The sequence below is a fragment of the Mesoplodon bidens genome (genome assembly GCF_964165515.1).
Source record: "Mesoplodon bidens genome assembly, chromosome: 13".
Classification (NCBI taxonomy): domain Eukaryota; kingdom Metazoa; phylum Chordata; class Mammalia; order Artiodactyla; family Ziphiidae; genus Mesoplodon; species Mesoplodon bidens.
The window spans coordinates 48,049,335-48,193,513 of record NC_138169.1 but is presented as its reverse complement, the minus strand read 5'-3'; the positions used below and the strand labels follow the sequence as shown (position 1 = coordinate 48,193,513).

At 39.3% G+C, this 144,179-nt stretch overlaps 1 protein-coding gene across 1 annotated transcript; it reads left to right on the top strand.

The window, feature by feature from the left end:
* Positions 1 to 44,967: 44,967 nt before the first annotated feature.
* On the top strand, positions 44,968 to 143,242 carry KLHL14 (kelch like family member 14; the record flags this gene model as incomplete). The annotated part of the gene is made up of 8 exons (XM_081252890.1): positions 44,968 to 45,911; positions 73,033 to 73,154; positions 121,688 to 121,777; positions 129,899 to 129,977; positions 137,203 to 137,393; positions 137,475 to 137,633; positions 140,649 to 140,806; positions 143,102 to 143,242. The coding sequence occupies exons 1-8, from the start codon at positions 44,983 to 44,985 to the stop codon at positions 143,240 to 143,242; spliced, it is 1,869 nt and encodes a 622-aa protein (XP_081109016.1). The 5' UTR covers positions 44,968 to 44,982.
* Positions 143,243 to 144,179: the final 937 nt, after the last annotated feature.

Here is a 144,179-nt window from a genome sequence, read left to right as displayed (position 1 = left end):
ATATATATATATATATATGGTTATATATTATATATAGTTATATATTATATAATTTTAAAATTTGTAGTATAGTTTTGAAAACTCAATTTGAGCCTATAGATAACTAAAACAGACCCTAATGACCCTAAATTTTGCCATCCAACAGTTTAGGAAAGTACATAGGATTTAATTTGACTGTATTATTAGTAGCCTTGTTAATTTCAAAAGATTATATTCTCTAAAATAATGAGTTTCTTTAGTGAATTAGAAGCACTGTGTTTAACATATCTTGAAATAAAGTGACTATTGCATAAAAGAAAAGAACCAAATACAATAACGATTCTCAATGAAAAGGTTACATATTCAACAGCAAATTTACTTTGTGGAGGTCACATAGATGGGCACTGATGAAAAAAATGAATACAACTGTTCAGCAGAAACAGTATATATTGGAAATCATCTGTTGTTAGGCACCCTGAAATTACTAATAAATGCCAAGTTGTATCCTGAAAAAAGGGAATGTGACATTCCCCTGCCACTCAGGTATGTAATCTCCGAGCGCAGAGTCCCCCACTCTGCCAATGGCCCTCTCAAGAGGAAAATATTGGGCAAGACAAGACAGATCTCTCAACACTCTGGTTCAACAGCTTTGACTCAGCCCTGAGGGCAGGGTAGAATAATTTGAGGGAGGGAAAAGAGAAAGAAATGTTGTCTAATTCAGACCCATACTAATATTTTAAAAACGTGGATGGACCTAGAGTCTGTCATACAGAGTGAAGTAAGTCAGAAAGAGAAAAACAAATACCGTATGCTAATACATATATATGGAATCTAAAAAGAAAAAAAAAGTTTCTGAAGAACCTAGGGGCAGGACAGGAATAAAGACGCAGACATAAAGAATGGACTTGAGGACACCGGGAGGGGGAAGGGTAAGCTGGGACGAAATGAGAGAGTGGCATGGACATATATACACTACCAAATGTAAAATAGATAGCTAGTGGGAAGCGGCCGCATAGCACAGGGAAATCAGCTCGGTGCTTTGTAACCACCTAGAGGGGTGGGATAGGGAGGGTAGGAGGGAAGCGCAAGAGGGAGGAGATACGGGGATATATATATATATGTATAGCTGATTCACCTTGTTATAAAGCAGAAACTAACAGACCATTGTAAAGCAATTATACTCCAATAAAGATGTTTCAAAAAACAAAAAACAAGTACACACTAAAAAAAAAAAAAAAAAAAAAACTAGGGAAACTTGGTAAGAAAGGAACACCTAATAGTTGGGGCCAACTTATTTTATAATAAGAAAATTTGAGGAAACAACTATAATTCTCTAGTGTTTTGTACTGGAAACTTAGGAGCCAAAATCTTTATCTTGAAAGCTCATATGTTAATATGCATTTTTAAATGTATATTTTATTTCTACATCAATTTTCCCTCACTCCACCCACTCTTATACATTTTTTCAAAAACACATTTTTATCAATACAGATATAAGAAGACTGTACAAATCATAATTGTGTAGCTCAGTGAATTTATATACAAGGAACACACCATCCAGATAGAGAAATAAATATCACCACACTCCAGAAACCCTCCATGGACCTTTTCTTGGTACCTGTCCCTAACTTCCCCTCCAAAGGTACCTCCATCCTGACCTAGAAGACATATATTAGTTTTGCCTGATTTTCAACTTTATGTACATGAAATGATATACGATACGTGTAGCCCCTGTGTCTGACTTCTTTCATTCAGGATTGTTTATGAGCTTTATTCATGTAATTGCATATAACAATGGTTTATTTTCACTGCTGTGAGGAATTCTACTGTGTGAATATACAAGAGTTTATTTATTTATTTTGTTTTTGCTACACTAGTGGGTTGTTACTAATTTTGAACTGCTATGAATCAGTATTAATAATGCTGCTATAAGCATTCATACATATATAGATACATATATACTATACCTGTATGTGTATATATAAGTATATGCATGTATACACACATCTTTTAGTGAATATAGGTATGCATTTCTGTTGGAATGGAATTAAGTCACATGGGTATGAACATATTCAGTTTTAGTAGATACTCACAATGGCTTTCCAAAGAGGTCATCCCAATTTACCTTCCCATTAGCAGTACATGAAAATTCCAGTAGCTCCACAGTTTAATCAACATTTCATTTCTCACTCTTTTTAATTTTTGCCTTTCTGGTATGTATGGTTATTTCACAGTAGTTTTAATTTTAATTTCCTTAGTGACTAATGATGTTGGACAATTTCTCATACATGTATTGTCAAGTGAGTACTGTCTACTATGAAGTATGGGTTTAATTCTTTTGCCCATTTTTTCCACTGGGTTGTCTCTTTTTTTCTTCTTGATTCATGAACAATGCTTATATATTCTCGATGGAAGTACTTTGTTGGTTATACATACTACAAATATCTTCTCCTCTTTGGCTTAACATTTTACTATGTTGGTGATATGTTTTGATAAATTGTAATCTCATTTATCAATATTTTCCTTTTTGCTTTCTGTTTTTTTGTGTCATGTTTAAGAAATCTTTACCAACCCCAAGGTCATAAATATCTTCTTACTTGTTACCCTCAAGAAACTTTAATATGTTTTCATATTTAAACTTATAATCCTCCTGAGATTGATTTTTGTTTAAGACAGAGTTTCTCAGTGTTGGCCCTACTGACGTTTTGAAGAAGATAATTCTTTGCTGTTTGGGACTATACTATGCATCGTAGGATGTTTAGCAGCATCCCTGACCTGTACCCACTAGATGCCAGTAACACTCCCCCACTCACTCGTGACAATAATGTCTCCAGACATTTCTGGATGTCCTTGGGTGTAGGGAGGCCAAAATCACTCCCACTGAGAATCACTGATTTATGGTATTAAATGGGGATCAAGATGATACCCAGTCAGCCTAGCACTATTATAGGAATAACATTCTTTCTCCACAGTCTCAGGGTCACCAAATGTCACAAACCAAGAGACCACATGTTGTCAAGAGAATGTAGAGTTTTTTCTGGATTCTATTCTGTGCTCTTGGTTTAAGGGTCAACCTTTATGTCAATTTCACACTGTCTCATTATGAAGCTACCATAATTAGGTCTTGATACGTAGCACCATATGTATTCCAATTTTGTTCTTTATGATTTATTTTCTCTTACTATTCCTACATCTTTGCACTTTCATATACATTTTAGAATCAGCTTGTTGATTTCCACCCCCTAAAAAAACCTACTGGAATTTTGACTTGATTACTTTAAATTTATAAGCCAATTTGGAGAAAACTGACAATTTAGTGATGTTGACTCTTGTAATTCTTAACTATAATATCTCTATTCACATGGTTAAATCTTTAATTTCTCTCCATGTTTTATGATTTTCAGTGCAGATTTCTTACATCTTTCCTTAGACTTAGGTAAAGGTATTTGACTCAACACTATTGTAAATAATATCTTTTCTTTAAAACTTTTTTTTAACAGTATTTTCTAGTATATAGGAATACAGCTGATTTTTTTATATTGAACTAATACTAATTACCTAGTTAAATTCATTTATTTATTCTAATACTTTATTTTTAAAATATTTTATATTTTCTGAATGCTTACACTGTCCTGTAAAAAATGACAATTTTATTTCTTTTCTTTAATATTTATACTATTTTTTCCCATTTACGTTGGCTAAAACTTTTAGTAGAAAGTTGAATAGATATGATAATAATGTGCAGTGTTGTCTTATTCTGATCTCAGCAGGGAAAGCATTTCATTTTTAATTATGATATTTAATGTAGATTTTATCAAAATAAGGAAATTTCATTTTACTCTTGGTTTGATATGAGTTTTTGTCATAAATGATGTTGAATTTTATCAGATCTTTTTATACATCCATTGCAATGATAATATAATTTTATTTTGTTATTGCTAAAATTGATTTTAAAACATTAAGCCAATCTTTTATGCCAGGAATATACTAATTTGTACTGATGTATTATCGTTTTAAGTGTCATAGAATTTAAATTGTCAATCATTTCTTTAGGATCTTTGCACCTCTGATGATGAAAAAGATGGGTCTGCAATTTTCCTGTCTTGTAAAGATTTTGTCAAGTTTTGGTATCAAGGTTACTCTGGCTTATGATAGAGATACTTTGAAGCTCTGGGTGTTATCTTCTTCCAGAGAAGATTTACTCTTGCTTCTGGCAGGTAAAGACTGCAGTTCAAAAAAAATAAAAGTTTATAGAGAGAAAAATATAAAGGAAATCCCAGGAGGATCCTTTGTTCTTGAAGAGACTTTTGAGAAATTCCTGTCTCACAAAGTCATACAGCTGTCTTAAACATCTGCTGGAATTATTGCTGTTGTAGTAAAAAGTAATTGAGAGGGTTTTTCTCCTATTTTTGTGTAAAAGTGATCCTATTTCTTCTGTAAATGTAAGAAAGAATTTACTGACAAAGTCGTCTTGTTTTGACATTTCTTTGTGAAAAGATTTTTTTTTTTTTTTTAGATTTAGTGGCTGTAGTAAATATAGGACCATTTAGCTTTTCTATTTCTTCTTACGTCAGGTTTATTAAATTGTATTTCTCAAAGGATTTGACCATTCTATCTGAATATTCAAATTCATTACTTTAAATTTTTCTTAACATATCTTATTATATTTTTAATGTCTGAAGGCAATGGGGTAATATCTGCAATGCTATTTTGATAGTTTGAGTTTATTCTCCATTTTTTTTCTTTTGATCAATCTTGCTAGGATTTTATCAATTTTATTAGTCTTTCAAATACCCAACATTTTGATTTCTCGATTTGTACATTTGTTTCCTGTCTGTCATCTTTATCTTCTCTGTGTTATTTACGTTTTATTTGTCGATCTTTTCATAACTTCTTGAAATAGGTGCTCAGTTCATTGCTTTGTAACCTTTCCTCTTTTCTATAGTATGAATTTAAGACTAAAATTTCCCTCTCATCACAGCTTTAGCTGCAATCCACAAGTTTTAACATATCATATTTGTATTATCAAGTTAAAAATGTTTTCTAATTTCCACTTTAAGTATTTCCTTGTGAATTATCAAAGGGAATTTTAAAATTTCTAAACAATTGGAAATTTTCTTATTTTAACACAACTTTATTGAGGTATACTTGATATACAAAAAATGGGCGTATTTAATGTAAATAATTTAGTGAGTTTCCATCTATGTACACACCCATGAAATCATCATCACAATCAAGGTTATAAATATAATCTGCTACCTCCAAAAGTTTCCTGCTGTCCTTTGCTTTTTTGTTTTTGTGGTAAGAACACTTAACATTAGATCTACACTCTTAACAAATTTTAAGTGTATGATACTTAAGTGTTAACTATAGAATATATTCTATATATTTTCAGACTTTTCAATTTAATTGAGTTTTTCTTTATGGCTCAACATATGTTCCATTTTGGTAAATGTTCTACATGAACTTAAAAAAAAGTATATTCTACAGTTGCTTTGAACTGTGTTCTATTTAAGTCAACTAGGTTAAAAGTGTTCATTGTGTTAGTCAAACTTTCTATATCTCCACTAATTTTTCTTCATGCTTGCTCTCTCAGTTATTAAAAGAAATGTGTTTGAATCTATCACTATGATTATAGAAGTGTCAATTTCTCCTTTTAATTTTGTTAAATTGGCTTTACCTAGTTTGAGACGTTGCTATCTGACACAAATTGGAACTCTTATTTCTTCCTGGTGAATTGATCCTCTCATTGTGAAGTCTCCCTAGTACATTTATCCTAAAGTCCACTTTGTCTGATATAAATATAGCCACTCTACCTTTTTTTTCCTTTTTGGTTAACTGGCACAGTATTATAATCACAGTTATTTTAAAGTCCATGTCCTGAATTCTCATTATCTGAATCACCTGTCAGTCTTTCTATTTTGCTTATTGTTTTCTCTTGGTTTTCTGCAACTTGGTGTTTTCTCCTGGTATTTTCCTTCTTGGCAATTTGTCGTCCTTGTTGTGGAATACCAGACATTGTGCATGATAGTTTGAAACTCTGAATGATGTCATCTCCTGAATAAATGATTTACATTTGCTTCTGGTAAGCAGTGAGACTAGGGGTGGTTTACACTAATCCAAGTTCGGATGGAGCTGAATTTCTATTTTAGTGAAAGCTAAATTTTTTTACCTCTACTGACAGAGTGTAGACTTAAGGGTTCTCAACTGAAAAACTAGCATGCTTCCTAGGTCCTGCTTTCTTGGTGGGCCCTGAATTTTAATTTTGTTTCCCCAGGACCACAAGACTGCTGAAAGTCTACTTGGCTTCCCATCCTCTTAGCTGAAGGTTTCTTCTTGGCTTTTCAACTTCTTAGTTGATGCTCATAATTTAGGAAATGTCACTTCTCTTCAGGACTTTGCTCAAGTTCTGGCTGCCCTCATAGCCCTGAACTCTAATTTTCATCTCCTCAGTGTTGTAAAACTGCCAGAAACTCTGCTCAGTTTCTCAGCTCTCAAGCCCACCCCACCTATGGATTGGCATATGCATTGAGAGGAAATGTATTAGCACAAAATATTGGGATAACCTTGAGGCACTTCCTTCTCCCTGAGTTAGTGGTCCTTCAAGTAATGACAGCCTTGGTAGCTAAGCCTAGCCCTAACAATAACTCTAACCCTCCAATCGGGGATTACTCCCTCCAATCAGAGATTTTTAAAGCTCCTTCCAACCTTTCTACTTGTACCTGGAGGAGCGCTATTTTATTACAAAGTAATCTGTTATAACCAGAGGCAGAAATACCACTCACACCCTTTTGAAATAACATTCCTTTAGAAAAATTCCAATCCCCTTTAGCTGTGCTAAGGTGAATGAAAAATACAAGATTGTTTTGTTTTTTTCAATAGTATTGCAGAATACTCCCAAGTCTGGCTTAGGTGATGAAAATTTTGGTTCAAGTGAGAAAAATTGAAAGGGAATTTCTTAAGGGAAACTTAAGCGTCAATGTTATAGCCATCACTTTCCATCTGGAGATTTTCCTTCTAGGGCATAGTGAGTATTAGAAAATATATAACTAGCACCTAATGCCTCTGATTTTACAGGTATCATTGCTGAGGTTTGAAACTGGTAATTCTGTGATAATCCACTTCAGGCAGACCTCATAAATTAGATAGGTAGGGAGTGGGAGCCATAGATGTGGCATTGTGAAGGTGGTACACAAGGATACTTTACACCAAACAAAAAATTTTGTGATTCCGAGGACACTTCTTCAACTTTCGTTTTTCCACACCTTGCCTCTGCCTGGAGTGCTCCTTTCAAACCAATAGGACTGCATTAACCTGTTTGTCCTACTGCAAGCTCCAGTCCAAAGGCAAATGCTAGAGCTTCTTGGCTTCTCCAAACACCTAATTCACATTTCCTGTACTGCTTTTATGGAACTTGCATCTGTTTTACTAACATTGTATTTGTTAATGAATGTTTTCTTCCACTCAGAATTAAATCTCATTGACGGCAGAGACTGAAATGTTTTCATCTTTGTTTCCCCTGAAGTACTTTGAGTTTATAAATAGTTGTTGGCAAAATAATTATGTTGAAAAGCCTAACTATAATGAACAGCCATATGGCATTCAATGTAAACCAAAGAACAAGAATAATTCTCTCTACTTGCAGTTGTGTATAATTCAATAAACCAAAATGTAAAAGATAAATAATAAAAATAAAGTACAACTGTGGGGTGTGTGCATATGTGTGTGTGTGTATGTGTGTTGGTGGAAACATTATCTTTTTCAGCTAAGGATGGACAGCCAATTGTTGATCATTAATCCCAACAAATTCATGCTTCATTTGTAATTAGCTATGTGTATTTGCATAAAAACAATTCAAGTAAAATCAACAAACATCATGTTTGAGTTCCTACAACATAAGACACTGTGTTGTATATTCTGAGAACCACAAAAAAATATACTATATTAATCCTGCCCTCAAGAGGGAATATTCTGAGGAGTTAAGACAGTAACACATTAAACATTAAAATATTGATAAAAGAATTTTTAAAACCACAGTTGAAGAGATGTCACCAAATAATACATGATTAATTGCCTAATGAATTGTAGAGGCAATCACTGCTTTAGGAATTGGGGGCAGGGTGAGCCCTTTCTGGGGGGCTGGGGGGAGACGGTAGACAGGGCCATCATTTGTGGAAGAACATTTGTGTTCTGCATGGAAAGCCCAGGTGGATTGGGGGCGGGGCAGCTGAAATCCAACCCAGCTCTGCTCACCAAGCCCTCTGCCCTCCTGCAGCCTGCTTCGGAGCAGAGAGGAGAGGCCTTTTTATAGCAATTCACACAGAGATATAGTAAGTGCCAGGAGGCTCTAATTGAGTGGAATTTTACAAAAGGTGTAAGCTTTGAACACGTCTTGCAGTATGAGTGTACTTTGCTGTAATTCCAGCAGATGAAAAGTACCAAGGATATGTTTGGGGACCACTTTTGGAGGGGGTAGTATTTTGAGCTAAGGAAACATATGGGGAAGATGTATGTACTCCAGGCTAAAAAGTATAGGATTTATTTTCTAGCTACTCAGAGCCAACAAATATTTCTGAAAGGTTATAAGTGGTTGCTGTTTTAGTAACATTTATCTAATGCAGTATTAAGTAAACTGGAGAAGTGAGAGAAGAGTCAGGGTATCTTTTGGGGGCATCATGGTAATTGTCCAAGCATGATGTGATGAGGGTCTGGTCTAGGGTAGTGGCAACAGTAAGAGAAAGAAAAATCTAAAAGAAATGTGAGAAAAAAATGCAAGATAAATGGGAGGCTAAGATAAACAGGAGGAGAAAGAATCTTATTTTATAATAAAAGTATATTAGTTATTAAATGCAATATTACTTCTTTAATTTAATATACCTTTTCCGATCTTGAATCTTGATTGTTTTTCTTAAAGGAATTTCACTAGCCCTCAAAAAACTCTTCAAAAATCATATTAAAATTGTATTTACATCTTGAGACTAAAGTAATGAGGTCCCACAGTGTCTTAAGATCGCTAAAAGTATAGCTTTGGAGCTAGACTTCCTAAGTTGTATTGAAGATCAGCACTTACTCCTTATATGAACTTGGAAAAGTTACTTGATTTCTCAGTATCTCAAATGTATCATCTCTAAAATGGGGGCAATAACAGTATCACCTCTAGTATCGCCTCATAGTATTGTTGTGAGGAATGGAACAGCACCTGGAGCATAGTGTTACTTCTCATTGAGGTTACTCTTATTCTTTCTTGTGTTCCTTAGGCCATATCAGCCTGGGGCTAATAAAATGGTCATAAAAGCTACAAAACAGTATTTCTCCAACTCCACACCACCTGCTTTTCAGGAATTTTACCCTCTCTGCTCAAACTACCAAATAGTTCTGGAAATTGCCAGGTAATATCTCATTGGGTTATCAGGATGTCCAGTCCTCCCCCTTTCTCAAAGGCTTATAATTTTATAATGGCATCACCTCCAGCTTCACTGCTACCCATCAGAAGCTCTGCCATCACTGATGCCAATACATGTGACAGTGTTTCCAGTATCCAATTTTGAGAGCTCTAAAAGGACACTGAGACACTGCTGTGATCACAGCCACCACTGTCAGCCCCACTGTACTGCCCTCTCCAATGCTGCCATGTCTAGGACAGTACAACTTCTCCTCCTTCACCATATGGCAGTCAACACCATGGCCACTGATGTCAATGCTACTTATACCCTGTGTTTTTATCATCCCTTAGAAGTGGAGAAATTGCACGTTTTATTTTCCCTTGGTCTTCTTTTTCCATGTCCCTCAACCCTAAGGACTCAGGTTTATGTCCTGGTGGCCAGCCTACTGAACCCTTCACATGACAGCACAATTGCCATATTAGGATTTTCTCCTCTGACTTGAAATTTACCTATTGCCCTTGAGCCTCCTCAGGAGGAGTTCTTCCCTAAGAGTTAGTTTATCCTAGAGGTAATCAGCCCAGCTTTTGGCAGCTCTATCTTCAGAGACATGTCAAAATCTTGGTAAATGCTATATGGGCTCAAGTTGGGATTCCTGGTCCAGTTGTTTAAAAAAAAAAAAGTCATGCCACATAGAAAGGCCACTCGTCTAAAAACGAGTCGAATTCATAAAAACAGCTATTAATGTGAGGAGATATGTTTTCCTATAACAGAAAGCTAGGAAATAAGCAGGAAAAAAATGGGGAGGCTTTAGAGAAATAAAAGTAGTCAGTGTGATGTAATTTCAATCCCCCGACAATGACTGATAGATCACAGGCATGGATTCAGATGGATGCTTGTCTCTGAGTTCATTGCAAAAATGTTCCCTCACATAGCTTGTGAAGCAATCAACAGGACCAGGGGCTATTCTGGACTTAGTCCAAGGAAATGAAAATAGGTGAAATGAATACTGCAACATGGAAGCTAATAAACCCCTAGGGGAAAGTTATCATAATATCACCAGATTGGAACATACTTCTGAGAATATTTGTGAATGGTAATAGAAATATAAAAATATTGGAAATGTGGAATGAGTTTAAAAAAAAGTTGATTGGAATCAACGGTTGTGTACTATAATGGAAAGGTATACAGTGCTGAGAATGAACATATGACATTTGCTATCCTGAAATTCAATTCTAACAACAGAAGTTAATGTAGTCTCATAAAAATGTAGTAATGGAAATCAAAAACAACTTCATTATTTAAAAATACTATCAGCTTTGATATGGGATTAGAGTCTGGAGATTAAAAAGAAAGAGAGAAGTCACAAGCAAAATTCAAAAATGTATTTTAAAATGTAGTTTCAAAGGAAGATGTATAGGATTGCAGAAAGAGCAGGGATTTTGGATATGACTGTCCTGAATTCACGATGCTAAGCAAGTCACTTCTCTCATTTCCTACCTAAAGTATGTACAATAATATCTACTTTTTTGTGTGTGTGTGGTACGTGGGCCTCTCACTGTTGTGGCCTCTCCCATTGAGGAGCACAGGCTCCGGACGCGCAGGCTCAGCGGCCATGGCTCACGGGCCTAGCCGCTCCACGGCATATGGGATCTTCCTGGACTGGGGCACAAACCCGTGTGCCCTGCATCGGCAGGCGGACTCTCAACCACTGTGCCACCAGGGAAGCCCCAATAATATCTACTTTAATGGAACTATTGTTCACAGAAAGTCAGATCAGTCGTGTGAAAGCACTTGCATGGCACACAGCATTGGGTAGCTGCTCAATAAACATCACCTCCACTCCCTTGATCCCCCTTTGTTTCCATGACCAACAGTGTATCAGACATTAGTTGTCCCTTCTCGCTTTCTTCTTACTTCTACCAAGATAATAGTATCTCCATTGCCAGGTCAACTCTTAAAGTCTGATGGGCCAGTGGGAAAGATGGAGGAGTAGAAGTGGACTTGAGAAATCTTGAAAGAATAAAACATATACACGAATTGCATTATAGGAAGTGCTTTTCACCAGCTGGTAGACACTAATCCAGCTTAGGGTGGCTCTATAATACAAAATAAGATCATCAGTGGATTGGCCTTTTTTTTTTTCCCAGTGTATAATGGAGAAAATGCAGGCATTAGATGGGTAAGACCAAATGATTTCTAATTCTCTTTCAAGCCATTTCTTCTGATTCCAGCCAGACTGATGTGTTCTTACTAATCTGGCATCCAAGGAGTAGGGCTAGTAAACCACGGCTGCCTCCCCAGATCTGTGTCCTTAAAATGTAGGCAGCATCCCCATGGGTGCTAACAAAATTGTATATTTTTAATATGAAGGCTCTGTCCAAGCTTACAAAGGGACATACAAAATGAAATCAAGAGAACTCTATCTGCTATTTTTACCATGCTCAGCTTATGAGGTATAACCCAAATGTAACTTTATTTTAATCTCCCCTCCCTCTTTAAAATATACGTAATGGGGGAAAGTTTCCCCCGCCATTAAATTCCCTCTTCAAATCATCCCTTTACTTTTGTGTTTACTGTTTAGAAATAGATGCTTTTAAATTCACCTTAGGTTCAAAACAGTCTCAAATCAATAGTAAGATGCTCATAGCTGGTAATTAGCAAAATTCTGAACTTGATTTAGAGTTAAATTCTCTCCCGTCCACCAGCTGGGCCAGTTTCAGGAGAGCTGCCTGCCACCTAGAGGGCAGCACACTCTTCTTCTTTGTCCAGAATCGTTCTTCTACTCCTCCTGCCCTGCTCATTGGCTATGGTTTCTAACCCCTCCTGGGTTGCCACATAGGGTGTTAGAAAGCAGAAAGGTGGCAGGGAAGTTTCTTTCATGAATTGGTATTGCTATAATCTGACTTTATGTTACTTTATGCTACCTGTGTCTAGAAGATGTCTAAGCTCACTCCTTCTCTCATGGAGGTTATAGTAGCTAAATTTGGCAAGTCCCCTACCGGTCCCCTCCAACTCTATCTCTAGTTTATGCTTCACCTGAACTGCCCTCCCCTAATGCCCCACCTGGGCCCCAGTTCTCAGATCATCCATTCTATAGAGATTTTTCTCTGCTGGAGTCCCATTGCCTCTTCTAAGCCAGTTTCTTTTCCAAGACATAAAATGGCTTCAGTACATTCGTACATCAGGTCATTCGTACATCAAATCTCTCTCTGGTCCCCGGGGTTTGCCTCTTTGAACTTCTGGCAAGAGAGAGAAGTTACTTTCTGGATGCAACAGAGACAGTTGCTCAATCATCTTTCTAACACATCTTGTCTACTCCCTGATTTCCTGGGCTGAAATCAGACTCTGTCCACTCTGGGCTCAAAATCAGAGGAAGGATAACAAGCTCACCAAGTGATCCTTGACATTCTTCCTTACTCTGTGTGAGGACAGGTATGTCTCCCGCTGCCTTCCCTTAGGGGAAGAGGAGGCTGTCAATGCAGTGTTCCCTGAGAAACAGTCCTCAAAGTGCTCTCTCCTAACACTGTTACATTCTCCATGTGGGTCAGTGTCCCCCTAGTGTCAAGCTCTAAATCTGTGAAACCAGCTCTTAACCTCCTGCTTTAAAGCACACACATTTTGATCCAGCACCTCACTTTGCTGTGCCACATCTATTGTCTTGTGAAAACTTGCTCAAAAATTTTAACATCCTGTTACATATACGCACACCAAAATTTTTTAAAAACACTGGATATAGGAAAATCCACCATATTAGTATTAGGGTAATATTGCACCAAAGTATGGGAAGTTATTCAACTCCACCTGAAGTATCGAGGTTTCCACTGAGGAAATGGAATTTCCTCAATTCCATTGAGGTATTCGTTCATTCATTTATTCCATATCAATTGAACATATATCATATGCAGGCACTGTGCTAGGCTCTGAAACCACAGCAGTGACCAAAAAAGTTGTGGTTCCTGATAGTGGACTGTACAGTCTATAAGGAAGGTGTCTGTCATTTGCCCTCCTTATTTTTCAAATAAAGACTTTATTAAGCTCTTGTACTCTTGTTTCAACCTTGAAAACACACCATTTTCTTGTGTCGGCCTGTACGAGGCAATTAAGTCAACGTATATATGAGACAACCAGTTCTTGCCAAAAAGTAAACTGGAGTATATGATATGAGCTTGTTACCTAAAGTCCTTGCCAAGGTTTTGTGTTATTGAAACCTGAAAGTTCACTTAATCAGAAGTACTTCTTGGTAGAGCACCATGGGTCAGTAGGTGAAGCAATGGCATGGAAAGGACTCTGGGAACATGAATTTTAATTTTGTTCTGCCACTGACTGTGACCTTGATCAAGTCCCCAGACTTGTATCTCAGTTTCCCTGCTGTAAGAGCAGGAGGAGACTGATAATAAAGTTGGCTGAGTGTTGTGCTCTGCTTGCTTTACATCTAGAGAAGGCAAGTTAGCACTGAGTATCAGTTTTATGTGTATTAAAACAGAGCTACAAAAAAAATGTCAAAAGATGATTCTAGATTCATATAGTGAATGAGAAGCCAACCAAAAGTTGGAACTGAGGGTCTGTAACTCCCTGATCTCTTAGCTTGGTGATACTCTTGGCAATGTTAAAAATGAGTTCAGGTTTTAGTGCTTCAGTTTTCATTTCCTTTTCACTGTCTTCCACAGAAAGTTTCCATCCTCAGTCCTTCCCATCCTTTAGTGAAAGAAATATATAAGCTGCCTCTTGAAGTCATAATTTTTTACCATGTGGTCTAAGGATGACATGAGCTAAGGGAAATAGAACATGTACTGCAGCCCTGCTGTGAGCCAGACACTCCTGAGCACTGAGTATATAAAATAATATAATCCATCAGTGGTCATGGTACTTGAGGGCTTACTATGTGCCAAGTGTTTTACACGGATTTTTTTTAATTATGAAAGCAACTTCCATAGTGTAACAAACAGCCATTTTACAGATATCGAAACTATGACTCAGAGTTGCTCAACATCTTCTCATGCAGTAAGTGGAGGAGCGGAAGTTTCACCCAAAGCTTCTAACTCCAGAGTCCATATTCTTAACCACCAACTCACTCTGCCTTCCAAAGATGAATAAGATTTGATAGAAGCTCTTGTGAAGAGGCTCACGGATGAGTGGAGGAGACAGATTCATAAATAACTGCTACGAAAGTACAGAGAAATGTGCAATTAAATTTGTTCAGAGCTGAAGCAAATGGGTGTGTGAGAAAGTGTTGCAAGGGAGACAGTATCTGAACTTGAAGGAAGCAAATGAGGGATTAGAAGTAGGCATTCCAGAGATGATGGCATGGGGCTAAGATACTGTAAGATGTGTGGAGGAAGGAACTCTACGCAGTAGAGTGTGGCTTGAGCATAGTACACCTGGCTCCTTCCTTCCTAAGTGTCCATCCACTCTTAGACCTTGCAATGCCTGCACCAATCCTGAAAGGAGACATAAGGCTTCTCACTACTCTGCCCTTCAGCCCAAAGCCCGTGGGGTGGGGAAAATCTACAAGTGTAAAGATATTGCCAACCCCACATCAAGCACTGAGAAAATGCCCATGGAACCAGTTTACTACAGCTCCATTGTCCCCCAAGTAAAAGCATAAAATTCTGAGATAACCTTAGTTAATCAATAGATGAATGAATTTTGTTATTTTGTCTGATTGTGGAGCCAGTCACAGACTAATGGTAGCTTTTAGGACAATGCCTTTTGTCACCAGGATCCAAGTTAATCTCACACTCCATGTGACACTAACATATAAGCAATATAAATAAGTAAGGATTCAGAATTGGGTTTGAGTAATGCTATTGAAGATCTGGCCGTGGGAAGGAATAAGCAGCAAGAATGAGAATGCAAGCAAACATGATGGGAAAAGAGAAAGTCACATTCAAAAGTATTTCTCAAGAGCTTATGAAAATGCAGGCTCAGATCTAGGCTAGAAAGCAAGGCTCTTGCCCTTTATTTGATGTTATTTTAATATTTTAAAGAAAGTGTTATGGAAGCCCAGTATGAACAGGGAAGAAAATTGATTTTTTTCTTTTGTAATGGTATTCATCAGTTTCTGCCTCAGGAGTCTTCCACATATGGTTGTTTTTTCCATAACAACTCATGGGGAGTAGTTAAAATAATATTTAAATTAAAATATTTTCTAAACTATTCCACAGTGAAAATCCATTATTTTAAGTCCTAACCACACACATAAAAGAAAACCTTATTAACTTTATTTCCATATAGGAAATATACAGAATCCTTTAAGAACTCATTTTTGTGTGTTGTTGGGGTAGGTGACAATGTAAAATGTTTGCCCCATGATGAGTCATACTTAGAACAAGATAGAGAAGGATTTAGATTTGCTCTCCCTAGACTTACAGTCCAACTCCTGGACCTTCAATCAATGTTACTAGATGGGCAACTCTGAGTGTGAGCTTAGAAAGATTTTATATAGGGTTTTAAAATATATTATAAATATGTATTTTATATAGGATATTTCAATATATTTCCTCATAAGTATTATTGCTGCTTATCAGGCCTAACAAACAAAACAAACAAAGACTTCCTGAAAGGAGACTGAGTCATTGGGAAGAAAAAAATCAATGGGAATAGTCAAGCTATTAACTTTATAGAATATAATATTGCATTCTGAAAGGGAAAAGGATAAAATTCCTGAATAAAAAATCCAGGTCGGTATTAATGAGGATTGTGATAATAAAAATAATGTGAACAAATAATAATTTTGCCTCTATTATTTTTCAATGTTGAATATTTTGCACCCTGAAATAGGTGTCATTCTTATTTTACACTTAAAGAAACCATGGCTTTGCAAGGTTTAGTATAGGAATATATAAACTCAGAAATCCAGATTTGCCAACAGCTTTCCAACACTGTATTTTAATACTCTCGCAAAATACTTAATTCTCTGCCCTATCTTTCAACTAATCCAGAAACCGTCTTCTTGCAGACTCAGACAAGCCTGTCCCTTTAACCATCTCTAGTCTTAGTTCAGAGCCATGTGGAAGGGCTGAGAGCCACAGGATCATTCAACATCAAACTCATGCTTTCTGTTTATATCCTATGCCTATTATTCAGACCTTTTGAATGGCTCCTAATCTCTTGTTGTTGAGGGGTTTTGACCTGGACTCATGACCCCATGTTGCCAAAAACTTCTTTTTCACCCCCTGACCTTGTGTGTTCCGGAATCCTAACCTCAGTATCTGATCCCTAATGCCTGTCTCCCTGGTTTCTGGTCCTCTTACTTGCAAATCTCTCCCTCAGCTGACCTCTCTGGAATTAATCAACAATCCACCTGCCAGTACCTTTTGTGCCTACCCAAACTCCCAATCCTGGCCCCTCTGGCTTTATCTCTGGCCCATTGTCTCCCAAACACTATTAGAACATGCTTTGAAGAAATGGTCTGATATTCAAAGAAGCAAAATCAGTTTAAAGCTTTACAAAACATAAGCCTTGAAAATGAACGTATCTACAAAATCCCAATGCTGAAGATATTGACATGCTGATCATGTGTCAACAGACCATGGCACCAGTTATGAGTCAAAATAGGAAGGGGAACAGAGTATAGAAATCAAGGAGCCACTTGGATGGCATGTATTTTCAAATGCATAATTGTCTCTGATGGGCTTATTGCTCCTAAATTACAGTCTCCAGGAAAACAGAGACTTGAACTTCGTTCCGTTTTAGCTCCCACACAATGTGCAGTATAATGCCTGACACTAGTTAGCCCCCATACATATATATTGAATTAACTAATTGATTGGCTAACGCTTAATGAATTGACTGCAAACAGCCTTTTGATCTCTTGGTCCCCTAAGAGGATATTTGGCACTTTGATTAGCAATGCATGTCTATAACCATCTATATCAGTTTCCCTTCCCTGTGCTGTCAGGATTTTAGAAGCCAAGAAAGGACTGAAATCTGTCTTGTGGTCTGGCATTCATCTGCAGTTCCTGAAAAGAATAAAGTCAGGTGAAGAGAGTAACACAATAGTCCATGTTGTTCAGGCCTATTCTCACACACACACACACACACACAGTCTTTCAAGGTATATCTATATCTGGACAGATTAAAGTGAATGACAACTCAGGGCAGCATTAAAAGAGAACAAAACATTCAACTACTAACATACACTTGGAAGCAAATGGAAAATAACATTGGGACTTTGAAAATGATGGGGGTGTCCCTGAGGGTTTCAAAATGGACTGCCTTCCCTTCTGCTTGAACAAAAATACCACACAACTGAACAAAGAGCTTAGGGGCCATGTTCCATCCTGAGAGCTCCCCACGTGTTTGCATTGGTGAGGTAAGCAACTACAGAGGAGGGGACTTAAAAGAAGACTTTGTATTGCTTGTGGAGCCTTTCAAGCAGAGCAAGGGTGGAATTCCATCTGTTCAGTTCGGTTCAGTGAGCCGGTTCACTTTTAATGGTTCACTGGGTTGTGACACCTAGTAGAAATTACAACCAATGTTTGAAAAAAAACCTTTAGTGATCATTTATGAAACTGTGTAGTAGCATTTGTGAAAGTTTACTTTAAAGTTTTCAGCTCCTTGTATGTCTAATCTGTTTCCAGGGCATTTCTCTCCTGGTGGAAAAAAAAAATAGAGTTAGAAAATGGCCACCGAAAAAGAGGAATGTATTTGTTGAGCTCTGCTTTGCACACTGGCTTCATTTGTGCATGATTTCAGACAAACACAGGAAGTTACCAAGCTTTCACTCAAGGTTTGCATTCACCTAACCATGAACGTTTAACACGTAGAAAGAGCTATGAATGCCTAACAGTCTTTGCAGCAGCCTAGCAGATACTTTACCTTGAGGAACAGGTAGAATTCCACTCTGCTCGCTTGAGTGACTTGCTGAACAATACCAAGTTATTAAGTTTTTCAGCAGCGAGAAGGTGATGGGGGAGGGAGTTCCATCTGATATCTGCTCAGAGGCATCTTGCAAAAAGCCCATGTGCTTGCATGGACCTCTGTAGGAGTCCAAGTACTGATCAGCAATGATTATGGTCTCAGTCAGATCATAATTTTCACTCACCTAGAGGAGAAGAAATAAGGTGCAATGATACGACGAGGTAAAGTGATGGATGGTTATTTGCGGTATGTTTTGCAAACAGCACGTTGGGCGTGATGAAGAGGAAACCTTGTAAGTACAAGTTCAACAAATAACAAGATACTCCCACTATGCTTTGGGAAAGCCACCTCAAAACAGCCAGACCTATTTCTCACAGGGTAAAGGAAGCATGCAATATATTGGGAGGGAAAAAAGAGAAAGAGAGAGGAATGCTTAAGGAGGATTTCCACTGCATGCACTGGGGATCTGAAAGGAATGGAAGTAAATCACTAAAGCAGAAATCTAAGGTAGGAGAAAATGCAAAAGAAATTGACCACATCAGGCACCAGGTCCAGCTGATTATATCTTCATCATCGAATGCCACATCGAATGTTTTTGTTTTATCGTGCATCGTACATCGTTTCAGTTCACTCCAGCATTTTCATCTGACCATCGCTCAGGAAAGGAGGGGTATGTAAGGCAAAATGGACAAGACACCCCTGGGTCTCAACAGTAAAGAGCTTCTTGTAAATGGACAAGACACCCCTGGGTCTCAACAGTAAAGAACTTCTTGTAAATATTTTATCAGATAAAAGGATCCAGATTTTTTGTCAACCAAGGAACAAATACCATTCAAAAATAGAGAACTCTTTTAAGTGGTGCTTTTGCCATTTTTTACTTCCTATATGTCTCTGGGATTATTGCATTTATTTCGCAGCTCAATTTACCATATTACTCATCCTAAGACTGCCCCTGGGAACTGTACTGTTGTCTTTCTTCACCATCACTTCTGGTATCATCATCACTACATCAAAGCAGGTAGGGCAGAGAAATGTCACTGCAAAGAAACAATCTGTTGGGAACTTTGCTTTTCTAAGGTCTCCTCGCATTTCTGATGAAAGCCCGTGCTCTAGACTTTTTGGCGGTTGGCTGTTGGATGTTTTCGTCTTGGCTGTGTCCACGTGCATTTGTCTGGCTCTAACTCTCTTAACTGTCCTCATCTTCCATCAGTGACTGGATGGCTAACTTTAAACATTTAGGAACGTGGGTCAACAGCATGATCTCCAATAGTATTTAGAGCAATATTTCAGCTTATTTTCTCTTTACTAATCTTCCTTTCCAAATCTTCTCATTTCAAACAGTGAACTTTTCCAGCAAATTAGTTTTAATCAGGTGAAAACTGGGTGACTTAGGAAGCAGCTAATAGGTCAACTCTGTGCACTTTACATATCTACTCTTTTTTTAAAAAAGATAAATTTATTTATTTTTGGCTGCGTTGGGTCTTCATTGCTGCTTATGGGCTTTCTCTAGTTGCCGCAGATGGTGGCTATTCTTTGTTGCGGTGCACGGGCTTCTCATTGCAGTGGCTTCTCTTGTTGCAGAACACAGGCTCTAGGAGCATAGGCTTCAGTAGTTGTGGCACGTGGGCTCAGTAGCTGTGGCGCACGGGCTTAGCTGCTCCGCAGCACGTGGGATCTTCCCGGACCAGGGCTCGAACCCGTGTCGCCTGAATTGGCAGGCAGATTCTTAACCACTGCACCACCAGGGAAGTCCCTCTACTCTTTTTCTTTTAGAAGAAAAAAATGTTCTAAAATGCTTTGTGTGTTAATAACCCCAACAAAAGTCAGTACCAAAAACTCCCTATAATTAGGACAGAATTTTTATGAAAATCTATAACAAAAGGAAATGTTTCTCTCTAGAAATAAATATGGAAATAAAAAGAGAAAACTAACAAATATTAATTTTTGCAAAACAAAATGCTTCTGAGTCTCTGGAAAGTACATCAGCTATTTGTGTGTCTGTGGGTTAAATCTTTGTTTGAAAATGCTTCAGGAGCAAACCTGGGTGGCATTTAGAAATCGCAGCATGATTAAAGATTGCTGGCATGCTTTACAAAAAGGAAGAAGAAAAAGAGGAAGGTCAGGCCTCACTAACTTCTTGGAATTTTTGGAAGACACAACTGACCGTGAAGACGGGAGAAGAGAATGAACACTCTATTCTTTGCCTTTTTTTTAAAAAGAAAGCTTTTGATAGTGGTCTCTGTTAGATACTGTGAAACATCTTAAAACAGGTAAACTCATTAGGGGCGTGGGGAAGAGTTTAGAAAATGTCCGGTTGGTCCCTGAAAAATGGGTCCATTTGTCCGTTTAAAAGGTAACAAATCTCAAAACATGTATGAAAATCGATAAAATAAGGAAAGAAAATTGGCATGTATTGGACACCTACTGTGTTCCAGGCATGTCACACGCTTGCTCTCACCGAATCTTCACTCAACCCTGCGAGGGAGGTACAATTGTCCTCATTTACGACATGAGGAGGTTGATGCTATATGAGATTAAGTAGATCTCCTCAAGTCACCCAGCTGGTAAGTGAGTGGGAGGACAGGGATTCAAACCCAGGTCTAGCTGGCAGCACACCTGCCACCACCCTACATGGACTCCTGGGGAAACTAATGTTGGTGTTTCGGGCCCTCTCATCCTTCAGCTCCCTTCCCCATGGGAGGAACCTCTGCCAGCCTCTCCTTCCGGATCCCTACTGAACAGATCCTGGAGCTCTTCATTCACAGTAGGATACAAACGCTCTATTACCACATTGAAGGTATGTGCATTTTCCCCCGTGTTTTCAACCTGAAACTGAAGGGATTTTGTTCTAAGAGGAAATGCGGGCATCTGCAGGGAGTGACAAAAAGAGAGGCTTTCTGACTCCTTGTGACCTACTCCTGGCTCAGCATGAGGCTTCCCTTGCTCATGGATACCTTTAAATATGAGTGTGTGCAATGCTCCGTGCAGAGTTCAGTAACATCGTTTGGCTACCTAGCTGACATTCTGGTGCTTAATAAAAAGGGACAGAGCGTGGGGGAGTCAATTACAATAAGGGTACCGAGCTAGAGCCTCGCTGGGAAGGAAGAGGAAAAACAGAAGAATAAAGGGGCTAGAATTGAAGGGAAAGTGTAACAAGTGCGCTATAGTTATGATTATATTGGTTCTTATCATGAACATTGTCCCTACAACTATGGAATGCCTTTTTTTTTTTTGGCTGTACGCGGTCCTCTCGTTGTGGCCTCTCCCGCTGCGGAGCACAGGCTCCGGACGCACAGGCTCAGCGGCCATGGCTCACGGGCCCAGCCGCTCTGCAGCATGTGGGATCTTCCCGGACTGGGGCACGAACCTGTGTCCCCTGCATCGGCAGGCGGACTCTCAACCACTGCGCCACCAGGGAAGCCCTGGAATGCCTTTTAATGTTTTAAAGGTCCATACCCCTCAGCTAGTAAATTTTAGACACCATATTTACACACACACACACACACACACACACACACATATACACACATACACACACACATCTATAAAAAAAATCATAAGCTCACTCTTTATAAACTTTCGAAAAACTAAAGCAAAGTAAAATTATTTGAAGCAAAGTTTTTTTTTAAAAATAATCATCCACTGAGATCATTTTTTTTACGTCCTGGGGTATCACAAAATCAAAGTACCTTATGCTCCAGTGCTAGAAGTATCTTGGCCTTCAGAGAATAAATGCCCTGAGAATTCTACCAGAGGGACTTGCTTATAGGGAGAGTCACTTCTTGTGAATCTTCAGGAAGTCCATTAATGATCCCCACCATCATCCACGGGGATCCCCAATGACATTCAACACAGCAATGTTAACCTTTTTCTTTCGTGCTCAAATGTGACATTTGGCCATGATTGTGAGATCTTCCTCAGACAGTGTGAGTGAGAAATCAAAATGTTTACCAAGAGTCATTTTCTTATACTCCACATTAGTGATTCTCACACATTTTTCTTCAGGAAACTTGTACACTCTTTAAAAAATATTGAGTACTCCAAAGAGATTTTTAATTACATGATTTACACCTATTGATATCTAGAAATGAAAAAGCAGACACTTCAAAAATATATTTGTTAATTCATTTAAAACGATAAGCCTGTTACATGTTAGAATAAATCACAATTTAGGAAAAGTAACTGTATTATCCAAAACAAATGAAAATTAGTGAGAGTTGTAGCATTTTTGTATATGTTTGCAAATCATGTTAATGTCTGGCTTAATAGATGACAACCAGATTCTTATGCCTGCTTCTGTGTTCAGTTTGTTGTAATATGTTGCTCTGATAGGAACATATGAAAATCCAGATCCAGACAGACATGTAGTTAGAAAAGAGAGGGCATTTTTGTAGCCGTTTCAGCTAATTTTGATATTCTTTTTTCATATTACATCAAAACTCAGCAAGTGATATCTCCCTATAATCAGTTGCAGTGTATGAAGTCATACTAATTAACTTTTGTATTCTGGTACATTAAAATCCATTGGTCTGCCTCAAATTTTTCATGAATCCTTTACCCATGTATGATTCTGTATCATCAAACATTTGTATTGGGAAAATATTACCTCACTGAATTATACAAAGTTTCTAAATGTTGACATATATCATTATACAATATTTTAAAAAATATTATCCATTAATAGTACAACCAATTGCATTAGATAAGTGTTTAAATCAAGTTCATGGTGGTGAATACAGGTTTTGCAAGATTTTATTTTTCACTGGAAAGCTCAAATTTCATCCTTGGCAATAAATACTGTCAGTTGCTTTTCTCGAAATTCATTGTCTAGAGAATTTCTGCCATATATCCAAGTCTGAAAATACCTGTCAATCATTCTTTCAAGTCGAGTCACATTCCATGAAAAAAATGGCTAGTTTAGCTTGTAACTCAAACAGTTGCACAAGAACTTTTCCTTAGGGCAATCATTATACTTTGCTATACAGGAGAACTTCCCATTTTGTCACACATATTATTTAAACAATATGTATTAAAGGTGAAGATCCAATAAAATTAATATTTTTATTGTTTTATCAAATATGTTCTTCTGTGAAACTGACAATATTTTAAGACTGGAAGTACATAGCATTTAAGAATATAATAACTATTATTTCAGTTTGTTGTCACTGCCTTGATTCAAGACACCAGCAGTTTTACCCACATTTCTTTTCCACCATCAGTACAAATGTTAACACAGAAAAACATGAAGATAACATCTTTGTATTATTATAAAAATAGTTTTGACCTCATGAACTCTCTGAAAGTATTTCTGGCACCCCCAAGGGTCTATGGATCACATTTTAAGAACTGCTGCTGTATACAAATAATGTCTTGTGTTTATAACTACAAAAAACTTGAGGCCCTCAGAGCTGTTAGAAGCTCTGCATCCTTGCCTTTAAGCCTTCTCTGACTGGTTTACTTGTGGTATTATTTATAAGGTGTGCATAACTGTATAAGTTTGTCATGAAAGTTCCTCTAGGTGAGTGTATTTCAGCTGGTGCTTTGTCTGCTATTCTCACTCACCTGATTATTTTCAATAATTACTCAGTTCAACAATTACCTGTCCTTCTCTTAAGTCCTGCAGAGTTGGATTACTGAAAAGTTCCAGCGCAGATACTGTATTTTCTTCATCTTTAAAATCCCAGCACACTACACTTCGGAAGTGTTTAGGAAAGGCTAGGGTTCATTGAGCTGAAGGATATTGGGGCAGTTGTCTTCCAGGGTGATACCAGTTTACCCTTATTTTATTATTGTTCCTTTAGGGGAAGTAGAGAATGGTGATGTGGAAATTATCTAAGAACCTAAGGCAAGATCATATTTGGACACTGTCACTCACTTTCTTTGTCATCTTTATTTTTCTCTTTAAAAACTCAATGCCACAGTCATGTTGCTGAAAGACTTGTAGGCTATCTGGATGTGCCTGTTTAGTTACTTGTCTTTCAGCATACCAGAATTCAAGAACAGTTTTCTTTAGAATTACTAGGGAATTGTGTAATGAATGCTTTCTCTCCTATCAGTTAGTGGAGGACCTTGGTATTTCCTCAGATTTGGTGTGAGTCTTTAGTGCACCAACTGAAGAAAGTCATGTAGTCAAACTGGTTTGAATTTCCCAAATGTGTGCTTGGTGTGATCCTCTAACTATAATTGTTTTACTTTGTTTCTGGCAAAAATATCAACCAACGTTTATGCATTCTTTTATGTTTTACAAATTATTTCATGTACATTTGCATTTTCTTTCATAATAATGAGAGATAGTCTATATCAAGGACTTTCTATTTGTCAGTCTCTAGGCTGGAAAATCAACACACATAGTTCTGTTTGATATTAACAAAAACTCTATGAGGCAGGTATTAATATCACTCCCAACTTACAGATGAGGAAACTGAGGCTCAGTGCGATACATAAATTGGCCTTATAGCTAGTCAATTACAGAGGTGGATCTCAAGCCTAGTTTTCTAACTCCAAAGCTTGAATCTTTTCCACTAAAGCACACTCTTGGAAATTTAATTTTAAGTTATTCTTATTGAAAATGCTCCAAATTCTTTATCAGAAGTTTGCTTCAAAACACTGTGTTTGGGATTTGCTCTTTTTGGAAAGCTTACAAAAAGATTAAGAGTCTTAGGATTGATGCTATTTTTTAAAAGTCTCAGAGCTAAGAGAGACTATTATCAAACCCTGAAATATTTGGTTAGAATGACAATCCTGGAATATTAGTAAAAGTATTTGGCTAATGCCAATAAGTGCTAAGTTTAATAAACTTAGCACTTATCTAGGTGTTAGGTTGTTTTAAAGAGGTTCTTTGTTTTATTTTCTCCCATTTTCTAAAGATAATTTTTAATTTTAATATAAATTTTTTTTTAAATACTATTTAAGCCATATTCAGTAAACTAATGGAGCATAATATCCTAACTTAGATTATAGTTTAGAAATGGATTTAAGGATCACTTAAACAAATTCCTAAATATTATATTTATGTTCTTGAAAAATTATACTCTCCCATCTAATAGTAGTTAATAATAACACAGAAAGAAGATAGGCCTCATGAGTATGACCCATAGCTATCTTGAGTTTGTGTTTCTATTAAAATGAAGACAATAAGTCAGTCTCGAGTGCGTCTGTAAGTCAGTGAGTATTAACCTTTGTCAAATGTCTTAGTGTCTAATATATAATTAGAAGATGGGGGCGTTTTTCATTAAGTTTCCTCTCCATTCAAATGGGTTTGGCCTAATATTCCATAGATTTTTCCCCCTAATTCATTAGCAAATCACACTTAAATATTCATTTAGATGTTCATTCATTAAATAATATTATTTTACCAGCCAACATGTAGGCGTCCTTCTAAGATTTCACTTGTGAGGAAACATTAAGGAATATTAATTTTTAAGCATTCTTGGTGTGTGGATTTGAAGATATGACTAGACTTACTTACTCTGAAACACTCGTTCTCAAACTTGAATGAGCATCAGAATTACCTAGAAGGCTTGTAAAAACACCAATTGCTGAGCCCCACCTCCAGGGTTTCTGATTCAGTGGGTCTGGGATGGAGTCCAAGAATTTGCATTTCTAACAAGTTCTCAGGTGATGTTGGTGCTGCTGGCCCAGGGACCACACTTTGAGAATCCCTGTTCTAACATAACCAGGGTCACACTGGATGTTGGATGTGAAATTTAATAACAAATTATCCTGCAAGTGGATCTATAGCCATCCCATTAATCAATGTATCTATAAAGGTAAGCATGTTAAAAGTTGTAACTGCATTTATAGCAGAATGAGCGAGAAAAGGGAAACGGGAAAAACCCTCTAATAAATGATTTCAATAACTGAGCCAGCATAGGTGAAGGAAAGAGAATCTTATGTTGCCTGCTGTATTTGCACGTTATCTTAAAGAGTCTTGACAGTAAGTGTTGGAAATGCTATAACTACTCAAAGATAATGACTTGAAAGCATCAGATTTGGAAACAAAAAATAAAAAACATTAATGGGAGGAAAGAAATACAATCTCTTCTTCTCAAGGTAAAAGGGACACTTTAAGTAAGCTTCGAATGCCCTTAAGACACTGCATTTCATCCATATGTAATAGTCTTAGCCTTAAGTCTGATAAAGGTTAGCTTCATGGAGCATGGAGGGCACCACTAAGTAATCAATTGCTTTAACAGGCAATCTAGATTCTTGCACACATGTCTGTCCTTGGGGCTGCCACCCTCCTTAGAACCCCTGTGGCCACCTAGCCACTGCAAACCTATCACCTCTCTGTGGACAAGAGGCAGGAACACACATACCTTTCTGAAATTCGAAGCAGGACTAGGAGTACCCCTCTGACTCCAGAGCTCAAAAACATAACAGTCACTGTTCTGTTCAGACACAGTTTTCACCCTCACAGTCAAAAATAACACTTTGGGGGGAAAGTTGGGATCATCTGTAGTGGGAGGATTCTGCCTGAAGTTAACCCATAGTCTTAAATGGTGTCTGTACCAGTTAGTAATCTCGTTCATCTATGAATTACAGTGGCTCCCCTTTCCCAGTAAGGGATTAAACACTCAGGTTTTATTGTGTCATGTAAAAAAGTTCCAGTCATATGCAGTCGAGGACCAGTGTGGTGGTTTCATGAAACCATCAGGGACCCAGACCCTGACAAGCTCTCTGACCCACCAATCCAGTCTTGTTGTCAGGGTCCAGGATGTGCTGCTGAGGCTCCAGCTAATATAGGCACATTTTAGGTGACAGATTGGAGAAAAGGAAGAAAAAGGGCATGTTCCCATTTTTAAAGGAGACATTTTATAAGCACTACGCAAAAGCCCCTCCTGCGCCTAGCTGTGAGGAAGGCTGGGAAATGATAACTGGGCAACAAGGAGCTTAGGTGAAAATTAAGGCTTCATTATTAAATAGAAAGAAAAATATGGATATTGGGTTACCTAATAGTAATGTCTGCCATCAGGTCCAAGAAAATCAAAATTTTTACTTTCCACCACAGAAAGTGATAAAGGGGTAAAACACACCCACATTACAACTGTGGTGTCACACTTGGGGAACATGTTGTTGGAGTTCTTGTTGAAGTCTGGGATGCTGGTGCCCAGGAGATTCTAAGTTCACACTCTAATTCGGTTATTGTGATTCAAGAGGTACCAAGGACCATGCTTTGAGAAACCCAGCTTTACAGCTTCCTTACCATTTGTCAGCCATCTGTCCGCCACTGCCTGGAATGTTACTGATCACCCCTTGATAACAAATTCTGTTCTGTTCCCTTTTCACTCTTTTATTCTCTATAATTAGATCTTGCAAATGAGTTGGACACATGTCCCAAAATGTTTGCTCCATCGGTACAGCAAAGTTGGAAGAATAATAACAGACGGGTTTTAACAACGCAATAAGCCCCTCCTCAAAGGTAGGCGGTAAAAGTCTTCCCCAGGAGGAGTTTACCTGGGCTCCAAAGTGGAGTGGAAGGGCCATGCCTTTTGGTGACTCTGATGGCCGGAAGTAGCTGGATCAGGCACAGCAGTCAATCTAACAGTGAGTGATTAATAGCCAAGCAGAATCTCTAGAGCTTTATTCCCCGGTCCTTGCTCTGCTTCCTCTTTAACACTCAGGTAAATGTCAAAAATGGACCTACGGATTACAGCTGACAAGGGGTAAGTGCCTTCTTGTTGTCCTCCAAAGGTTAAGGTTTCCCAGACTCATTTGGAAGCCCCAATCTCCAATAACCATTAATCCACTCTACATTGGTAGGAGTGAGCATATTTATGACTGCAGTCACTAAAAGGTGAAATAAAGATTAGTTTTTAGTTAGGAACGCAAAGATTTGGAGATCAATACAAACTCACTGCTGAAATCAATCTAAAGTTCGGAATTTTTAAGTAAAGATTTACTGGGCTTCCTTGTACAGTTAATTTTCCCTTTGGAAAACTAAGCTCAGAAATGTAACATAGTAATCAAATTGAGTAAACACTAGTCAGTTGGTAAACTGACCTCAGTTATGTACATGTCAGGTAAGTGTGTAAAGCAATAAAAATGCCCATAATGTGGATTGCAAATTTGCCAATAAACCAGTAAAACCAAAATACACAGAGATTTACATGATCAAAATACTAGCAGCTACATTTGCCTATTTGAAAACATAAATAATCGATAGACATTAATAATGAAGTTATTCATGTGTTTCCCTATTACTGTGCATATTAAGTGTTTCAATTATTTCTACTTAGTTTGATAGATAAATGTATAGCCATGTTTTATGAAAGCCTTCAAAAGGGATATAGAATTGTTCTTGAAAACAAAAGCTGCTGTTTGGATGAAAGAGCAAGTGGACTGGAAAGACATAGCTTGTTACACTCTGCTGTTCATGTTTGATGCATGTATACAATTTATTATGCAATTTCTTGAGATTTGACAAAGTAATTGTCTGGCAAACCATAGCTTTAGTGATTTTTTTCTGTTTCATATGAAAACACTGTAGGTATTTTGGGGAAATGGTTTAATAGATCAGTGTCCATCAGTACTTTTGGGCTTGTTATATATCTGTAGGTTGTGGGGAGCCAGGGATATTTTAAGAGGAGTGTGATTCTATGTAGTAAATTCATTTTCTTCAGAAGAGTAAGTGCATGAAAGCTTACAGTAAGCTATAACTTCAGAAGTTATTTGTTACCCTTGGGCCCTCATGGTAGAGCTGTGTATCTTCTCAGTAGGGTATATGGAAGAGTGAACAGGAGAGCACCTCCAACGTGGAGGGGATTCTGGGAGACAGGCACAACCTCCTGTTCATTTTCGACTAGGCTATTGTGATAACAGGTTGATGTCACCTGCTGTGGTTAGAGGGTAGAATGATCAATTACCCTCCAGCTGATCCACAGCTCAGACTCATTTGCCACTATTTGCTGCCTGGATGCCAGAGATGGGCTCTGATAGTCCCTCACCTAAAGCATATGCCTTCACTCCCTGCTTAGGGGCAGAGCTGGACAAGAATTTGGATACTGGGGACTGATGTTGTCCCCTTTGAAATATTTATAGGGGAGAGCAAATTTTTTGCTTAGTGTTGGCACTTACCACCTGGTGCCCTACTCTTGGGAAGTATACAAAGCCACTGAGCAAACGAGTGTATGTATTCCTAAATAGTAAAATCCATGTAGGTCATAGGACACAGGTAAGCTATTAAGTTGGTCCTAAACCATATTTTAATAGATTATTCCCTCTGAGGATGGGTACAGTAATTCTTAAGTTTTACAAAGTGCACATGTAGAGTAATTAGATATACTAGATATGTATATCTATGCATTTAGATGTGTATGTATGTAAATATGAAATTCACATGTACACATGAATGCATATATGTGTGCACATATATATGTGCATGCATGCATACATACATACAAAATCACCATGTCTACCCTGGAATAGAGAACTTGACCACTTAAATTGTGATTCAGATGTTTTGATCAACAATACATTATTTTCCAAAATAATTTGGCAGTTTTTAAATCACGTTAATAAATTGCATTTTTATTAGGAGATTCATTTAGCACAATACACCCTCAGATTCTGCCATTGGAATAAAGATATTTGGGGTAGAGATTGCTAAATTGCTATCAGGCATCTGTATGATTTCAAGAAAAGCCAGGTTAGGAGGTAAGATACCAGAAGAGTTTCTAAATTTCCGCAGATTTCAGACCCATATCGATAAGTGACAATGTGCTTAAATAATCAAATAATCAAATTTTCATACAGTGCCAGTTCTTCCGTTGCACAAACCTCAAAGTATTTGTTCTAAGGAAAAAATATATGAGTGCAGAGGTCACCTTACACATAACAGTAAATATTTTGCTGATGAATGAATGAATGATGAATGCATAGTGGAATCCATCAGCACAACTGGAACAAACAAGTCCAAGTCAATTGCCTGAGTGGCTCCAGGTAGCAAGCTGAGCCCTTGGGAGCCACCAGCTTCTTCTAAAGCCAGTAGGGAAGGAGCCGTACAAACAGAAAGAAGCTGTGAGAGGCTTAACTCTTCGTTTCGTGGAGAAGATTCCTGAAATACAAAGGATCTAAAAGGAAATCTAAATTCAGTCCTGCATCTTTGTACATCAGAGAAATCCATCTACTCCCACCGCCTCTTCTAAGAGACTTGGCAGGATCCTCAAAGAAGCAAATGTGGGGTACATACAGGAGGAGATACACATTCTCTGGTGCATAAAATTACAAATATTAAAAAGCTAGCAATACCACAAACATAAATAATCCATGAAAATCACATAATGTTAACTAAATAACTGACAAATACACACCTTCCTAATACTCTTTTCCCTGAAATTTTGGCTTCATAGTCTTCAATTAGCATGATGGCAAAGTTTTTGTAACACTATTTTCTAGAGAAAAAAAATATATCAATTAGTCTTTCTAGTCTTTCTTTTAACATGATTGATCAAAATTTGGGTTTTTTATTGTCGTAGCTTAGAAAATTCTTTCAGCTTCCCAACTTGTATGTGTGGGTGATATGCATATTTGAGAGAAGCTCCGTAACTTCTTTCATATATGAGCTGTAAGATTTCAAATTTTCTTGTGCAGAGAACCATCTTAAATACCTCCACGTTCTTCAGGAACTGTTGCAATAGTACACACTCATATGATAATATAACTTCCATTCCTACATCTTCTTATCTCTATTTTTTGTGAGTCAGCACCGTGGGAAGTCAGAATATTTCTGTTGGTCCTTCTTTCACTGCGGGGGGCTAGCAACCACTTGGAAGTGCAGACAATCCCTGACTTATGTTGGTTCGACTTAACAATTTTTCGATGACTTACTATTTTTCTAACTTACAGTGATACAAAAGCAACATGCATTCAGTAGAAATCTTTTTTCTTTTTTTTTTTTTTTGCGGTACGTGGGCCTCTCACTGCTGTGGCCTCTCGTGCTGTGGAGCACAGGCTCCGGACGCACAGGCTCAGCGGCCACGGCCTAAGGGCCCAGCCGCTCTGCAGCACGTGGGATCCTCCCGGACCGGGGCATGAACCCGCGTCCCCTGCATTGGCAGGTGGACTCCCAACCATTGTGCCACCAGGGAAGCCCCAGTAGAAATCTTACTTCAAATTTTGAATTTTCATCTTTTCCCAGACTAGCGATATTTGGTAAGATACACCCTTGTGATGCTGGGCAGAGACAGTGAGCTGCAGCTCCCAGTCGGCCACGTGACCACGAGGGTGAACAACCAATACACATACACCATGCTCTACCCAAACACCCACTCTGTTTTTCACTTTCAGCACTGTAGTGAATACCTTACATGAGATATTCAACATTTTATTATAACGTAGGCTCTGTGTTAGATGATTTTGCCCAACTGTTAACTGGTGTAAGTGTCCTGAGCATGAGGCCAGGCTAAGCTGTGATATTTGGTAGGTTAAGTGTATTAAATGCATTTTCAACTTACGGTATTTTCAATTTATGATGGATTTATTGGGACATAGCCCCACTGTAAGTGGAGGAACATCTGTAATTGTGAACACATAAATACATCCTACTACCTCAATCTGCACTAAATTCCTGGACCACCTTCCCTTTCACCATCTCTCAAAAATGTTCAAGGTCCCTCCAATACCATCTGACATGAGGGAAAGTCAAAGTGGAAATAGCAATCAACTGATTGCAATTAAAATGTCTTGTTTTTGCAGATTTTACACATTGCCAAGGCCCCTCCCAGAGATTTGGAAGGGGCCTGTGTAAGTGAGGGCCTTTCCAACTGTAGCCTTCTCTGATCGCTGAAGTGGGGGGAATGCATCATAGCTAAATTGAGGGGCCAATCCCTCTAACTTACTTCAAGAAATTTACCCAGGTTCTGCATTATGAGCTGGGAGTGCATTTCCCATGCCTCAATCAGCATTTCAAGGAAATAGAGATTCAGAATTTGAGGTTTAGAGCTAAAAAGGAAGTTAGCAACTGTGCAAACCCCCTCCCCACTCCATAGATGATTAAACTAAAATCCACGGAAAGTTAACATGGGGATAGCTTTATTTCTCAGTTCTCTTGTGAATTAATTATTTGGGGTTCACCAAACTGATATTGAGTGTTTTCCATGTATGAGACATTCTCCCACCAAATTCTCACAATGAGTTTATGGGATAAATGAATCTCATTTATCTAGGAGAAAACTGAATCTCAGTGAAATTGTTTCTTGACCAACTTTACACAATTAGTAAACTGGGCCATTGGGATTTTAACCTAAGCAATCTCTTTCCAGAATTCACTTTCTTGACCACCATGCTATATCACCTGCAACTACCTATATATGTGTGATCTCCTCCTGCGAAGAATATAAATAAGAATACTTTTTGCATTGTTTTTTCAGTTCACAAATTACTTTCACGTATGTTAGCTTTCTTGATCATTACAATGCCCCTAAAAAATAAATATTATAGAAATTATTATCTTATTTTACAAATGAGAAAACCAAGGTTTAGAGATATTAAGGTATTTATATTACTAACAAATGGTGGAGGTGACCCTCAAATCCATTTCTTTCTATTCCAAGTCCCATGTTCTTTCCTACTATTCCTATGGGACATTTAACTATTAGGTGAACTGTAGCTACAACCACCCCTCACCACCCCTCTTATAGGAACTTCCAGTGGTCATCAGGATCAAAGGCCTAGAGAAGCAAGATCGGACTAGGCTGGGATGCTTTGTCTTATAGCCTCCTCTCAATAGAGCTGTGTTTGAAGTCTCCCACTCAGGCTACAGAATCCTGACATCTCTCCTATTGAAAAGATATTGGACTTCGAAAAGTCCAACTGAAAAGATATTGGACTTCTGTTGCAAAGTATTCCTTTGCTGCATGTTACCCTAAAAATGTTTGAAGTATAACCCTATTAATAGTAAATCTGAAAATTGTTACTAAAGGATGTATTAATAGTTTCTTCCTCCATTGGAGCCCTTGTTTACATCCTTTGGGAGTTCAGTGTAGTTTAGTATCATCTCTGGTCTCATCTACCCCAAAGCAGGGACACTGTTTTGCCTGTTCTTCCTTCTCCTCATGTTTTCCCCACATAAACCATTTTAGTTAAAATTAGTTTGGCTGTTAGTGGATTAGAGTTAGGGACAACAGTATGAACTCATGTTGAGCTTAATATAGATACAGATGGCTACATATAGAAACATGTATAGATGTGTACATACAGCTTGCTCTGTCAGCTGAGAATGTCTAAAAGAAACACCCCAGTATCAACTATCAATCTAATGTCCAGATCTTTGTTCCTAACACCAGTCTCCAAAAAGGCAAGCACGGTTCCTGGGAGAAATTGTTGATTCTAGGACTGGGGGATGAAATAAACAAGATGAGCATGCAGTATTTTGCCATGCCAGGAAGGAAGGAAGAAAAGAAGGAAGGGAGGGAGGAGTGGGGGAGGAAGGTAACGATGGGAGTATGTCAAGGAATATAGAAGCCAACAGAAAGACTTGCCAATGGCCAACGCTGAACAGTTCCAGCAGCAAAATAAATATAGTAGTATTGGATTATAACCCAAAGTACAAAATAAATATCCATGAGCCCATACTGATATAAATAAATGACTAAATAAAGAAAAATAAATAGGTACAGGAGAATGGACAAATCTCCCTTGCAGACAAATCTCAAATCTTTTGTGTAGATGCTCCACCCTCAAGGAGCTGGAGCTAAACTCTCCACTCCTTAAGTGTGGGCTGTGAATAAAACTTACATCCTCTTTACAGAAAGAGGAGTAAAAAATAAAGAGTACCTTTACTGCAAATGCCACCTCAGCCAGGTGATAAGGTTTAACATCAACTAGATATTCTGTGATTAAAATGGGGCTTTACCTCTGTGGTCCTCCTTCCCAAAACCCACAACCCCAGTATTATCATGAGAAGAACATCAGATAACTCCCAATTGAGAAACATTCTACAAATTATCTGATCAGTGTCCCTAAAAACTTTCAAGGTCATCAAAAACAAGGAAAGTGTGAGAAACTATATAGCCAAAAGGAGCCTAAGGAAATATGACACTTAATGTAATGTGTTTATCCTAGATGGGATCCTGGAACAGAAAAAGGACATTAGGTAAAAAATAAGGAAATTTGAGTAAACTATGGACTTCATTCACATAAAATGAGATAAAACTGGACAAAATATTCTTGCAGATGGGATTGAAGTCCCCACAGAGAATTTAAATCAGTCCTATTGGTGAGCTCAATAAGATGTAAAGACAAAATGAAAAGATTCTAATTCAGATTTATCAGGTTGTATTAGCAGTGGCTGCCTGTTACTATCAGATTTTGAGAAAATATATCCATTAGGTAGTCAGTTGTCTTTAAAAAATAAAATGAAATGAAATACCCAGCAAAATTCTTTAATTATTTGTCACCTAAGCCAGCCGACTCCCAAAATTTATCCAAACTGTCAGACAGTTCTTCAACAATAAAACTATTAATTCATAGAATTTGAACAATTTGAAATTTTACTGAAATACTATGAAATATTATATTATAAAACGTAATATAATTAAAAAGAGGATTGGGTATACTGAGAAGGCATAGAAGAGTAAAGAGGATATGGAGAAAGGGATAAGACAGAGCAACAGAGAAATATTATTCTAAAAATTGAAAAATTGGGAAAATTTACACTAATCAAAGAAGCTGAGAGCAGAAATAAACAGATATTTCAAGGTATAAACAGGGCATCTCTAAGGAAAACTGGACCTCAGTCAAGATAGTATGTCCTTGTAATGATACAATGATAATTAATGATTAGGCATATAAGTATTTGACTAAAATACTTAGGTCATTTTTCTCTATTAACTATAAAAAAAATCAACGGGCTGGTGAATATTGCAACACAGCAATACTTACCTTCTTTTTTAAGAATCAGTAAGAGAAAGAAAAAATATTGCCACAAATAAAAGAAAAATTTGAGGGTGGAGAAGGTGATTAGGATAATTTGCAAATCTGGATGATAACTCTCTTTGATAAAGGTGCATTGTCTTGCTTATAAGGAAAGAGTTCCACGCCTTTCTTTAATGAACATTCGGAATAGGGCATTTCTACAGTAAAACAAATACTTTCCCATAAATTCCAACTGTTTGAAAATTTTGACGCATATAAAAGCATTTATTATAAAAGGGTTTCATCTTCAAGGAATTCATGGAAAAGACTCTGACAAGTACAGGTTTCTGGTAACTGACTATACTGCTGAACTAAATGAATAAGCATTTTCAGAACTCTAATGGAAAACTGATGAATTCATAAAAGTGCTAACAAAAGATCAAGATGAAAAAAAATTAATTACATGGGACTGAGTGAACTGATGAGGATGATTATAATTTTGTGACTTTCTGTTTGAATTTAAAGAAAGCATTTATTTGTGAATGTATCTAATATAATTTCTGTTGATACACTCAAAATACTTTCAATTTTGGATTTGTTGTTTGCATTTGACTACTTCCACAAAGATGACTGGGTAGATACCTCTGGCCCCAAGCCTCTGGGCCATTTTCAGGGAGCGAAAAAGATTTTTCTTCTTCTATTATCTAAATCTTCATCTCATTCCACAAGTCACTAAGAATGTTTCTAATTGTTCTTGGGGACAATTCACTCTAGCCACTTCCCCTCCGCACAAACCTATACAGTAGTTAAATGAAGGAAATACTACCTCTCTCCAAATGCTCTCTCTCTCCATATATGGGGAAATTGAGACCTGAAGAAGAACAGTGATTTGTCCAGAGTCACAGGTAACATCAAAGACAGAAGCTATAATAAGGACCTACTGTATAGCACAGGAAACTCTACTCAATATTCTGTAATGATCTATATGGGAAAAGAATCTAAAAAAGAGTGGAAATATGTATATTCATGACTTATTCACTTTGCTGTACAGCAGAAAGTAACACAACATTGTAAATCAACTCTACTCCAATTAAAAAAAAAAAAAGACAGAAGGTGAAGTGCAACAACATCCTCTCTCATCTCAGTCATTGGCATGAAGAACTATCGCCAAAGAGCTGCTTTTCAGAATCAGGAATATATTCTGCCATCTATCATTAAACTATCAGTAATAATAAATATCCTTACTTTTTAAGAATCTCAGTTACTCAAGACATGTATGTGAAATGCCGAATGTCCCCAAAGATAAAAGAAAGATGACTTTTAAACCTATAGGTAAACAAGCTGTAACATAAAATATCTAAAATGAAAACTCAAAAACAGAGGTTCTAGGGGCTTCCCTGGTGGCTCAGTGGTTGAGAATCTGCCTGCTAATGCAGGGGACACAGGTTCGAGCCCTGGTCTGGGAAGATCCCACATGCCACGGAGCAACTAGGCCCGTGAGCCACAACTACTGAGCCTGCGCATCTGCAGCCTCTGCTCCACAAGAGAGGCCGCGATAGTGAGAGGCCCGCACACCGCGATGAAGAGTGGTCCCCTTTTCCACAACTAGAGAAAGCCCTCGCACAGAAACGAAGACCCAACACAGCAAAAATAATAAATAAACTAAAAAAAAAAAAATAGAGGTTATTTCGTTAAAGTGACCAGTTGCTTCTTGAACAGCATCATGAATCATTGCACCCTTGAGAAAAGTAGATGTCTTTACTCCTTCCTCCATCCAATATTTGTTGAGCACTAGACATAGTGTGCAGAAAAGAAAAAGGAAGCCGAAAAAGAAAAAAATCTTTAGCTTCATATGTTTATTTTTTATTTAACAAACATTCACATGACACTCACTATGTGTCTGGAACTGTTCTAAGCACTTTTACAAATATTTACAAAAATTTAAGCATCATAAAACCCTAGGAGGGCAGTGCTGCAACTATCTTGATCCTCAAGATAGGGAAACTGGGCAGAGAGAGATTATTTGCCCAAGGTCACACAGATGGAAAGTGGCAGAGCTAGGATTCAAATGCAGGTGATCTGCTTCCAGAGTCCAGGCTTAGAAATATGGTTCTGTGCTATGTACGCTTAGTAGTTTAATATTTCCATACAAGGAGGGGCTCTCTTCAAGGATTTAGAGCACTTTGCTGAGTGATGGTTGCCATAGGTGAGATTTGAGGGAAGCACTCACTGAGGTCCCATCAAACTCTTATCTATGTGCGGTGAACAGTAAATTGTTTACTTCACAATATTATAAAGACTTTTATTCATTTTTAGATAATAGGTCAATATAATCAAAGAATTGAATAATACCACTTTAGTCAAATGCCAAACACAGTCTCTGATTATAGCATACCTCCTTGTTCTTTCTGCAGTTACCCTGATAAATCTGAAAATTTACCTTTCATAGTCCATCAACATATTTATTGAATAACTACTATGGGCAAGATACAGAGTCAGTCTCCATGGGAAATTTTACCAGGCACTAGGCTCTTTCTACCCTAGGAACTTATAATCTAGCTGAGATCATAAAACATATTTTCCTAAATAAGCAACTAATAATACAAAGAAGTAAATAATAAATGTGAAAAGAATATTACAGATAATAAGTGCTATAAGAAAGTTAGGAACCTGCTCCTTTCTGCTCCAGTTCATTACACATACCCTTATTAGAGCAATTATCACAATGTAATTACTCACTTGCTGTGTGTAATTTACCTACCTGTCTCCTCCATTAGAATGTTAGCCCCTCGAGGGCAAGAATGCAGTTTTATTCATCATTGTATCTTCAGTGTTTACCACATTGTCTGGTATATAATAAATACTTGATATATGCTTGATGAATTAATGAATGTAGGTCACAGGAGGCAGGCATATCTTCTGTGGCCGGTGTAGCAGACTGTTTCATCTCTGGAGTCAGATTGTGGGGTCTGAATCTCAGCTCTACCTTTGAAATGCTGTGTGACCCTGAAAATTGTACTTGATTTCTCTGCCACTCATTTTGTTCATTGGTAAAATGACAGTAATAAAACCTTTCTTTATCAGCTAATTTTACTATGGAACATATCACCCCCAAAACAAATAGCTTGAAACGGCAGCCATTTATTTAGCTCAGTGTTCTGTGGGTCAGTAATTCGGGGTGTGTTAGTTCTTCCGCCTCGGCTAAGTTCAGTCACACAGCTGAGTTCAGTTATCAGGTCAGCTGGGCAATGGCTTGGTCCTTGTGGTATCTCATCTGCCACAGGCTAACCTGGGCTTTTGCACATGGCAGCTGGCAGGGTTCAGAGAGGGAGAGTTGAATTATACAAGGCCTCCTGAGGCTCAGACTTGGAGCCGGCACAAAGTCATTTCTGGCTGATTCTATTGGTCAAAGCAAGTCACAAGACCAGCTCACATTCAAAGGGTGGGGAAATAGACTCCACTCTTGATGCGAAGAGCAACCAAGCCACATTATAATGGGGTGTTTATATGGGGAAGGATGGAGACTGGGGCCATTCTTACAATCTACCAAATTCTCATAGGATTAGCAAGAGGATTAAGAAAATAAAACACCTAAATGATTTAGACTAGTGTCCACCACACAAGTAATAAGTTCAAAAAGTATTAGCTATTATTAGTCTGCTTGAAGTTGACAGAAGTTTCACCTTGGAAAGAAATCTGAGTTCAATCTTGAGAACTACGTGCGGTTTCTATACGTAGAGAACCAAGGCCTCTGATAAGAACACAACCTAAGCGTTGGCACTGTGGTGTGAAAGCAGGTTGTGTTCAGAAAACAGCTAACAACAGACTTCCCAGAAGCATTAGAACTAGATCCTGGGAACCCAGGATGCTGTCCAAGGAGTTGGATTTGACCCCGGGGCAATAGCAAAGCATTGGCTTTTGACTAAGTGCTAGTCAATAGCACTATTTCTTGACTTTTATTGTTATTTCAGATTTTTGGTCCTTCAGTAAGCTTCTTGATGCTAATGGTTTGTGCTATCTCAGGCCCATCTACCCAAGATTTAAAATAAAACACTAGAAACCTGCAAGTTTTGTCTGGGTTTTGCCACTCCCTGGCTTTGGGGAGCCAACAGGTCCTTCCGTCCTCCACTTCATTGTAAAATGGAACAATACCTCTCTTCGTCCACCCATTTTACAATGGTGGCAATCTGAAAGGTCAGGCCATGGGAAGTAGTATTTACTAACTGAAAGACACACGGGGAGGCCAGGCTTTGATATTGATATGATTGGAGGAGAACTCATAAATCTTAAGCAGAAAAGTCAAGAACCAGAGGAGTAAAGTTTCAATGTGGCTGTCCCTTCCCGTTAGGCAGCAAAACGCTTCTTGAACTGCTCTGAAGATAAAATTAAGCTCACCCAGTCTGGTGAGATGGTTCTGAGCAACCTGAACCACAGATTCACCTGGGTCCCTGTCACCCTGAAGGCTGACCAGCCTGCTCAGAGCTGGTGGCAGCTCTCGTTAGACTGCTCAGTGCCAGCAGTTTCAGCATCTTTCCACTGTACATAGTTTAAATGCAGATTCACTGATGAATAAATCTGATAATTCTGTCGAAGTATGAAGACTGTTTGAATTAGATGACTACATGATCATAATTAATTTTTTTTATAAGACAATCCTGGCTCCTCTCAGGCCATGTGAAATCCATCCCGCTGAGTGCTCTTGACTAGTCACGTCCCTCCTGCCATTTTAAAAACAATAGTGGCAGAGATGCAAGCTGCTGGTAGAGCTCAGCAGGACAGATCAAACACACAGATGCAATTTCTGTACGTTGAACAGTGAAGTAAGATAAAATTCAAATACGTACAAACGCTTAGTAGCTAGCATCCGATTGCTGCAAAATTGAATCTTTCATAACGGGATTTATTGTAAATAGTGTCATATCATTTGTGAGTTCTGTGATAATTTCAGTCAAAGCCAGGGCAAGATATTGGAGGTATGTAATTTATATGGTATAAACACTGGATTACACACAGATTAAGAACGGATATTTTTTATTATCAATATTCTTTTTTAATTGTTTACAAAATAGCCATAACTGTAATTTTTCTCTGAATGTTAAACATTCTCAAATAGTGTAACTTTAAATCGAGGAGAAAACAGCCTAACCTCTTCATTTTAACAGCTGTTTTAGAACTGCAACCCCCAACCGGTCCCCAGTCCCTTCCGTCCAGGTTGTTAAATAAGCATTACAATTAGAGGAAGTTAAAATTTTTGAAATGTGGCTTTTATATTGTTTGAAAACAGCAAAGGTCCTAGTAATCATAATTATATATCAATATCAATATATCCTATCAGTAAATATATATACATATATATATAAATTCAAAACTAAGATACTGCAAGGTTTACAAAACAACCTTAATTCCTAATTCCTTTAGGATAAAATGGAAAGATGGCAATAATTTAAGTGATCAGTACTCTTATTCACCTTTGGGTTTAGTTCCAAATACTCCATTGGAAGCTCATAAAAGATCAACAGCAAAAGCGTACCATAAAATTATACTTTGCGTGTCAGAGAGTTTGGTGACACTTCACACACTTGATAGCTTTACCTGCTAATGAAACAGAACCCCCAAAAGGTGTTATATTACAGTCACACAGTCCTCCTGTTCAAGACCTAAATAAGAGAAATTAAAAAAACAAAACAAACATAGGAGGGCCAGAAGATTTGGATGATCTGTTCTCTTTCCTTCCCCTGCTCTTATCAGAAAGTCCTTTTCTATTATTTTATAATGTATTAGGGCTTTTTATTATAAATATGAATATGAGAATGCAGCATCTCAGCAAGATCTGAATAAAGTAGTCTTAAACCCTCAGATAATCTAAGACCTTGATAGAGAAAGGCCTTTGTGAAGGATAAACGCTTCGGTATGATCCTTCCTCATCTATTCAAGAGTAAATATCCCATGTGCATGTTAATGGTGATCATTTTAAATGGGGAATTCCCGATTTCTGAACCAAAGAATTTTCAGGTTTCCCCCTCCCTTAAGCAGGTGTCTTTGCATCTCTCACCAATCAAAGGGGAAGGTAAAAAGGCAGGCTTTCAAGGAGCTGATGTGTATTTTAATAAGTTTACTAATCAGAGCACATATCAATTAGAATGAATCATGTTCATATATTTAATAGCAAACAAAACTCAATCTAACTCAAGTCCAGCTTTCTTCCATGTTCATTTTATTCAAGGGCATACCTTCTTTTTTCTGCTTTTTTTTTTTCCTTCTTTCTTGGATACCTCCAGCCCCCATTGACAACCAAAATGCAGGGCTATAAATGTAAGGGTGCAATACATCATGAGGTAAGTCTAGAGAACATGTCCTCTACCAAAATGCACATGAATCTCTGGTACAGCAAAAATTCCAGAGTCATGCTGGGGTTCGTTTTGCATGCTAAGCAGGGTCAAAAATGTGAGCTCTCTGTGGCCAACCTTATATATCAGATGAGCTCCAAAGTTTAAAGGTTATATTTGTGAAATTGCAGCTGGCTTTCCTAGCACTTGATTCTAGCTCCTGCAAATCAAAGACTCCTAATTGAAAGGCACATCTGACAATAAGCGTAATCTTCCAGTAAAAAAAAAAAAACTTGTGACTTCTGAATCCTTACTGTTGAAGAGCTGACAGAGAAGTTCAGAGATGGTTGTATAACCAGAGAAAATATGTTTTCCAACAAGATCATAAAGCTTGAATGGTGCAGGGAAACAAATGTAAAGCAAAGGGCTGTCCTCTATTCTGTCTACTTCCCCCACCCCCCCGTTGTACACTTAGCCACTCACCTCTTAGGCAAGGGCTCCTCACTTCCAAGTCAGATTCAAACCCCAAATACCAAGACACTATATAAAGTGGCATCTTGGCATACTTTGAGATCAGATGGTTTCTGCATTTCATAGTGTGAGGGGTGAGGGGGAGGTGAAAGGGAAAAGCAGCATACCAATGTAGTGAAATCTGGAAACAACAGCACACACACAGACACAAAAAGTTTGCATATTGCACAGAGCGCTTGAAGATCATAAATCTATGCATGAGAAAGACGTAGTGGAAATTTTGGGGGGGATTAGAGTTTATTTTTGTCATCTCTGTGAGACAGCTACTCATTCATCCAGATCACAGCTAAGAAAAAAGCTGGTCACAGAAATTAGCAGTTTCAGCTCAGCAGCGAAGTCGCCAGCCTGTGAAGGCAGAGAGAAATTGACTAATTAGCAATGCGCACTAAAACTTGACGGTTCTTTATAGAGAGAGAGAAGAGAGAGGGAGAGAGAGGGAGAGGGAGGGAGGGGGGGCTCGCTTTTTCCCCTTCTTTCTTCCAAAGATGTTTGAAATCGCAGTCATTTACGCTCGACAATTTTTACAATAGCCTTGAGCCATAATTTTGCGAGTCTCTCCAGCATCCATCCCCCTGTATGGTCTCTCTCTACTGGCCAAGCACGACCGTTTCTCTCCCCAACCGTGGATTTCCTATTACTCTCGTTACGACTCACTGAGCCCCAGGCCCAAGGATAATGATGTGTTGTTTCTTGGTAGCATAATTTGTCACACGTACATTTTTTCTTCTTCTTCTCTTGCAGAAAGCTCTGCTCTCTCTCTCTCTCTCTCTCTCCCCTCTCTCCCTCTCTCTCTCCCTCTCTCTTTCTCTCTTTTCTCCCTCTCCTACATTTTCTTGCTGTTGCTAATTCATGGTGATCAAATGATGTACGACAAAATAAATTGTAAAGAGTGACTGCCCGGAGTTGGGAACCAGAAGGTGTTTTCCCCCTCCCAAGGAGAGAGCAAACCTTTAAAAAGGAAGGACAATTGATTTTTGGGGGGGAGCTTAAGTGAGCCTTGACTTTGCAGCTGGTTGAAAGCAGGTAAGTTTCTGGCCTTGTGTCTGCCTTGTGTGTGTATTTTGTTCTGTCTTTTGGGTTGTTGGCCGGGTGGGGAGGGACGGGAAGGGAGTCTTTCAGAGGGGTGGGGGGGTGATTGTGTGGCAAACGTTCATAAAGAATAAAACTCCTATTGCAAGAAATAAGCAGATGAGGGGGGAAGGCAAAGGAGGAGAGCAAGAAGGAAGGGGAATAGGAAAAGATGGGGTGGGGGGGAAGATAACGAAGCGGGGAGAGCGAGAGGGAGGTATGACCGAGTCCACTTAAAGGGAGAGACTCTGGGAGATGTTTCAGGAGAGCCAGAGCTTTGGGGGCGGGGGGGGGATGCTGCCGGGGGAGGGAGCTCGCGGGAGATTAGGGTCCACCTGGAACGGGATGATAAAGTGAGTCGAGAGGAGCCCAGTCCTGTGGAAATAGGAAGCCGGCGATCCAGGACTGGCGCCAGGCAGGGCAGAGTGAGCCGCAGTGGAAGGGGCAGGTCCGGCGGGATCCCTCTGAGCCGGGCGGCGGCGGCGGCGGCGGCAGCGGCTCTCCCGGGCTGGCGGGCGCGCGGGCAGGGTGTGGGCAAAGGGTCCCTTTCTGCTCAGCCCTAGAAGGTGCAATTACACGTTAAGGACCTGGCGCATCGATCTCGCCCCCCACCCCATCCTGCCCTCCTCCACCTGGATGCGGGCGGCTCAGACTTTTTACACAAGTAGTTCCAGGGCCGGGGGAGTCGGGGTGCCCGACTGGGGGGTCTCGGGGGGGCTGTACAGAGGGGCTGTGAAGGAAGCTGCGGCTTAGGCGGCAACGCTGGATGCAGAGATCCCACGCCGTACTGCGCCCCCCACCCATCGGATAGCCCCCAGCCCCTCCCCCAACACCTGCCAGTTAACTTGAACTTCTCATAGTTACAGGAGTTAAAGCCACTGCGCCCAGTGCCTGGGAGGGAGAACCGTCCACACGAATCCCACCGGGCCTCCCGGCTCTTGCTCTAAATCCACCCCAGTAGCTCCACTTCCTTCCTCCTCATCTTCCTCGGTGCCGCTCCGCGGGGGAAGGGGAGATACACGCCCGAACTTCCGCGCTTTGAAATGCAGGGGGTGGGGGAAGGCGGGGGAGAGGGGGTCTGGGGCTGGGGGGATTCTCCTGCCAGGTTTAAAGGCGTCTCTGGAAAATTAGCAAAACTGAGCGGTGACTGGGAAGCCAACAGTTTGCGAAGCAGGGAAGCAGGCAGGGCCGGGGTGAGGGAAATGAGCTAGAATTGATAAGGACAGCGACCGCCTCTGCCGAGTCCACTGAGCTGGTCCTCACCGCGCTCCGCTGCACTTTCCCGGGAGAAGAAAGGGCTTTATCTGCTCCCTCAGACTATTAGTCTAGGAGTTTCTCGGGGCAGCACGGCTAATCGAAGGGGTCCCCAGCTTTTGGAGGGCTAAATATCGCCCTCCCGCACGCCTGTCGTGTCCCCGTTCCCACCCCCCAAAACTGGACCAACTGCGAAAAGCAAAGCTGCGGGCGCGAGTTGACCTGGAAGCTCCGCCGACGGTCGCCTCTGCGCTCTCGGGCCACCCCCCGGCTCCCCACTCCCCGGCCTCTCCCCGCCCCGGCCCGGCATGGACACGAGCCCACGGGGTGTCTCAGCCTCAGCTGCCACTTTGCCGTCGCTGCTGCCACCGCTGTCGCTGCCAAGAGCCGAGCCCGGGTGGTTTTAGGAAAGTGGGGGACGAAGTGTGTGGGCGGTGGCGGGAGGCGTAGTAGGGAGCAGAACGGGCGTCCGGACCCCAGACAGGGCCCTTCTGGTGGCGCTCACGGATCCAGCGCCTTCAGACCTCCTCCGAGGGTCGGGGTCCGGAGGCCAAGCTGAGCACTGATTGTGGTTCTTCGCCCTCCCCTCCCCTCCCCTCCACACCCGTCCCCACGCCGACCACACCCCACCCCCTCCACTACCCTTCTCCCCTTCCTCCCATCCCCCACCCCTGTCTGCCAGGTCGGAGGCGGGTTTAAAGCCCGGTGCGCCGAGTCAGCTCGCCATGTCCAGATCCGGGGACCGGACCTCCACCTTCGACCCCAGCCACAGCGACAACCTGCTGCACGGCCTCAATCTGCTGTGGAGGAAGCAGCTGTTTTGCGACGTGACCCTGACGGCCCAGGGCCAGCAGTTCCACTGCCACAAGGCCGTGCTGGCCTCCTGCTCGCAGTACTTCCGATCGCTTTTCTCCAGTCACCCCCCTCTCGGGGGAGGGGTCGGCGGCCAGGACGGTCTGGGGCCCCCCAAGGACCAGCAGCCGCCGCAGCAACAGCCGCCGCCGCCGCAGGAGGAGCCGGGGACTCCTTCCTCCTCCCCCGACGACAAGCTGCTGACCAGTCCTCGGGCCATCAACAACCTGGTGCTGCAGGGCTGTTCGTCCATCGGGCTGCGCCTGGTGCTCGAGTACCTCTACACGGCCAACGTGACCCTCTCCCTGGACACGGTGGAGGAGGTGCTGTCGGTCAGCAAGATCCTGCACATCCCCCAGGTCACCAAGCTCTGCGTGCAGTTCCTCAACGACCAGATCTCGGTGCAGAACTACAAGCAAGTGTGCAAGATCGCCGCACTGCACGGCCTGGAGGAGACCAAGAAGCTGGCCAACAAGTACCTGGTGGAGGATGTGCTGCTGCTCAACTTCGAGGAGATGCGCGCCCTGCTGGACTCGCTGCCGCCCCCCGTGGAGTCGGAGCTGGCGCTCTTCCAGATGTCCGTGCTGTGGCTGGAGCACGACCGCGAGACCCGCATGCAGTACGCGCCCGACCTCATGAAGCGCCTTCGCTTCGCGCTCATCCCGGCCCCCGAGCTGGTGGAGCGGGTCCAGTCAGTGGATTTCATGCGCACCGACCCTGTCTGCCAGAAGCTGCTGCTGGACGCCATGAACTACCACCTGATGCCCTTCAGGCAGCACTGCAGGCAGAGCCTGGCCAGCAGGTATGAGACAACAAAGGGGGGGCGGGTGGCGGTGGGGGAGGCGAGAGGCCGGAGGGAGGGGAGGGGGCAGGCAGGAGGGGGATAGGGGTGGGCTGGGCGGGAGGCTCAGGCAGACTGAAAACAAACGAAAACAAACAATTCAGACTGTGTGGGGAAAGTTGATTTCGGAGTCCCGGAAAGGTCAACAGGAAACTGGCCTCACAGCATCCCCAAGCGCTAGAAAGCCCACGTTCTCAATATCCCCAGAGCCGGAGATGTGGGACTTGCGGGCTGAAACTGACAGGCAGGTGGGGTCAAAGGCCAGGCAGTTAGAGGTACAGCTTTGGAGCCCTTTTTTATCCAGGCTTCCCTATACATCTCAAAATATGCTTGCTTAAGGAAAAGGGTTCTGTGATGAGAAGTCCCCATCCCAGTCCCCCTCTTTCCTGCCTTGGGCAAGCAGAAGTGCTAGGCGATGCTCGAGGAGGAAAGCTTTCATTCATTCTGACACTCAAGTTATTTTCTGTTTTTCAGCGACTGGGGTTTGCTTAGAGCTCTGAAAGGCTTTGTCTTTTAGGGTTGCTGTTAGAAATTCTGGCATCCCCATACCCAGGCAAACTTTTCTATCTTGTGAAAAAGCAAAACCTTTCCTTACAGCAAAGCAAGAGGATTCGGGGTGTCAGAGTGAATCCTGCCTAGTAGTTCCCATGTCAAAGGGAAGCACAGTTGAAGACTGAGAGGAGGGGAAGGTCATCTAGCTGCAGTTAGGTCTGTGCGCCTGCTCTGAAGTCACAAAGAAGTTGGAGAGTTGTTGTTGTTGTTGTTGCTATTTGGAATGTGTCCCCTGTGTGTATTGAACGTGGGATTTCCTGTCAAAGTGGAGAGAAGAATAATGCCTTTGAAAAATGCTGCTGAGATTAAAAAAAAAAAAAAGACTGTTGGAATTGAGAATCATGTTTTATTGGCTCCAATTTTAAACGCCTTTTTAAATGAGCCCTAGCAGAGGGTTGCTTTCTCTTTTTAGAAGAAAGAAGCAGTATCTTCTCAGTTTCTCATGATAAAACATCATGATTCCAGATGCCAGGCTCTCCCAGTCTAATCCACCTAAGTGCTATGTTAGAAAGTACATGGTTTAAGAATCCACCATGGCCTTTTCCCACTCAGAACGATGTCTTAAACATGGGGTCCACTTTCTGCAGCCTTATGGAATTAAATGTTTATTTTTTACATCATGATGTTCTTACCAGACCTAGGTAACTAAACTTTTAGGAAACTGGAAGATATTCTCTACAGTTGTTTAGGGAGCACTTGTATTCAGGTGAGGCCCACGGGAGGCATGGGAAATCTTGAACTTAGAAATCTTTTAAGTTGATTTTTCTACTATTTGCAAGAAATGAATTGCAGTGTCAGAACATGACAGTTAAGACAATAACACAAATGAGGATCCAAACTTATGTGCTTGAATAGTGAACACAGAAGTCCAAGCGACAAGAACATGGAATGTATTTTTATTTTGTAAGAGTTCCAGTTTGCCTAAAGATCAAGATGGTAAGCTTAATGTGACGGGCAAATGTTACCACACCAAGGAACATTGGTGATCAATATTCTGTTATTTTAACTTTTGTGACTTATAAATGACTTACAAATATACTTAACTTAGCATGTATCATACTATTAAGTTATAGTCCTGAACATACATTTATTCATATTTTTTAAATGTACAATCTAGTATAAATTCAGAAACCCAGAGGATAACAAAATTAAGATTTAACTTGTTCTAAGGGTAATTTGGGGAAATAAGCATTATAAATTTGATCCAATAAATAAGCTTGAAGTCCTCATTGCACTTTTACCTGATAAATATGTCCTAGGTTTCAGTGTTGGAAGAGTTGACTTTCAAAATGCAAAATCCATTTCCCACCTTAGTCTGGATTCAGCATGCCAGCTGGGGCCTGCTGGCTCTGTCCTGGTGGATGGCTGAGATACTAGGCTGCCTGGCTCCGTGACGACACCGTCCAGCTTCACTGGGCCATATCATTTGAAGGATATGTAGTGGCGTCTGACCACTGAATGCTTACAAGTGTCATGGATGCTGCAAGAATCTGATACTTCTGCAATAGGAAGAAAACTGTATTTTCCTTTAAAAGCGGAAGATACGGAAAATAGTTCATGTGAACCTATTGTTGATCTCAAAGTAATACAATTTAGACTTTGTTCCATTATTAGTAACTGAAGCATTTTAATTTTAGGGACTAATTACATTATTCTAATTTTAATTCACAGAAAGAATGCAAGAATAACTACCAAGATCTTAACTTAAATGTAGACAAAAATGCTGTAAGTTGCAACCAATAGTATGATATCAGCCCATTTGTTATAGCATCAGAGCAATATAAAAATGTTCTCTCAGCCTTACATGTAGGCTAACAGAGGGATAAGTGTGTTAAACGATTGTTTTTGAAATTGCATCACCTTTATTGAAGACAATTGAATGGAAGGGCATTGTATTTATTACTTTTTATCCACCTGTAGTCATTCAGAGAAGAAGTGGGAAAATTTAAATTGGCCAGTCTGTTGGAATAAGTTCAAAATACAAGCATATAGAATAACTTCAGAAGGAATTTACTTGTTTAAGAGTACATGTTATCTACAGAATGTAGGGCTATTAATATAACAATATTTTAAATATTTTTTAAATTATTGAGTAATTTTGAATTTTTATTAAGTCTAGAAAAATAAAGCAAACCAAGCATAGAGACTTTGTAAATATGGAAATTAATTTAATTTTTGTCCTAGTTATTTAGTTTTTCTGATTATGACATTTATACTCAGATTCATATTTTACTTTAGCAAACTAAGCATTAAGGGTATTAAAAAATAATAGACTTATTATCTTATATTAAAATATATACATAACTAATTTAAGACCACAGGACTTGGATGGACAAAAATTAAAATATTTTGAAGTCTTATTTCTTATTTTCAGATTGCTTTATTGCAAGAAATGGGACACTTAAGAAATAAGTTTGGAAAAAGTTTCTGGGAAAGTCATTATTAAAGGTTTCTAAAGCAAAAAAATTTAATAAAGTGACATGACATACAACATTTAATGCATTAAAAAGTAAATATCAAAAGACTTGTAGTATAAGTTTAGCTTAAGTAACCCAAAAAGTTTTTTTATTTGTATTTAAAAATTTTTTATGCATAATTTAGTAATTGTCCCAAATAAATCAAGTTGGACTGGCTTAATTAACTTCTCTTTTACATTTTCATTGCACCTCCCACAATGTAACAGTTAAATAAACGTTTAGTGAAAGTCGAAGGAACTAAAATTATAAAATAAGAAAGCCTCAGTGTTACATTTTACCAAAAGTTCTCCAGCCTATGTTGCTATTGCACATAACAAAAGTCCACTGAACCTCCTCCAGGAGAACACTTGTAATAGAAAAGCATTCATAAAAATAATTATATTTTTAAAATATTTAATCACCAGCTATTACAGTCCTGTATACAGGCCTGTATTGAAGTGTAATTTTGAAGAGATTATATTTTATAGATGATAAAAGGCTACCTTATAAAGATTTCACTTTCTGCAAAACAGTCTATTTAAAGATTTCATATAAATTAATGTAAAAATCTATTTAAACATCAGAAATACTAATTATCTATTTGCTAAAATGACTTGCAGTGAATAAAAAGCCATTAGAATTCCTTAAGGCACAGTGTTGATTCCTGATTTTGGTGCTTAGAAAATGTTTCTTTAAACGTAGGACAATATTTTCTATTGATTCCCTTCCTAAGACCTGAATAACAACCTTAACAAAGCAAACTAATCTTGTGTCCACGCATCCTCTAAATTGTGATTTCCCTTTATGTCAATTTGATACCCTCAGATAAGAACTTCTTAGGTAGTTAGATTTTGTATCAGAAGTCACTCAACCATTCAGAATACAATTTGTTTATTATCTAAAACAGGACCATTGATTACAAAATTATATCACAGAAATGGGAGCCAAATAGTTATATCCTACAATCAAAAAGCAATTAGAGTAGATATTAGTGCATTGCATTGGCTCAGAGGACTTACAGACAATAGTGGACATGTTCAAATTTTAACTCATCTTTGTTTTTTTTCCCCATACTTATGAACACATTGAGGCTCACTCATTACCTTAGCTAATTTCTAAGTATCTCAACTTTCTTATCTTAAAAATACAGTGAGGGCTTCCCTGGTGGCGCAGTGGTTGAGAGTCCGCCTGCCGATGCAGGGGACACGGGTTCGTGCCCCTATCCCGGAAGATCCCACGTGCCGCGCAGCGGCTGGGCCCGCGAGCCATGGCCGCGGAGCCTGTGTGTCCGGAGCCTGTGCTCCGCAACGGGAGAGGCCACGGCAGTGAGAGGCCCGCGTACAGAAAAAAAAAAAAAAAAAAAAAAAAAAAATACAGTGAAAAATGTTACTTTACTTACAACAGTTACTTCATACCAGGTGATATTCTAAGCCTTTTACAAATATTAAGTTATTTAATGCTCATAATAACCCTAAGGGGTGGGTACCATCATTTGTTTCATTTTATGCATGGAAAAACTGATGCACAGAGAAGTTAAGCATTTTGCCCATGGTTGCACAGCTGGTAAGTGGTAGAGCCCAAGTCTGAGCCCAAGCAGTTGTGGCTCTTGAGTCCGTGTTCTCATCCATGGTGTTCTGCTTCTTACTATGACCCTAGAGTTATATGTAGGTTTAAGACTTCCTTTTTGGAAAGACATTTGTGAGGGTTAAATTTTAATGTATCTGACTTTAAAAGAAGTTAAGGAGATGTATTATTCTGGACCAAAGGTCAGCTTTTTTGTTTCTGTAAAAGGTCAAATAGTAATTATACTTGGCTTCAGGGCACACTAACTCTGTTGCAGCTACTTCACTCTTCCTTGGTAGCACAAACACAGCCAGGGACAATATGTAAATGAATGAGCATGGCTACGTTACAATAAAACTTCATTTGTGAGCATTGAAATTTCATGTAATTTTCACATGTTATGAAATATTATTCTTCTTTTGATTCTTTTCCACCATTTGAAATCTAAAAACCATTTTGTGTTGGGGGGGGAGCTGTATAAAAACAGGAGGCAAGCTGGATTTGTTCTGTGAGTCATAGTTTGCCAAAACCCATCTTAGGCACTTGGGATACATCAGTGAACAAAATGGACACAAAATATTGCCCTTATTCTAGTGGAAAGAATCCCTCTGGTCTTCTTGCTTCTGTTTGGAAGGAATTCAAATCTAAATAATTCTACCATGCTAAGTTAAAATTTCAGCTTTCTGTAGTCAGACTTAAGAATTTGAATAGCAACCCCAGGAAGGTAAATGGTGATTAATTAAAACAGTGAATGCGTTGCTCATTTTTTTCCAACATACTAGATATAGAACCAACTAACATAGATTGGTCATTATTCAGAATAGGCTTTAATATCATTGATCTGGTATTTTAATGATTTCCAGGAGGAAAGTAGAGGAGCCAGGTACATTTAACACACTGCTTTCTGAGACTGACATGTACATATCGAATAAACGAATCTAGACATATGAATGACCATGTGAACAATTATTTTTCTAAATGCCAACCTGTATCTCCAGCTGCTGTGATCAAAGGGCATTCTTGGCAGGATTCCTGACTTCTAAGTGATTGAGTATGTCTATAGAACCTCCCTGCCCTCTCCAAAGTAGGTAACCTCTGGAGGAGCGTGCGTGCTGCTGTAGGTTTGGCTTATGTGTCTATCTCCCCAACTAGATCAAGTGCCTGGACTTGACCCCAAAGTGTGAGTTCAGTATGAATGGGTATTGGTCTTAAATATAATTGTGGTGGACACTTAGGATTTGTTTCAGTTTCATGTGAATTGACAAAGCCAATGAAAGATAAAAATGGAGGTAATTTTAAAGATGATTACATACACACACACATACACGCACACAACTGCTATTTGCCAGTAATAATGGTACCTATCACTAATTGAGCACCTACCATGAGTGAGCTTGACATATTACTTACATTCTTTCTAGTCCTTTCAGTCTTTTAAAATATTAGACAGTTGAGGCTCAGAGAAAATAAGTTGTCCAATTATCTGAATAATGTTGAGTTGGGAGTCAATTGTCATCATCTGAAGAATAGTCTCTTATTATGAGTGCATATTGTAAATATGGCCTCTATGAAAAGCAAACTCCCATATCTTTGTTTTACCACAGCACAGTAGTGATTAAAAGTTCCAACCCTCTAACGCATTTTCAAACCACCCAACCAATGAAGAAGAGTGAGAGGAAGACAGTAGAAAGCCCAGATTTTTTCCTACTGGTCTACCATACTCAATTATTAGTTCTGAGATTAAGGGGCTAAATAATGAGATTGCTGAGATTTATCACTATGATACTGACTTACTAAAAATAAGATGAGCCAATATATTTTAAATAAATCAATAAAAATAAAAACTTTTCAGCTTAACTTTGAAAAATATTTGTGAAAATAAAACAAACCAAAACAAAGCCTTGGAGCTTGTATTGGAACCAGGAGATTCCCCCCAGCCCCCTAGATTTCTGTGCACTGGAGTCCTAGAGAAGCTATCAGCTTTGTTTCTGTGAAGACAAGAGAAAGTGCTTCACATTGGTGATACTTACAGGTGATAAATACAACAGGTAGAAGCCAGAATTATAAAAATATTCATATGTTTTAATAACAGAAAATAAGATTACTCTAATTGAAATTTTATTCTGTTTATCTTTTGTTTCAAGAAAATCATTTTAACATTCGCTACACTGTAGTGTTTATGCCTTCTGTCATTCATTTGGAATTTCAGAAAATATATTCAGTGCTATGTCATTTCCATTAACATCCAAGACAATTCTTGATGCATGAATTACTAATGATGATTGCTCTTAAAAAAGAAAACCAAACAAATAAGCACTGTTATGATATGGGCAGGACAGTGAGTTAACCAGGGGAAGGACTCTCGGTTGTAACATATAGTGAATCCATCTATTTTACTGTAAATATCAAAAGGGCTTATTTACTCTCAAATATTAATGACAATCAGGTTAGAACTATTTGCAACATTAGAAGTAAAGCAGAAAGGCACTAGAGAAAGCTTATTGTAGTTGGGAAATGAAAATAGCAAATATTTGTGATAGAGAGAAAATAAATCAAAGGGAAGTAAAAAAAAAAAGAAGAAAAAGCAGCAGTAACAAAAAATGCAAGGAAATATGGGAAATCAAAGAAAGTATTAAGATATAAACCATCTGAAAAAGAAAAGAAAAGAGGGCTTCCCTGGTGGTGCAGTGGTTGAGAGTCCGCCTGCCGATGCAGGGGACACAGGTTCGTGCCCCGGTCCGGGAAGATTCCACATGCCGCGGAGCGGCTGGGCCCATGAGCCATGGCCGCTGGGCTTGCGTGTCCGGAGACTGCGCTCCGCGACGGGAGAGGCCACGGCAGTGTGGGGCCCGCGTGACGCAGGAAAAAGAGAGAGAAAAAAAGAACTAGTAGTAAAGGAGGATGGGCAAGAAAATTCTAGAGCTTGGAGAGTAGATGCTCAATATTTGTTGGACTAATAAGCACAAATTAAGAAGCATTTAAGTCACTACATAGTGAACATATAATTTGCAGAGTTACAGACAAAGTTCCACTAAAAGGGAAAAAAACCTCTTTTCCTCAAAAGAAAAAAATTTTCAACAAGAAAATAATGGTCAGTCATGGACCCTTCACTCCTATAATTTGATTCAGTTCAATAATTATATATTTGTAATCTGAGTTAAGATGTTTTATAAATAACTCTTTGTTCTTGTGCTAGATAATTCAGTAGCTTCAGAAGCATCAGGGTTTAAAGGGGCAGTCTGTTATGCCAACAGGAGGAGATGAAAATGTAACTGTGTTCTTTGTAACTCTTGATTCACAGTATAATTAGAGCTGGCAGCAGACCTGAGAAACAAGGGGACCTTCATGACCTTGGGCAGATTTTCTAAACCCATGCCCATGGCCGTGCCACGCCCACGGTGGGAATTGGGGGTGATGCGTCGAATTTACCACTAACAAGAAGTTCTACCACGGAATATCCCCCAAACTTATACTGAACGTGTATAACACACCAAACTCTGTGCTATGCTTTGAGATACAGAGTGAAGAAGGCAGACACATTCGTGACTTCATGTAGTTTACCGTATAAGGAAAAAGTAAATAAGTACATAGATTAATCACACTGGTAATACATGCTATAGATTGGAAAAGTGCCATTTGCTGGGAAACGGTATAACACAGTGCTGTAACCTTGTCGGAGTGGCCAAAGAGTTCTTTCTCTACAGAAGAGGTTTAAGATGAACTTTGAGAGGTGAGATATCCAGAGTAGTGGGTCTGGGGGAAGGCAGGGTCTGCAGGTGGGGAAGGCACAAGCTGAGAAAGGAGTACGTGCGTGAACACTAGGCAGCAAAGAGTTCGGTACCTTCCAGGGGCTGAATGGAGGTGTGTGTGGCTAGAGATTGTGCAGAGAGGGTTGTCCAAATCATAGCAGAAGTTGTGGGCTCTGCCAAGGATTATCCACTGCATGGATGAATTCCATATGGAAAAATCAGCGTGCTTTTATACTTGAACGGAGTAAATGATCAATACTATATTGGAAACACTGCCGCCTTTGAATTCGTAAACCTAAATGTGTATCTTAGCTCTACTTTAGCTGAGTCCCAAATCAGTAAAATGAGTTAAGAATTATAGTTCACCTTCCTGGGGTTTTGGTAAGGATCAGCTCAGAACGTGAAAAAACTCCAAACAGAAAGTGCTAGTTGTAATTGATTTCTTTTTAATTTTAAAAGATACACTAAGCAAAGTTACCTGAATAAGTTTTTGCCCATCTAGAAAACTCTTGAACATATTTGTGATTTCACTGATAACATAGAAATAGTCAGACTTCTAAGGACCTAAGAGTGAAGTTGGAGGGACCCGAAGGTGAACACAAGGTCATCAGAAAGAAGTGGGAAAATCAGAATTTTTGATTGCTCTCAGCAATTTATATTTCATTCCTGAAAATGATGGCCTTTTTAGGTATAAGAGTCTCCATTTCTTCCTTCCACAGAGGAGAGTCCCTCCTCTTTTTAATCTCATACATTAGATGTAGGGCTTCGTTTGCTGCCGCTCGCAGAGCCTCTGGCGTCCGCGTCTGGCTCTCTGCTCCCACAGCGCCTGCGAGCGGGTTGGTAAGTTACACCTGCGCAGGGACCAGAGCTTCCTCTGAGCTCAGCTGGGCCACCGTATGGAGGCTGGCTCACTGGAGGCTGCAGAGAAGTGAACTGAAGAATTACAGTCGGTTTCACTTCCCTGCATTATGTGCCTTCAGGTGCCTCTGAAGACAGACAAGGCCAGTGAAATGGAGAGGAGGACGAAGAGAGAAGACCTAGGTTAGAAAAGAAAAGAGTCCTTGAAAATGTAGAGGCATCGTTGAAAGATGCGGAGGGACGGATGCGTTTGCGTGTCTGCATGCGTAGCCCCCGACACTGCGTACTGCGGGCTGCCAGCTTGAAATTTTCTGTACGGTGCCTTCTGAGAGGTGTTTTTATCAGCTAAAGGTCTATTTTGCATGTGGGTGGGGCCGGGACAGTCAAAGATTCACAGTCTGGCACTAAGTGAGGAATTCCTGGGTTGGGAGGGTCCATTTTTCGCCAAAAAGAAAAATAGTCGTATTTTGTAAATCCTGCTTAGAACAAAGCAGCAGACTCTGCCTGGCCCTGATGTTTAGCACCCCTCAGAACCAAGCACACCGGAACATCCTGGGCAAATGGAAAAGATTAGAAGAGGGCATGGAAAATCTGTGAGTCAGAGAGGGAAACTTCGAAGGAAGAACTTGAATGCTTTAGGATGCACACTAGGACCTCAGCACTTCCTACCCCATATGCATGAACAGGGGGCCATGGAGACTGTGAGAGATCCCAGCCAACACTGGTGTGTTATAGAGGCAGAAGTGTGAGCCTCCTAGCAGGGACCAATTTGGTGGATTGGTTACTATGACAACTGTACCACTACTGTCAGTGGCAATTCCTGTAAATTCCCTGTCTTAAGGTTTTCACAAGGGTTCACTCCAGAATAACATCTGTAGGTACAGACTACAGAGTAAAGCTAAGAGATATAGGTATGGAGAGAAAGAGACTATGACATAATAGGAGGTACAGATAAAACTGTTATGTTATAGTGCAAATATCTTAAACAGTTCTATAGCATAGTAATTAAGACCTAAAATTCAGACAGATGCAGGTCAAATCCCACCTTGACCACTTAAAAGCTGGCTCTCTTTGGGGAATTTACTTAATCTGTTTTCAGATTGCTTACCTCTGAAATGTAGATAATGATACCCACCTCATCAGGGCAATTCTGAATGTTGGAAGAATGTATGTACTACACTTAACACAGTACCAGACGGTAAACACTTAATCATTGATAGCTTTTATTCTTACAGGAATAGTTCTGTTTATATCCAATTTGCCTTTCTGTTCACTTGTTAGGACTCCTAATTCCATACAGGATGTTCATTCAAGGGCCGGATTCTCACAGTCTGGGTCCCAAGTGCTGCTCTGATAGGTGATAAGGTTTAGCTGACAGTGGCCGTTTTATCCACCTTTGAGTAAACTACAGAGCTGAGGCCAGTCCTGAGTCTGATCCATTCCCTGTTCTATCCATGTCAGCAATTGGAAAAGTTAGAAAAGCCTTTGTGGATTCAGGTTGAACAGCTTTTTTGAGGTGTAATTTACATCCAACACAATTCACCCTTTCAAGTGTACAATCCAAGGAGCTTTAGAATATTCACAGTGTTTGCCACCATCACCACAATTAATTTTGGAACATTTTTACCACCCCCTCCAAAAAGACCCCATACCTATTAGCAATCAGCCCCCATCTGGTCCTGCCCCTTGCAGGTGTAGGCAACCACTACTCTACTTTCTGTCTCCATAAATCCATAGATTTTCTTATTCTGGACATTTCATATGGTATATGGCATCATGCAATATATGGTCTTTGGAGCTGGCTCCTTTCATGTAGCATAAGTTTTCAAAGTTCATCTATGTTGTAGCATGTAACAGTACTTCATTCCTTTTTATGGCTAAATAATATTCCATTGTATGGATAAACCACACTTTATCCATTAGTGGATGGACATTTGGTCTGTTTCCACTTTTTGCTATTATGAATAATGCTGCTATGAGCATTTATGTATAAGATTTTGTGTGACCTTATGTTTTCATTTCTCTTAGATACATACCTAGGAGTGGAATTGCTGGGTCTTATGGTATCAGTTAACACTGAACAAATGTTTAGCTTTTTGAGGAACCGTCAGAATGTTTTCCAAAGCATCTGCACTGCATTCTCACTAGCAGTGTATAAAGGCTCCAATTTCTCCACATCCGCGCCCACACTTAATACCGCCTTTTTGACTGTAGCCATCCTAGTGGATGCAACGTGCTATCTCACTGTGATTTGCATTTCCCTAGTGGCTCATAAAGCTGATCATCTTTTCCTGTGTTTGTTAACCACTTGTATATTTTTTGGAGAAAAGTTTTTTTCAAATCCTTTGGCCATTTTTTAGTTTGGTTATTTTCTTTTTCTTATTGAGTCGTAAGAGTCTTTTTGGCATTTTTAGGAGGGCTTCTTATGGTTCCTAGATCACAGCTGGGGCCACCTTCTGCAGGAATTGGGTGTTCCATTTGACAAAAATGAAAATCAAATGCATGCACATGTACAGTGGAAAATTCTCTAGATACTTTTATAAGGCATATATGTCGTATTAAAATTCTTGGTTTTTAGTGTGGCAGAGGAAACTATCTGTGGTTGATTTTGATGTTGTTTGTTTTCTTCTTCATGTGATTATTTTGGCTTTATGTTGATTTAGGCATTATATTCCTCAAGTGGTATTCTGCACTTGGTGTAGCAAATCTTTTATTGAAACAAAAAATATTTATTACTCAAGTTATTTATTTACATTGTCTTAAAAGCACATCAGAAATTTTTATTCAAACTATGTTTATACAATAATTATTTTAGGGAAATGAGGTAAAATTCTTTGACTGCCAAGACAGTGATGACTCATAAGAACCACTGAAGAAGAAGAAGAAATTTTTAAATAAAACCTGAAAAACAGATGCTCTTGTTTGAAAGGGGATGCAAAAGTGTTCCTTGTGGGGGTCAGCAGGAAACAGCACAGCCCAGGATTTTCAGTCATGGCTGACATTCAACTGAGGGCTTCCCTATACGTATCACCAAGGCAGTTTTTGACATGGAAAAGCTAAATTCGTCATGAGAATAACTTGTCCGGTTTCATCTTCCTTTGCTACAGTGTCCTTGCAATTTTCCTTAGGGACAAAAAATATCTACTGCTCTGACAAGAAATTACTTTTACTACTCTTAGTAGGTTAGGTTACTTCACTGACTCTTTTTTTTTAAGTTTTTAATTTATTCATTTATTTATTTTTGGCTGCACCGTGCAGCATGTGGGATCTTAGTTCCCTGATCAGGGATCGAACCCAGGCCCACGGCAGTGGAAGCGTGGAGCCCTAACCACTGGACCACCAGGGAATTCCCATAGGTTACTTCACTAACTCTTGCTTTGAGTGTATGGATATGGCAGAATGTTCAGAAAATCATTTCCTAAGCTTAATGTTTATGCTTCTGGATGGAACAATTCCTATTTTGATTATGAATCTCTTTGAACAATCAAATTCTTGCTTTCTGTTAAAAGATTTACATGTCTATTACACGACAAAGAAGACTTCAGGCCACCATCATAGATCTGAGTGCAAAACAGTAGAAATTTTAACATGGATTTCTTATCTGGCTATTCAAAGGGACAAAGTGTTATTAAAAGCATGTGATAACTTCATAGGTTTTAGTAGCGCTACCAACAGATCCCAGGTAAGCAGATAATTGCCTAAATTAGTCACTTTGTGTGTTTAGAAGGCAGGCACCTTCTTCCCTCGGCAGAATTATAGAGAAGATACCTAATTCAAGGTAGTCAGTTCAAAACCCTGAGAAGCCCAATAAACTTCGTCTGTCACTCAGACATTTTTTTTTTTTTTGCGGTACATGGGCCTCTCACTGTTGTGGCCTCTCCCGTTGTGGAGCACAGGCTCCAGATGCGCAGGCTCAGCAGCTATGGCTCATGGGCCCAGCTGCTCCGCGGCATGTGGGATCTTCCCAGACCAGGGCAAGAACCCGTGTCCCCTGCATTGGCAGGCGGACTCTCAACCACTGCGCCACCAGGGAAGCCCTCAGACATTCTTATATTCAAAACTTGGAAAGAGAAAGCAGACCAAGCAAAACAAATAGTTAAACACCACTTTGTTGCACTCAAACTCAAGATCTGTGATTGCTCCAGAGTTAGGGAGCAGCAAACAAAACCAGCAGCAAGCAAAAATCCATTCCAAGGAAGGGGCACCCCCTGTACAGGAAGAAGCCCCTCACGTCTTGCATCAGCCTAGCCAAACTGAGAGCCCAGGTTCCAGAACACAATAGTCTTTTTGACCTAGAAAGAATAATCTCACCTCAGAAAGATTTTTCTGGAGAGTGCTTCCCATTTTTTATGGCAAGGAAACTTTAGAATCTCAGAACATGAGAAACGTTTAAAATGTCTGAAAGCACAAAGAAATGTATGTCTATAGCTTTACAGACACTAATTAGAGTCTGCCACAAAAGCTTATGGGAATCACTTCTCTCCTTTATCCATATCTGTTCTTATCCCTCCTGGTTGCCCTCCCTTCATTGGAACATTGTTAACCATTAACATTTACTGCATATGTAAGTAGCCGAGCACCAAGCAGAGGAGGAGATAAGGGGTCTGCCTCCCATATTCCAGATTCTCCATACGGTGAGTGGCCGGTTGGCTGCTATAAAATACAGCTGTTGTGTGGTGAAATTAAGACGATCCTTTCTTAAAGCAGTCATGCAGGTTTTGACCATTGAAGCCTCCTTCTCAAGTGTCAGTTCCCAAAAATAAGTGTGAGAGTCATTGGCATTGTTCTGCCCTGTGTTGCTGTTGGCTGGATTATTCTGTTAAGGACTGTATTAGTCCACTCGAGCTGCCATAACAGAATAAATATGGACTAGGTAATTTAAACAACTGAAATTTGTTTTCTCACAGTTCTAGAGGCTGGAAGTCCAAGATCAAGATCCAGCAGGGCTGGTTTCTGGTGAGGGCTCTCTTCCTGGTTTTCAGACAGCTGCCTTCTCACTGTGTGCTCACATGGCCTGTCCTCTGTATGCAGAGCTGGGGGGTGGGGTGGGGAGAAGAAGAAGGGAAACTCTGGTGTCTCTTCCTCTTCTTATAAGGACACCAGTTCTATTAGATGTGGGCCCCACCCTTATGACCTCATTTCACCTTAACTACCTCCTAAAAGCCTTATCCCCAAACACAGTCACATTGGGAGTTAGGGCTTCAACATAAGAATTTGGAGGCAACACCATTCAGTCCAAAACAAGGGCCAAGAATAGAACACAAGGAATTATAAAACAGGTTCGAGGCACTAACTGAAACGTTACTTTTCAACTAGATTTATACAGGCAAAATTATCTAGGCAGATGAGCAATTATCCAAGTCAGCAATGTGTTGATAGATCCTCCAATAATACAAACTTAGAAGAGAAAAAAAAAAGTACAGATCTGCTTTCCTCAGCCCCATAAAATCTTGCCTAGATCAGTAGTTCTTTGAAGAATCAACCATAGAGCTTTTTGATTGAAACATATCTTCCCTAGTCCTACCCAGAGATTCTAAATAGATTGATCTGGAACGTGGACCCAGGAACCTGCATATTTAGCAACTTCCTGGGTGATTTGGGGACCACACTGTGAAAATCACAAGACTAAACAGATGCTTCTGTTTTCCAATTTGCTACGTATCTATGGACGATGGAAGAAAATACTGATTGCGATTTACTGGAAGATAAGTTTAAGGAAAATTTGTTGCAAAATTAAAAGAAATCACATTCACTGACATGAGAAAAAGGGAAATGAGTCTTAGGGAAAGTTATTGGAATTACCGGACTCTAGAGGATTTGTTTCCTGTGATGAAATTTGGGTACCTACTGCGCTGGAGAATTTTCAGGATAATTCAAGCCACACAGTATAGAGTCCGCAATTCAGCTTCAGAGAATGTGGTGAATTTTCCCAGAATAATTTGTTTCTGCCTGTCAGAGATCTGATGATTGAAAAACACAGTGTCAGGGATTGGGTGATCGGTGAGTTTCAGTGGCTTCTGCAAATTCCCCTTTCTTGGGGGGACGTTGGAGAGCCTCCTAGATCCTGCAGATCCCTCGAGCCAGGGTTTCCTTTATCACTTAGCCCCTCCAGGGTTGGTGAAGCAGCAAAGAACAGAAAGAACTGGCTCCCCACAGGGAGAGAGAGGAAAAGAAGAGGAGGATAAGAAATTCCTATTTCACCCACTGCAGCGGGGTGTCCCTAAACTCATCCCACAAGCCACACCTCATCGTCTCCACATCTCACACCCCAGGCTTGCCTCAGTCCCTCACGGCTTCTCTACCCCCAAAATAAGGATAACTTTCATTTATCTTAATCCCAGGATGATTTCATAACATTATTCTTCCCCTAAAAATAAATTCTGGGCCCATGTAGAGGGTATCAGCTACAACTCCCTTTTCTTGAAAATGGATACCTATTTATTGTCATGAATATTCCAAGAGAAGCATGGTGTAATACATTCAGTTACTAACTAACTTTTCTCCCTGTCTCTCTGCATGACCACTCCTGCAGTGTCGCTCCAACTGGCAACAGCCTGCCTGGCAGGAGGCTGGCTCTTGTTACTCAGAGCGAGCTTCCTACTTTCCCCATGAGAAATCTTTCCCTGGAGTTAGAGGAATGGATAAAATCAGTCTCTAGACCCATGAGGTGTCATCAGGCCATTGTCCCCTCATCCTGAATGGCTGAACTTCTGTTTGGGGAACGTGATTTTGTTCAAGATTCATTTTTACTGTTAGGTCTTGAACTGTAAGACACAAGTAATTTCAGTGGGAGGTATGAAACATCCTGAACTTGGATTTTCAGCGTCATCATGTGATCTTGTGTCTTTCTGCACTTTGTCTTGTGCAGCAGGTACCAACATTTCCCCAGGTCAGGAAGTCACTCTTTTCTCTTCAGAAAGGCGGCCAGATGGGAGGGAGAGAGAGAGAAGTCTCAATAATGAGATTGGTTCTCAAGAGGGAGCATAGTCTAATAATTGGCCTTTATTAGGGGTTTAAACGCAGGCATTACTTAGGAGTCCATCACTGGCATGAGAGTGATGCTTTATCACTTTTCATCACTAGGCTACACAGAGCTTGAATAGCTCCTTGGTGACAGGCTGCACAGAACCACTTCTTTCCTGAGCAAGAAGAAGAGTTTTTTCCTATTACACAAACGTTGGTGTCCCTGCCAGCGTGTTGGGTGGCATCTGTGCTAGTGAGTAGGGAGACCCCGAGTCCCACTTGGAGGCAGGAGGATTAGTCGAAGAGGTCGTACTTGCCACACAACTTCCTCCCAGGAATAGGGAGGATTAATGAGATGCTATTCCCATTTCAATTCATGCTCCTCAGAAAGTCACTATGTACTAGGTATTAGAATTAGAGATTATATAGGTAATCAAGCAAAGAAGATATTCAACTACTCTAGTTACCAAAGGAAGCTTTCATCTAGGAGGTTGGGAAGAGAGGGGGATGTGGAAATGCAGTGAGTATAAAGTTGGCTGGAAGCCATTTTTCCTCATGAAGCAAAGGACCAGGAGTAAAGTGTGAAATGCTATGTACAATATAAAGATAGACCCATTCTGGCTTATAAACTAAGCCTTGGGGAGGCTTACATTTCATGGATTCAGATGAGGACCTTAAGACACTTTTGTCATATCTGCCTCTGCCATCATGAACCAGTCTACAGCTTTGGTGTTCAGAGAAATGTGGCAAAAACATCAGCAAACTACCCCACCTGCATGCTGGAGGACCCAGTGACATTCTGAGTTCAGTATGTGTCAGTGTAGAATTGTGGAAGAATGTACTAGTGTGCTACAGGGGCTGGGGTGAGAAGTGAAGGGGTGGGAAGAAGGTTCATTACAATTGTAACATGCAAAGCTCCAGTCATTCAACATGTTGAGCTTCTCATGGTCAAACCTATAAGAAGGGGCCAAGTTGGAATGTGACTAGGTTTTCAGAGTCACAGGTTTTCAGAATGTGACTAGGGTTCAAGATTTTTAAAGTCCTGGTTTCTTCCATTTACTATAGTGTGTCCTCAACTATGGTTTACCTGCCACTGGTAGAATGTGAGACCATTTCAGATGGTACCCGAGAAACCATTTTTAAATTTATTTTATTTGTTAGCTATTACTATATTTTAACATGTATTAGAGATAAAACACAGTTAACCCATGAAGCCCATGATTCATAAATATAATTGCTAGAACAATGATTCTCAATACCGGATGTATATTAGAATCACACAGAAAGCTTAAAAAGATTTTTAAAAAGCACCGATGCTGGGTCCCACAGTAGATCATGAAATCAGAATCTCTGAGAGGCACCCCAACCCTAAATATTTTATAAAAGCTCTCCCAGGTGGTTCTAAAGAGCAGCCACCATTGGGAAAGACTAGAACAGACCGGGATTAAGCATTTTAAAGTGATCAGTTTTAAATAAAATATTAAGTAAATAATATACGGATATGGCAAAGATTCTTAAAGTCCTGTATTGTGCCAATAACTGAAATTTGGTAAACTTCCCTCTATCGTGGGTAGCTCCCATTCTGGGGGACAACACTGATCCTAGGTAGCAGGTTAGATTTGGGGGTTAATCAACAAGACTGTCTGTTCTCCAATATGTCACCCTCTGACTCTTCCACATTTTGGTTCAGAAACATGGCTTTTCCTCTTTCCCTTTTGCCTTTTGACACCCCCATCACCACACCCACTGACTGGACCTTAAAACAGATGAGGAAAGAAAAAGGATGATAAGAATCTGTAATGACATATATCTGGATTAGTGGGATTGCAAATGACTTTGACTCTTCTCACCAGTTCGTTCCATTTCTTCATTCCTACAACAAGCATTTACTGAGTACCTATGTAGTACTAAGTCCTTTTTGTGTTTAACTATACTTAGAATTTTTCTCAGTGAGCCTGTGTTGCCTTTATGATCAAATGAATCTTAAAGTTACTTCCATTTTAGGAAAACTAAATACTGTATATGACTGACCATTCTCCAGTCACCACGCAGCCAGACTCCTGGTGGGAGAAAAAGTGTCAGAAGATGGAAGCAAAGACATTTTCAGCCATTCCTGAGAATCACAGAAGGGTTGTGTACGAAAGCCCTAGAGACATTTCCTCTGTGAAATGGAAGAAATAAAACCCATCCTGAGGCACTGGAAAAGGTGCCCAAACCCTTTTTCCTCTATTCTTTCATCTGTTAAATGGGAATAATGATACTTTATGTTTACCTACCTCGGAGAGGCATTACCAGGTCTATTTAAAGGCTCTTCTGATGAAAGCTGCTGTGTAATTACCAAGAACAGCTATGATAATAATAAAAAAAAAAACCTAAATACAACAGCAAATCAGCTGGAACAAGTTCTCCAGGAAGTTTACTTCTCTGGAAAAATTTAAGAAAGGGGTAGCAGCTCTCCTCTGGGGACTTTTGGGTACCCTTCTAGCTGGAAGTTTAGGGAAGGCTAGCTGATCTGGAAAGTCTCCTCTTGGCTACTGATTTGGGATCTTTCTCTGTTTACTTTTTCCCTATGGTCTAAGCAGTTTCCATCTGAAATTCCTCTTTCAAGTTTTTCAGCTCTTAACTCAGAAACTGTTTTATCTGTGAAAAGAATCTCAAGCAAGGCACTTACCTATGACAGAGAAAGAGAGAGAGAGTGAGAGAGACAGAGACAGAGAGAAAAAGGAGGCTATAATGTAGAGGATATGTGCATTTTATCAAGGATAAGTAATGGGGAATTCTTTGATAGTTTATAAAAAGAGGACTGAAGTAATCGATCATTAATGTCAGGCTTTGCTGAAATTCATTTGACAAAGCGTGTAGGGTAAATTAGATGGGAGCAGAAGCTCACAAAGCAAGGGCATCACTATTACAACAGCTCAAGAGAAAGTCAACCCAGCTGAATCAGGCTACTGGCAGTTTGGTTGAAATGAAGAGATATATATTTTTTATATATTGGAGTATAGTTGATTAACAATGCTGTGTTAGGTTCAGGTGTACAACAGAGTGATTCAGTTATACATATACATGTATCTATTCTTTTTCAAATTCTTTTCCCAATTAGGTTGTTACAGAATACTGAGCAGAGTTCCCTGTGCTATACAGTAGGTCCTTGTTGATTATCTGTTTTAAATGTAGCAGTGTGTACATGTTACAGCTCTAGAATTCATAGGATTTGGTATAACATTGACTATAGCAGGAAAATGAGAGAAAAGTCAAGATTACCATACAGTTTGGAGAGTTGGATATCATAAGGTTTGGGGACTTCCTTAACAGAGAGAGATGGCAGCCAAGAATGAGTGGGTTGAATTTATGAATGAGATCTAGACCAATGCCATTGTAGGAAGCCCAGTGGTTTTATATTTTTGTTAAACTTGCTTGTGCAGTAAACATTCTGACTGTTTATAAACAGTGTACCTATGGTACCTGAAAAGGCTTCTAAACAGTAAAAGAAACTGCCAAAATTCCAAAGATGGATTTTCAGATGAGTGCTTTGTAAGCTTAATAATTATGCATAATAATAATCATTGTCATTTATCGATTGATTACTATGGGAACTACATACATATTTTCCATATGCAACTCAGATGTCAGCTGGTGGCTTTTCAGTTCTGGTAAAAAATCTGGTAAAATTGTTGCAAACCCCTTCAATCCAAAGGCCTGTGGAAATCCAAAACCTGTCTTTGTCTCTGCGAATCCCCAGGGCTTTACATCTTCCCGAATTTCCCTGCCTCCGGATCACTACCAAACACCACTGCTGTACCACCAGATGTGAAATTGCCCATTCACTCACTGCTTGTATAAAATGCTAAGCCATCATAGGGTTAGCAAAGTTCACTGAAGTTGGAAAGTCGTGGGAAAGAGGCGTAACTTCTTCCAGTCTTCTCCAGCCTCTCCCTACTGGATCATGTTGGGAGCATCAGTTTTTTGTTTGTTTGTTTGTTTTTATACATTTATTTATTTACTTACTTATTTATTTTTGGCTGCGTTGGGTCTTCTTTGCTGTGCGCGGGCTTTCTCTAGTTGCGGCGAGCGGGGGCTACTCTTCGTTGTGGTGAGCAGGCTTCTCACTGTGGTGGCTTCTCTTGTGGCGGAGCACGGGCTCTAGGCATGCGGGCTTCAGTAATTGTGGCTTGAGGGTTCTAGAGCGAAGGCTCAGTAGTTGTGGTGCACGGGCTTAGTTGCTCTGCGACATGTGGGATCTTCCCGGACCAGGGCTTGAACCCGTGTCCCCTGCATTGGTAGATGGATTCTTAACCACTGCACCACCAGGAAAGTCCCGAGAGCATCAGTTTTTTGTCTCCCCTCACTGTGCAGAGACATTCATCTTTAAAGGCAACAGCAGCACAAAGTGCCTTTTCGTTGGTTGAAGAGACTAGCTCTAGGAGGTGATTTTGTTTATGAGTTGCAGCCATTTCTTTTCCAAATTATGCTTAAATGACTTCATTTAACCCTCACAACATTCCTACTTTACAGATGAGGCAACTGAGGCTTCAAGAGATTGAATACCAGCCCAAGTATATAAACGTATGAAGTGGTAAGAAGAGAACTTCAGTCCAGGTCTGGCTGATTCTCAAATTAAAATTAACTCGGCCTTTAAAAGAGGGAATAATTATTATCTACCTCCATTTACAGTGCCCCTTCAAAACTGCTTAGTTTTTCCGTTACATTTTTGTTTCAAAAAAAAAAATGGCAGTACTCCTCTGAAGACCATATATGGGGAATTACAGAGTAAAAATCCCAGTATTTATGTATCATTTCAGAGAGAACGAGTTGGGATGACTAAAATATCTAAACCATGGAAATGTGATGCTATTACTTCTAAGTAATACAATTTGGATGGGGACATGGGCTACTCGCTTATCAAACCTGCAGATTACACAAAGGAATAGCTATACTGAGGATGATGGCGATGAGAGGAGGAGGAGGATGGTGATAGACAGCATTTAATTAGCACTGCTGTAAATGCTTTGCATATATTTTTTTTAATCCTGAAGATTAAACAAACCTATGCCTTAGGTCTACTCTTATCCCAGTTTTACAAACGAGATTCAAGAGGACAAAGAAGCTAGCCCAAGGTCACTCATCTCAGAAGAGCTGAAGCCAAAAGTCTGACCCCAATTGTGAGACCTACACTCTTAACAACCAGGCTGTCCTGCTTGGAGAATTGTGATATTTCCAGTAGATATCCCCACTAGAATGCAAGTAGCTGCCATGAAGAACAGGGAATTTATTCCTCTTGTTCGCACCATGACCTTTAGTGTTTAGAACATAGTAGAAACTGGAACATAGTAGAAACTCAATTAATAATTGCTAAATGATAAATTAATTGAAACACAATGTCTCAATCAGTAGAGAATATAAAAGCATTTAAAAAGGGTAATGCATTGATATTTAAATTACTTAACTAGTAGAAATATAGGAGAGGGAAACGCCTGACTTGACAACCTGGGTTGGTTTTTTAAAAACAATCTGTATTTGTAGTCAGCTGGAAGCTGTACAGGAACCAGCACTGCATTGTGACAGCTGAAAGACCATTGTGATTTTTAAAAAGCCTTAAAAAATACATCACATCACATATCAATATCATATTTATTATATTGTGTACAGTTCTAATAAGGTATATTGAGTACATTTTTAATAAGGAAAATGGAATTTTTTTCAGAAAGAAATGGAAATTTTCAACATGCTAAAGAGAAGACATATAGCAACTATCTGCCATTATTGGAGGTGCTGCCATGACAGCACCTTGCTCTTTTTCTCTGAAAGACTTTGGCAGATTCTCAGCTCAGCATAAGGAGAAAAAAATCAATCTAACACAACTATCCAACAACTTTCCACAACAGAGTGCATTTGAAAAACTAAGGTCCATTTCATTATAAATTTCCAAATTAATAAGAATACTTATAAAAAAAAACTGTTGAAAGGATTTCTACATTATGTAGAGAACTGGACCAAATCAGTGGCCTCAAGTCTGGCTGTGTGTCAGAATCAACCAGAAAACTGTGAAACATTATTGATTTTTAAGGCTTCATCCCACTGAATCATAATCTCCGGGAATTGGGACCTAAGAATCTATCTCAAGAATCTTAATTTTTTAATCCCCTCAGATGATTTTGATGACTTGCCAGACTTGGAAATCCCTGAGTGAGATGACCTCAAAGTTCTCTTCTAACTCTCTGACTTAATGATTCTTAAGAATATTGCAGAACATTTTCTTTAATAAATAAATAATGATTTGTTATCTGCAAACTGAACTTAGCCTAAATGTACATGGGTGGCTCTAAAGTGCCAGCAGACCAGCTGATTTCTTAAATTGGTTAAAACGCTTCTTGCAATCTAGTTAATAAAAAAATTTTATATGTATCCTGGGAAGGAAAACTTTATCTGGCCTGTTTCCCAATTATTGAAGTTCCAAATCACTGAAATATAAATAAATGAGACTTTACCATACTTAGAACACCAGTATGATGAAAAATTTGTTTACACCAGGAGGTTTTAGGTTATCCTTCAGTCATTCATCCCTGGAACCAAAGTACCTATGCGCGCGAGTGCACACGCATACACACGCGCACACACGCACAAATGTGACACATGGTAAATGTTGGGCAATTACTGAGCTGGAACAAAGGAGACCTTCAAATTCCATCGCCTTTTTAACCTTATATTTTTCTTTGCAAGAATCTAGGGACCCAAAGGCATCTAAATAATATTATTAATCACAACATACTCAGCTCTTTAAGTTTCTCTAATTATTTAACTCTTAAATATATTACTTTGGTCTAAGTGGTGCTAAGATGAGGAGTAAAAAGGAGTATTTTTAAAATATTAACAGACTTAAAGAGAACAGATTAATTTTGGCTAAATTGGCTTCCTGTGTAAAGAGCTTCTAAAAAGTATACTATGTTGCCATATGAAGGAACTCTAATTATTGCAATATTGTAGATTTTGCCTAATCTAAAATTAAACCTGTAAGGCTCCACTGGAATTGTTTAGAAGAGAATAATTGAAACCCCCTTCAGCAAGTTAATTCAGATTCTTCTAATTTTACTTTTCTAGTTCACAAGGTATCTTTTTTCATGGTGTTTTCAAATTGAAGTTCACACACATCAAATAAATGGCATGATAATCAGAGGTTTCGATATCCAATATGCATCCATTATTATCTGTCATTATTGTCATTGTCACTATTATAATTGCACACTGTAAAAAGAATGGAAGCTTTTCCACAGGAATTATTCACATGTATTAGTTTCTAGGAGTAATTGAATAGTTGACATTGCATTTATATCAAAGTAAAATATGTGCTGTTTTTTCTCATTTGTTTTATTCTTAAGAAATAAGAAATGTAGAGTAATCTCTACTAGGTCTCTTTATTTGGATCCAGAAATGTTCACCGTTTTACGTGATGTCTGATGTATATTTTCTTATAACAAGGCTCAAAATAGCCAATATAATTAAAATGATAATTTTCTAAGAACATACAATTATAAGATAACAGGTAGGTAGTGAAACCCTCTTAATTAACTTGTATTTATATATATGAACTCAACAAGTATCTCTGTGAAAAATACTACTTTTCTTTTTTAACTAATCAGGTTTGGCATAATGAAATAAAGCCCACATCGTATTGTCAATACTAAAGATAAATTAATAATAATTTACCTTAGAGTTTATATAGAACTTTTCACTTCATTGTTTTACATAATTCTCATGACAATCCTTTGAAGATGCAAATCAGATATTACTCCTCTATTTAAAGATGAGAAAACATAGGCTCCAATAAGCCAAGTAAATTATACAAAGTCACTCTGCTGAATAGCAAAATCAGCCCTAGAATCCAGGTCACCTGGGTCTTAACCAGAATTTATGGTAAAATAAAAAAATTTTAAATAAATTTGAATTTTAAAAAGATCATGGACCTGGTAGAGTTAGAAAGTCTAGGTCCGAACACTGTTTCTGCCACTTTATTTGACTATAAGAACTTTCTCACTTTCCTATAAAATGGAACTATACCTATGATGTAAGGCTGTTTTGAGAGTCAATGGAGAAAATGGTGAGAAAAACACTTAAATGCGTTTTATTATTTTATGTGTTCTTTCTTCTGTACTATGCTACTTCTCATACGCTTTATCCTGTTTTTGCTTTCTATGTGCTTCACCTTCACAAGGTAGAGTTTTAAGCTTTATTTAGAATTAAATAATATTAATACCGGGTTGGAACATTGAGTAACACTAAACTCTAGAAACAAAATATTGCAAGTAAGAAAGCCATAAATTGAATGAATGTTGATATAAATATAATAGTGCAAAAGCTTTAGAATGTGTCTTCACTCACCGAGAAGGCCAAATGTAATGTACTAGGAGAACTGCTCCTTTACAGAAAACACACAGCCAATGAGGGGAGCTGGGATTTCCTTTACTTCCATGTAATTCTTCAGGAGGGCTGGGTGGTTTAGAGACTTGTCCTAGTTGACGTGAAGTCTCTCATAGCTGCTATGCCAGCTAACCTTTAAACAGTGTCTTTGCTGGCAGGGTGGAAGTTGTTACGATTTGCCAGTTGATCAGTGGTTTATGTATCGGTAATCTCAGTCCAGTTCTTAGGGGACAAATGGCAATGACTGGCTCTTTGGGCACAAAGGACAAAGACTGTCAATCTGCTCTTCATCTGCAGAGACGGTCCATCTAAGGAGGTGGTGAAAATCACCAATGGGATTGGTCCAGGGAAACTGGCCTTATCAATGAATGAAACGCCCTTACAAACATATTTGAGCCAATGCGTTTATCTCCCTTTGTCACTCATGAAACACATTTTAAAAGCAGTACATTTATTTAAATATTAAAACAAAGATTTAATTACATTGCTTCGGTCATACCACCATTCCAATGAGTCCTTGCCTCTATGTCTAACTGGTAGATACGGTCCATCTGTCCCCACATTCAGTCTAGAGCACATACATGTGTCAGATCACGAAAGCCACAGAATCGTGACTTCCCATTGAACAGGTCTGTCTACACGTGGAAACTGACAGCCATGTAAAAATATAGAGGCTTTCATCTTAACTTATACTCACAGAGTGGTTGATTATTTGAGCTAAACCTACGGGAAAAAAATGTCTTATATTAGTTTTGTAACCAGGCATTTAGGAGATTATATGGCACATGAATTATGTATTGTTTGCAAATAAAAGAGAGGTACTTACTGCACTGAATTTTCTTAACCCCTGTCAACAAACCACCCCAATCGTCGACATCCTCAAAATATGGAGCTCTTTGCTATTGTATTGTTTTTGTTTCCCAACTACTGATCTATAAGGCATATAGATACAGTTCTAAAGTACTTCAGCTTCAAAGAAGTCGAGTATTTTTGTTTGTGGCAAAATTAATATAGCAAGCTGATATCACATTGAACATTCTTCTACAAGTACAGCTCCCCCTATGCATGAGTCCCTGATAGGAGGTTTTCCAGAAAGTATTTTTTTCTGCTGAGGCATATACGAGGCATTCTATGGCACCAGAGTTTCATTAAAGGAATTCTCTTGTTCCCTTCCTTCCCATGGAAATGTCATTAACTGTCTTCAGTTAACTCTCCGAATGTTAGGTTCTTAACCAACAAACAGTGCTTCTCCACTAGGGCATACTTCGCCAAGCGTCCTTGAATCAGAACGACCGGCTGAATATGTAATAATAGATTCTGAGCCACGCTGTGGGTGGTGATCAAATTTAAGAGGAACCCTTTTACATTTACTGACTTTTTCCTTCACTCATGGTTGTTTCGTTTCTTCCACCACCACCTTCAGCCTTTCAGGTGAACGAAAGTTTCAATTATATGTAAAGCAACCGTTAAGTCAGCAGGGCCCTTGTAGGGGGCTGGGCCTCCCCTCCTCCGTCCAATCGCAAGTGAGCTCAATCCATTACTGTTCCCGAGGGTCATACATCCATCAGGTCGAGTGTGCCGGCTAGGGTGCATCTTATATCTTTTACTGCATATGAGACATTGCAGGCCTGTTCTCAGGAACTGCCAGGCAGACTGGGAATCACAGTCACGGTTAATAGCAGCGAATTGCCAGCTCTTGATGGGTGGGTAGTCACTCCTTTCAATGGTTGCCCCCTGGGGGGAGAAGGTAGAAAAACAGAGGGAGGGAATTAGAGTGACTTTGCACAGCTGAGCAAGTTCATGCCGCTGGATCAGTGGCAAGCGTTGGCAGGGCTCCACTCTGGGGAGGCTCAAAACAACCTCACAGTCTCATTTTTACCAATTGGTGCTGCTGTGTCGCCCCTGGTGCCCTGGGATGGGGGGAGGGGGAGGAGGAGCTGGGAAGAGGATGAAGGCAGAAGTCTCAGATAAATTAAACAAAAAGTCCTGTTCGTGCTGGTGAACCCACCCCAGTTAGCCCTGTGCTACTAATTGTACCAAACTGGTATTTGAAGTTCGCTGGGTGATTAAAGAGTTGGCTCACAAAGTCTCTGCATAACCTTAATTTTTTCAAGGTTCTTTGAGTGGAGAATGGTTTATAATAATGATTTTGACTAATACGATTTTTGACATGCAACTTTAATGCGTAACCTTAGTACAACTCCAGAGCATTTCATGTGTACTCAGCTGTAAAGAGTGATGATTTAAAGGGATAATATAAGAAAAAGGTCATTCTAGAATGAACCTCTAACAAATTGCATAAAAGGAGCTTATTATTCCTTGAGTATGGGGATATGCCGTGCTTCTGATCATTTTTCTGCTTGGTTCAAAAAAAATGGTTGAGACATGAATGGGAGAAGAAACAGGAAAAAAATGAAATAGAAATCTGCAAGCAGGGAACATTCTTTTGATGGTTATGATTTTGTTGCCACTAAAGAGGCTCTACAATAATGTGGTTATTCATCTCCTCTTTTGTTTTGGGTGAAGAATTCGCTCTAACAAGAAAATGCTGTTGTTGGTTGGTGGATTGCCTCCTGGGCCGGACCGGCTCCCCAGCAATTTGGTTCAGTACTATGATGATGAAAAGAAGACATGGAAAATCCTCACAAGTGAGTGCCTTTCTTTGTTTATTTACCCACCTATTTATTTCAGGTTAGAGCTATCTTGATGAATTTGAAAACATGGTTAATCAAATTAGACATTTTATTGATTTGTTACCCTTTGGAGGTGTGTTTATGTATCACAGGGGATTTAAAGTAAAAGACTAAATTAACATTGCAGAGTGACCGATTTGGTAGTGGAAGAGGCCTAAATTAAAACTGGCCTAAAATCAGTGCACTTGAGTTGGTGTTTCTGTGTGTGTTGCCACAGAGGGGGAGGGAAGACCAAAAGAAATTCTTCCATTATGGTTTTGCTCTTGGAAAAGGGAAAGCTTGGTTAATAGCACTAGTAAATTTTCTCATGTCAAAATGATTGTTTAGTTCATTGTCTCTGTAACTAATGTTCATTGTCTCTGTAACTAATGTTCATTGTCTCTGTAACTAATGTTCATTTTGCTTTTTAGGCATCTTTCCTCATTAACCTTTAATCTGTGGCCCCGGGTCTTTAGAGAACCATCCCCTTCCATTGCTCCACTGTTCAGATGGACAGATATACCCAGGACCTCTCCCTGCTGCATTAAATTGTGCTTGAAACTTCCACCCAAGATTCTTCTCCTCCCCTCCTTAAAGGGTGATTGTGTTTTACAGCAAACCTCTTGCCTTGGGCACTGAGATTTGGAACTTATGGTTACATCGGTTATGATTCCCAATCTGACTCGGTCATGGAATCAAAAATCATTGTTTCTTGAGTGCAGCGGGCTGTGTGCACCGGTCCCCTTTATTGACCGTGGCTGCACTGGTCAATAAAACTAAATTTTAACTGTCAAAATTGCCCAGAGCTGTATAGATAAAACAATAAATGAGCAATTTTGATCCATAAATCAAAGCCATACATTTAAAACCGACAAAAGTGAAAGTTAGATTTTCTTATTGCATGTGTCTTTTAAGCAGTTATATATTTCAGCAGATTTTTTAAAAAGTCATTTCCTCTCCTCTTACTGAAAGCCCTTTAAAATAACAGAAACAGGACAACAGTTTGCCCATAAATGCAGGAGAGGAGCAAAGATATGTGAGGTGGTGCTTGAAATAATACATTTTGGAGCTGGCTTACCCCAGCAAAACCTGCGGTAGCATCGTCCAGGAACTGCAATGAGAAAGCTCCCTGGACACCTATACACTCTGGTTGTAGTAACGAAGTGATGGAGTGTAGAAGACAGATTAGGAAGGAAGAAAGAAAAATAAGTTAGAGATGCCTTCAAATGATTTTCATTCTCTTTTTGACAAAAATACCGTTCATAGTGGTGTAGACATCTGAATGAGTTGAACAAGCTGTATTTTCAAGATTCGTCAGAAACTCAAGCTAAAGTAAAACCAAAGAATCAATTTTCTGACACTTGATCAATAGAGAAAGCCTACACAGAAGTAGACATGGATACGGGGAGGAGGAGAGAGGAAAGAGGAAGAACAAGAGATTCTTGATGAGAGATGACAGAGAAACAGAGGCCAAGGGGCAGGGAGATATTACACCCAAGCGATAAATGGTATTCACTCACAAATCCATCTCTTCTCCCAAATACATCAGGCAAGGTCCAATTTTCTAGTGGTTTGAAGCCCTACATTAAAGGCAAAAAGATTAATTAAAGCATTATGAACAATACCTAAGAAAAGTCTTAGGCTCATTTCAAGCCTTGTTCAGAGACAGGGTGATCATCCAATTTATTGTTCAACCTAGGAGACTTTAGAGCATGAAATGGGGATCTGTTAATTATGCTGGGGCAATGGGTATAGACTGGAACATAGGGTCGCCCTACTTCAATTTTTCATATTGCCTGATTTAACTCTTTACTTAGCAAGATGTAGTAAGAAAGCATGAACTTGAGTCAGTCAGACCTGGCTTCGAACCCACATCTGTGACCTTGAGCAAGTCATATACATGTCCTCAGTCATGGTTTCTTCATTCTACAGCATCCTTTGAGTACTTTTAAAATAAAATTGTGTTTGTAAATCATCTAGCACATAGCAGGAACTCAGTAAATTGCAGATACTATTGCTATTGTTGTAACACTGTTACCTATATTAGTGTAAGAACTGTATGTACCTTTATACTTTGGAGGCCTCAGTCAACTCAAGCTCTCCAGGAAGAGGGGAGACAAATTACATTTTAACAGACACAACACAAAGACCCACTGCTTCAGTAGGGAGACCATTTTCTCTAGTTTTTATATGTTGAATGTAGTCATCTGCAGACTAAGAAGTAAAGATAGATGGGTATCAGATTTGAAATTGAAGGAAATAAAGACATTAATGCATAGAAAAGTTCAGATAATGGGAACATTTTCAAAGATCTTGAATCTTTTTTCCTATACTCAGGCAGCTCACAGCTTTGAAATAAATGTCTACTCTACTTGTACTCTTCATTTCACTTGGCTTGTACTTTAAAAAATAGAGTTTATTACTTGCTGGGCTGTGACTACATGGTCCCAAGTGAAAGCATATTTTTTAGGTTTATTGGAGAAATATAGACAGTTTATTTGGATGATTTCTGCTTCTGGTTTGTATTTTTTAATTAAGGCATCTTATTTGGCTAAACTGAATAAATAAGTCAGGTAATTGATCAATTTCCACACTCTTTGGCCCGTCTAATAATAAATGAAAAAATGTTTCTTATTGGAATAAGAAAGTATCCAAATTCTCTCCAAATCCAATGAAACGTTAGGGATTGCAGAGCTTCCCACGGTCATTTTTTTTTTTTTGACCCCGAAGAACTGCCAAGCTAATTGGCAGGGAGTTGAGGATGACAATTAATGCTAGGAAACAGTTCCTGGTGTGGCATCTGCTCATTTACTGAATGACTCTCTCCATAAAAACTAACAAATAAGCTAACCAGCAAAAACCTAAAACCTGAGATTAGCTAGAGCCTCTGAATCTTAGAATCCTTTACCCACTTGGCTTGAGCAAATATTTTCCATCCTGTCTCACAGACGTGCTGCTTTTAGAAGGGTGCCATCCACGGGCAGGAGCACAGCTGCCCACTTATGGGTGCCACACCACTTATACATGTAATAAAACCAAGAAGAATTAAAAGGAAAGTCAGTCATAATTTTCTTTAGCTCTTATTCTGTTATGTTATTTATGTTTTAGAAACACTATATAAGGGGTCCACAAATAACAAGAAATTGAATGGAGTGGAGGTGAAAAAATGGTTCTACCTAACAAAGAAAACAGAATTCAACAGTCTGCTAACCAGTAGCTTGGTCTACCCAAACAGCAAAGGGGATGATTATTCTCACTGAAAAGACCTAGTAACATACTAACACAACCTTCATTTTTATCCTCCTCTTTGGAAAAAAATCACTTGTTTAACATTATAGAATTAATATTAAGAATAGTAACAGATTCCCCAGCCTCTATCAGCAAAGTACTGAGAAATACCCTGTAAAAATAACGGTAGGTCCTTTTGTAAATGTGAAATGTTAAGTATTGGCGTTGTTCTCTTGACTGTTAATAATGAAAGGGAAGTTGAAATGCACTTTTTTTCATTTTTATTTTACAGTACTGCTTTTCTTGCATTTCTCACTCCTGCATGCAGTCTGCCATTTCATTCTTAACCTATTAGGAAGCAGTACAGGAGACATGAATACTAAAATGGCCAATGCAAAAAGCATGCCTCTTGCACTTTGCAGGTCCTAAATCCTTCGTTTAAAGATCAAACAAAACAGTTCCCATGGCTACTCTGTACTTTCATAGCATATGACTGACACATCAAAGTTTTTATGAAGTCCTCGTGTGGAAGCAGCTTACCTTCCTTCCCAGGAGACAGTACAGAGGGGCTGTCTATTCTATTTGGGTTCCCCACTGACCACGTTCTTTACTGGTCGGTAAAGTGTTTCCCAGAAATTGACTTCCTTTTTCCTACATTTCAGATAAGAGATTCTACTTATTAGATGCTTCTTATTGTTTTCTGTGAGCAATACCAGGATAAAGGATTTCAAAATATAGATTTATCTCTCCATGTGCTGCTGAGGAGTTCCCTTTAATAAGGTTAGAGTAAAAACTAGAAGAGCTAGGTTAGAAAGGTGTGTTCCTTCTTTTGGCCACTTGCAGTTCCCTTCATTAGAGGGAGGGGGAAATGCCTTTTTTCCTCTTCCTTTCAATTTACAATTCTGTTCTTTGCTTGGTAGTGCAAGGACTTGGGGACTTGTATTTTTTCATTCGTAGAAAATAAAAGAAACCATGGTGCAGAGGTTTCCTGGGTTGTCTTCTCTGGTTCATGGAGGACCGTGAACTTGATCCCATCCACCACACAGGAATGGTTCCGGGGCTGGGCATCATCGATTTCTTTTAGGAGAGTAACAAAGATCAGAGGCTGATGGACTCTTCATTTTTTTAAAAAAATATACTTTCCATAAATGTTGAAGAAAGACTACTGAGAAAACACATCTTATCTAAGACATTAAACTTCAGTTCCAAAAGATAAATATAGATTTGATGTTTATCTGATATTTGAGCAGTGGAGAATGGTTTAATTGCTGGTTATTCAGGGAATAATAAACCTGCACATTGACAGTTTTGATCAGACTTTTTTCTTGGTCTTCTGTTTCTTGATTTCAGTTCATTTCTGTTCTTTGAGGTTATATTGAGAGGAAAGGCAAGTTAGTCGAAAACAATCATTTCTTATAATTTGTTTTGAAAGAAATAAAAAATAAGCTTAATTGAGGGTTTTATACCTGTAGGTTTCCTCTATTCATATGATCTTTATTACCAGGAACCAAAACCCACAAATTGTTTAATTTAATTTAATTTCTAGACAGATAGGTAGGGTCTGTAGATAGTGCACTTCTCGTTGCTGGAGAACCTCAGAAAACAACTATGTGCTTCCAGAATGACTCAAAATGCCTGGGAAGAATTTAGACTTAACTACAGACCTTATTCCTTTATGTAGCAAGCAATTATTGCATACCCACTCTGTGTTGGGTGGTAAAGTAGAATGTGATCATCTCTCCTTCCAAGAACCAGAGGAAACAATTACAGTAAGGGTGTGCTGAGGGATAGACAGGGGAAGCTGGGCTGCTATGGGAGCACAAAAAGGGCCCTTCATCTAAACGTGGGAGGTTAGGGAGGCTTTCCTAAAGGTGACCTTCTGTAAAGCTGGAAAAAACGGGTAGGAATTATTGATGCAAAGAGGTGGGTGATAAAGTATTTTAATAAAAGGGTCCAGTACTGGGAGTGCCAAAAGACAAGAGAGACTTGGTGCCTTCTAGAAACTGAAATGAATTTGTGTATCTATAGGAGAGCCTGAGGTTGGGGAGGTATGTGGTTGGGCTGGAGATTTAACCAAGAGCCCTATTGTATGGGACCGTTTCAAGGAATTCCTAAGATAGGTTCAAGAATTAAGAACTGAGAGTAGACGTACCCCTCGCATTTTTATTTTTGGTGTTAGTGAAAACAAAGTGATCTAAAGGTTTTAAAAAATAGCATGGCAGTTCTTCTCTCTTAGCTTGGAACTTTGAATTTCAATTCATGGAGTAATTGTTTCCAGGACATTGGACAAAGAAGAAGGAGAGAGAATTGTGTTTGGACTTTTAAAATATGTTAGCATCTAATTTTACCTTCAATGAGCTCAATTCTAATTTGGTATCCATGGCTGCACATTGCTATATATTTTGAATTATTTGCTGCTGTGTATTCATGCACCAGTGCATTAGTGGATTCTTCATAGATTTTTTTTAAAAAAAATGTGTGGTGGTCACTCCATATACTGTATTTCAAGTAAGTTGGGTGACTAGAAAAACCAGTTGACTTTATTTCTTGTTTATATATACCTCCCTTGAATATGGCAATTGCTTTTTCTCCAGAAAACAGCATGGGTACCAATAATTCTGATGCCTTCTTTACACACCAGCTGTGGTATTTGCTACTGAATCTGGCGTGAAGGAGGTATGAGTGATACGGGTTGCTTGGATTTGCTCTGTGTCAATCCTAGGCAAATTGCAGGCGAAGTCCAGCAAACCGTTGAATGTGAGCACTGAAAGATTAAATGATCTTCTCACCCAACCCTCTCATTTTACACATTAATTTCATTCATTTAACAAATATAAGTGATACCTTCTATGTAGCAGGCATTGTCCTAGATACAGAAGAAACAATACTGAGTCAAAGAAAATAGCATCATGTGTTCACCAAGCTTAGGATTTAGTGGGGGAATCAGCATTAGTAAATAATTCCAGATAGCAATATATAATAGCAAAATGTGATAGTGCTCTGAAGGAAGGGTATAAAATATATAAAGTCGTGTAATGGAGAGACCAGATCTAGTGTAGGAGTCATGGACGATATCACCAAAGAAGTGATACTTGAGCTGAGAACTGAAGGATGAGACAGAGGTAGCCAGATGCTCAGGTAAAGATATGAGAGACGATTGCTTCAGGTTAGTTAAAAGTAAGTCCTAAGACCCTGTAGGAAGAAGGTGCATGGCTGAACTCAAGGAGTGAGGGGGAGAAAGATATGACATATGGTTAAAGACATTAGCAGAAACCAGACCATGGAAGCACTTCTATGGCACATTCACAATTTTGGTTTTTACTTTAAATGACTGAAAGAGCAGAGGTGTCGTACCCAGAGTCCCATGATGATTTTGTGGCAGGATGAGGAATAGAACACTGGTCTCTGTGTTTCTCTCAAACAGTACTGCCTCACGTACCACACCAGTCTGTCTGACCAACAAGTGCTGTTAGTCAAGACTCCAAGCAGATGAATGGGATTTAATCTGTGCCGACCCATTGCACCCATGAAAATCTAAATGGATCCAATGCACTTGGATTAGTTCCACGTTCAGAGAGTAGAACTAGTACAGGTTAATTGAATAAATATCCTATTCCTAGAGGTCAAGAATATAATATTGGTTTATGAACTAAACTGCAAATTAAGACGTGTAAGTGATGAAATTTGCATGTAAGATTACTGACAAGCCATAATTCAATGAAGATTTCTTGACATTTTAAATCTGTCTCGGAAGCAGTGGCAAGAATGAAACTACACACAGACACGCACACACACACACAGAGCAACATCTCTCAGGACAGACAGATCTAAATGGAAATATACCCCCAGACATTGTTGACCGTGAGCCTTTGGTCATGCTGCTTCCTCTCTGATCCTTCTCATCTGCACTGTGAATATAATTATACTCACCTCTTAGATTTATCGTGAATATTAAATAAAAGAATACAATAAAGTTCTGGGCTCAGCATCTGTAATATAGTTGTTCCCTTATACATTTTTTTAAATTTATTTATTTAATTTATTTTATTTTTGGCTATGTTGTGTCTTCGTTGCTGCATGTGGGCTTTTCTCTAGTTGCGGTGAGCAGGGGCTACTCTTCGTTGTGGTGTGCAGCCTTCTCTCTGCAGCAGCTTCTCTTGTTGCGGAGCACAGGCTTTAGGCATGCCGGCTTCAGTAGTTGTGGCTCAGGCTCTAGAACGCAGGCTCAGTAGTTGTGGTGCATGGGCTTAATTGGTACGCGGCATGTGGGATCTTCCTGGACCAGGGCTCAGACTCGTGTCCCCTGCATTGGCAGGTAGATTCTTAACCGCTGTGCCACCAGGGAAGCCCCTTGATACATTTTTATTCTATTTGACTCCATTTTGTATTGTTTCATAACCAAGAAGAAGTGAATCTTGTCTTCTGCTCCTATCATCAAAGGTTTGAGGAAGGAGACACACTTTTTCTTTTTGTAATAGTTATACATTTTATTTTTTAATCTAATTACATATATATTTTTGAATTTTATTGAAGTATAGTTGATTTACACTGTTGTGTTAATTTCTGCTGTACAGCAAAGTGACTCAGTTATATATATTCTTTTTCATATTCTTTTCCATTATGGTTTATTACAGGATATTGAATATAGTTCCCTGTGCTGTACAGTAGGACCTTGTTGTTTATCCATCCTATATATAATAGTTCACACCTGCTAATCCCACACTCCCAATCCTTCGCTCCTCATCCACCTCCTTTTTGGCAACCACAAGTCTGTTCTCTATGTCTGTGAGTCTGTTTCTGTTTCATAAATGTGTTCATTTGTGTTGTATTTTAGATTTCACATGTAAGTGATATCATATGGTATTTGTCTTTCTCTTTCTGACTTACTTCACTTAGTATGATAATCTCTAGGTCCATCTATGTTGCTGCAAATAGCATTATTTCATTCTTTTTATGGCTGAGTAGTATTCCATTGTATATATATATACCACATCTTCTTTATTCATTCATCTGTTGATGGACATTTAGGTTGTTTCCATGTCTTGGCTATTGTAAATAGTGCTGCTGTGAATATAGGGGTGCATGTATATTTTTTAATTATAGTTTTTTCTGGGTATATGCCCAGGAGTGGGATTGCTGGATCATATGGCAACTCCATTTTTACTTTTTTAGGAATCTCCATACTGTTTTCCATAGTGGCTGCAACAACCTACATTCCTACCAACAGTGTAGGAGGGTTCCCTTTTCTCCACACCCTCTTCAGTATTTATTATTTGTAGACATTTAATGATGGCCATCCTGACCAGTGTGAGGTGGTACCTCATTGTAGTTTTTATTTGCATTTCTCTAATAATTAGCAATATTGAGCATCTTTTCATGTGCCTCTTGGCCATCTGAAGAAGACACACTTTTGACTCAGGATGAAATTTCTATTTCTAGCATGAAGCTATGTGTATCAGTTGGGATGGGCTAGATTATGCTGTGGTAACAAACAACTCCAACATCTTAAACCAACAAAAAACTTAGTTCTAGCTCATGCTAAATGCCAGCACAGGTTGGCAGAGGATGTCTGAGTCATTCAGGGATCCAGGCATATGAGGCTCTACCTTAACAGGCATTTCTACCATCAGCACAGCAGAGGAAAAAATGAGCTGCAAGCATCTTGCACTGGCAATTAAAAATGACATTTGTCATTTCTGCTCAGTCACAGGGTTCATTTGAGACTCCTCTTGATCTGGAAACCAAATAAAGAGACAAATTATCTGGCTCCCTAACACAAAATTCACAGTGATAGATTAGGGACAGTATGAACACAGCAAACTCTTTAATTTAGAAAGAGCATAGCAATTTAGCAATCCCACCAAACAGACATTTGGAAGGGTGCCTATGCAAAGTTGTGTTCCTTGATGAGAGTCCTCCCTAATTCTGCTCATCAGCCTTTGTTCTCCATGGCCATGGATCCACTGTTTGGAAGATTCTTCTTTTTTCATTATCTTCCTTATCTGAAGTGAACCTGAGGATTGTACACTTCCTAGGAGTGGAAGAGTTTTCTAAGTACATTTCCTGGCTAAGACATTTAGGGGACAATGGTTATTTTAAGTCTCTACTTGTCACAGGCTCTTGTAGTCCAGACTGGTGAATCTTTTGGTAATTCACTCTCTAAAAAACTTAGCTGTCTTCTTATATTTATATTTCCATCTACTCCATGGCTAGTGACCATATGCACTTTTCTGATATACTTCTTATATTGCTTTTTCCTTTGTTTTCTTATAGCCATTTTTCTCTTCTCTCTTTTCTCTCCCTCCCTAATACTCTATATATTTGTCTATCTACCTGGCTCTGCTCGGAAAGCTCCCTTTTTACTCTTTTCCCTGAGTTAGAAGAGTTTACTGGGTGTCTCTCCTTTCATTGAAACTTTCTTCTAAGATACTCTAAGGTGGTAAAATTACTGTGAAAGCAATATTTTTTCTGTTTTTTTTTTTTTTTTGGAGTTCAGAGCAGAGAAAGGTTTATTGGAGGGCCAAGCAAGGAGAACTGGTGACTCGTGCTCAAAAACTCTGAACTCCAAAAGCCGTACTTTTATTTTCTTTGTCAGTAAGCTGAGGTTTTTAAAAAATTTTTATTGGAGTATAGTTGATTTACAATGTTGTGTTAGTTTCAGGTGTACAGCAAAGTGAATCAGTTATACATATACATATATCCACTCTTTTTTAGATTCTTTTCCCATGTAGGCCATTACAGAGTATTGAGTAGAGTTTCCTGTGCTATACAGTAGGTACTTATTAGTTATCTATTTTATATATAGTAGTTTGTCAATATGTCAATCCCAATCTCCCAATTTGTCCCTCCCCACCCTTACCCTCTGGTAACCATAAGTTTGTTTGCTACATCTATAACTCTGTTTCTGTTTTGTAGGTAAGTTCATTTGTACCCCTTATTTAGATTCCACTATAAGCAATATCATATGTTATTTGTCTTTCTCTGTCTGACTTATTTCACTCAGTATGACAATCTCTAGGTCCATCCATGTTGCTGCAAATGGCATTATTTTGTTCTTTTTGATGACTGAGTAATATTCCATTGTATATATGTACCACATCTTCTTTATCCATTCCTCTGTTGATGGACAGAAGCTGAGTTGTTTTTTTAAATTTTTATTGGAGTATAGTTGCTTTACAATGTTGTGTTAGTTTCTACTGTACAGCAAAGTGAATCAGCTATACGTATACATATATCCCCTCTTTTTTGGATTCCCTTCCCTTTTAGGTCATCACAGAGCACTGACTAAAGTTCCCTGTGCAATACAGTAAGTTCTCATTAGTTATCTATTTTATACATAACATTAATAGTGTGAATATGTCAATCCCAATCTCCCAATTCATCCCAGCCCTCAGAAGCTGACTTTTAATTTACTTTTTTTGCTCAAAATTCTTTTCAATTTCATCTTTTCCCAGATGAGACTGAAAAACATTGCTTCTTCCAATGCTGCACGCTCCTAGATTTTGAGACTATTTCTTTCACTCCTACTTATAAATAGGCCGATGTTTTTTGTGAGATCACCTCTTCTTTGCAGATCTTGCCAAGCACAGCCAACAGCAACCAATACACACTATCAACATTCTGTTTTCCAACCTCTTCCCTTGGAGGTGGAAGTTTATTAAATAACTGATTAACCATCCAAGTAAAAGCAAACAACAGTTTTTACCTAGTGGTTTTCCATACCATGATGTGCATTTCCATCTTTCCACCTTCCAGGATCAGTTTCCTTGTCATCAGCCACTGGGCCCTCTTAGAACCAATGCCTATATCTTTTAGAGGCTAGGCTAGGTTAGGCAGTCATAACAACAATCCCTAAATCTTAGTGGCTTATATAAGTAAAGATTTATTTCTTTTCATGTCACATGTCTATGGTAAGTTATCTAGGTCTGTATTCCATTTCTCCTCCTCTGGTACTCAGATTGATGGAAATTCCACTATTTGCCTCATTCCGGTTGCCAAGGCAGAGCAGAGAAAAATTTCACACTGACTCTTTAAGCTTCTGGCCTGAATTAACATATTCTATTGGCAAAAACAAATCACATGGCTACACCTAACTTCAAAGTAGGTGGAGAAATGCAACCCTCCCAAGCTCTCAGAAGGATAATCAAAATATTTGTTCAATAGCCCTAATGATTACAACAGTGCACCCTTATGTTCAACAAATGTTTGGTTCACTCTTCTTCATGCAAAGTATTCTCACTCCTCCTATGAGCAGTTATCAGTCAGAAGTTGTAGCTGATCCATGCATCTTTCTATCTCTTCCTGTATCAATGTGACTTTATTGTCGGGGCTGATCTTTATTCACAGAAGATTGGATGCCTCTACGTTAAAGGAAAAGTTTTAAAGTACACTCCAAATATTATTATAATGCATTTGAGAGGAAATTTTTCTAATTTGGACTCCTCTCAAATAGTTTAAATATGTCCTAGTTTATGTAATTTTTACTAATTCTACTGTTCATTATATGTCAACTGGTATGCATCTATAATATAGTTATACAAAAACAAATATAGATATAAATCCTATAGCTACACATAATTCCCATAGAACAGGATGGTTTTTATCATTGAGAGAGATGATAAAAAAGGAATTGAAATGACTTTCAAAATTACAACACAAAAAAATGAAAACCTAGGGCAGTGATTATTATATGCAAATAACTCCATCAAAATAAAAGAGTAATTAAGGAAGAGTGCAAATTAGCAAACTGTTCCTTTTCAGACTCACAACATGGCTCTATGGTGGCGTCAAGGAACTAAATCTATATTTTGTGACTATCTGGCCAGTTAGAATTTTTGGTTTTGTGTATCGTATAAAAAATGACTCCATTACTGGGTAATGATCATACTATGACCATACCTTAGTATTTATTAATGATATTGCTTTCGATGAAGCAAACAGTTATGCTTCATAGAAGATACCTGAAGGGCCTGTCTGTATTTAGCTGGCACTACAGATGGTTTTGTAAAAGGGGAGTGTTGAGCAGATACTTTCTTATCTCTGTGTCTGGATGTCAAGGCAAACTACTGCTTACAGTGTGTGCTAATTATTAATCCTACTGACATGCCTTATTTGGTCCTTAAGTCTTAATTTCTTTAAAGAAAAAATTTTAAGATTGAATTCCAGTTATTTAGCTAGAACAATAATCATTGTGAGTTTCAAAGACGAAAATCTTGCCACATTTTTATGTTGAGAACCACAAAGCACTTTCAGAAAATCCTACTGCTAAGGCAATGATGTATCACTTTCACTTTCATTATATGTTTTTAATCAGAGCGTGACTTCACACTAGACAAAGCGATGCTTTACACATGGTCTCACTTGTTTTTGCTAAAGTCTTTTGACATGATTAATTTTACTTTAATGCTTTTGTCTTGTTGTAATGGTAAGGATGATGGGTATAAACCAGGCAAAAATACATGCTTTTCTATTATAACACCTCTGAGCATTAAAAATATCTTAGATGAAAGGGGAAAAAAAATCACAGGAGACTGGTTGGACTGGAATTAAATTTCTTGCTACTTGAACACAGAGTACATGAGATTAAAAAAAACGATTCAGTCACTGTTTTTAGTTTTATTTTTGGTATTTTTTATAGCAATTTATTCATCTATATGATTAGATCTGAAGAGGAGGAGAGAGATTGTAGCTCACAGATTTCTTGATCTCATTTGTCACTTTGTAGCATTTACCTCCTTCACAGTATTAAGGGACCAAAAAATTAACTGATTCTATACGAGGTGTATCTCAACCAGATGCAGGTAAAGTAAGCCATATTTTTCCATAGTGATGCCTGGCATCGGACATAGGCTAGTTTTCTGTGGTACTAATTTTCAGTGTACAAAAATTGAATACAATATCCTTTGTCCAAATTACAGAAAAGCAGTGGTGTAGGTGACCTTAAGAAGAAAACAATAGGCCATTCAACAAGTGAGACTTCCTGTGAGCAGCTGTCCAAGTATCAATTATTCCATATTCACTTTTTCTTTTTTCCTTAAAAAATGGAGTTGCTTACCCGTAATATAAGAATATGACACTTTCTTTTTTCTACACGAACTGTCTGCTTGTTTTACTTGCCTGCTGAATAAATCCTATTACAATACAAATATCATCTAATGCTGTCTAATGGAACTTTATGCAATGATGGAAATGTTCTATATCTTCTCAATACAATATGGTAGCCACTAGCCCCATATGGCTATAGAGCACTATAAATATGGCTCATACAACTGAGAAACAGAATTTCTAGTTTTAGTTCATGTTGATGAATTTAAACTTAGATAACTCTTTGTGACAAGTGGCTTCTATATCAACAGCACAGCTCTAGATAAAGTTGTGTGATGTGGTCACAGTCACTTAGGAGAGCTGTCTGCTGGCCCAAACCTATTCCCCTTTAAGCAAGGTGAAAAAATCGGTGACTCCATGAAATAACTAAATTCAAAGAACACCCAATGAACCACTTGTGAGCTCTCCTCTAGGTGCTGGGATTTCACCTCATTCTTTCCTAGAAATCCCCACTTTTTGTTTTTGTTTTTTGTTTTTTAATTGTTCAAGGATTTTCCTTGAGGAGTTATGGGGTTTTTTTAAATTTTTATTTATTTTATTTATTTGGCTGTGTCAGGTCTTAGTTGCGGCATGCAGGATCTTTCACTACGGCACACAAGCTCTCTGGTTGTGGTGCACAGGCTCTCTATGTTGTGGCGTGTGGGCTCCAGAGCGCAGGGGCTCAGTAGTTGCAGTGTGCGGGCATAATTGCCCCGAAGCATGTGGGATCTTAGTTCCCCAACCAGGGATCGAACCTGCATCCTCTGCATTGGAAGGTGGATTCTTCACCACTGGACCACCAGGGAAGTCCCACTTTTTCATCGAGGTTACCTGCTATATTCATTTCCTGGGGCTGCCATAACAAAGTACCAAAACCGGGATGGCTTAAAACAATAAAAATTTATTCTCTCACAGGTCCGGAGGCTAGAATGCCAAAATCTAAGTGTCAGCAGGGCCATGATCCCTCCAAAGACTCTAGGGCAATAATGCTTCCTTGCTTCTTCTTAGCTTCTGGTGGCTCCTGGCAATCTTTGGTCTTCTTTGGTTTGTAGTTTCATCACTGCAATCTCTGCCCTGTCTTCACCTGGCCTTTTTCCCTGTGTCACTCCTCTGTGTCTCTGTGTCTAAATCTTCCTCTCCTTTCTCTTATAAAGACATCTGTCACTGGCTTTAGGGTCCACCCTAATCCGGTATGACCTCATCTTAACTTGATTATATCTGCAAAGACCCTATTTCCAAATAAGTTACATTCACAGGTTGCTTCTGGTGGTTAGAATTTAAGCATATCTTTTTTGGGGACACAGTTCAACTCACTATAGTTGGCAAGTGACACACATCAGGAAAAAATATAACAAAGCAAAGAGCTATTAAACACTTGCTGTGTGCAAGGCACACATTCTAGGCACTTCACTCGCATTTACACTCTATGGTATTAGGCGCTATGATTGTTTCTACTTCAGATGCAGAAATGGAGGCACAGAAACATTAAGTCATTTGCTCAAGGTCACACAGATGGTAAATGGCAGAGCCAAAATGTGACCCAAATAGAGCTCCAGAGCCGGCACTGTTTTCTGTTTCTCATTACTATAGTAATGACAGAGAGCAAATCGTAAAAATAGTTAAAGGTGAAGCAAGACTAGACTTCAGCATTTTATGCAGGATAAAATGGAATATTCTCTGCACAAACGGAATATATTAATATCCTAAATATGCATGTTTCTTTGTTGAAACTTCCACTACCCCTTTGTTGTTAATTGAAGATTGAAGAAAGAATATGGTACATACTGGGTTATTTCTAGGTGAAAATTATTTTAGAAAGAGGTGATTTTCACTTCCTGGGGCCTTGCAGTTCCTTCCACTGATTTCTGTGTATACCTTCTCACTTGCAAAAATTACAATTGTAAGGGCTGTGTGGCAAAATACAGTTTCCTAAAGAGGGGAAAGCCGTGCATTTTGCTGTCTTGGGTCGGTTGTCTGATTTGTCTCGAACTAATGATGCCGAGGTATTCCTCAGTCTGGGTATGTTGGTAAATCTCAGATCTTCGTTTCCTGTTCATTCATAAATTTGCTTGAAGTTTTTCATTACCGAAGTCATTAACTTTACCAAATATCAGTAGCTGCTTTTGTGTGTGCATAAAATTTCCTAGGATTAAATTACTTGTTCCATGTTAGAGCTTTCATTTTTTTAAAAAATGATAAGGCGGGGGCTTCCCTGGTGGCGCAGTGGTTGAGAGTCCGCCTGCCGATGCAGGGGACACGGGTTCGTGCCCCGGTCTGGGAAGAGCCCACATGCCGCGGAGTGGCTGGGCCCGTGAGCCATGGCCGCTGAGCCTGCGCGTCCGGAGCCTGTGCTCCGCAACGGTAGAGACCACAGCAGTGAGAGGCCCGTGTATCGCAAAAAAACAAACAAACAAACAAAAAATGATAAGGCATCCTTTTTTTGTCTTTATTCTTGTCAAAAACCCAAATCATTTTCCCCACCTGAGTGATAATCAAAAGATGTATGTGCAGATGAATTAAGGAGAAGTGTAATGGTTACTTGTTTTCAATCTTATTAGTAAATTTGCAAGGTTGGATATCCTGTATTGTGTTTGTCACATATACATGTAAATAGGTTTCCTGATCTAATTCGGAAAATAATCCACAATGTTCCTCATAATTTATATGTATCTCTAACATCCATTTCATTTGCTAATCTCAGCATTGGGGATTCATCTTCCATGTCTTGCTCCAGCTGGTTTCAGCCCTGAACTGAAAAGCTTGAGTGGACGTGGGTACAAGATGAAGTCAGAAGCGTGGCACTACCCAACACTTTCATTGGAGGGAATAACCTTTCTTGACCTTTGGAAAATTTCTAAATTTTCCATATTCTGTTTTATTTATTTTATTTTATTTTATTTTATAACTAAAAGTTTTTATTCTGGATTTTTTCACAGTATTAACCACATTACCTCTTCTGAGATCAACATCCTTTTGAACATGAAACATTTGTTAATAATTTCTGTTCCCCAATAGAAATTTTTTTGTTTGTTTAATTTTTATTGAAATATAGTTGATTTGCAATGTTGTGTTAGTTTCAGGTATATAGCAAAGTGATTCAGTTATATATATACCTTTATATGTATTCTTTTTTAGATTCTTTTCCATTATAGGTTATTACAAATTATTGAGTATAGTTCCCTGTGCTATACAGTAGGTCCTTGTTGGTTATCAATTTTATATATAGTAGTCTGTATATTTTAATCCCAAACTCCTAATTTACCCCTCCCTCCCCCATTGCCCCCTTCGGTAACCATAACTTTGTTTTTTATGTCTGTGAGTCTATTTCTGATTTGTAAATAAGTATGTTTGTATCATTTTCTTAGATTCCACATATAAGCGATATCATATGATATTTGTCTTTCTCTGTCTGACTTACTTCACTTAGAATGATACTCTCTAGGTCCATCCATGTTGCTGCAAATGAAATTATTTCATTCTTTTTTGTGGCTGAGTAATATTCCATTGTATATATGTACCACATCTTCTTTATCCATTCATCTGTCGATGGACATTTAGGTTGCCTCCATGTCTTGACTATTGTAAATAGTGCTGCTATGAACATTGGTGTGCATGTGTCTTTTTGAATTAGAGTTTTCTCTGGATATATGCCTAGGAGTAGGATTGCTGGATGACGTGGTAGTTCTATTTTTAGTTTTTTAAGGAACCTCCATACTGTTCTCCATAGTGGCTGCACCGATTTACATTCCCACCAACAGTGTAGGGGGTTTCTTTTTCTCCACATCCTCTCTAGCATTTATTATTTGTAGACATATTCTGTTTGTTTGTTTGTTTTAAAAAAGAAACAGAAACAGAAAATACTTGTCTTTTTAAGAAGCAGCTTTTGTTCCTTTTACCAAATAAAGTTCAGTCATTTACAAATATGATAGCCAATGTCTGATTCTATCAGGTCTGAGAAGAGCCAGGGGTGAGAGTTGAATTCCCTTTACAGTTCACCTGGGTTCGTATAGAGGGTATTTTTTTCCCGAAACCACAGGCTGCACCCCAGCCAGCTCTGTATAAGCATATATGACTATTGATAATGGAAGCCCATTGAAAAGAGAGGCTGGAAGGGCGCATATCCATTAACATTACTGGAAAATAACAGGACATTTGTTCTGCTGAAAGTAGGTTAGTAGAATCATCCTCATGCATGTTGCTTCCTTAAGCAGAACTGATGGGGGCAGGGAGAGCACAAAGCAGTACCTTCCAAGGTCTTCTGAGTTACACTTGTTTGCAGTGTATAATATGTCACTTGACAGAGTGCAAACGCTATAAACATATTTCCCCAGAATAGATGTTTTCTATACCAACTTTTCCTTCTGAGAAAAATATGTTAGTAGTAGTTTTCTATCCAGGAATCAGCAAACTTTTTTCATAAAGAGCCAGGTAGAAAATATTCGGGGCTATGTAGCCATAAGATCTCCATCTCAACTACTCAACTACCAATGTAGCATGAAAACAGCCATAGACAATAAGTAAATGAATAAGCGAAGCTGTGTTCCAATAAAGCTTTATTTATAAAAATAGGTGGAGACCTGGATATGACCTGCATGCATAGTTTGCCTACACTTGCCCTCTAATCTAAGGACATGTCTATTTTATTCACAAATCACACCACTTTGTAATAAGACAATACTTATCATGGTAAGCATGACTAACATTTATTGTCCTGACTAAGCCATTTATATATATTAGCTCATTTAATCCTCACAACAATCAATCCAATGATGCAAGTTCTACGATGACTCCCATTTTATAGAGGAGGAACCATGGCATAAACAGGTAAGATAACTTGTCTAACACCAGGAGTAAAAAGCAAAGCCAAGATTCGAACTCAGGTAGTTTCCCTCCAGAGATCACGCCGTTAAATCACAAGACATACTGAAACTCAGGGAATATTTTGTGACCTTTATATTTAACTTTGAGACAGACTCTGTTCTGAACATAAATGAAGCACTTTCTCTCAGCCAGCAACATGGGGGCAGACATTATATTTACTTTGTTAATTACCTCCATTCCCCTGCCTATTTCACAGGACATGCCCCACAAACACGGGACAAATGCTAAATCAGGAGATTAACTCACATTTGCCAGGGCCACAGGCAAGTACCAAAAGTAGCTAAACTTTGGCTCATTAGCTATGGGGTCCTCCAGGAGGTCATACGCTGCTTGCACTGAGACGTCAGCCTTTCAAAGGTATGTCCAGCCCTTAAGTATGTGTAGTTAGGTTTTTCTGCTTATCTGTCTTTGAACTTGCAAGTACTTGTTATGTAAACCAGCCTCTTTGTGGACTCTTCATGCAAAAGAAGTAAGGGATAAAAAGACAAGGAAGGGGAGTTTTGATTTTAGCAACACCAAAATGATAATGACCGTTTTAATTGAGCACTTGTGTTAAGCACATTACATACCTCTTATTTGGTGCTCACAAGATTCCATTTTGTGTTAAGCACATTACATACCTCTCTGTGGTAAGAGGTATGATCCAGCATTGTGTTAAGCACATTACATACCTCTTATTTGGTGCTCACAAGATTCCATTTTAAGGCAGATATAATTATCCTGATGAATATTTTTAAAAGCTAAAGCTTAGAAAGACTAAATAACTTGTTCAAACTTACAGTTAGTAAATATCTGAGTTAATATTCCAAGGCATGAAATTTTCACTCCAAAAGCTGGATGCTGCACCCTCTCTGACCCTGTCTCCATTGAGGGGCTCTCTCTCCATCTCGTGGCTGAGGCTAATGTAGATGGAGAACTTCTATGTGTGAGACATTGTGCTTCATGCTTTACACCAGGAGTCCCCACCTCCCGGGCCACAGACCAGCACTGGTCTGTGGCCTGTTAGGAACCGGGCTGCACAGCAGGAGGTGAGCAGCGGGTGAGCGAGCATAGCTTTATCTGTATTTACAGCCGCTCCCCATTGCACCCATTACTGCCTGAGCTCCGCTTCCAGTCAGCGTTATGGTGAGTTGTATAATTCTTTCATTATATAGTACAGTGTAATAATAATAGAAATAAAGTGCACAATAAATGTAACACACTTGAATCATCCTGAAACCACACCCCACCCCAGTCTGTGGAAAAATTGTGTTCCACGAAACTGGTCCCTGGTGCCAAAAAGGTTGGGGACCGCTGCTTTACACGGATTATCTCATTTAATACTCACAGTAACAATGTAAGGTTGAGATCATTATTATCCCCATTTTATCGTTGAGGCAACCAAGTCAAGGAGCATGTCCAAGCTTGTTCGTGGTGGAGCCAAATTAATGAACCCAAACAGTTGGCTTCAGGGCCTGCCTCTTAAACTCGACATTGCACTGCTTTTATCTTGTCGCTGTGATTTTAAGGATAAGAATGGACATGGGTTGAGGGCTTTCTAGGATAATGGAACTTTATGTGCTTATTTATTGGATAAATTATATCCTCATAACCACTCTGGGTTATATCCCTATCTAGTCCTCACAACTGGAAAGTGCTTTCAAGTCTATCATTCACTGGGTCCCCCACAATAACAATGTGAGATAAACAGGACAGGCATTATTATCACTGTTTGACATATGAGAAAACTAAAGTTCAGAGCAGTTAAGTGACCTGTCAAGGTCATGTAATAATTGATGAATCTGTGACTCAAACCCGTGGGTTCTGACCTAATTTAGTTTAGTGTTCTTTCTACTAAGCCATGTTCCATGAAACCTTATTAGGAGTTCTTTGACCTGTGACATTATTTGAACTCTTTTTAACATGGTATTTTTTTCCAACTGGATTATTTAGAAAAGTATATATCAGAAGCTTTTAATTCACTCAAACCATTTTGAAGAGAAAAATAATTAATTCCTTGATTGCAAATAATGCAGCGGTGAGAACTCACAGGTGCCATATTAAAGCTAAAGCATATTTGGTGAATAACATAGGAAACAGAAGATGTTTAATTATGAGTGAGTTACTTAGAGAGATGTGGGCAATGGTTAAGAACACCTCAAGGAGTAGTTTACCTCCTTCCCCGTCCCTCAGTGCTAACACAGTGAGGCACTGTCACCACTCTTAGGGCTGAAAGGCTAGGGGAGGGAAAAGTTTCCAGAACAAGAGACAGAGGGCTGTGTTGAGATGACCATCTAATAGACACTTTATTCAAACAAGGAAGGCAGCCCACACTGACCCAGAAGAAGAAAGTTAGGGAAAGAAATACCCTGACCTTTCTCTTCTCCTTCCCTCAGTCTTCTGAAACCAAATCCAGCCAGAAGCCAGAGAAAAGGGAGCCCTGAGATGTGGTCAGTAGCATCAGCACCCAGAAGAACTAAGCGGGCTCATTGGGGTGGAGAGTGGATCTGCAGGGCAATCAGAAGATGCTCAGCATTCACTATTCATAAGCCACCTTTTATTAGACACCAAAGCCTTTGACTGACAATGTGAAAATACAGATATTTTCAGCTCTTTGGAACTGTAATACTTAGTGTGGCTCACCAGAGTTCCTTAAAACCTGAGCTGTATTATATTTTCTTCTGGGTCAAACTGGCCCACTGCCAAGTAAACAAATTGGAGTGGAGGCAGGTAGCAAGGAGATAGTGACGTGGTACCACCAAGCCTGCACACCAGTTACAGGTCAAGCCTGTAATCTGTATTATCCTAAATCCATCCCCCATAGTAAGAATGACCGTGAATATTTGTTTGACTTTTCAAAGATGGATGACTTTTCTTCTTTCTTGTGATTCTCTTTGCCATGTTGAAGACAGTCTCCATGGTACAGTGTTATGCTTTTCACACATTAATGTGATGAAGTGAAAATTCGTGGTTTGACTCACCTTCAGCAGAAAGCACAAGTGTGTTTGAGGTGAGAACTCAGACCACTGTCTTCAATAGCATAGATCCCTGTTGAGCTCTGTGAGTTCCTTGTGTACAGAGCGCTGCCCTGCTACTCTACTGCTTCTCTCCATGGTCCCAGGTTCCTTTTGGTTACATTTCTCTCTCTTTTTTGTCATTGTTGGTCATATTGCATTAGACTTGAGCCTTGTCTCTGATCAAAAAAAGGCCCTCAGGCTTCCCTGGTGGCGCAGTGGTTGAGAGTCCGCCTGCCGATGCAGGGGACGCGGGTTCGTGCCCCAGTCCAGGAAGATCCCACATGCCGCGGAGCGGCTAGGCCCGTGAGCCATGGCCACTGAGCCTACGTGTCGGAAGCCTGTGCTCCGCAACGGGAGAGGCCACAACAGTGAGAGGCCTACGCACCACAAAAAAAAAAAAAAAAAAAAAAAAAAGGCCCTACATATCTGAGGGATGGCATAGGTTTGAGTTGGGGCCTCCGACTGGCACTAAATGCTGAAGGAAAAGCCATTGTCGGGAGGGTCCTGTGGGAGAGTCACACTGTTTTTCAAGGTCAGACGGGTATTTGTGGATTTAAAATGGGTGAATCAGGCAAGTGGGTTCACTGTGCTTGAGATCTGAAAGCAGAAGGAGACTTCTGGAGAAGGTGTCCCCAAACTTGTGTCCACTGGAGCCCTAAGCGTTCTAACACTTTCATCACACAGAGATTTTCAGGTCGGCAACTGAGGAAGATTAGCGATGCGAAGAAGAAGAGTTTGATTAAAAATCCATTTAAAACAAATGTGTCAGTGTTGGGGGAGAGGAACACTTTCCTGAAGTGAATAGAAAACAGGTGAAAATGTAAATTTCAAAGGCATCAAGCCTGAACAAATGCTCAGGGAATATAGATGTCAATAACACCTCATTTTTAATGAGTATTATTAACTTCAATATAGATCTAGTTTGAAAGCCATTTTTTTCCCTCTCTTTTATCCCTTAAATATATGGTTTACCTCTTACCTATACAGTTTCTTATGATTTGTGGTACCAGGGCTTCAGGGCTGGCAGACAACTGGGGCATCCCTGTGCCTCTCTAAAAGCCCAAGGGGTGCGTCACTCTGCAGACTACAGTTGACCCTTGAACAACGTGGATTTGAACTGCGTGGATCCACTTATGTGCGGATATTTTTCAGGAGTAAATATTACAGTACTACACCATAGTGTTTGGTTGAATTCCCAGATGCAGAGGAATCGCGGATACAAAGGGCCGACTATAAATCAGTCGGCCCTTTGTATGAATGCTCTGCATTGGATGCTTAGATCCAACGCTTGGATGAATGCTCTGCGTTGTTCAAGGGTCAGTTGTACTAAGAAATGCCCAGCTTTCCTCTCGGCAGGGTTTTAAGTGTGACTTTGCCACTTTGGTTGTCCCCTGCCTCCTCATGTCATCTAAGTGTCCAGAGTCATGGAACAGAGGGTATAGTTTTTAGAGTGGCTTGGAAATCACCAGCCTCAGAGCAGCAGCACACGCCTGGCCCACACGGGAGTAAAGAGCCCTCTCTCTAGAGAACATGCTTTGTTCTCTACAACTGTACTTTTCCTCTTGCCACTGTGCCATCTCACCATTCTCCCATATTTCTAGTTAACAAGACTAATGTGAAGGGGATGATCTTTAAACACATGCGCTTCCAAAGGAGGGGAAGAGGAAGAACCTGAGGAAGAGGAGAGTCATGACAATTATTAACACTGTTCATACATGAGGAAGCTTGGTGGGCCTGGTCTTGAAATCATGGAGTGTTTATTTGGCAATGACTTCTGGTTCAGAGAGCATCCATTCTGTACTTCTAGTACTTCTTTTTTTTTTTTTTTTTTTTTTTTTTTTTTGCAGTATGCGGGCCTCTCACTGTTGTGGCCTCTCCCGTTGCGGAGCACAGGTTCCGGACGCGCAGGCTCAGCGGCCATGGCTCACGGGCCCAGCCGCTCCACGGCATGTGGGATCTTCCCGGACTGGGGCACGAACCCGTGTCCCCTGCATCAGCAGGCGGACTCTCAACCACTGCACCACCAGGGAAGCCCTAGTACTTCTAATATGCCCTTCATCTCAATGAAAATTGTGTCTGTCTGGTTAAGTCATCTTTTTACTTTGAAAATGTAACTTTGTGAAAAATGTGTTTTCTCAGTAATCCTGGATGCTTCTTTTTTTAGTTACTCTGTAAGTACTGGTGTTTGGAAGAACATCATCCTGGGCCCTCTTCTCATCCTGAACACCCTTCCTGCCCCATGGCATCTGTAACAGTTCATGATGGGCCATTAATCCTAACACTAACCCTAACCCTAATCTGTATTTTCTTCCCAGAGCTCTCTCTTGAAACCAACTGCTATATTTCCAACTGCCTCCTGAACATCTCCACTTGGCCTTAAAATCGTTATCTTGCCTTCGAACCCATTGTCTTTGTTGGTCTCTATTGCGGTGAATGGCATCTTCATCTCCCCAACCTGAAAACCCAGGTGTCATCCCTGACTAGTCCCTCTCCTCCAGTCCTTTCTTCATCTTGTCAACAAGTGTTGTGATTTTTATCTTCTGTATCCACTTTAATCTATTTCTTCATCTCAATTCAACTTGTCGATCCCTAACATAAAATCTTTCACAAATTCCCGAAAGTAGATTCCCAAAAGATGAGCTCCAACTCCTCAGCAGGGTTTCTAAAGCCTGCCTCCCTGGATTCACTTTATGCTCATTGTCCCGTCCCACACCTTTCCTCCAGCTTTTCCAAACTACATGCAGATCCCTGAGATGTAGCATTTCTGACACTTAGGCGATTGCTCATGCCCTTTCTTCTGCACGGAATGCTCTTCAGTTCTAACTGCACATTACAATTGTGCGGCTCTTGCTCTGTTTCAAGCTTTGTGCTTGGAACTTGGGATACAAACAGGACATGGCCCATATTATTAAGGTTGCCACAGTTTTCCCAGGAAACATACATGACTCAGTTCTATATAATGTGCTAGGTCAGAATAAAAGTAGGTAAAGATTGCTAAGGGAGCACATAGCAGTACACCAACCTGGCCATAAATGTCCTTCTGAGCAGGCGCTTTCTGACCCACCTCTAATAAATAATTGATTTCTCCTCTGTGTTGTCACACTTCCCTGCCCAGACCTACCTTAGAGAACTTATTGTTTGTTTGTGTTGTAGTTGTTTAAATGTCTAACTTCTTGGGGAGGGGGAGATAAATTAGGAGTTTGGGATTAACATATACACACTGCCATATATAAAATAGATAATCAACAAGGACCTACTGTATAGCACAGGGAACTCTACTTAATATTCTGTAATAACCTAAATGGGAAAGGAATTTGAAAAAGAATATATATATGTATATGTATAAATGAATCACTTTGCTGTGCACTTGAAACTAACACAACATTGTAAATCAACTATACTCCAATATTAAATTAAATTAAATTTAAGAAAAAGAGAAAACCCAGTCATGAGACACAGCTCATGGTATATATATATATATATATATATATATATATATATATATATATACACAAAGTGTATATATGTATATACTTCGTGTTTTCTAATCTTCCAAATATAGTTATTTTAATATGAAGTTTCTTCTAAAAGCAAAAAAGTTAAGTCAACAATATCTGTAAATGTGGGGGATGTAAAATACATTAGACTTTTTTTGAAATATTTGTATTAATATATTTGAGACAAAATTAAAAGATCTAAATATGAAACAAAAATAAATAAATAAAATAACTGTCTACCTTTCTAGGCTGAAAGCAAGAATTACTGTGCCTTATGTTTCTTTATAGCCATTGTGTCAAGTACATATAATAATCATTGAAGAAATGACTGAGTGGTACCTAAACTACAATAGCAGCTTAAGCATCCCTGGAAATCAATAAACTGACAGACATCAAAGCGAGTTTAGCTTCACATCTTATTCCTCCAGTGATCAATTTGGATGAGAGTTACATCAGATTATTTGAGATATACATAAAATGTTATACAGTGAGGCCCCAAGGTGCTTGTAGTTGTTAATGATGAGAGAAATTCCAATTCATTCTGGTCTTCGAAGAGTAGACTTATGAGTTATACACATGTCTTATTTCTAGTTCAAGTTCAAACATTGTGGGCAAGCTTTGAAAATGTATTCTTTCTTATGAAGTGTTTATTAAAACAGGTACTGCTAAATATCTGTTGAAATAGTGTGTTTCCACCACATTGTAGCACATTTTGATGAAACTTGAAGGCGCTATTTTTACAAAATGTTTGTGAAAGCTAGGCTGTACCGATATTGTGAGTATATTTTATATCACTGTAAAAATACACAAAGATTGAAAATAGGATGGCACTGACCATAGTGATTATAAAATGTTGAAATTATTTTTTAAACTCTGATAAGTATAATAAGTCCAGAGATATATGGAATTTAAGAACTGACTCTGTATAAAATTTGCTCTTAGATAAAATATATGACACCATATACAGAGGGAAACCTATGTCTCAAATTCATTTTATTCAGTAAAAATGCTACACCTCAATCTAGTCTGCTTTTTGGTGCTAGGTCCCATTGATGCTTAGTATCTGGGCTCTCCTGCTAATCATAAGACCCTCAGTAAATTATTTACATGTTCAGAGCCCTGGCTCTTTCGGTTTTAAATTCTGGGAAATGATCCCTGCCTACCTCATGGAAGGTGCATGGGAAAAATCCTTATAAACTGGAAAGTGACATACAAATATGATGAGTTCTTATTATTCCAGGCAGAGAGAGAACAACATAAACAAAAGCAGAGTGTGACATTGCATTTTAAACTTAGGAAATTGCAAAGAGTTGGGAACTGCTGAAAAGTGGGTTGAGAGCAGGTATAAAGGGTCAGGTGAAAACCATTTAGATCTTATTCTATAGTCAGTGGGGAGTCACCAGAAATCTTTGAGCAGGGTAATAACATAATTAAATCTGTGTTTTAAAAGTTAATTTAGGGTAAATGAGAAAAGGAGAGGTTGAAGACAGGGTAACCATTTATTACATAACCCAGGCAAGGGATCATTAGGGCCTGATTTACAGCAATGGCTATGAAAACAATGAAAGAATGGCAAAATTAAAACTCATTTCCTAAGTAGAGTGAAACTTCGCTTGGTAATGCTGGACACCAGGAGGTAAGAGACAGTCTGGCTTGATGGGCTAAATTGAGTTGATGCCTTTGCTCAAAAGAGGAAACCAAGAAGATTCAAGTTTAGAGAAGGATGGACTAAGTTGAGTCTTAAACATTGAGTTGTGGTGTCTCTATCCATCGTATTCAGCTTTGTGCCTGGTACGTTGTAATTGTTCAGTAAATATTTGGTGAATGTATCAATGAAGGAAGGAAGAATTAAAGACTGAGAGAGATTTAAGGGAAGTTATCCAGGAAGGACTGGAAAATATTGGTCTATATGACAGAGGAGAAAAGGCTGGAAATACAAATTCTGAAGTCAGCATGTCAGCAAATTGAGATCTGAAAGGAAGAAGAGATGGAGTAAAAAAAGAACTAATGACTCTAAGAAAATAGGATTATGTATGTCCAACGCCTGGCATAGCATAGAGTTCAATAAATAAATATTTGTTGAGTACATAAATGAAAGAATGCATGAATACCAACTTTTCAGGAGCAGATAAAGGAAGAACAGCTGGGAGTCTTGTAGTAGCCCTTTGTTTTGCCTGCAGTGTTTCATCTGAATTGTAGACTAATTCTACAGTTCATCATCTGGCTCCCATGAGGAAATGTGAATGCTATAGCCTGAATTTCAGGCAGCCATGAGGAATTTCTTCTCCTTGTCCTTCTCACTTCCACACGTTTTCTTTCCAGTTCAATGTATTTACTTAAATCTATCATCAAACTGCAGTTGTAACAATTATTTTTTCCTTAAGACTGCCCATAATACAACAATGACAGGAACTGATTATACTTTTTCACGTATTAAAAATGGGCCAAATAGAACCAAAATACTCAGTGCATTCGTTTACTGTGACCCATATATACAACATGTTGCATGAGACGTTTTGGAGCTATTGATCTAATACCTTGACCATCGTTAATTAGGAAAGCCAATTTGGAGAGAGAGGGCACTTCAGTCTCAATCAGAGTTGGCCTTACTCTTACAGGCCCAGCCTAGACTAGCAGATGAGGACAGCAGGGTGAATAAGAATATGTAAATAATAAGAAATTAAACCTAAAGCTTTTAGGAGTCCTAATGAAAAAGGTTTATATCTACAAAAGCAGTATCTGAAAAATACTAAAAATATAAACTAGATACAAAGCATAATGTAAAAAAAAACAATTTCTAAATATTAATTGTATCAGTAAAGGGATAAAATTGATTGTTAGAATTCAAGCAAACTACAAATCTCATAATTTGTAAAATTTTAACCTTATCATCCCCTTTCCTCACCACGCACACGCACACGCACACACACACAAAATCAGACTTTTTTCATAGCTGATACATGATTGATTTATTTGTATTTACCACTGTCCTTTGGTTTTACCTACTCTCTGAAGAATTAAATAACCAAAGAGCAGGCAGCAAGGAGGTAACAGAAGAAATAATAATATTAGAATAATATAGGAACCAGACCACTGGTCATTGAATAATCATGAGTTGACTCTATTTTTAAAAGAGTCATCATTTATCATTAGAGTCCAAGAATTCTTGTTTCTAAGTTAATAAAAAATTTTCCATTAAAATTACTTCTAAATGTCAAGTGAAATGTAATTCAAAAAATGAGAACATAAAATTATGTCTGTTTTCAGAAGCACCATTAAAGCCTTTTTGTAATTTCACTGACTTTTTCGATTTTCCAACTGATGGTGCACATACAGACATTTTTGCATCTCATTATTGTGTAGTGGAAATGAACTTGGAACAGTTTTTGTCAGCTCAAAGACCCCAGTTGGCTTGAATGATATTTCCCCACAAAGGATGATCATATTGATTTGCTACAGTCATCTTTGACTATTAAGGATTCAGAAAGTTAACTACCACTTGAGATGAGGGGCTGTGATTCACATAAGACCTTTTGAGACAAAATTAAAAGGTCTAAATATGAAACAAAAATAAATAAATAAAATAACTGTCTACCTTCCTAGGCTGAAAGCAAGAATTACTGTGCCTTATGTTTAATATGGCAAGATGGTTAATATGACAAGAAAGGGTAGAAAATGTGGTGAAACTACTTAATCCAAAAAGGATCATCCATAGTTTAAATGCACATGTTATTTATAAAATCTGGGGGATTACTTTAAGGTAAGGAAGATGACTTTTTTATTCTTTCAACTTCTTCACTAAAATGTTTGCTTCTTAACTGAAAGCAACTTACTGTATTAAAGGACTTACCTGCAGATCTTTTAAGTTATTGGAAAATCTGGTCTATTTAAAAAATCTGTGTTTAACAATATTGGCATAGGATGTCTCTGCTAAGTATTTGTCCATATGAGTCTCTAAAAGAGAAAATAAACTATTTAGATTGCTTTCCGCACTGAAGTATGAAGTTCAAAAGTAGGTTATCATGAATAGCTAGAGAATGAAAGAGAGATTTTGTCCAGCTCAAATATTTGGAATTACTTAAGAGAAATGGAGTAAAGGAAATACGTTTATATTATTCTCTAAATCAGCATGGTCTGCATCAGAAAAAAAAAAAAAAAGGACACCAGAGTTTTAAAGAGATCCCCCAAATCTTGTCTTACCGTTGTAGTTTTCCTCTTTGTTTTCGTTGGTCTTACTTAGAGCCATATCTGAGCATAGTTCTTGATGCTTTTTCTGGGGGGCAAGCAAAGAACAGTGTACACCATCTAGTGGCTTAGTTCAAAATTGCAGCAGTGCAAGAAAGGCTTTTATCTGTAATCACTCTGCTTTAATGAGAACTTTTTACTTGCCTGTTTAGTACCAGAATTAATATTCCTACTGTAAAACTGTTATGTCAAGAAGTGAGCGACTTGGATGGGAGAGGAAATAGGTTCCATTTATGATCATATGCTAAGTGAATTGCTTCTCTAAATCATCTACCAAAGCTGTGGTTGCCAGTCTATGAACTCCTGGGGAGCCATGCAACTACCACAGAACCTTGAATCCACAGTCACAAGGCACATTTTCTAAAAATCAAATGTACAATGTCTTTTACATACACTGGATTCACAACTGCAATTCAAATGTAATTGGTAAAAGAACATTACTAAATTATCAGTAGTTTATTTATTATGTGATTTTCATCTATATAGATTAGTATATCATGCTCATCTAGGAATCCAGAAAATGCATTTATTTATTTTTATACAGTTATATGTAAATTACATAAAAGATAGACTTTTAAGAAACAGAATGGTCCTGACTTCAGCAGTGCTACTTCTGAGATTTGTTCTAAGGAAATAATCATTCACATGTTCAAAGATATTCACATCAGTATTGTTTATAAGAACAATTAATAAGAACCAAACTCAGGTGTTCGACAACTAAGGGTTGCTGAGTAAGTTTTAGTTTATCCATACCAAAAAATATAGCATACCACTATTAAAAATGACCAATGAAAATCTATACTGTTTTGAAAATGAAAATACCGTACATTTACAGGTGAAAAGAGCAGATTAAGAAAGCATATATATCATATGCATACCACTTTTGTGCATTTGTGAGTAGGCAAAGAAAAAGTCTAAAAGGATATCTTTTATCCCATGAGAAATGAATAATTTATTTTTATCAAGCATAATATAAGAGAAAGAAAAGAGTCAAGGATTCTTCTACTAAAGTTTTTGTCCTGAGCAAGTGGAAGGTTAGAGTTGACACTGACTTAGGTGGAAATGTTTGGATGGGAAAGCCAGGGGTTGGTTTGGAGGCATGTTGAGTTGGAGAGTCCATTTGGTACCCAAGTGGAGCTGTATTGAGGTTTTTAAAGTCATGTGGCTGGAAGATCTCCGAGACAGTGAGTGATGGAGGTGAGAAGAGATTTCAAGGCCAAGCTCTGGGGGCATGCCAACGTTTACAGATTGAGTTGATGAGAAGCAGCCAGCCACGAGTCAAACTAGAGAACAGCAGTCAGGTAGAGGAGGATCCAGAGAGAATGGTCTCCCAGAAGGACACAGGTAGAGAGTGATCTGTGCTAAATGCTGGGAAGAGATCTCATGAGATGAGCTCTGGGAAATGACATTGGTTTGAGCAACATGGACGTTAACAACAGCTGTTTCCATGAAATGATGAAGCTAAAAGCCTAATTGAAAAAGCTTAAGTGAAAATGGGAGGGGAAAAATTGGAAACCTTCAGTAAAGACAACTCTTCTGAGAATTATTTATGTAAGGGAAAACAGAGAAATAGGATAGGGAGGAAAACAAGGATATTGATTCAAGAACTTTTTTTAAGGTGGCAACATATCAGCATGTTTCTCTGCTGATAGGAGAGATCTGATAAAGAGGGAAAAAATTAAAGACACAAGACATGATAAAATTGCTCAGAAAAATATCCTTGAATAGTCAAGAGGGAATGGAACACAAACGGAGGGCTTGACTTTAGAAATAAGCGTGGATGGTCCATCCATCCTTAATAACAAAAGGAAGCAAAAGGAAAGGCAAGTATAGATAATACTGATGCAGGTAATTTGGTAGGTACAATGCTGGGAGCCTGCTGGAGTTCTTTTCTAAATGTTCTATATTCTCAGTGAAATAGAAAACAAGGTTATCAGCTAAAAGTAAATCAGGGAGCAGATGTTAAGAGAGCTGAGGAGAGAGAACAAGGTACGAAGTAGTCATCTAGGACAAAGGTCAGAAAACTTTTTCTTTAAAGGGCAAGGTGGTAAATATTTCATCCTTTGCAGGCCATTAGGTCTCTGTCGCAACTATTTAAATTCGCCATTGCAGCAAGGAAACAGCAGTAGATAAAATGTAAACTGATGGCCATGGCTGTGTTTCAATAAAACTTTATTTACAAAAACATGTGGTGGGCCCAATTTGGCCCTTAGACAGTAGTTTGTTCACCCTTGATGGGATAATAAATGGTGTAGGGGAACACAGTAGGAATTTCAGGCAACAATAACATGAATTTTAAATGATGGTATAAATATCACCAGCCACATGCAGTTGCGTGGGGCTGGATATAACCAAGATTTGGTTTTTCTACACAAGTGTGAAGGACGGAGAACGGAGCAAGAGAGTTGAGAGTGTGTGCCAGGAAATTATTACAAGGTGAACATTGAAATCTAAGCTGAGTCAGGAGGGAAGTAAAGACATGAGGGCTATGGGGTATGAGGGACAGTGGAAAAGAGGAAGGTAATGGATTTAGGCCTCACTTCTAGCCTTTGATGCTTAGATGCTCTTCCTGAGGGAAGACAACAACTCATTGGCTATTTTATTGGAGAGTAAGAGCCAAACAGTAGTTCATACATTATAGAGTAACAACGCTTAGAGTAGTTATAATTCTGTGGGGTAGACGTAACGCTACTCCTCATTTTATCAAGGGAAGGGAAGGAGAATCCACATCGACATGGACGCTGTGTTTGAAGGACAGTCTTGTTTACAATAATATCTAATTTTTTAGTTATTAGAACTACTCCCTCTCTTCTTCCCCTATGTTATTATAAAAATGTTCTTGCTTAGTCCTTCTCCACAAATAATCCATATATCCACTGTCATGTTTTAGTTAACGGTCTTTTTTTCCCCTCTCAATGTCTCCCTCTTTCCTTGTCTTCACCTCTTAGCCTTTACATGTGGTTATGTTTTACCTTTTCTGGGTCAACACTTAAAGGTGCTTATACTCTGCTTTTTTCTCCCTCTAGACCTTTCTCTTTTTTGTTGCATTTATGATCTTTAAGATGATGGCTTTTCTTTATTTTAGTAGAAGCATACGCAGGTGAAAGAATGTTAGCACCATCTAAGCACAGGATCTATCCCCTGTTCACTTGGTTAAGGCTTTCTGCCCTCCTGAAACCTTCACGGCCTCTCTACTGAGAGTCATTTACTGTTTGGTATTCGGACCTCCCTGACCTTGTCTCGCACTACTTTCCCAACTTTACATCCCATTGCTTTTCAAATCTTACTTTACACTCCAGCCCCACAAAGCTCCCTAACAGTTCCCTAGCCACCATGCCTCTGTGCACACAGATGGCATTGACTGGAATTCCCCAAACCCCTCTCCATCAGTCCATCTCCCATCCTTCCTTCAAGGACCCATCACAAATCTCCTTTTAGCTCTTATTTTCCAAGACAACTAAAAAAATTACTCTTCATTTGCCTCATCCTTCTCTGTACTTTGGACTTATGTCATTAACTACAGTCTACTTTGCATTATATTTTCATGTGCACATAAATTTTTCCTCCATTGGACATGAGCCCCTGGATTCTTCCCTGTTTTATACACAGCACACAGTAGGTGTCTGATATATATTAAGTAAAAACTAAATGAAATCTCTTATCTTCACAAAACATGTGTTGTTAGGAAGTTAGTTTAAACCACATAAGGATCATCAACATACCTCTTGATAATATGGGGACTTGTGTCACTTCATCCCAGCCACAGTCCAAATGTGAATCTTTTGGGGACCATACATTTCTACCCCAATAAGCCAAAACTATGTCTTAAAGTCCATTCCATATCAAATCCATGCTTTACCAATTTCATGCTTTGTCAACTAGTTAATATTGAAAGTGAAGGAATTTTGCTTGTTTGCAGATTGTTTTTGTCCTTTGTAAAGTAAAACGATGTAAGAATATTTGAAGGAGGAACAAAGGAAAGGGGACGATAAAAGAACTAACTTTTATAGTTTGTCTGTAATGAGCCTGGTGCATTCCATAAGTTATCCAATTTAATTGAATTCTTCCAATAGCTCTATGAGGTAGATATTATTATCCACATCTTACTGATGAAGAAAACCATGACTTCTAAACTCACACAGTTAAATGATATCAAACCTAGATCTGTATGACACTCTACTGTCTTCCATTTTAAAAGGCATATTGCACATAAGTCTCCAATATTGAAGCTAGGAGCTAAAGCCACATGCTTATTACATTGTTAGTCTACCTTAACTAAATTACTTTACTTTCTCCATCTGAAATTTAAAAGTATTGGTTGCAAGTTACAGAAATCCAATCCAATATAATTTAACTATTTTGTCATCAACTTAACAAATATTTATCGGGAGCTTTCTGTGTGCAAAACATTTTTCTAGGCACTTAGGGGTTCAGTGGTAGGCAAGACAGTCATGCAGCCACATGGCTAATATATTAGTATATTGCCTACGTACACAGCTAATATATTAGTATGAAAATATTTTATAAACAAAAGATCTGTCGAACAGTTAAGAACTGTTAAGAATAGTACAGGGGGCTTCCCTGGTGGTGCAATGGTTGGGAGTCCGCCTGCCGATGCAGGGGACACGGGTTCGTGCCCCGGTCCGGGAAGATCCCACATGCCGTGGAGTGGCTGGGCCCATGAGCCATGGCCGCTGAGCCTGCGCGTCCGGAGCCTGTGCTCTGCAACGGGAGAGGCCACAACAGTAAGAGGCCTGCATACTGCAAAAAAAAAAAGCATAGTACAGCAGGGTGAAGGAGTGGTGAATGAAAGGGCAGGCTTTTTATTTTTTGTGTGACAAAGTCAGAATTTATTTGCAGGGCACCAAGCAAGGGAGTGGGAGACAAATCTCAGATCCACTCCAACTTGGTCTTTGAGTTAGAGGGTTATTTATTTATTTATTTTTCTTTTTAATTAATTTTTATTGCAGTATACTTGCTTAACTATTTCACTTACATGTGGAATCTACAAAAAATGGTACAGGTGAACTTACTGGTAAAGCAGAAATAGAGTCACAGATGTAAAGAACAAACTTACGGTTACCAAGCGGGGAAGGGACGGTTGGACGAATTGGGAGATTGGGGTTGACATATGTACACTACTCTGTATAAAATAGATAACTAACGAGAGCCTACTGTACAGCACAGCGAACTCTACTCCATGATCTGTGGTGAGCTAAATGGGAAGGAAATCTAAAAAGGAGTGGATATATGTATACGTATAACTGATTTACTTTGCTGTACAAGGATGCTTTTTAAATGGGATTGTCAGAGAAGATCTCCCTTTCTAGTAGAGGGAGTAGAGTGAAGTAAAGTGAAGGAGTGAGCCATGGGAATACACAGAGGAAGACCATAGGAGGCAGAGGAGAGCAAGTGCAAAGTCCCTCAACCAGGAATGTGTTTGGGATGTTGGGGAGATTCCCAAGGAAGGAATATGACCGGAGCACCACTGGGGAGGGGACAGTGGTAGGAAAGGTGGTTGGAAAGGTGGCCAGCAGCCAGGCCATATGGTCCTCGTAGGCCATTCTGAAAACTTTCAAGTTTATTTAAGGTAGATGGCAAGCAAGGAAAGGACTGACAAGAAGTGAATGTCCTCATCTGATTTGGTTTTTGAAGGATCATTCTAAGAGCTCTGTGAAGGTTAAGCCAAAAGGGGACAAGAATGAAAGCAAGGAGACTGTTAGGAGGCTTTCATAAAAGTCCAGTGGGGAAATGGATACATGGGCCACATAACCAGGAGGGCAGGGACTGGCCTTATGGACGATGCAGAAACAAAATTTCAAAACTGTGATCTCACTTCTCCTCACTCCTCCTTTCCTCTCATTTCTCCTCACTTCTCTTTGCTCAGACCTGCTTCTCCATTGCCCCAAGCAGCTCCAGGATCTGTGGTCAGAAAGGAAAGGTTTCTTCTTGTCAGCGCAAGGGTGCAACCCCCGCTGAAGGGCCTGGCTGGGTCATGGGACCATCTCAAGACCAATCGCTCACTGTTCCCGGCACTGTGATTATGAGCCCAGATTTATGGTCCAGGGGATGGGGTGCTCTAAGGATACCTGGAAGGAGCAGCGGGATAAAGAAGTTTGCATTTTCTGTGCTTTTTTTGTTTGTTTTTTTTAAAAAAAAAGAGATAAGGCAAAGCACCCTGTGAAGACAGCAGAAGGATGTAATGGCTAGGGAGAGATTGAAGATTGTGCATCACTACCTGACGGAGCCAAAGCCCAGTGACTGCTCCTTTCTCAGGATTTCTCTGCCACAAAGCTCCTGGACCACTGTATACTCCTGACAGATGGTCTCCTATGTGTCTGTATTAGTGTTTCAAGTAATATAGTGACTGCACATTTCCCAAGAAAATAAAAAGGGCCATAGTGTTAAATAATCCAATAAAGCCTCTAGTACCTATGATAAGACAGTGTTGAGCACTAGTGGATTCTCAGGCGATTTGCACATGATTCCAACCAGAGGAAATGTGGAGCCCATGCTTACCCAGAGTCCAGAAGCAGTCATGTCATGCATACATATATCCACGATCAGTTTATTGAAAGAGCTTCATGTATGGAGCCAACCGAAAACAACTTCATTTTTTTCCAACCACAGATTTTCCAAAGCCTCTCTATTGGATGTCTCATCTTTCCCTGTGGCTACACCTCAGGAAGTGCTTAAAGCAGCCCCAGATATCTTGGGATGTTCAATAGAAACCTTGTTCTCTAAATACACTTGAAGTTTCTCTGTCTCCAATTGACCCCCAAGTTCAGTGATTTACTAGGAGAACCAACAGGACCAGCATGTAGTCATACTCAGAGCTATGAGTTATTACAGGGGGGGAGTATAAGGCAAATCAGCAAAGAGAAAGGGTGCATGGAGCAAAGTCCAGAGGAAACCAGGCTCAAGCTTCCAAGGGTCCTCTCCCAGTGGCGTCACGCAGGATACATTTATTTCCTCCAGTGTCCGATTGTGACAACACCTGTGAAATGTTGTCTACCAGAGGAGTTCATCAGAGGCTAAGTACCCAAAGATTTTATTGAGGGCTGGTTAGGTAGACATCTGCCTAGCACACACCAAAACTCCATACTCCCAGAAGAAAAGCAGGCGCTCAGCATAAATCCCATTTTTTGTACAACTTGGGCACAGACAGCCACTCTTAGTTAAGGATGTGGGAACACTCTTGAAATCTAAGTCCCTTAACATCAGCCAAAGTCCAAGCTTTCTAGGAAAGGCCAGGCCTTTCTAAGGATAGCGGTTTCAGGCCTGCTGTGTTAAATCTTTCCTGCACGCTGACGTTGACATAAGGGTAAGAAAGGCTGGCCCACCCTTGGATGGAAATCAGCCATGCAAGTAGTCTGGTTCAACCAGAGATAGAGCTGGAGGAGGGGAAGGCAAAGGGAGAAAAGCTCTTATTTGCCTGGTGTTTTTAGAACCTGGCTTTCAGGAGATAAATGCAGTAAAGCTGACTTTGTTTTCTCATGAGCTGTCTTTATGGGCTCTGCTGTGAACCTTTTTCTGAAGACTTCCCACTGTCTACCACATAGCTTCTGTTAAGGTCATCTTGAACTAGCAATTAATCCTCTTGGGTGGGGGGGTCCTTTCATGGCAGTTCTAACCAAACAAACCCACAACTCAGCCCACAGGGAGGTGCTGGGTGCTATTGTTCCACCAAACCCAGAAATGCAGGCCACGTCTGCCCCCGCTGTCTCCCTTCACACTCCCATCACAGACGGCTCCCACCAGCCTCTTGTCTTCAGACTTCTCCTTTTGCTGGCCAAGCCCCAGGAAGCACGGAAACATCTAGCCCAAGATTCTTCCACTAGCCTTTGCTTTTGTTTTTGGGGTGGAGGATGGGAGGAGAATTCTGTTCTCCCGTGGATGGAAAATGTCCAGTGGTTCCACAGTCTCCCACAACCACTCTCTTAAAAAAAAAAAAATCCCTACCCACTAACAGTCTTCCACATCATTGTATATGTAGGCAAAATGTGTGTGTGTGTGCACAATCACATGACCAGTGAGACACAGATTAGGAACCACTTTTAGAAAGTCTGGCATCAATGGCCTGGCACAGACCTTTTTTTTTTTTTTAAACCTCCATTTATTGAGCACCAACTATCTGCCAGACATTGACTTACAAAAGTGCTGCTTCCCATAGAAACGGAAGGAAGTAATTTACCAAAACAGTTTAAGGAGTTCAGTTTTTCTGACCCAATTTAAACATGACTGGACCAAGTCTTTTTGGGATTAGTGTGACTGTCGATGTGCCTAAGAATAATCTCAGAAGCATAGTGAAATTTCAGTTTCCTGGACCTAACCTTAGAAATTCCGACTCAGAAGGTCAGGCCTAGGACCCAGGAGTCTGGGATGGGGCCCAGGTGATTCCAGTGCAGGTGGTCTGGACTAGCCTGTCCTAGCTCAGGGATGCTCAGACTTTAGAGTACCCATGGGGTCTGTAACATGCAGTCTGACTCAGGCTGTCCAGGGGGGTCCTTGAGATTCTGCATTGCTAATTATCCCCCGGGTGAGATTGATGCTGCAGGTCCATGCAACGTACTTTGAGTAACAAGAACTTAGATGGTCAGTCTCCCAGAGGCTGGTTCATGCAGCACTTACCCGCCAAAAGGCCTGACACAACTCTTTAGATTAGCTTCAGCCTTAGGGTCTCAACCTAAATTCTAAGACAAGAAAAGTGCCAAATAGTCATGAACGTTCATAAATATATTCATAAGTAAGTATCACTTAACATTCAATGACTATCTAGCTTTACCAGTAAAAAATGGTGCCAAAAAAAGAAAATGGAACTTCACTATTCATCATATTGCCTACATGTTTCCCTGTTTGGATCTGCACAGCTCCAAAAAGTTGTCTACTTTTTCCAGCAATACAGATTTCAGAACTTTCTCAAGAGATGGTTCTAGGGGCTTCCCTGGTGGTGCAGTGGTTGAGAATCTGCCTGCTAATGCAGGGGACACGGGTTTGAGCCCTGGTCTGGGAGGATCCCACATGCCGTGGAGCAACTAGGCCCATGAGCCACAAGTACTGAGCCTGCGCGTCTGGAGCCTGTGCTCCGCAGCAAGAGAGGCCGCGATAGTGAGAGGCCCGCGCACCGCAATGAAGAGTGGCCCCCGCTTGCCACAACTAGAGAAAGCCCTCGCACAGAAACGAAAACCCAACACAGCAAAAATAAATTAATTAATTAATAAACTCCTACCCCCAACATTAAAAAAAAAGTAAAAAAAAAAAAAAAAAAAGAGATGGTTCTAGGTGCCTTGTCATGGCCAAGACCAGGGGCTCATCTCCTAAGATCATGGATGGCACTTTCATTTCCCCTGTGTGTTATAAGCTACTGACTCAGTACAGTCTTCATTGCCCGGCCCTCCTGCCCTCGTGCTTCCCAGATCCAACACATACATGGGTTCATGGGAAGGCACACATGCACACACCATGAAATGACCGTGGAGGAGTATATAACAAATCCTTCTGGATCTTTGCAACGAAATGTCCTTTGAAATCAAATAAGTGCAATAGCACAATGACGTACTGAAACTGCAAGCGCAGATGCCATGAGGGGTGGTCTGAAAGGGACGATGGTATTGCTCACTGTTCTGATAATCCTACCAACCGCTTCCAGAACCATCAGGTGGCTCCAAATACCAGGAGAAATTCAATTAGGGTAGAGGCCATGACTGTTTGTTGTCTAAGGAGAGAGTGCTCCAGAGGGAATTTGAGTCGAGGAGTAGGCTGCCCAAAAGGACAGTGGAAGTAAGAGTCCGCCCTTTTTATTTGCTCTCATGTTCCCCAAACACATTTTCTCTGGCCTCAACATAATAGCGGATATAGTATAGTGATCATAGTGTTAAGGACATTTTGGAAATTGATCTAATTTTAATAATCATTTTTATAAAAATAATCCAATTAAAATATATCCCTAGAACTTAGCCTAAGATCTGGCACATAGTAGGAGCTCAATAAGTATTTGTTGAATCCATGTTCCTTTTACTGATAATGACTTTTGCTGCTGTGACAACCTGGAAAATCCCGTCTTTTTATGATTTATCTTAAGTGTCACTTTCTCCCTGAAGTTACAGTCGCTTCCTCCCTGGTGCTTCCATTGTTGTTCTTCTAGAACACTGTGTATTCTATTTCTCTGTTTACACATTCTCTTTCTCTCTGCACTGTGAGCTCTGAAATATAGGAATGGTGTCCCAGAGTTTAGCACAGTAACTAACTCCTCAATACAAATTTTTGAATGAAAAAGTGAATGAAGAGGTTGGTAGATTCTTTTGCTGTCTCCTGGATTTTAAAGTGAACCACTAAGAGTTCACTTTCCAATACTGAGTATGTGTGATCTACATCAGAAAATGCTTCTTTACAAATCCTCATTCTACAAACCATATCCATTTCCTTCTTCCCACCGTCAGTAACTATGGGGCCATCATCTAAGAGAATTTAAGCTGTTTTACAATCATTTTTGCTATCCTGTTGCCATATCATTCACAGTATAAGTAGTACTGGCTCCTTTGACCTTTGTCAAGGATCTTATTTTCACATGTTTAAATAATATGAGTTGATCTACTACTTTAATTCATTTACAGAGTTGATATTTTTTTTTTTTTACTGAGCCTTTTTAGGTGTAGAACAATGAAAAGTGCAATTTCTCACTCCCCCAGGGCATGATCAGGAAGACACTGACTGTATTGGCACTTAGGAAAGGACAAACATCAAAGCACTAGCATGTTTCATCAATGTGTCTCTGAAAACACACTTTAAAAAACAGGAAGAGGGGGCTTCCCTGGTGGCGCAGTGGTTGAGAGTCCGTCTGCCGATGCTAGGGGACACCGGTTCGTGCCCCGGTCCAGGAAGATCCCACATGCCGCGGAGCGGCTGGGCCCGTGAGCCATGGCCGCTGAGCCTGCGGGTCCGGAGCCTGTGCTCCGCAACGGGAGAGGCCACAACAATGAGAGGCCCGCGTACCGCAAAAAAAAAAATTCTAACTAACATATCAAGAACTAAACAAAATAAAATAGTTGGTACACCGCATTGTAATAATAGAGTCGTAATTTGAAAAGTGAGTTTTGCTTGAACAGCTAATAGAAGTCTTATTTTAAGTCCCCTCAGCCTCCACTGGTTGTTAGCATTTCCCTCCATTTAAGTGCTCAGAGCTAAAACTGTAAATCAACAAGGATTTATTGAAAACCTTTGACCTTGGCACAATTAGGCCTATGATAGATCCTAAAGGAATATGTCACAGTCTTTGAAGAACTTACAAACCTCCTTTGTTTAACACATGTATTGTATATAGGGTGACATCCATCCTAGATGCCATAGAATCCTGATCTAAGGCATATATCTTTCTCCCTTTCTTCCCTTTCTTTCACTTCTTCCCTCCTTCACATCTTCTGGTACCCGTACATTTTTTACACCTTCCAAAGAAGTAAATGCCACAGTCTCTCTTAGTTAGCATTCACTCATTCATGCTACTAACATTTATTGATTCATTAATATTTCTAATTACTATATTAGGCATAAAAGCTGTAGCGATGACTAAGGCTCTACTATCCTATGTACTGGGCATTGTGGTGGGCATAAAGCTATAGAAATGACACAGTCTGGACTCAAGGAGCTTACAGATCCTTTAGGGCGTGACACACAAAAGACAGATGATTTTAATACACTGTATCATGATTTGGCAAGTATAGGGTAAAGGCATGCATTTACTACAATAGTGGCACAGAGGACAGAGTCACAAAGCAATACTCGTTGTCAGGAAAACTCTCCCTTAGATACAATTTTGTGTTATGAAAGAGAAGCAAACTCTCTTGTTCTTGCATAGCCTCCAAAACCTAACGCATGGGCACTTTTTTTCAGATTTATACATTTCGAACTCACTTTAACAGCTTTGTCTCCAGTGGGACTGTGGGAACCCAGCTCTGTGTGTGCAGAATAAGTTGGGAGTGAGGAGAAGGTGTTGGCCACCTTGGGGTTAATTCAGAACCTTCACCAACTCATCACTGGATTCAGACCATGTGAATTTCTTACGGGATTTGGTTTTCCAGACTCACTGTCCATAATGATCAAGTCATTCCCAAATGCACAAAACATTTCCATTTATTTGCAGCTTACAGGGATAGTAACCATCCATATACAACAGAGAAAAAAGTAACAGAGCCTTTTCTGTGCATTATTTATTCAATCATATGTATCAAGCACGTGCTTCTTGTAAAATGTTTGACTATGTGTCTGTTTCCAGAGAAGCACTGGCCAAATTTCTAGATCTTTGCAGAAAGACAAGATGGTAGGATTAAACTAGTAAATTTTTAAACATTTATGTTTCTCAATTATACTTACTATAAAATGGAAGAAAATGTAAGAAAAAAATTTCTCTACAATCCTGTGGCAAGAAATACTCTTTCAATGTCATTAGACTGAGGCACCTTTCTTTCAGGTTATATTTGTTTTCAACAGCATGTAATTACTATTTGAATTTGTTTTAATGAGTAAATATTGCACAAATATATATTCTAGCAATACCATGCTTCCAAAATATCATTTATTTTGCCAGTTTAGATAATTCTATAGAAAAGAACACTTTAAGAACAGCAATCACGTAACTATAGGCAACTTATGATATCAATAAGTCAAAAACCAACAGAAAAATGTATACCATACAAATGGATTTGAAACATATGGAAAGATGCTCAACCTCTATCACAAATGAATGGAGATTTAAATTTTAACTAGACACCAGTTGTTCACCTACCGTGTTGGCAAAGGTACAGATATAAAAAGGGGTATGTTGTGATGATATCCATTAAAATGTAAAACGCACCCATCCTTTGGCCCAGAGATTTCACTTGGAGGAATTAATCCTACCGATAAATGCACATGTATGCGTGTTGTGGACCCATGAGGACACTTGGCAGAGCACTGTTTGTAACAGCAGCAACCTTCAACACATCCCTTTCCCTCCAGCCCCAGCGCCCCTACCTCATCCAGCCTCCGTCATCCCTCATCTGGACCACAGGAGGGGCACCCTGCTTGATCCTCCTCTTTTCCCTCTTTCACTCCTACAACATCCCTAGGAGCCAGAGTGATATTTTTAAAACATAAATCAGATCATGTCCTGCTGCTGCTAAAACCCCTCCAATGCCTTTCCATCATGCTAAGAATAAAATCGACACCACTTATCCTGGCTTCTAAAGACCCATCTACCTAGCCTCTGCCTGCTTCCTGACTTCTCTCATGCCTCTCTAGCCCTCACCCTCGGTGCTCTAGACACAGAGGCTTTCTCTGGGCTGCTCAGGCACATCCAGCTCATTCATGCTTCAGGGTCTCTGCATGGATCCCTTCCCCTTATTTTCTCACAATGGCCCTTTCTCACCCTTCAAAATTTACCTTCAATGCCAGTCCCCAGAGAGGCCTTCCCTGACCACCTCAGCTAGACCGATAGCCAGGCACTCACTCTCTAACACACTGTCCTGTTTTTTCCTTTTTACATTGTCTGTCATCGCCTGGCTGTGTTCCTGTGCATTCCACTGTGTATTAGTTTACATTCTTCTTTTCCCTGTCATTTAGGTCTCGGAGAGCAGGGATGCTGTCAGCTTCATTCGTTGCTTTATTACCAGCAACCAGAAAAGAATCTGCACATAATGAGTGTTTAGTAAATGTTTGCTGAGTGAAATAATAAATGGCCATCAGAAGGGGATGGGGCACATTACAGGACACCCATCAGATGAAACAGTGTATGGCTGTTGAAAAGAATGGGCTGGTAGACAATCTGAGTGTCGTCCTCCGACCAAGACTGCACCATCGCACAGATATGGCCTCGGTCTCCCTCCGAGACCTCCTCTCAGATCCTTCTGCTCTTGGTCTTCTTGCTGTTCTTGCAACACTCCACACCTGTGCCCCAGGGCCTTGGCACTTGCTATTCCTGCATCTATGCCTACCACTACCCCTGCATGGCTCCCTTGCTCACTTCTGTCAATTCTCTGCTCAGAAGTCATCTGTTCAGAAAGCCCTCCCTGACTACTCTCAAAATTCCTCACCCTGTCCCTTCCCCTCCTTGGACCCAGCTTTACTTTTCTTCATTGCACTTATCATTTGAAACAAAAGTGCCTATTTATTTGTGTCCATGTTTATTACATGCTTCCCCTGACTAGAACGTTCCTTGATGCTGTCATGACCTCCCCAGCAGGTAGAACCTTGCCTGGCATACAGTAGCAGCTGAACAGGTCTTTGATTGGTGAGGAATGAATAAATGAATGTATTCTTGAGTGCAAAAAAAGCAAGGTACTAAACAGTGTGCCCATAGAATGCTGTGTCAATTGTATTAAAAAAAAATGACCTGTATATATAATCTCTCTGGAAGAAAAATCCAAGAACACAATAACAGGGATAGCTTCTGCAGTAGGGAAATGCAAGGCTGAGAGGCATAAGAGGAAAACTTATTGTTCCTGTATATCATTATTTTTTATAAGACTGTATTTTTACAAAACATGGGCATTAATTACTTTTTCCAAAAAATTATGTCATATTTGACAGTTTTGTAAGTTTATGTATTTGAAGCCAAAAGGAAATCAAGGCCCTCATAAATGTTACTTGAAATGATAAACATTCAACAGCCATGTGTTTAGCAATCCTATAAACTTGCCATAGCCCTATGCAATCTTGTTTGGATGTTCATGCAAATCTGTGGTTGCAAAGGATACCTATACTTTCTGTTGGAAGGGGTATATATATTCCTTAGATATAAAATATGGGAGGAAACAGGAGTGTGGATCTTAAGCAGAACAAGTCCTTTGTAAATGCAGCAAGACCCCTGCACATTTTATATGCCAGGAAAAGGGTCTCTGTGCCCAAGATACTTTGAATCTGCTTGCAAGGTTGAAATATGCCCTCGCTGTTCAACAAATAAATAAAAACCCTCTGCCAATAGACTCTACCCATCCTTAACTAGCTGATTTGGTCAGTGTTTTTCTGGCTCCATCAAATACATGTAAATGTGTCTTACTTTAAGAAAATCCACTATTTGAATATGTGGATTTATAGAAAAAAATGTAAAGGAATGTCCACTTGCTTTATTACGGATTCTTTTAAATATGAAAATGAGAAACATTTAAAATGTGATTCAATAACAAAAAATTATACAGAAATTTCAAGAACACCATCATTGAACACACAGGTACTCGGTAATTACTTGCTGGTCGGATGAACATACCTATTGAAAATCAGTAGAGTGAAATGGATGAGAGCATGGGTTGGGATCCAGATATCCCTGTGTTTGGATTCTATCTCTGCCATTCATTAGCTGAGTCTGACCTTCAACAAGTGACTTAACCTCTCAAGGCCTCAGTATTTCTTACAGAAATAAAATGAATGACCAATGCCTCCCTAATAGTTAGTTATATTAAATGAGAGATATAGGCAAATAAAATATAGATATATTTTATCATGTATTATATTTTATCATGTATTATAATATCATATATTATTTCCTTCATGTAGTTTCTGCCTGATTAGGAGCGAGTAAGAATGAATCATAAGTGCTGTTATATTTTCAGAGATATAATATAGGTAACTATATATAAATATAATTACATATACGCATATGTATATAGCACCTGCACAATGCCTGGCACATAGTAAATGTTTGGTAAATGGTGGTCCCTATTGTGAAAAGTAACACAAAATACTCTGAGAGTTTGACTCTTCATTTTCATATCCACAAAGACCAATTTTGTGCACACCATGCCAGTACATTTCATGTCACTGTACAGGGAGGGGTAAAAGAATTTTTGTCACTGAGATTTTTGTGGCCTTAAAATTATGGGAAAACAATTAACAGGTATGTAAGTGAATTGTGGCAGAGATTCAGCTTGTAACAATGGCTAACATCTATTGAGTGTATGATGATTAGTCATTTGGCAGAGTAAATACTATGACTTAGTACCCTCTCCAAGGATGGCCTGCTTCCTACTTTCTTAATTAAAAATATTAAATGTAAATGTTTTATTGAATTTCCCAGACTAGAATAGAATAGCAGGTATTTGGAGTGGGAAAGGCAAAAATGGTACAAATTGCTTCAAACTTAGAGACTAAATGAACGTGCTCCCTCGGATGACCAAAGGTTTCTTCCTTTTCAGTTTTCTGGCTTTTTTTCCCCTTTCCTTCTAGCACTTCGAATTTGTTTAATAAAGTTGAGAATTTTCACAAAGGGCCTTATGAACACGTGTTATTAGACTTTAAATCTGATTTGAAAGTGCCTCTCTCCTACTCCCTGTGAGTAAAGTGACCTTTTTAAATGGAGGGAAGTGGGTTTAGATGACAGTCGTGATAAATGCGGTCATGTTCACTCAATAAAATAAGGCCCAGTGCATTTGAGGATAAATCAGTGAAATGTACAGCCCCACCTGTCTGTCTCCATCATTCATTTCCACTGTCACTTTCACAGTGGCTGATGGATCACAGTTGCTGTAAAATTAGACAGCCTTTAATCTCATTTCATCCTGATTAGCTTCTCTTTACCCTTTCCCTGTAACTCACTGACTGACACGCTAAAAACTCACACCGGGCTGTATATGAACAGGGAGTACAAACTTCTCCTCTGGTACCTGCTTTGAGGGCGAGGCCAGCGTGCATCCCTAGAGAAATCTGGTAGGGAGAGGGCATGTCTTCCTTGTTATTTAAAAGATAATCAATAATTGCGGTACCCAGTGCCATTTTAAGCAGACGTTTTCTCTTGATCACTGCCCTCTTTATTTTGCTTTCGTTCAGGTTTAATCAGAAGTCAAAGAAATGAGGTCTTTTGTAAAACTCAAACATTGATTTCATATTGATTTTTTTCTAATAGATTTGGAGCGTTTTACATTCAGAATAATCCCAAAAAGTTATTTGTGTATATTTATAGCCTCTCAATTCACAGTAATAAATCAGAAAAGACAACAATTCAGGAATGAAAATGCTGAAAGAGCCAAGAAATATAGCATACAAGGTTTTAAAACAAGGGTAAAAATGGGTATATAAATGAGAATATCTTCAAACAGCCTTTATATTAGCATTTCAAAGACCTTCTCGTATTTTGAAGGTTTCAATAGTTAGTTTAGTGCAATAGTTTCATTTGTTTGCATAAAGCATAACAATAGGGGTAATCAAATGAGAAAGAGGCTTAAGAATCTTTTCTTCACTTAATTTCTGCCTGAATGGGAGCAAGTAAATGACAAGAACAAAACGTAACTGTTGTTCTATTTTCAGAGTCTGTGCTTTATTATAAAGCTGGACTTCTGGTTAAAAAGAAGATAATACGATTTTTTATTACTTAATAAAATGTGGGCATTGAACTGACCAAAAATTTTAAATAAATATTGGAAGACTGGTAGTCATAAAGTAAGTTGGTTGTATCAGTGGCCGCTGTTCTTACACACATGTCTCCTATGAGTATATGCTTACAGGTGACAATGCTGTAAGTTTACTGCCCAGATGGCATTGTGATAAACCAGAGTAGCACCAGGCTGTTCATAAAATACACACTATACATAATATATGGGTAGCATAGTTTTGTGTTTGGTATAATCCAAACAATGATGAGTTAATTTAAGAAAAGAAAAACAGATGTTCAAAACGTATCCAGTCACCCAGTTTTAGTTGCTGCATGAACTCAACATATACTCTGCCCCAATGGACTCTGAGAAGTGATGCCTGCAGGAGCTATATGGTTAAAAGCATTTTCCAAAGAGATAACTAAGGGGTGAGGGGCAGAAAGACGTTGCCGAGGTGACTCCCTAAATCAACTGACCTAATTCATGGGCCACACAAATCCACGGCACACCCACTTTCTACATGATCCCAGAAATCCAGGGTTTCCACACCAATGTCTTCTCCCTCGTGGCTATAAGTTCGAAAATAGTGAATATTCACAGTAAAAGTGAATGCATAATAAAATAATGAAAATTCCTAAAATCTTTTTTTTTTTTTGCGGTACGCGGGCCTCTCACTGATGTGTCCTCTCCCGTTGCGGAGCACAGGCTCCGGACGCACAGGCTCAGCGGCCACGGCTCACGGGCCCAGCCGCTCCGCGGCATGTGGTATCCTCCCGAACCGGGGTACGAACCCGCGTCCCCTGCATCGGCAGGTGGACTCTCAACCACTGCGCCACCAGGGAAGCCCCCTAAAATCTTTTAATATGAAGCTTAAACGACCTGATTTGCTCTTTTGGAAGCTGTGTTACAGGTTTCAAAGCTATGCCTGTTTCTCCTTATTTTTGTTTACATATCTTAGCCAGCATAAGTGCATTCTGAGAAAAAAGATAATAAAAACAAAGTGAAATGAGATATATATCATCCAAAGTAAATTGGGTATAAGATAGGCTCGTTTCTCTCTCTCTCTCTCTCTGTCTCTCTCTGTCTCTCTCTCTCTCTCTCTCTCTCTCTCGATTGGCAAAGGAGTACAGAGTACGAGCTGGCCCTGACTCATATTGATTTCCCACTGCACTGGTTTCTTAAATGCTCTGTTGATCCATGTCAAGCAATAAGTTCCCTGCCTGAACATGCATATCACCTCCCCATTTGTCCTCACCTAGATTTAAGGTGCCCATATGATGAGCTGAACAAGGACATCATTTTTCCTACTGGTGTCACTGGGCCCAAACCACTGCCTGTGATATGATAACTAAATGCTGTGTAGGTTTACATTCACCATATGATGTAATAATAGCAGAGACTAACACTGCACTGCACACGGGGTGACAGGGGTGTCCTATTCTTGTTGTGTGTGTCCCCAAAGAAAATGTAAATGAGAACAGATCCAGCGAAACCTTTGGTGGGTTTCTGAATCACGCCGCCCTCCTCACAGCCACCACATTTGGGGCAGGGCAGGGCAAGACGAGGGGAATGGATATTTATGACGTTCCTGACAGTTTTTATCTTTGTTCCAGAAGAGCTCTTAAGCAGATAGATAGAAAATGTGTGATTGTGCTGCTAATGACATTGTACAGGAAATTAAGCATATACATTTGGAGAAGGCATTAAATCAGCAGGACCTTAATTTAAAAACTTAAAACTGTATGGAAATTCAGCTTGCTCATTGCTGTGGAATAGAAAGCAACCAAGCACCCTGAGTCTGTTTATGGAAAGATTGCCAGCAAGCCAAGTTTGGGCAGAGCGGCTTAATGGCTCCAAGTGGATGCTGGGTTCTTTCTTCCAAGAAGTAAGCCCCAGCCCTGACCATTTGGGAGTGTCCGTCATGGTTGTAGACTGCACGATCCCCATCATCAGGCAGGTGAGGAGGACTTAAGAATTGAAAGCAGCCCGATAGGTTGTTCTTGACTAATTTGCAGAATAACATTATGTAAAATTAATCAAAAGGGGTGGGGTTGGCAATTGCTGGGAGCACACCGCTGAGCCACTGTGGATTGGTGGGTGCCCCACTCTGCTTGTCTATGTGCTTTTCTTCCTTCTGACTTAGTCTCACGTTTTATACATTTTGGGGAAATCACATAACTAGTGAACCAAGGTATCAAGTCCTAAGATGGAAGATTTTATACGTCTTTTTTTTTTCTCAATTCCAGTTATGCCATACAACAGTGCCCATCACTGTGTTGTGGAGGTGGAAAACTTCCTGTTTGTGTTGGGCGGAGAGGACCAATGGAACCCTAATGGTAACTATTGAACCACTTAACAGTAGGTGCTCAACAAGTCTGTGTGTGATGAGAGGTGCCAGCGGCAGTCCATTTTGTAATTACCGTGGAAAACATATTTCTGTGCAGCAGGGACAAACGAAGTAGTCGGTGAAGTGGGCTGACAGAGGGAGGGTCCACCGTTGAGCTGGCAGGGGACATACGCAGCAGTGCATTCACTCATGGACTGTCTGGGGATTTGGCTTCACCGTGACGCCCAGCCCCTCTCCTGATCCATCCCCTGAGAAATGCCACCAGCGTAAGCCCAGACTCCCTCAAGGGAGGTAGCAAGCGGCAACTATTAAGAATTCTCACCACCTTCTCCACCACTTTTCTCCCATTTTATCAGGATAATAATATGCAGTTTCAATAAATAAGTGTTATCTGCTGTCGCGCTGTACGTGACCTGAGCTGAAGTTCCTTTGCAGTGTTCATTACTTGACACCTGTTCTGGCTGCTGCATCTCCTGCAAGGGCTTTGTCCACGGATTATCCACCATCTTCCCTGTTGATGCAATTACTTCATAATTGTATCACAAAGAGAAAGGCAACATTTGAATACACTTCCCAAGCCTAATGTAGGGAGAACACTGCGCCTTGCAGAACACACAAAATTATCAAGATAGTTTTGGAAATCTTGCACGTGAAGGAGGGGTTGCAGTTGTAGCCTTCTGTGTAACAGAGATCATTATGAGTGAGAAGCCATAAAACAGCTTGCAGGTACACATTTTTGCTTTAAAACCCCAGAACAGCTAGCTGAAATTACATAAACTGCATATATTTTATGGTGAATGTTCTCTTTCAGCATCTGCACAAAGGCAAATTATAGAAAATTGTTACATCTCTTCACCCTAGAAAATCTTAAAGGAAAACAACCCAGGCCACCCTCCAAGAACATTTCTTTGAAGAGAAGGGGACATTCTTTCTCAAGATCAGCTTTGTTGGTTCATATCTTTCAGTTTTGGAAAGATGGTTCCGGGGCTTTGGGAGAAACAGATTTGGATCAGGAACAAAAATATGTAATATCTCTCCTCTAACTTATCTTTGCAATGACTGATTTGATATATTAAAACAAAACAAAACAAAAACCCTGGCCAATATACAACCCACTGTAAACTCTCTATTTCCTGTTTAATCTCTTCTTCCGAGGAAGTGATTTGAACAGAATAGAGCGTTTGTAAGGAAACAGTACACAGCCAGCAGGTTTATCTAAAAAAGAATCTGCAGAACTTCGTTTTGGGGGTTTTGTTTGTTTGTTTTCTTGAAGGCCAGATGAAAACTAACACATGACAAGAGAAGGCTGGAAAGTCCTGTTTCTTTCCTTTTTTTTTTGGTCGCACCGCGTGGAATATGAGATCTTAGTTCCCTGTCCAGGGATAGAACCCACACCCCTTGCAGTGGAAGCGCAGAGTCTTAACCACTGGACCACCAGGGAAGTCCCATGGAAAGTCCTGTTTCTAATAATGGTGCTCTCTCAGCCCACCTCCGTTCCCACGTGGGATAAGCCTCTGCTAAAAGACCAGTCTTGGGGCGACAACTCAGTTTTCACAAATCACTATGAACCTCCCATTCCTGTGAGACAGACCTTAATCAGCAACACAGAAAACCTGCTCCCTGGGTGTACCCCTGCACCCCCACCCCTGCCCAAAATAACCCGCCACTGCTTACTGTTCAAGTTCTATCAGACACACAACCGAGAGGATGGGTGGGGGGATTAGGGGCGAGTATAAGGGACATATTCCTTCCTCTAGTCTAGAGAATCGAGATTTTATCGTTGAGCTAATTCAGATTCCCATAAAACTACGCCACTGGACCTCACTGATTTGCCTCCTCCCCCCACCCCCGACCCCTGAGAGGAGCAGTGATTCAGTTTAAAGCCCTCAACAAATATGCTGTGAGAAAAGACTACAGAAAGCACAGCATTGCATTTCCTGCGGGGGCACCTTTCACTGCCACCACTCAGCGTGCTCTATGTGAAGACCTGCGTGACAAGTCCTTGTCAAACCAAAGTACCGAGGCATGGTGTGCTTTGAACAATTACTTCTAACGCCAATCATATGATTTAATGTGTCTCTTTTGCTTTAGCCGCCAGGAGGCTCAAAATTGAACTTTAGTAAAACTTTAATTACTGTATATTGTTTACTTTTAGTCTCCATATGGGCCTAGCAGCTCACAGCTCTCTTTCTGTAAGACCCTTATTTAGAACTTTGGGAGTTCCACCTGCAAATCTGAGTCATTCCGTCCCTGACTTTTTTCGCCTTTGAGGTCATTTAGTATAGATCTGGGTAAATGCTGATGAGCCACTGATTAGCATCTCCTAAGCAGAGGATAACTGGTCACACTGTGAGGCAAGCAGGCCAGTCTTTTGTACCTCATGTCAACCAATCAGTCATTGGCTGAGGCCTTCCCCCAGGTGGGGGTGAGGGTGGGCAGTGAAGTGGCCAGTTCAGCTGAGGGCAGTTCTCTAGAGAGGGAGCAGCTGTGACCATGAACAACCAACAACCATCAGGTAGGGAACAGGTGTACCAATCTGGTAAAATTATCTCAGCTAGGTACCAAAACACACATCCACCACCATCCCTTAAATGGTTTCCATGGAGTTTCATATTCCATCCATCTGGTTAACCACAGCTGACCATTTTGGTATTAGTCGTAGTATTTATTGAGTACTCATTATTTCCCAGGAACTTTGCTAAGCACTCATCTGCATCATTTCACTTAATCCTCACGACCATCCCATGAGGCCTGTTGCATGATTGCTCTAGTTTTACTATGACAAGTCTAAGCCCTAAGAGTTTAAACAACTTGCCAGGACACACAGCTTGCAAGAAGATGAGTGATTCCAAGGTAAGTCTGTCTGACTCCAGAGCCTCAGCCTTTAACCAGTGTATCACACTCCCCACCTCACATAAACATATGTATTTAATTAGATATTAGACAACAATTGTGCATTTGCCTTTGATCTTGTGAAATTAAATCAGTATTGTATCATCATGGACAGTGGCTCTTACTGGCTCCCAAAGAGCTCTTCATTATTCCCCATTTAGAAAACCATGAAGGGACACCATCATCTCAAAAATATAGGATTTTCATTTTATAATACCTCATACAACTAAAAAGGAAGCAGTTAATACCAAAACTTATAAAGAACAGCAATCCTGGGCTTCCCTGGTGGCACAGTGGTTGAGAGTCCGCCTGCCAATGCAGGGGACACGGGTTCGTGCCCTGGTCCGGGAGGATCCCACATGCTGCGGAGCGGCTGGACCCATGGCCGCTGAGCCTGCGCGTCCGGAGCCTGTGCTCCGCGACAGGAGAGGCCACAATGGTGAGAGGCCCGCGTACCGCAAAAAAAAAAAAAAAAGAACAGCAATCCTATAATAATATACAACATGCTTTAATTTCACTACTGACAGGGAGGAAAAATTAAAAATCTATGAGTTTAAATGTTATGTATACATCAGTTCCAAAGATGAAATCTTAAGTTAAACTTTAGTTCTTATGAAATTGGTGCCTGAGATGCATGTCTTTGAATGAAATACAAAAATGTACATTTCAATACATGCTCATAAAACACAAATACGTACTCATAAAATACAAATATAATTTTATTTACTGATTATCTTGATTATAGTACCAAAATTTGAAATCATAAAACATATGAGTTACTGGAAATATAAGCAGGATACATACATTTTTTTCCTACTCAGCTATAGATATTAACTCCTATTAACTCCCTTCATGTCATTAGTGATAGACTGCATTGTAATATGCTAATATACATGCATATATTCCTTCAGTGCCCCAACTTACAGAGAACCAATTTACATTTGTCACTTACTGATGATTGACTCCCAAAAAAACTGCCCGCAGGGGATTTCCTTGTCTTCCTGCTTCCTTCCCCTCCACCACTGGCTGAAAACTGCCACCCCTGCCCCATTTTACCTATCTCCCAAATGATAGTCAACAACAGGGTCTGGTGACAGGACATCATCAAAAAAGGGAAGAAGTGGAGGAAGGGTTAGAAGAAAATGGAAAAGATGAGAAGAAACTAAAGGAGTGAAGAGTATTCCAAAATTCCATTGCATGTGGCTACCCCACGCAAGCTCCTAAGTAGTGTCAATGAAAGCCACAAGGAAGAAATGAATGTCCCCATTTTATCTCACTTTCCTCACTCTACTACACTCATTCCTTCTGAGATTTGTTATCCCCTCTGCACATCCTTTGCCAACTTTAGAACATTTTTCTTCTTTTTATCTTCCCATCCTCCATCCTTGCCCTTTTTTCACACCAATGACTCTGCCTCTGGAAACCCTTTCTTCATCTTCCATCGAAATCACACCAGTCCCTGCTTAGCCTTTTCTCTGAGGGAAGGCCACTGGCATTACCACCAATAAGCAAAGCAAATAGCTGATTTCCACCACCAGTGCTCAGCATGTGAAGGCATCTGTCCCATTGCTGAAAGGAGGCAGATGTCTTCCTCCAAATGGAAATTCTAAACCAAACTTCACAGAGGAACACTCTTATACATGGTGTGTATATTCTACATTCCTCTTAACAACACTGATCTTCAGATACATTTGGGAATTAACCTTGAAACCTGACTATCAAGAATGGCTTTTTTCTACAGGGAGATGATTGCAAATTCTACAAAAACTTTCTTATAAACCAACTCTAGACATCATCCTTCCTTGGGTTGGAGCCTCCCTTTGTGGGATCCAAGTCTTTTGGGTCATACTCACTCCTGGCACTCTTAACTCTTTCTGCAATCCTCAACTCTTTCTGTAATCCCCAAATAAAACTTGACTTACCACCCAACCAGGCCATCCAAACCCTCCCATGCAATCCTTGGAACTCATGATCTCACATCAACAAGATCACTATAATCCTTAAACTCTTCCCTAAATGGTCCCTTCAGCTTCTTTTCTAATCAAAACCTGGCTATTCTCTGAGAGGACTGTTTTCCCAGCCACCCTCTTCAATGCGGACTATGTTCTGTTCCCCACCCCCGCCCTTATATTTCACATTATTGTAGGCTGATAGCTTTTCTACTTCTTCTTCATTGCCACTCCCACATCCTTAAAACTCACCACTTGAAAGGGTGTCTTCAGATTTTACCACCTGCTGCCCCTTTATGTGGCAGCTACCCACTGTTATCCTGGAAATGCCACCTCCTTCACTCTACCCTACCACTTTTTCATTGTCCATCATCCCCTCATGCCCTTACTTCCCTCCTTACTGAGCTTATATTCTGTTGCCCATCCTTATAATCACATTAGTGCATACGCCTGCAGCCCTCGTGTCCTTCTCTCCTATTATGCTTGCCTGGTAAAGCCCTGGTCCTGGTTAAACTCAACTTTCTTCCACCTCTCCCCTCCCCCTGAGCAACTAAATGTGGACATAGAAAACCATACGGCCATGCTGGCTACTAATGAACCATGCTGGCTACTAGCCAACTCCACTAAGTTTCCCTGGTCAATGCACTCTTCCACCCTCTGAGTTAGTTATTTCACACCTTCTCTCTCCTCAAATACCTTTCTCCAAAACCTCCCTCCTCACTCTCAGCTGATAGCCTTGCTTCTTAGTCCAATGAGGACAGAAGCAATCAAAAGATAAAATCTGCATCTTGCTGCTACCAAATCCATAGCTACCCATATATTTTAGATAAAACATATCTCCCTTATTACTGTTTCTGCTCCAACTTAAAGCCTATTCCTCATTCCCTTTTGCCTACTCAAGGACTTTGGAGTACCTCTGAATTGAAAAACACAACCAAGAACTAAATAAAATTTTCTCTTGATGCTGCATCTTCCTGCTATAATCTTCTTCTTTTTATGTCAAAAGTCCTAAGAAGCATTGCTTATCCTCTTGCCTCTGCTTTCTTACATCTTAGTCTCTCCTGAGGAGTCCCCACTCAGGCTTTCATGCCCTCCTGTCCACTGAAACAATGCTTGTCATGGTCACCACCAACCCTCATGTTTCCAAATCCTATGGTCAGTTCTCCGTTGCTCACTCCTCTTTTTGAAACACTATTTGACGTGGCTTCTAAATACCACCATACTTTTCCTCCTGCTTCTGACAATTCCTTTTCTTTGCTAGTTTTTCTTCTTCTCCCCCAGGGCTCAATTCCAGCACTCATTTTCTTCCATTTCCATACCCTTTCCCTAAAGAGTTTCACCTTGTTCTTTGATTTTAAACAATATCTCTTGACTAATGACTCCAAAATTTGCACCTGCAGCCTCATTTAGCCAGTGGCCTACCAGCCACTTATGCTTTGAGATCCGATAGTCCTCTCAAGGTTAAGTCCAAAACAGAACTCATGGCTTCTCTCCCTAACCCCCCAACTACCCCTGCCTGGTCTTCCCCACCTTGGGAAGTTGCATGACCTTCCATCCAGTTCCTCTCGCTAAAAACCTAGCAGTCGTCTTTAATTATTCACTTTTTCTTATACCAATGCTCAATCTATCAGAAAATTTTATTGGCTGTGCCCATAGAATAGATCCCAAACTTGACCATATCTTGCCTCCACCTCCACTCAAGCCAGCTCTTGCCTTGACTGTTGCGATGGCCTCGTGACAGGTCCCCCACTTCCAGAGCAGCCCTTGTATGGTCTAGTTTTTTACACAACAGCCAGAGTGATCATGATAAGAGGTAAATTAGGCCATGTTTCTCATTTGCTCAAAATTTTCCAGTGACTTCCTAATTGTCTTATGACAAAAGATGAAATTTGACACCAGTCCACAAGACACACCGTGTCTGGACCTTGATATACTTCGACTTCTGTCCAAGTCACCCCAGCATTCTTGCTGGTTTTGAATGCATGGCCAGCCCAGGGACTTTATACTCACCTTCCCCACTGCCTGAGATGCTAATTCTGCAGATATTTGCATGGCTTGCAGAAGATATCTGTGAGCAGGTGACCATCCTACTGAAACCGGCTTCCCCTCTATCAATCCCTGCTTTATTTTTCTTTCTGGCATTTGGTAAAGAAAATATAGCATTATTATATATGTATTTATTTACAAGTCTGTGTTTATTTATTTACAAGAACGAGGACTTTGTCTTTCTCATTCACCAACATATTCCCAGAACCTAGAACACATAAGACACATAGTGAGCACTCAATATATATTCTTGCAATTAATAATTGTGTTGTGTATACATGCCCATGTGAGTGCATGTACACACACACACACACACACACATACAATCCTATCTGTTTATTCCTGTGGTGAAGTTTGGTACCTATATTTCAATGGTTAGTTACACATACATTAATGAAAAACAGGCTTTTAGAGTTAAGGCTTCAGGTGCTTTAGATGATTGTCATCTCAGTTGCTACACAGAAAATGGAATACACACTTTTGCTCCTATTTCTTGCCTTGGTGTCAAACTGTATGTAAAACAAGATTCATTTTAATACCTTGGAGGCATTACTGTGTTTCTTAGGCTCAACAGAGGAGATAAGCTGGTTAACCAGCTCTGAGGACACATGTTTCCCATTTCAATAAATGTACTTGTGATACATCACAGCAACTGTGCTTTCCCCAAATGCACAAACAGAACTCGCATGACAGTCATAGCCTACAACTGATTTCCTAATGCAAACTCTTATTGTAGTGATTGCTATTGTTTCCCTGGAGACAGAGTGGACTCTTCCACTGCTAGAATTCTTGGATCATTTAGAAAAAGGTTCTATCCAGAGATATCACACAAGTTAGTCTCTGGAACTGATTATGTATAGACAATAACTTCATGTTTTTAAAACCTATAAACACCAAAATACAGAAATTTTACCCTAACTTTGAGATAAAACTAGTCTGATAAACATACTTGCTTTTATTATTATGGTTGATTTATTTTTATTCCAACTCATCCCCGCCCCACAGAAAAAGTGGAGGAGAAAAGAAGAAAAAAAGGAAAAACGTTTGAAGGGGCACATAGATTTTTCTTCTGACTTATCACTTCTCATACTGTGTTAGATAGTCCCTCTACTTAATTCATCTGTTTGTTAAACCTGAGAACAGAGGCATCTTATAAAATACTTTTAAATGTGCAAAACAACAAAAGAATTTAAGTTTTAAGTGTCTCAAATATATTTTTACAGGAAAACACAGTACAAATTTTGTCAGCAGATATGATCCCCGATTTAATAGCTGGATACAACTTCCGCCCATGCAAGAAAGGTAAGTGTCTATTTCTTAGGTCTGAAACATTTGTGGCTGCTTTACTGGAAGTAAGGATGCTGAATGGTTTTCCATGATAAGGTACGCTAAACAGAGCCAGTGAAAGTCACAGGAGTCAAATACAAAACCTGGCCTGGCCAACTTAGACTAACTGCCTTATTAACTCAATGGAAAAAATAATCAAAGATGTCAATTATTTGTCCCAATGGAGGAAGAAAAAATTTGTATGACTTGTCTTCCTTTTTTTGTTACTAGTTAAAGTTCACTTTTTAATTGAAGTATAGTTCTGTACAATATATGTGTACAACATAATGATTCACAATTTTTAAAGGTTATACTCCATTTATAGTTATAAAATATTGGCTATATTCCCTGTGTTGTACAATATATTCTTGTAACTTATTTTATACCTAATAGTTTGTACCTCTTAATCCCCTACCCCTATCTTGCCCCTCCCCCCTTCCCTCTCCCAATTGGTAACCACTAGTTTGTTCTCTATATCTGGAAGTCTGTTGCTTTTTTGTTATATTCAATAGTTTGTTGTATTTTTTGGATTCCACATATACGTGATATCATACAGTATTTGTCTTTCTCTGTCTGACTTATTTCACTTAACATAATGCACTCCATGACTTGTCTTCCTTTTCCACGTTGAATTGTTTTTGTTTGTGTTTTTTTTTTTTGACAAGCAGAGCTACAATTTCACTGGCTATTCCACTCTTCTTAGTTATAATATATTTAAATCTTATCATTGAAATATAAAACACCATTCTCACAATGATATGTATATACTTTGATGCAGAAATTTCAATATTGAAGTTTTCAGGTCTCACAATCTCAAATTCATTGCATTTACCTCCTCAAATATCTTGCCATCATACATTCAAAATCGATTTGTCAGCTTACAAAAAAAAGAGTTTTGCAAAGTGTCCCCTCATTTTTAATGTATGCAGTGTTTATCTCACCCAGTTCTCCTAGTATCAAAGGACAATAAGGCAACTATGTTTATACATATTCAGTTCTCCTGACTGTTACTTAGGCAGGACACCATTTCTTAATATGCACATGTAAATTCACATACTAATGTTTGAACACTTGGTTCTTTTCAAATAATATCTCAACATCCTCTTGAGCAAATTTTCCAATATAATAGTAACGATAAGCTGCAACCTGTTTCTTCTTCTCAATTGGACTAAGAAATAATTTTCTTTCTTATTTCCTTCATAACCTTAACATCTCCTTCTTTAAACATTCAATCAGATTACACTGAGATCAAGTTAAATCCTTAATCATAAATTCAAAGTTAAAAGGAAATTTTCAGATCATACCATTCCTCAAAAAGGTACATTACTACAGAAAGAGAGTATGAATCTCTGCTATAAAGAAACAATATCTAACTTCCCATTCCATATAAGCATATTAAAACTCTCTTTCAGGAGACTAAAAGCTATACATTGAAAATGATGAGGCACAATATAGTCTAAGGACCATAGACACTGTTAGGAATGTCTAGTTGCAAGGTACCTCAAGAAATTATTCTGAGTCAATCAATATCCTGACAAACTTCTCAATCCTCCTGTTGTGTATACATGTATATATAAAAGCCTCTCATGTCTTTCTCCAAAGTACCTTGTTTCTCTCCTTTTGGGGTTATTTTCTAGTTGCTGTCATTGTAGCTGCATCACTTTACCCTTTAATCAAAACCATTCCAAAAAATTTTATTAAAAAAACACTTTAAAAATACACATCAATAACACGTTTGAAATGTCAGCATCTCATCACTATGGTCGCCTTTGCTGGGGGCTGTTCACCACGATAATTAACCTTCACGCCTTGGGTTTGGGAGGCATAACTCACATCGCGGTCAATTATCTCACTGTAGAGCCCCTAAGGATGAGAAGTATTGCTGCAAAACCTAATTAGTAATTTTTTAAAATGTGTATTGTTTACTTGATATTCTATAATGACTTCCTCTGAGGCACTATGGCCTATCATGGCAGGGTCCTACTTAGACAATTTTTAGCAGCTCATTGACCTGATAAAAAGACCTGCCATGGTCTGTCGCCGCCCGGCAGCCACCGTTGACAGGATGGACTGTTAAACGTTTCTTTCGAAGTCATTATGGTATATCATGTCAGGTCTCTAGTAAAAGAAGTTTTTTTTTTAGATTTAGAACAATCAGCTCGATAGACCAAATAAAGAGCTCCTTCCAGAGCTGAATGGGAAAAGGCAGATCTCACAAATGCCCAGTCAATCTTCTAGCTCCATATCTCCTATGGGTTGGTTGACCTAGGCAGCAATCCATAACTTAAAATGAAATTTTTCTGTCATTGCCGAGCTTCCATTCAACATAGCAAGTACAGTTAGCTACCAGCATGGTTTAATTGGTGATTAAACAAAGAAGGGAAAAAAATCTAAAATATATGAAATACTCTTCAGATCAGAAAAGAGGTTTCTTGAGACATTTAATTGAGTTAATTTTGCATTGTATAGATCATGAGTCAAACTCACCAGAAGTTTCCCACCTCCCTCCTTCCATTAGCTGCTCCCTAACTGCTGAGAAGTTATTATGCTGGGAAGTTACCAAACTGATTGAGAATAATAGAAACATTGAAAGCCACCTCTGGGGTCACCCACTCTTACAGAGCTGGCTGGGCAAATTCCTAGGATTATCTTACCTAATCAGAGCTTCCAAAAGAATATAATAAAAGTGCAGAACACCCTCCCAGTTCAGCAGAGAAATGGGCATGTGACCTCCAGGCTTATTCAACCATAGGTCAATCATGAATTGTATGCCTGCTGCCTATGAGGTTACTGACAGAAGTGATTAGACAAAAATACAAAGATAAATGTAAAGCTGATGAGTTGTTTTGGTCTCAGATTTAGGATTTGATTCTTCAGTAAGAAGAGGGCAAAAATGAACACTTGGATCAATAAAAATGCTTTGGTGACTGTAATGCTGTTTTCAAAAAAAGTAGACATTTTAGGTATTATTCTTGTGGAGATATTACCCCCTAGCTAGTCTTGGAGACAGAAAAGAAAAAGAAGGGAGGGAGGGAGATAAAAAGCCATTTGGAGAGCACCAGTAACAAAGTTTAAGTTTCGCAGACTAGGTGAAAAGCTGGAAGCACATACAACAAAGATGTTTCCAAATTTAAATACTATGTTTCTAGCAGCCTTACGAGAAACAATTGGAGACAATATTGTGTTTTTAAAAATCTGTTGTTTTTAACCTGATTGTAGAAGTCAAAAGTTGAAACTGAGATACAATTTCAGTTTTCTGACCTAAGGGTCAGAAAGAACTTTTAAAGATCTGTACAATACACAGGTTCAAAATATATTTGTAGAGGTCATTGGTAGTCTTTTTAAACTTATCTCAATTCATTGAATTTCCTCTCTGGCATTGGGACAGGGGGTGGAGGGGTGGAGGAGGGAGAGAAGAACAATTTGTAATACAAATAGTGTAATTCCATTAAAAAATCTTCAATAATCTTGAGCTTCCTTTTTCCCCAAAATAAAACAGCCTAATCAGGTGTGCTTTTCGTGTGGGTAGGTGGGGCAGGGAGCATTCCCAGGAGAGACCTGGTGCATAAAATTTTAGCCTCGAGCAAATGTTCACAGTTGCTGATAGACCATTAACTATCCAGTGTTTCTATAATGCATTTCGTGAATTCTCACTTTGGGCATGCAAGGGAATAAATCAGAGACTCAGAACCTTCGCTATTAAAATTTCTGCATAAAAATGCACTTTTAGTCAGGAAGTGAAACCTACTGATTTTTTTTCCCCCGTTCAGAACCTAACAGTGACACTGTGTGGATAAAGCTAGGAGTACACGGAGCATCAGATTAGGAACGCCTGGGCTAAAAATAGAGTTCCGACAGGCTCCCTCGGGTTAAGAGAGGAAGGAAGGAACCAGAACAGAAAGAGTGAGAAAACAACTTTAGACAAGATAAAAGGAGTTCACACTGCCAAAAGAAGATCTTTCTCTTATTCTCCACTATCTAAACTTCATTAAATAGAGGATTTTCATACTTGTCATGACTAACATTTTTCTCTTCTAAACCAGAATATGGTACATAATACATAGAAGAACTCAGAATATAGTACATTACCCACATGGTCCAAACTATGGGATTGGCCCACTAAATATGGCCTATTAGTAAAATTAGTAAATTAATTATTTCAGACGCTCCAAAACCTGTCATAGAATCATATGGAAGAGGGATACTGACCTACCCTGGTGTCAGCGATGCAAAGAAATATCTGTGTTACTTTAGTACAGATTTTTGTAGACATGAGTCAGTCTTTTCAATCAAATATTTTAACTTGAGAAGGTAAAAGTGCTAGTAAAATAACCTTGACCTATCATATTCAATAAGAGAGCAACTGAAATCTGGTTGGAGAAATGGAAGGAACCAGTGATCCATCTGTGTGCACTTAATTTTGCTATTGTTATTAAAACTAATTTTATATTTAGATGAGTTTTTACTTCTTTACACCAGGAAATCCCAATTTTTTAATGTTATTAATCCCCTTGATAATATGATTAAAACCTTCCTCCCAAAACCTTTCTCCAAACATATTCCAAAAAATGCACATATATACATATATATATATAATATATGACATTTTATTTAAAAATTCTTTTTACAATTTCAGAGCTTCATATATCCCTCAGAAGACAAGGGCCCAGGATAACAACAACCCTTATTTAATGAAATCTATCTCACTTGCTCTTTATTCTCCTTCCTACTTTTATCATTCTCTCTTTTTCCTTTCATCATCTTTCTGTGTTTTGCACAGCACATATGTCTTTCAAAACCATCAAGAAAACATAGGGGAAAAAACCATTGCCAAAATATTACTCTCAAACTATCAATGATGCTAACAATTCTAGGACTATCCAGAAAAACTGAACCTTACGATCTAGCAATCCCACTTTCACATATACTGTATCCAAAGGAACCAAAATCAGTAACTTGAAGAGATACCTGCACTCCCATGTTCATTGCAGCATTATTCACAAGAGCCAAGATATGGAAACAACCTAAGTGTCTGTTGACAGATAAATAGATAAAGAAAATGTGGTGAATATATTTAACGGAATATTATTCTGCCATAGAAAAGAAGGAAATCCTGCCATGTGCATGACAAACCTGGATGAAACTGAAGGTGATCATGCCAAGTGAAATGCCAGACTGAGAGAGACAAATACTGTATGATATCACTTATATGTGGAATCTTACTTTAAAAGTCAAACTTAAAGAAACAGATTAGAATGATGGTTGCCAGGGGATCAGGGTGGGGAAAGTGGGGAGAGATTGGTCAAAGGGTACAAACTTTCAATTATAAGATAAGTAAATTCTGAGGATCTAATGTACAGCATGGTAACTATAGTTAATAATACTGTATTGTTCACTTTAAATTTGCTGAGAGAGTAGATCTTAAGTGTTCTCAAAAGAAAAAATGTTACCACATGAGCTGGTGGATGTGTTAATTAATTTGATCATGAAAATCATTTTACAGTGTATGCACAAATCAAATCATCACATTGTACCCTTTACGTGTATTACAGTTTTGTCAATTATACCTCAGTAAAGCTGGAAAAAATAAAATAAAACTTCATATATCACCATCCATAACATATGCCATATATTTATGGTATAAATTATAGAAAAACACTAAAGAATTTAGTCATCACTTAAAATACTATTCAGAAAAGTTTATATGCAAACATCCTGATAGCTGATTTTTAAAACCTTTTTATCCAAATAATATCAACTGATAGCTCCTGAGCATGAACAAAATGTGGGACACTATGACAAGCATTTTACGCATGTGTTCACAAATAACCCCATGAGGAAGGTACCATCATAATCTCTATGTTACAGATGAGCAATCTGAGGCTGAGGGGGTTAAGTAACATGTCAAAGCCCACACACCCAATGAGTCATATAGCCAGGCAATCTGATTCCAGAGAACAAACTGTTCATCAAGATGCTATATACTGCTTCCCAGAGGTTTTGACACTTAGTAAACACAACTTGGAAAATCTCCAAACAGTATAGGTTTACCTGATTTAAAACCTCTAGGGCTCCTCATTTTGCTGTTGACATTGCCCAAGAGTCTTGGCATCAATTTTTATAAAGACCATTAATTCAATAAACATAAATTATGTTCTCTGAGGGGCTTGGCACTTCACAATTGTACTTTTTCAGTATTGAACCATATGTTATCCTTATGAAGTATTATTATTCCAGTAGCATGAATGAGAAAAAAAGAAGCAAAAGGTCAAGGACTTGCTTAAGATTTCAACCTAGTCATCCTAACTCCAAATCTTTAAGTCCTCTTCCAACCTCTTTTCTCCCTCAGCTCTCATATATTATTAGTAACTAAGCCTTACATCCTCCTTTAAAATATCTTGCATCACCTCTTTTCATGTCTTCTACTAAAATTCTAATTCAGGTCCTCAATCTCTCACTCCTAGATTATATTCTCCCTCAGAACTGGCCTCCCTGTCTCCAGTCCTTTCAACACAGCTTGCATGTCTTTTGCCTTTGATGGAAGGTGGGATAACTTAATAAATAGTCTCTCTTGAAAAGAGACTTTAAAATAACCTTATAGGTTCATAAGAATCAACACCAAAAGCTACATAGATGAAATTCCTAATATGGGTTATATAAGAGCAAGATTTCAACACTATATTCAGTTGAAAAAGTTTCTCTGTTTGCAGTCGTACTGGGAGGAAAAAAGAAAAAAATGATAATTGAAGAAAAATTTTGATGATGTAGTTCTCTTATAAATTGGGAACAATGACCCTTGAAGGACCATAAAGAAAGTGAATGTCAAGATAATTTATTATTGTTGCATTATCTACCTCATTTTTCACTTTGTCTTACTGAGCTGTGATATCCTTACAAGGTACCAAATATCCCAAACATTAGTGAACACTTTAACAGTGTATAAAAAGCAAGATAAAAAGAGCTGAAACAAAGAGTTTGTGAATTTCTCCTCTACTGTGACTTTAGTATCGATAATCTTAACCAGCATGGGCACTGCAGATGGTTGCTGTACAAGGTCTCAGATTTAGAAGGGAGCTATATGTGTAATTTCCAAAGGTCTGCACCCCTTTCTGAAACAGGCTGTCCTCGCTTCCCATGACTGACTGGGCTCCTTTTGTGATTTACATTGGGTTGTTTTGTTTTTTGTTTTTTTTCATTGTAGAAGAGCCAGTTTCTATGCATGTCGGTTGGACAAACATTTATACGTTATTGGTGGACGGAATGAAACTGGCTACTTGTCCAGCGTGGAGTGTTATAACCTAGAAACAAATGAATGGCGTTATGTGTCCCCTTTGCCACAGCCTCTGGCAGCTCATGCGGGAGCAGTGCACAATGGGAAAATATACATTTCAGGCAAGTCATTCATCCACTTTGTGTTACAAAGTTCAGTTCCAAGGCATTTTCTTGACTTGTGTGTCTATGCTTAATTCACAGGGGGGGTACACAATGGAGAATATGTCCCATGGCTATATTGCTATGACCCCGTCATGGATGTCTGGGCTCGAAAACAAGATATGAACACAAAACGTGCCATCCACACTTTGGCTGTAATGAATGATCGCTTGTATGCAATTGGAGGAAATCATTTGAAAGGTCTTTTTTTTTTCTTTTAATCACAATATCATTTGCATCTCATGTTTCTTGCTAAGGGGGTTTCTCATTAGATAATCATAGTTAACCAAGTAAAAAGGTTGACCAAATAAAATCTACTCTTTGCAAATTAGCAGTACCCTTGGGCAAGCACTTATTTTGGCTCTCCTGCAGATAGGATTATTTTGAAGTTACCACATACATTAAAGAAATGAATAATGATGTCTACAGAAAATTTAAAAAACCAGAGCATTAATAACTGAAAAGCACAAACGATTTGTTGTAACAATGAATTCAGTAAAATAAATTATTCCTTATCACCAAAATTATAGTAATGGATTTTTTCCAGAAAATTGTTTTTGTAATAATCATAAAGAACCTTAGTCAGAGAAGCACAAAGAAGCGTGTATGTGATTTTTCTTAAAGAAAACAGTAGAATTTCATGTCTAAATTTAGAATTATTTCTTTGAAGAGTTGAATATCAAACCATCTATGATTCTCAAGTTCTTTCCATTTGCTTTTTTAATCAGTAACATTTAAAGCATAGTCTTTTTAGAGCCATATTTTGGCTTGTTTCCCTCCTTGTGTATGTATGTGACTGCAACTTTTTCGTAGTTTGTGTGCATGTGTGTAACACTGAATTTGACAGGAAAGCGGAGAGACCTATGATTCTGAGAACATTACTGAACTGCTTTGAGCTTCAGTTTTCTCATCTGAAAATGAAGAAGTTGGTCAAGTTGTTCTCTAAAATCTCTTCCAGCTCTGACTGTCAATGATCTTTGAAATTGAACAAAATGAGAAACAGGCCATCTGGGTATGGCACATAAGGCGATTCTGTGCATTTATTTTCCAATCATATACCCATCTTAAACCATGAGTTAGATATAGACATTTTTTCTCTTTTTCAAAATACATATTTACCCCTAAATGTAATAAATATTGGACAAGTGTAATTTTTAAGTAAGTATTTCCAAGTTCATATTCAATCAGAAATGTCAATATTCTGGTCTAGATCTGCTTCTCACCTTAGAGGTCTCCTCAGTGGAAGGGAATTTATCTTTACTGCTTCAGACTCTTCCCTTTTCATTCTTTTTTGCTTTCACTGGTGCTCTTTCATTTCAGTCCATACACCATTCATTCCTTTACATCAACGTATTTTATATTAACTTTGTAGCTTTCTGCATTAAAATATGACTTCTACTAATTTCTTTTGCACAAGAATGCCTAATATTTTAGGAACTTTTAGTATTTAAGCTTATACTTGGAAGAAAAGACTTAGGTAATGACAACCTAAATGAAAAATAGCACATGCACATCAGAATTAGGTTAGCTCAGGAAGACATTGTGAAAGGAGGAAAGAGTATGGATTTTGCATCTAAGCCTGGGTCTGAATCCCAGTTATGTACTTAGAGTTGTGTGATCTTACTCTAGACATTTACCTCATGTCTGTCTGTAAAAAAGGGGTAATTATCCTTTCCTTGGTAATTGTGAGGTTTATAATCAACGTATGTACTCGATACAGAGAAGGCACACATATCCTCATAGATGCCACTAGGGAAACTTGCCCAAATCCCCATTTCATATAAATGCTTCAACAATTATCATCAAACTCTTAATGTTAAAGGAAAGGATTATATCACAGGGTCGCAGTAAGCACATTGCTCTGTTGCTCCCTTATGTGATTTATTTTATGTAAAAAGGTAGTGGCCTGAAATAGTCTGTCCACCACTTCAAGAGTGAAAATTTTTCTGATTTTTGGTCTATCTCTTTAATTACTTTGAAGAGACTGATATGTTGACTAATTTACCATATGTGTTGTGATTGTCAGCTGGCAAACATCCATAGCATGTGTTTAACAATTAAAAAAAAAATCCTTAAAGGTTTGGTCTGCTCGGTGACCCTGAGTCTCCTATTAAGGATTTTTCACTCCCTAAATGAAAGGCAGGGCTTCAGTGGAGTCTGGGGAAATGAGTTGTTCTCTGCAACCTAGTTACTGCTCCAGCCACTGAGAAATTTTATCAAAAGTGGGAAAAGTCTTTCAGAGGACGATAGCCCCCTACTCTAAACCTGGATCCTTAGTAGATACTGGAAACCATTCACATCATCACAGCTGTTTATACATATAGTCAGACTGTAAAAAAAAAGAAAAAAGTAAAAGATTTTGAGAGAACAGAATATTCACTTAAGAAAAACAATAAAGTTTAGTCTGTAAAAGTGCGACTTTTGAAGCCTGTACACCCGGATTCAAATCTCAGCCTATCTAATGGCTGTATGACTAACTCAGGTCATTAACTCCCTCTGTTCCTCAGTTTCTCCTCTATAAAATGAATATAATGGTATCTACAGGATGCTTGAGGGGGTTAAATGAGCTCCTTTATACAAAGCACTTAGAAAACAATCAGCTTATTGTAAGCAGTCTATAAAATGCTTGCTTTAGGGCTCCCCTGGTGGCACAGTGGTTGAGAGTCCGCCGGCCGATGCAGGGGACACGGGTTCGTGCCCTGGTCTGAGAAGATCCCACATGCCGTGGAGCAGCTGGGCCCGTGAGCCATGGCTGCTGAGCCTGTGTGCCCGGAGCCTGTGCTCCGCAACGGGAGAGGCCACGACAGTGAGAGGCCCGCATACTGCAAAAAAAAAAAAAAAAAAAAAAAGCTTGCTTTAGCTATTACTATTTTAAACTTTTTAAATAAGGTTTAAATAAACCTTTACTGATACTCCAAGGTAAATCAGCTTTTACCAATGACATCTAGCCAGGCATTTTTGCTTTAAAGTAATCCAAAGCATACAGGGTTGGAGTGTCGGTGGCGAGGTGGAGTGGGGGGGAAGGGTTGTTTGTTTGTTTGTTTCTTAGGTCTTTCTGACATGTCTCCCAATTTCACCAGTCAGCTTACACATGTGTCTTCAAAGACACAATTATCTACTTCTTGGCCCTAGTCCTTTTGCAAAAAGAAGCCCTAGCCTTAAATTGGGACCCTGAGAGTTTATTCTTTGGTGATTCCATTTTGCTTTGTCACTTAGGTTTCTCCCACCTTGATGTGATGCTCGTGGAATGCTATGACCCAAAAGGTGACCAGTGGAATATTCTACAGACTCCCATCTTGGAGGGTCGCAGTGGTCCTGGCTGTGCAGTGCTAGATGACAGCATTTACCTTGTGGGAGGCTACAGCTGGAGTATGGTAAGTGTCCACATTTATCTCCTCCTCCTTTTTATTTGTGCTTCCTTTTTGTTTCTCTCCAAATGTGTTACCACCCACACAAGTACCTTTTAAGAGTAACATGTTTATATGCACGCAGTAAATTGCTTTAAGCTGTAAAATAGACTCAGTGTGGTCGCTGTAGAGCTGTCTTGCTATCTGGTCAATTGTATCGCAGAATGCGGTAGGTCTCTGCTTCCCTCCCACCCCCATGCTTTCCAACTAAAAGACTGAAGTGGTTTTTACAAATGTTCTATTAAAACTGTTTGGGAGAGTGAAAAGTTTCTGACCAGCTAAGCATAAAAAATGGAAATTAATTGTTCAGTTACCCACAAATTCTATTTAGGATTATGTAATTTGCCATTGCTTTCCACTTTCCCCTCTCTTTATGATGAAAATTTCTAAACATACAAAAAAACTGAGGGTTCAATGGGCCCTTGTTAAAGCACCATCCAACTTTGACATCCATCAGTGCTTTGCAGTACTTACTTCATCTATCCTCCCTTTAAAAAATTTTGGTTGAATCAATCTGAAGCAAATTCTAGACATGTTATTTCACCCTAAATGCTTCAGTATTCCTCTAAAAAAAAATCACTTGTTTATGTAAACACTATCATTATCACACTCAATAAAATTAACAATAATTCTTTTATATGCAATCAATTTTCAAGTTTATCCCATTGACTTGAATAAAAATGTATTTTTCAAATTGATACGTTCAAATCAGGATCCAAAAATTCTCACTTGTATTTGTTTATTATATCTCATACATCTCTTACAATCTGGAGAATTACTCCCGCCCCTCTTCCTGTCCCATGCCATTGTCTTGTTGAAAAAGCAAGGTCAGTTATCTTATAGAATATCTGATACTCTCGAATTGCCTAATGATTTCCTATGTTGTCATTTAAAAATAGTCCTCTATCTCCCTATTTCCTATAGACTGGAAGCCAGAGATAAGGACTTAAGTTCAGCTTTTCTCTGTTTTAACTTCTTTTGTTATTTATGTACCATTTATTTATTTATCTATTTATATATTTGTCTATCTATCTATTTATTTATTTATTTTAGTGAGAACACGTAAGGAGGTGGCTGTGTAATTCAAATAACATCACATCAGAGGACACATAGGGTCTAATGGTCTACACAGTCACTTTTTAAATGATGACCATTCCTATATTTTCCTATTTATATGTGTTGGTTTTATAAGATTAATTTGGGATTTTAATAATATTAATTAGTTTTATTTCTTTTGCATCCAACAAGATTGTTATACAAAGTTTGGAGGAGCTTTAAAAAGCTATTAGTTATTTGGAAGTGAATGTGTATTGACATATATCACTAGATATTGGTACATGTGCTCTTTTGCTAGTGGAAATTGATAGCTGCAAGAGTATGTATGTTTGGAACCAGACACCAGGAATACACTTTCAGAAAACGATTATGTTGGTTGGGATTTTTGTTTGTTTCTTGCCTATGGTCAAAACAAAACTGCTTTGGTTTAGGAAGGGAAATATTATACAAGCACTAGCCTCAGAGGTTGACAAAGAAAACAAGATTAAAGACATTTTTTATTTCTCATGTGGCCTTTTCAAAATAAATACGTCAATGTGTGAAGAAGTTGGCACGTCTTCATTTCCAGTTTATTTTTAACTGGTTTGGAACCCTATCTCTGATTCTCTATAGTAGTAAGATAAAAATGGAAAGGTGAGGTGACAATCTGAAATCCAATTTACTTCTTTTATTTGAATATTTAAGATAGGGCTTCCCTGGTGGTGCAGTGGTTGAGAGTCCGCCTGCCGATACAGGGGACACGGGTTTGTGCCCCGGCCCAGGAAGATCCCACATGTCGCGGAGTGGCTGGGCCCGTGAGCCATGGCCGCTGAGCCTGCGCGTCCAGAGCCTGTGCTCTGCAACAGGAGAGGCCACAACAATGGAAAAAAAAAAAAAAAGAATATAAAAGATAAATTTTTCCTTTTTTTTAAACTTAAACCAGAGGGATAATTTCCAACTTGAGGTAAGTTATCATAAGGGATTTATAAATCATTTGGGTGTTGTAGGTGCTTGACTTTTATTATTAGTCACATACACATACAAAACCCCGATTTTGAAATCTTGCCAATCCCAAATCTTCCCTTAGAGCACAATGGTTTAAAATCCATTGCTTTCATTTGGAAGTTTTTAGCAAGAGCAGAGAAAAAATATTGTCTTCCTAATGTAAATGTGATAAATAAGCTTGCCGTGGCAATTCTCTAAAGGCTCTCTGCTCTGCCATTCCAGGGAGCCTACAAGTCATCTACAATATGCTATTGTCCAGAAAAAGGCAGCTGGACAGAACTTGAAGGAGACGTAGCAGAACCACTGGCAGGCCCAGCCTGTGCAACAGTTATCCTACCTGCCTGTGTACCTTACAACAAATAACACCAGGAAACCCTGGAATGAACAGTATCACATTCTAGGAAGCAATGACAGGGGACATCCCTATTATAATAGGAACAATACATCCTAATGGTACAACTGCCGAAACTCCATTCTTGGTTTCTGATGATTTACAAGAAGCTACAAAAGAAAGAGACCTGTCCTCGAACAGGTACTCTGTCTGTAACTCGGATTACACCGAACTTCCTGTGGTGACAGACTCTTCCATTTCAGACTGGTTTTAACTTGTCCCAGCTTTATAAAAACTCCTCACATGGATCTCAACTTTCCAAAGGAGAAAGATAAAAAACGGGAGAGTGCCCCCCAGAGAGACCTAAGATCAGTATTGTGCATTGTAGTCTACCTGCATGTGATCTATGTTGAAGTTTTGGGGATATTGTGTTCATGAATGATTCAAAATTTGACCCACCAAAATACTCACACTGCATTACAGAAATTGCCACTAGATTCTGTATTCCTAACCTGTGGCTACTTCACAGATTCCGTAGGCAACACAGGTATAGAAAATCATAAAAGATTAAAGAGGAACAATTTTGTTTCCATATAACTTCATTTCATATACCTTCTGCCCCTATCAGCACCTCGTGGGAATGTAGAAGAGAAAGATATTGGCTCTTGTAGCAATTGCTTTCTGCCCTGTAGGTTCCAGGCTAGCCAGAGTCATAATTTCTGTGTCCTCAGTTTTATCCGAAAGATTAAGACAAAATACGCTGTGTCACTACTCAGTTTATAGAGGCTCACGCTTTCTCATTTGGAGCAGCATATAAGTCATGAATATACCTGGTCTTTGCTTCAAAAATATAGGACTGACAAAGACAGTCATGCAATATTGAATATTCTGTAAATAGCACATCTGACCCAAACTTAACCCCTAATGAAAACTGAATGATTGCTTTTGGAAATTCAGGGATGAAAAGAC